At 42.7% G+C, this 114425-nt stretch overlaps 2 protein-coding genes, 1 long non-coding RNA gene and 1 other non-coding gene across 4 annotated transcripts; 1 reads left to right on the forward strand and 3 right to left on the reverse strand.

Moving 5' to 3' along the window:
• Nucleotides 1–1816: 1816 nt before the first annotated feature.
• On the reverse strand, nucleotides 1817–36918 carry Clpx (caseinolytic mitochondrial matrix peptidase chaperone subunit X). Its single transcript, XM_020172895.2, has 14 exons — nucleotides 36638–36918; nucleotides 28415–28575; nucleotides 27207–27324; nucleotides 20741–20895; nucleotides 19020–19179; nucleotides 17516–17557; nucleotides 12736–12912; nucleotides 12177–12341; nucleotides 11283–11371; nucleotides 10045–10209; nucleotides 7770–8069; nucleotides 6066–6158; nucleotides 4299–4405; nucleotides 1817–3529 (listed from the first exon to the last, which is right to left on the reverse strand). Exons 1-14 carry the CDS (start codon nucleotides 36714–36716, stop codon nucleotides 3439–3441), a joined length of 1902 nt encoding a protein of 633 aa, XP_020028484.2. The 5' UTR covers nucleotides 36717–36918; the 3' UTR covers nucleotides 1817–3438.
• A 14652-nt stretch (nucleotides 36919–51570) lies between these two features.
• Cilp (cartilage intermediate layer protein) lies at nucleotides 51571–66169 on the reverse strand. Its single transcript, XM_074066223.1, has 9 exons — nucleotides 65893–66169; nucleotides 64267–64432; nucleotides 62064–62156; nucleotides 61104–61373; nucleotides 59454–59633; nucleotides 58744–59058; nucleotides 57913–58021; nucleotides 57082–57239; nucleotides 51571–54789 (listed from the first exon to the last, which is right to left on the reverse strand). Exons 2-9 carry the CDS (start codon nucleotides 64325–64327, stop codon nucleotides 52421–52423), a joined length of 3555 nt encoding a protein of 1184 aa, XP_073922324.1. The 5' UTR covers nucleotides 64328–64432; nucleotides 65893–66169; the 3' UTR covers nucleotides 51571–52420.
• Nucleotides 65603–104432, forward strand: LOC141420846 (uncharacterized). Its single transcript, XR_012445513.1, has 4 exons — nucleotides 65603–65681; nucleotides 88638–88717; nucleotides 90279–90401; nucleotides 100378–104432. It is a non-coding gene; the product is annotated as an uncharacterized lncRNA (long non-coding RNA).
• LOC141421163 (small nucleolar RNA SNORA48) lies at nucleotides 74074–74212 on the reverse strand. The gene has a single exon (XR_012445831.1). It is a non-coding gene; the product is annotated as a small nucleolar RNA SNORA48 (small nucleolar RNA).
• Nucleotides 104433–114425: the final 9993 nt, after the last annotated feature.

The raw sequence follows: 114425 nt of genomic DNA on the forward strand, positions 1-114425 counted from the left end.
TTGTATTTTCCAGATGGCTACTCAGTTGTCATTTCCATAGTGAATACTCTTCTTAATTTGAAATGTCATTTTTCCCCACATATTACATCCCCCTTATTGTTATTTTTTATCTATTTCTGAACTTTACATTCTTTTCTGTTGGTCTCTCTGTTCATTCATGCACTTTTCAAAACTTTGTATTTTCAAAATAGCTAGCAGAGGCAGCCCCTCCTCATTCTTTTTTTAGTGTGTTTGTTAAATGCATAAGCTGTGTAACCATGTACCTGAATTTAAATCTTGGTTCTATTATTAGTTGCATGAGCTTGGGGATGCTTAAGCACTTTAGGCTTCAATTTCCTCATCTAAACAACTGCCTTGCCTAGTTTTAATTTTAAAAATTTGGTATTTTGTTAGAACATTACATTTATAATTTAGGGATAATAGACATTTTATAGTATCTAATTTCCCCCTGAAGAATGTGGAATATCAGTTCTCATTAGTTTGCAAAAATATCTACCCATCCAATTGTTCTTCCACTGCTACTTCCTTAGTCCAATTGATCATCATATTTGCTCTGCTCTTATAGTCTCTTCTCTCCTACTGCAACGAGTGGTCTTTAAAACTTAAGTCAGATGTTATTTCTCTATGCAAAACCTCCCAACAATTTCTGATCTCAGAGCCAAAGCCTGGAAGGAAATTGGAAGCAGCAAGAACTTTTCGCTTCGCTGTGAAGGAGAACAAGCACATAGAAAGGATGTGGGTTCAATGAAGTTATATCTTGTTTGTACGCTGATGAGAACGGATCTGAAAAAGGAGAAAACTGATAAAAGATAGAGAGGCAGGTGATAGAGAAATGTTCTTGGGCAGGCTTCTTCTTGTTTCCTTCCATTCATTTTTCTCAGTCTGCCCCTCTCCACAGTCTAAAATACACAGCTAGTCATGCCCAACTCTCCTGGTTAAAACTTTTAAATAAATCTACTTTCTGTAAAAAAAAAATTACAATTTAACCTGGTATACAGGGGTTCTTTTTAAAAATGTATGGATCACTAAATATATGAAGCACTATGGTGGGTGCTGGGTATAGTTAACAGTGGTACTGAGAGTAGCACTACAGGCAGGAGACAGGTAATGTAACAGAGACACTAATAGAAGAACTAACGACCTTGAGAAATGAGAGGGGATGATGGGACCCAGAGGATATAAGGAGAGATTTGAGTTTGGAAAGAGGTGCCTTTCAGTTGTAACTTGAAAGATTATCTAATGAAGTATGCAGATTCACAGATGGTGGGGATGATGAGTTCCATCAGGTGAAGTATGAAGCATGTCTTCAGCTGGATGAAGGAAAGAATATTAAATGGTCACAGTTAAAGGGAGTCATGATTGTTACATATTTCTCAACTATGAAGTCTCCCTGGTTTTTCACACGTCTGAGATTTTGATTAAATCTTCATTCTTTTCTGGCAAATTCCTACTTGTTCTTTTAGATCCATCTGGACCACCACAGCTGTGCCTACCTCACCTCCTCTAATATAATGCACTGAAGTTTGTGTTTGGTTCCCTTTACAAGACTAGTAAGGTTCTTGAAAAGCTGGTCTTTTGTATGTCAGGTTTTGTGTAGGATCTTTAGGTATTTTAAATAATGTTTAACATAAACTAATAAAACTGTGGAATCTTCAACTAGAATACAGAAGTACCAAGGATTATAACCAATTCCTGGAATAAAGTAGCTTATATGACCTCTGTGCCCTTTAAAAATGGCACTGCTGTGGCTATCCTTGTTACTGTTAATGCAGAGTGCTCTTATATTGTTGCAGCATGGACACACCACCACAATGGCTTTCATTTAGTTTTGTTTTATTCAAATGCTAAAACTTAAGTTCCAAGATACAAACTGTAGTTATATTTAGTTGTGTTTGATTTAAAAACATCAATTATGCTTTAACAACTTCCAAAAACAAATGTAAGTTGTGACTAAAATGTCTCATAATCTATTTTTTGCAGCATTATCCTTAATATATTTAGAAACTACTCCAATTTCCACTCTACAAAAGGAAAATGATGCCGTAAGAGAAAGATAATGAATGAAGCCATAATCTAAAAGACTTCATGAGGAGAACTTGAACCATTAGTAGGGAGAGTAAGGTTCTTTCTGTTCCTTCTGATAGCCCTCAGGGTTAAGCACAATGCAAAACTCAATTTCTGGTCCAACACCAGCCATAAATAGGTACCTCACATACTTTTACTATATCATAGAAAGCCCAAGTTTTCAACAAGATTTAGAATTTAATAGCTTAAGGTCTGTTTCCTAGAAAAGGAGGGTAAAGGAAAACTCAAGACTCTAAAAGCCAAAAAAATGAAAATGAACAAAGATACTCTGATTTAAACAATTTCAAATGAAACTGAACTGAATGAATAATAAAGAAATTTGTATCATTACAGAAGGAAAGGAAAAAAAACTTAAAGGGTACTTGGGATAGTTTTTAAATAGAATCCAATCATACAATTTTCATTTGTTAAATCCAAAAATTCCCCCACACCAGTTTTTAGTTTTGCTATATAATAAGCATTTATATTATGTTAGTGTGAACATAATCATTTTGGCTGATAGTCAAAGAATTAGATGTTTAGCACCAAAGACAAAACAGAAAATGAATTCAGTATTTCCTGAAGTGTATACTATTAGGATATTTTATTTAGTTCCGCGTATGGCTCTTACTATGACTGATACAGCATGCTATTGAAAGAATTAGTTTAGTCTTTTTCTGAAGATGTAACTCAGACTTTAATTCCATTTACTCACCCATGGTACTAAAAATAAAAAAAAAAAAATCAAGTCAGCAAGAGAATGGCTTTTTAAAGTGTGTGTGTGTGTGTGTGTGTGTGTGTGTGTAGAGTACCAGTTGGGAAGTTAGTGTTGTGCGTTAACAAAAAAGTCTAAGGATATACATAAACAAATCATCAAAATATGGTTCTTCAGTGTATTTCTCCATGGAATTTTTAACTATTTGAAAACTACCTGGTCCAATTTTTAAGACAAAAAAATTCCAATATTTTCAGGAAATTAAATTGGATAGAAAAACGTAATACTGAAGAATAGTATTCCAATTCAATTTTAAAAGAATTTATTTTCCCATTTGTAGAGTAACATTATTGTAAAATCCACAGTTATTGCAACACCTACATTGCTTAAAGTACTAAGAATTTTGTTAAAGCATATTTTTAAAAAACTGAACCAAAATAATATACATTTTATCTCTAAACATCGTGTCATTTAAAAAGTCCACGTAATGTCTTCTGTATAAATCAATGTGATGTTATAATATACATGATCTGATTCTTATCCTAAAGGCTTCTGACCATGTATTATGATATCCAAGATAGATTCAATGCCTTTAATGTCAGACTGTAGAAACAGTTACAACCCTAAACAACAGGAGGAAAGGACAGGACTCTGACGGTTTAGCTATTTGCAGCATCTGCATGGCGAGGCCATCCTTCTTCCTCAACTCCAGAGTCATATTCCTCTTCAGAGGAGTCTTTCGTGGGAGCTCTATAACGAAAAGCCATGTTAGTTTTTTAAATAAAAAATTAGAGGTAAACATGATTTCTAGACTGCAAATTGTAAATTAATCCCCTCAGCTAAAAAGTCCACAAAATAGAAAATGCTAAGGCATTTTTAATATGAAGATTGCTTAGTGGTAAAATATGGAAAAGAAAGTATACAACAGAGTTAAAACTAAATTTCTCAACATTTTCCCTAACAAATTACTGCAATAAACTGTAACTTATAGACCAAAATTCACCCACTGCCTATTTTTGTAAATACTGACTTACTGGAATACAAACGTGCTAATCCATTTACATGCTGTCTATGGCTGGTTTTGTGATATGAAGGAAATTTTGACCGTATGGTCCTAACATACCTAGTTCTTTATGAGAAAGTTTGCTGACTTGGAAGATGTGTTGACTTTGTCAGCTGGTAGACTACTATGAGAAATTGATGAGAATAGTTTGGTCTTATACAGCCATGAAAAAAGTCATTTATCAGTTAGAAAATTAGCAGCAAAGTTCATTAATCTCTTAATTTGACTACTTTTATGTCTCTTTTGACACTGGAGAAGTGGAGCCTAATTTTGAAGACCACTTTTCAAAAAGACTCACAAAATATTTTATATACTCAGATTTTTCTGCAGAAAATTCATGAGATTATTTCCCTTACAAATATAAGAACTATCATTCAACTTTAAAATGACAGAACAATAAACTAGCAATAAGGATCTTAAATTTTACATCTGCTCTGGCTTGAAAATACACTTTACCGAATGTATCCTGGTTCCTTTTTTCCTTCTACTACTTCTTTGTCAACCTCCACACATACAATATCAGAATTAGGAACTTCAAACATTGGTTCTAGTAACAGCTTTTCCTAAAGAGACAAAAAAACAATGAATTACATGGAAAATAAATTGCACACAAAATGCTTTCATTCTATAGGCCAAGTGAATCCATTCATTTAAGAAATATTGAGTTTTGCTACTCAGGAGGCAGAGACAGGAGGATCGTGAATTTTCCCAGGCCAGCCGGGGAAAAGTTAGCAAGACCCTTTGTCAGAAACAAAATATATATTAAAAAAAAAAAATAGGCTTTGGCATGGCTCAAGAGGTAGAGCACTTGCCTAGCAAACCCCAGGCCTGGGTTCTAATCCTCAATACTACAAACAAACAAACAAACAAAGAGGGCTGGCAGAGTGGTCCAAGCTGTAGAACACCTGCCTAGCAAGCATGAGGCCCTGAGTTCAAACTCCAATGCTGCCAAAAAACAAACTAAATAAATACAGAGTCTATTATTACAATAGGAACACAATGTTGAAGACAATGTAAACGCTTTCATATTCTTTATATTAAAATAGCTTCTAACTGAATTCAGAAAAGTCATCTTATAAATAAGCTACTTGTATATAGTGCTGCCTATTTATGCAACATGCAGATATAAAAAGAAACTACGGTTTCAAACTCAGATGTTACTTAGAAGCATTTCTGGTTTATTCTGACTGAGGAGGTCAACTGGTAATCCTTCCATTGAAAACAATCCTAAATTACCTCTTCAATTTCAAACTATGACTTAAGTGAACATTTGCCCCATGTGCTTCAGTAGACCTATTGTTTCCTTTAGAAAACTAGCTTTGCCTCTAGATGGAGGCTGGATTATATTCCATCTAACGGGAAATACAGATAAGTACATCAAATTTCCTTTAAAATGTCAGCTATATTACCTACTCTTGTAGTTTTCATTTTTACAAATCTATCCTTAGTAGGAACACCTTAATTCCTAACTGCCTATGATCAATGTATATTTCCAGTAAGAAGTCCTATTGAAATGAAGAAAGTGTCGATAGCAAAACCCTCAGAAGAGAAGAAGAACACATGCTTGCTTTGGGAGTAGGTAGTAAAATAGTAATTCACTGTTCAGCTAGACCTAGGGTTAAAGGCAAAAACTCTAAGAGTGAGTGGTGGCAGGAAAACAGTCTGTGTCCCTAGGATCTTTAATAAAATTAAAAAGTGAGGTCATACCATACTGAAGAACTGAGGTTATGGTAAATTTACTTGTTATGGTAAATTTACTTTCAAACAAACAAAAATGGGGATTGTAATTAGTCTGAGAAAGGGCTCTATGCCTAGTCAAAGGCCTATGTATATTTATTCAAATTCTCCTTCCCACAATTCTGATTTTCTGCATCTCATCAATCATATCATGTGTGTGTTCTATGTTACAAACACCTTAAAGTTCTTTTTTGTTTTTGATTTTGATTTTTGGTGCTAGGAATTGAACCCAGGGTCTCATGCATGCCACTGAGCTACATCCCAGCCATAAAATACCTCTGGATAAAAAAATTAAAAAAAATAAAAATAAAATTGTGACCTCCACCCTCCTCCCCCCCCAAAAAAAGAAAATCACAAAAATTCAAAACAACTTTCAGTCAATTTTCTAGAAGAAAAACAGAGGAGCTTAATATTCTGAAACTCAGACCAAGAAATAATCGAGTTTTATTTTTATTTATTTATTTATTTAAAGTAACACCAACTTACCATTATGGACCGAAGGCCTCGTGCACCTGTTTTTCGTTCTAGCGCCAATCTAGCTATGGCTTTCAAAGCATCCTCAGTAACATTCAGTTCACACTACGAACAGATTAAAAATAAATGAGAACTCAGATAATCTTTGATGATATTTTCCTAATACAATCATACAGCATTTGACCTATTAACTACAACTACCCATCACCATTAGTACTTTTCCTAGAATCATATAATTTTAGAACTAAATGGAACCAATGCCTTGACTTCTTAGATGAGTAAGCTTCAAAGGACTGGGGATCTGGATCAAGTGGTAGAGTGCCTGCCTAGCAATAAAAAAGAGTAATCAGATGAGTAAGTTCCAGAGGGTTAAGTAAACTTATTTAGTGATGCTCAGAAACACAGGCAAACCTATTCCCTCTCAGACTCAAGTGTCACTTAGGACTCAGGCTTTGTTATTTTTTCCTGGTGTTAGGGATTGAACCCAGGCTGAACATGCACTACCACAGAGTTACACCCTCAGCTTTGTGAGTATTAAAGAGTGTTACTAATCCTCTCATTCTGCATCACAAAGCAAAACTTAAGTATCTCTAAATTGCCACAAATTTCAAAACAGTAGAGTTCAAATAGTAAGCTGATTATTTCTCATGGTGTTTTAGAATCTTGCCTTTAAGAAGCACTTGTTTGGGTGAATATGGTAGAAATATCATGTACTCATATATGAAAATGGAAAAATAAGACCTGTTGAAACTATTCTAAGAAGGGAGGCGGGGTGGGGGAGATAAAGGAGAATGACGGAGGAGGTGAGTTTGACTAATATATATTGTAAGCACTTTTGTAAATGTCACAATGCACCCCTAATACAATAATAATATATTGAAATTTTTTTAAAGAAGCACCTGTTTTTAATCAAATAACCTATGACAGTATTAGTACTATGAATCACAAGTTTGCACTTAGTTCTTGAAGAGGTTTTCTAGATTAACATGAATTTCCTAGGACTTTTTCCAACATTTATTGAGCCCTTACATACTTAGTTCAGTGCACACACCTGATGCCGAGGGATCACCAAAGTGGGCAAAGGATTTTGAGCAGGAGAGTAAAAGAATAGCCTTGTGTTTATACATTTAATATTAGGAATTTAATATCTATTTAAGGACACTGTACTCAATAATTTAAAAATGACTCATTGTGGAAGTAAAGTAGAAGGTGGTATTTTTGGTGCTGATGGTCAGAAATAGACTTGAGACAAGGAGACCAATTAGGAACCAAGTGCATAGGTTGAAGTGAAGGATGATAAATTACAATGGCAATGGAGAAAAAGAGACTGATACTTAAGAGATTCTAACTAAATTAATAAAACCAAAAATGTGCTGTTTGGGTATGTGGGCTAGTGACCTCCATGTGTTTACTGGAGACACAGATGTGGGCGCTACTAATACTATGTTTGGTTTAGAGGGGTTGAAATAGGCTAGTGACATCATTTTTCTATATATCCTTGAGCTTTATGTTTCAATGACTTTAATTAAGAAGAAGAAAAAAAAAAAACCCAAAACACTCCCAAATGCCTAATGTAACACACTGTGCATTGCTAGATCTTTGCTTAGGAATAAGCTGATCTTCCAGATGAAGAGGATTCTTTTTAATTTTGCTAGGCTAATTTTTATGAAATTTCAGTAGTAAGAAAATCATAAATATGAAAAATAAAAACCTAACCTTATCCATGCTGAATAAGGCCTGGTACTGAGGAATGACAGCATTACGTGGCTCAGTTAGTATCTGTACAAGCGTTTTCTCATCTAGGCTATGCAAAGGAACTACCACAGGCAATCGTCCCACAAACTCAGGAATCATGCCAAATTCAATGAGATCTCTGGCTTCCACATGACGTAATAACCGATCCTTTTCTTCAATGTCTTGATGAGTATTTGATTCCCCACTTCGATTAGCCAGATCCGCAGCAGCTGCAGCCCTTCTGCCTTTTCCCAGATTAGATGGTGTTCCAAATCCAAGATACTGCCAAACAAATGAAATGTATTGTAAATAGGAGAATGGAGTTGCACTACATTAAGTACTTTGCATATAAGTATGTGATGCTTTCACATTTTACAAAGGTATAAGACAAGGTTATAGAAGTTAAGAACTTTGACATAGGTCTTGTTGCTGTAAGTGGCAAAGCCAAGATTTAAACTCGGGTCTGTCTGAGATTTCCCTTATTTTTGGTTAAAAAGTTCACGGGTTGGGCACAGTGGCTCACACCTATAATTCAACCTAATTAGGAGGTAGAGATCACGGTTCAAGGCTAACCTGGGCAAAAAAATTAGCAAGACTCCATTTCAACAAACAAGCTGGACATGGTGACCCACACCTGTAATTTCTGCTATGCAATATGCAGGAGGTGTAGGTAAGACTGTGGTCCAAAGCTGGCTAGGTAAAAATCATGAGACTTTATCTGAAAAATAACTAAAGCAAAAAGGGCTGAGGGTGTGGCTCAAGTAATAGTGTATCTGCCCAGCAAGAGTGAGACCCTGAGCTCAAACCCCAGTACTGCCACCCACCCCCGAAAAAAGTTCACAGCTAAATGGAGTGACTTAATTTTCAATAGGACAAAACTATGACCTAAAATTCTTTTTTTCTTTTTTTTTTTTTTTGTCTTTAAAAGCAGTACTGTGGATTGAACTTAGGGCCTAAAGGTTGCTAGGTGAGCACTCACTTGAGCCATGACCTCAGTCTCTAAATCTTCCTTCTACATGTTTGCAATTCTGACATTACTTTTAATTCTGCCTATAAGTTTCTAGCATCAAATTCTTTTGGGAAGTATTTCTAGTAATTATTGGGAAGAAGTAGTAATTATAAATTAATATCAGAACATGGTCCCTGCTTTTGGTTACAGAATTTCTTAGGGTTTTTCTTTTTTTGGTGGTACTGGAATTTGAATTCAGGGTTTCATGCTTGCAAAGCAGGCACTCTGCCACTTCAGCCTGGACCTCCAGTCCAGGGTTACAGAATTTCAAATACAATATTATCTTTCTCACACACTCATATATGAAGAAAAACCAAATTTCTCCTCATCTATTAATTTATGCAGAATTTCAATAGCAAGTAAAATAAAAATTTTAATGAATTTATATTTATCTTGCTACTCAAATTCTGCATAAATTAGCAGAAAATAAAAATATAACCTTATCTATGCTTAGGTCTGATTATGTGGCCTTGGATTTGTATTTAGTGTTAGTGTTTGTAAAAGTGTTTTCTCATCTAGGCTATGCAAAGGAACTACCATGGGAAGCTACTACTACTAGGCTGCTACTTAATCTAGTACATTAAAATAGGCATTCTAGGCCAAGGAGACTTAAACATAGCAAGTGGCTGATCTATGATATACTCATTTAGGTCGAACACTGTGTAATATAAAAGTGATCATTCTTGGCTATTAGGTAAAAACCAAAAATACAAGTGTGTTCTGGATTTCTTGCCACCAACGTTGATATTATATTTTATTGTAATCCATCAACGCATAGGTACTGGGCATATAGCTTAAAGATCTGAAGAAACAAGTCCCAATCCCAGTTAAAATCAGGACTTACAGGAATGTTTAAAAAGAAATGTGTAAAACTAGGTAAGATCACAACCCATCCTCCTGAACTTCCCTTGATTTGTGAATGCCATTAGTGACTTATGACAGACCCTTGGACGTGGGCACTGAGACAGGCTGTTTACTGGGCAGGAATATGCTGGTACAGCAGCTAACCTCAAATGATAAGAGGCAAAGTATAAAACTGAACTCATCAATTTATACTTTAAAGATGTCCACACATAAGATATTTTGAAATCCTCTAATTACTGCTCTAAAATTAACACAACTAGGAATGTATTTCTGATATGCTCTAAGAAAATCCAATGACTGGTAACCAAAGATATGGGAACAGAAACTGAGTGACCATCCTCTGTAACTTTACATGCTCTGAAAAATGCTCTCAGAAAAACTTACCTTTTCATTCTTCCTCCTGCTGATGATTCTGTCTAAGCCATTGAAAGCACCAGATGCAACAAACAAGATATTTGTTGTATCAACTTGCACTGTTTCTCCGCGTAGCTTTCGGGAATTCTTTTCTGGAACGTTGACTATAGTGCCTTCTAGTAGTTTTAATAAGCCCTAAATAAAGAATGAGTGATTTACAGCAACAACATATATAGGAACATTATTTACCATGGTTCAGATAAGGGGATTCGATGGGAGAAAATAATATGTGGTCATGGTCAATGAGTATAATTACTGAGAATTCCCACGTCTCTACAACATGAAAACCAAGTGCATTTATCTCACTAAGAATTCATAAACTTGTATGAGATGATTATAGGACTCTTGATGCATTCTAACTCAGGAAATGGTAAATCTAAGAAATTGTTCTGGATGGGTAAAGTCTTAACTCTGACATAAAGACAGAACTTATGACTCTATAAAATGATACCCAAACATGGTGGGAACATTTAAAATTTAAAAATAGTGGATCTGTCATCCATATAAATTAAAATACTATTCTCTTAGTGTTACATTTTGAGACTACCTATATTTTGACATGTCTTCATAAAAAAAATTACCCAGCACATTTTTAAGTATAATCATACCTATTTATGTATGTAAAAAAATTGAAACAATCTCCTTCATCCTTTAGTTTGTCATTATTAGTTATCATTAAATGTTAAATTGGCCAATACACCATTGTAACTGATGGTAACTCCACAAGGAGTAAACACTATTTTATATCTATCTTCTAATTAAGTGAGAGGAATAGGAAACATGTATAATTCATTCACATGTAGTTAGAACTAGAATTTTCAAGAGTCTTCTAGAAATGCTTACTAGGGCTTTGAGGAATAAAAATTAAGATTAAGTGGCTGGTGGACGGGCTCAAGTGGTAGAGTGCCTGCCTAGCAAGTGTAAGGCCCTGAGTTCAAACCTTAGTACCACCAAAAAAAAAAAAAAAGGTTAAATTTTATTTTCTGTTCTTTCAAATATTTTTAATTTCCTAAGAAAAGTAATTGTTACTTAAAATCATTAATAGTCTTTTAGGATCTGAACTACTTTAAAAATGGTATGTGAGGTTTGGGGTGGAAGAAATAAACAAAACAGAATCTAATTGAATGTGAAACCAAACGTACAATATTTGGGAGGTTGATGTAATCCCTTCCTTTTAGTGGACTTGAACAAAATATTCAACTGCTTACTTGCTGAACGCCTTCTCCACCTACATCTCGTAACTGATGAATGCCTGGCACACTGCCAATCTTATCTACTTCATCCAGAAAGACAATTCCTATAATTTAAGGAGAATTCTATTTATAATATGAAAAAGATAGACACAGTCTCAACTTTAAAATATTGGATTGCTACAGAGCAAGGTTATTCAATTTTCATACTTAACATACACAATAGCTTGATGTTTTAAAAATAGTCCCATTCATCACTTTGTACATCTATTTTGTAATCTGTTTTACAGCATATAATTTAAATATGATAGCCAAAGCTCTTTGACAATAGCTATCTATCTCACTAATGTATTCAAATTTTTTATTATGGGAAACAGATATAGTATGGAAATATGAGGTATATGTAGTGCTGGCATTGGCAAAACTTAAGTTAAGCTTACTCTTTCCCACTTATATTCCTGTCTTAAAGGAATTCAGACAGGAAGCTGTCAAGCTCTTCACGTAAATAAGCACAGATGACAGAGAAAGGAGAAATGCAGGTCAACAAAATAAGCTATTTTCAGATTTGTCCATTCAGTGATCTCCTGTCTCTCTCTCTCTCTTGTCCCCATCCCTTCCCCACTCTAGCATTAGGAATCTAGAGGGGAGTTAGAAGAAGAAAAGCAACTATAATATTAAAGACCTAATAGAAAAGTAACTTGTGTTTTCATCCTAGCAGCAAACCTTAGTGACCATAACATAAAGTAAATTTGTGGCCATTAATCAGTATGCTAGACAGTGTTTAACATAGGTGCTTTTATATAATTACAGCATATTACCCCTTGACTCAAAATAAGAATTATATTATTTAGTATTATACCACTTTCCCAATAGACTAAATTTGGGGTCAGACAAGCTACACTTGCAACATACCTTGTTGTGCTTTTTCTACATTATAATTGGCATCTTGGAGCAGTTTGGCAATCACGGATTCAATGTCTTCACCTACATATCCAGCCTGAGTCAAAGTTGTACAGTCACAGATAGCAAAAGGGACATCAAGGCATTTAGCTAAAGTTTGTGCCAGCAGGGTTTTACCTACAAATACAAACAGCAACTAAAAGTTTACTAAAAATATGTTGGCACACAATTCTTACACAAAATAGAATACTATGTAATAAAAAGCTGTTAACTGTTACATGTTTTTTCTACTATTGTTTTTTTCACCATTATTCATATCAGCTGTATTATTATTCAGATCTAGCTGTATCTTATTTTACTATTCCTGTTAAGAGCTTAGGGATTGGTACAATTAATATACATTAAATTAAAAAAAAAAAGGCAGTTTAGGGATTGACCTGAAGGGCAACACTGATAAGGTATCCGAAGACCTGTACTAGACTTTTTCTTAAGAGCTACAATCCTCCAAGTACAAGAATCACTCATTTCTATTTCTAAAATGAGTACTAAAACTTCCCAGGAAGTTATTTACCTGACCCAGTTGGTCCAAGCAGCAAAATATTACTTTTTTCAAGTTTTATGTCATCGTGTGAAGAATCCAATACTTCACCTCCTCGTTTTTCCTGAGGTATTTGTTGATTCACCTGTTGCTGCATTGATGCTCCTAAAGCATTACCATGTGGGCTAATTCCAGCAATCTGAAGCAATTCTGAAAAAAATGCCAAAGGAATTACTCTAGTTGTGCTTGAATTTACTACAAAAAATGCCCCATAAAACCTTACATCTAAAAACAAGCACCTATTTGGAAAAATTTAAATATTTCATCATTGCCTTACCTACAAAGAAAATCTCAAATTATCTAAGTGAAGAATATAAAACACACACGACTGTAATACAAAGAACCTCAGGGAAAGGAAATGGAGTCTTTTCAGCCTTCTTATTTATGTGAATATGTACAAATGCTACTTCAAAGAAAGGCAAAATATGGAAGAACAGCGGTAAGTGTCAGAAAGCTTTAACTTTCTTCCTCTCTGTCTCTAAACAGCTACTTTTTGATTCTGTTTCCTAATCTATAAAATAGCAACAATACCTGTCCTATCAATTTCAAATTCATGGTTGAATGGCATAAGCATAAACTGCAACTCAAGCAGTAGAGTGCCTACTTTCCAAGTGTGAAGTCCTGAGTTCAAACCCCAGTCCCACCAAAAAAATAAAAAAGGAATAAATTGCAATTGCTGTGGGGACACTTTGAAAAATGTTTATCTTTTTGTCTAAAGAGACATTACTTCATATTTTTCAGTATAAATGAAAACAAACAGGACTATAGAGAAAAGGAAAAACAATGAACTGAAAATTAGAGAACTTGGGTTCTAGTCCCAGTTCTGTTGCTTCTTGGTTATGGGACCATGGCAAGTCACTTAAAACTTTTCTGAAACTGCTTCTGCACCTATAATATAAAAATACTGAGATACATGACTTTTTTAGTCTCTTCCATATCTAAAAATGATTCTGTAAGTATACCATGAAAACCAAGTATGGTCAATCTCATTATTCCTGATCTCATCTGAATCTCAGATTTTATTGGATCTCAATTGATCTTTCTAGTACATTCAATAAGGACACATGCTTAACTAAATGGGATTGATATTGTTGGTGAAGTATCAGTTTATCAGGTGGGTTCCTATAAAAATGAATATCCTGGCTTTTTTGGCTTAGGGAAAGAATCCAAATACTTTAAAAGTTATCCAGATTTGTAAATATCCAGATTGTTCCTGGTTTGAGAAATCCGTGACCATGTAATATTTGTTTGTATTTCTAGATTTATTTTTAGGATGTTTCTAAGAAATGTGTTAAGAATATCATAATGCACTGGGGGTGCGATGGCAAACCTTAAACTCAAGCTACTTGAGAAGTAGAGGGATTACAGTTCAAGACCAATTTAGGCAAAAAGTTCATGAGGCTCCCACCTCAACAAATGGCTGGGCATGGTGGTTCACACCTGTCATTCCAGCTACAAGGGGAAGCACAAATGGAAACGTAGTCCAGACCAACTTGGGCATAAAGCAAGACCTTATTTCAAAAGTAACCAAAGCTGGTGGGGACATGGTCAAGTGGTAGAGTACCTCCCTTGTGAGCACAAAGCCCTTAGTTCAAACCCCTGTATCACCAAAAGAATAAATAACCAAAGCAAAAAAGGGCTGGGGACCTCGGTTAAATGGTGGAGCACTTTCCTATAAAGTGTGAGGCCCTGAGTTCAACCCCAGAACTGGAAAAAAAAAAAAAATCACAGTGCTTTCTAATGGTTATTTTAATCAAACCAATAGAGACATACCTATTAAGATGGTCCTATCTCATCTGTGACTTTGAAACTTTTTTTAGGTTATTTAAAAAAAATTTATTAGCAATATTAATAGTTGTACAGGGAGATTCAAACTATCTTTATACTTACAGTAAAGGGTTATTCTAGTCATCAGAATTACTAGATGTTCAACAAATACTTGAACTTAAGATATACTGTATTTGAGAGGTAATGATTAGTGAATAATTTACAATGTGATGACACCTTATTTCAATGCACATCCACAAGAAAACCCAATCTCCTACATGAGTTCAATTAAGTTGTCACTAAAGAGCTCTGGTTTTTAATTTCAGCAAAATCTAATTAGGAATTGTGATAACACAGAAAGGGACTTGAATTTAGTTTAGCTGTGTCCACTGGAGAAAAATGATTTAGATGAATAATTTGAACAAAATTACAAGAGATAAATTAACTACAGTGGAACTATATGACACACATATTTTATTTACCCCATAAAGTTTAAAAAGGAAGAATTTAATCAGTAAAGATGATGTCTATCATACACTTTCTGAGTATGTGCCCCAGACTATCCTTCAGATGACTCTCCTATTCTGTCAGTCTCCATTCCTGCACATCTCTATGTAAAAAGCTCTCTATAATGAGAACTGTGAGTACAGAGGTTAATGTAATGGTTTTCTGAACAGAACTCACAAGCTGTCTATGGCTATGGACAAATTAATGTTTTTGTCTTTCAGTTTTCTCATCTGTAAAATGGGGGTGAAAATAAAAGTTTCTGACTCACAAGTTTGGGAAAGATTAAATGAACAGACACAAAACACTTAGCACAGTGCCTGACAGAAAGTTTTTATTAAGTGATACAGAAGAATTTGCTCTTATTACTGCTATTTTCCAAGTGTTTAATTACTTACACAGTATAGTCATTAAATGCAAGCTAAGGATTTCATCTGGTACTCAACTTAAAAAAGAAAACTATATTCCAAAGATGGAAAAAAAAAGTTATCACTCTAAGAGTTGTATGTTTCCAAGGGACTTACAAATTTTGATTATACAGTAGTTTTAGTCTAATACCCTAACTAAAATCCTTTATAGGATACAACTAAACTATACATAAGGATAAACTGAATTTAAGCTTTTGAAATATGTTTCCAATCAATAAAATTACAAATTGCATTTGCCTAAATTCTTACTGCTATTTGTTAAAAATTAAATTACATTAAATCACTATTTATTATGTTTTGCAAAATATTTATAATAGACTTTCTTTTTTTTACTAAATTATACTAGTTTCACTAGCTATAAGCCCCAATTTGTGAGCACAGTACTGATCACATACTGGTATTTTTGGATTATGAAATATAAATTAGATGCACCTTAAGTTTATTATTTAGATCTTTGGGTTTTTTTTTTTTCATTTTTCTTTTATTATTCATATGTGCATAAAAGGCTTGGTTCATTTCTCCCCCTGCCCCCACCCCCTTTTTTTTTTTTAAAGACAGGGTCTCAATATGTAGCCTAGACTAACCCTGAAGTCATGATCCACCTGCCTCTGCCTTCTGAGTGTTGGGATTATAGGCATGCACCAGCATACCCAGTTTAAATCTTATTCTTATATATAAAATCTAATTTTACTGCATTGACTATATTTCTTAATTTTACCATGCATGGTATATCAGTATTTCCATAAATTTATAAATAACTAGGAGTCTGAGCACGGTGATATAAATCTGTAACCCCAGCACTCAGGAGGCTGAGACAAGAGATCTTTTTTCTTTTCTTTTTGAGACAGAAGGATCTTGAGTACAAGCCCAGTCTGGGCTACACAGCAAGACCCTGTCTCAACACACACAAGTATGTGCTCATATACACATGAGAGACAATATAATTATCCTATATGTGATAAATGTCATGCCAGAGGTAGTAAACCAGTTATGTTATTATGGCTCACATTATATATGTAGTACACTTCAAACAGAATTACTGCTCGATTCAAAGGCAAATGTTAAAACTATCAAACAACCAATTTTCCTTTGTCATTTCAATTAATAAAACAAAAACCCATGTGAATCTTATTATGACACCTTTGGGGCTTTCACCAGCTGTGTGTATAGTAACTCTACCTCTAGAGGAATGAGTACAAAACATCAGAGTGGCTACTCTTCGTGGTGCACTGTGTCTTTCCACACCCTCCTTCAGACCACCTAGAGCACTTAGGGGCAATCCAGAACTGGAAACAGTGAACTGGAGCTTAGTCATAATTTGTAAGACTATAGTAAATTCCATAAATACCAAAAAAGAAACAATGGGGTTTCTGGCAAAGAATAGTTAGAAGATAATATGCCTCCATAAAAGTTAAAGTTCCAGTCACTTATAGTAGATCAATGGTGAAGTTTGGCCAAAAAAAGTGCCAGGCACCAGTGTCTCACATTTGTAATCCTAGCTACTCAGGAGGAAGAGATCAGAAGGATTGTGAAGCCAGCTCCAGACAAACAGTGCACAAGATCACACACACACACACACACACACACACACACACACAAGGGCTAGTGTTGGAGCTCAAGGTGTAGGCCCTGAGTTCAAAAACAGTGTATGTGTACAACAAAATAAATATATATACATATATATGCACACACAAATATACATTATAAATATAAAATAGCAAACTACAGATTTAAAACCACCACAACCCGTTATACATATATATTTATAGAGAAAAACTATGTACTTTATATTTCCCTAAATTATGCTTTAAAATTATTACAACAGAAAAGATAAAAACTAAATACCTAAAATAATCTAACTGCCAAATTAGCCATGAACAAGGTCTCAAAGTGATATACACCATGTATGATAAACACATTTAGATAACATACATCTTTCTTGGTGATCTATAAGCAAACACAAGTCTATCACTACTACTGTCGAGATACTTCACTGAGGCGAATCTCAAAAGGAACAAAGACTACAGAGGAAGACCTGAGAAAAGGTCACTTACTTGTAAATCTGTACTCATCCTCCCGTCTTCTTATTTCTAACTCTAAGAAAGAAGATGAAAATGGCAACATAAAAATATTACATGTTTGTTTAGTTTGGGGAACAATGAGTATCCTCTTCCAATATATTTAAAGAATGTGTTCATTGTTTACAGCTTTTCACATTATGAAAGAATTTACATGCTACATCTTCTCTATGTTAAGCAAAACAAAACCAAGCTTAATGAGGGCTGTCCAGTTGCTAAAATTCACATAGGTTAAATAAAAAATGAGTATCTATTTCAAAGAATATACTAGTTTGTCTCCAATAAGAGTTAAAATCCTTCACACTATAAATATCATAAAACTACTTCACTTCTAGCACCCAAAACTTAAATACTGACTTAATGACTGAAGGAACAATAAAAAATTTTGGTCCATGACTAGAGAGTGCTATTTGGACCTTATAAAAGTGAAAGTTCCAAGTCTTCCATTAGTTATGACTTATGATTTCTAAAAATAAAATAACTGATACCACCACATGACTATTTTATAGTAAGTTCAACAAGTGAACAGTGTCTTTATCGAAATCAGTTCCATATTCAGTAGCTACTAAAGGTAATCAAAAGACATTACAGATTTATAAATTTATTGAGCTAAACTTCCTCAAATTGTATAATAGCATCTAAAAAGAACCTAAAATGATGGATTATAGACCTAAATCAAAATCAGAGTTCTCTGGACAACAAAATAAAAACTTCAATATTTACATTTTACTCTATTCATCGTTGTTTTAATAATAATCTACATTTTATTGTCCACAGTACCTTGAGATCACACAGTATACTGGTACATTAGAATCTAAGATTATTAGGAATTGCACTTAGAATCACTTACAAATTTGCCCTTAACCTGGCACTCTGTAGCTGGGCCCAAAGAAGAAAGAGTGCTGGATATGTTGTATTAACAGTTATCATCTCCACATATCTCTGACTTAGGCAAATGAAATTCTGTATCCTGAACCCAAAAGAGAAGAACTCAGAGTTGTACAGAACATTGCAACAATCCACTTATGGTGAACTAGTTGTCAATAATTCAGTCTCAGCCTCTACCCCAGTGACCTTCAAAGTTTTTATTTTTTGTGGTGCTGGGGATTGAAGCCAGAGCCTTGTTCATGTAAGAGGTGCTTTACCAGTAAGCTATATTCCCAGCCCCTTTCAAGCATTTTTTTGCTGAGACACTCAATAAGAACTACATTTTTCTTTGTGACTCAAAGTTTTAAGAAACAATGCTTACTTTACCTATAAATTAATATGCTTTAGTATTTTTATTCACACTTACTTAAAAAAATTTTAATGCTATTGGCAACCTGCCAAATTATTTCACGATCCATCAAAGGAAATGACTTATACTTTGAAAAATGTTGTCCTTTACTAAAAAGCATTTTAAGATGAAAGCAAGGAGTTACAAATATAGATTGCTTCTAAGCACAGTAATCTATTTGGGTCAATTATCAAAAACACTAACCTCTAGGTGTTAATGATGTCTGCTTCTCAACCTCTGGTTGCTGTCTCAGATTAGCTGGGATATTGTTATATATTCTCTTATAATGATTATACACAGCAACTGAAAGCACTTTCTTAGCAAATGACTGGCCCACAACATACTTGTCGAGGTAGTTATAAATCTGAAAAATGATTTTGAATAATTTACTACAAGCACATACATTACAAAGTTATATAGTGAGCATATTTGCTCAGTTTTAAATTTGAACAAAGACTTCCATTAGAAATGAAATGCCATGGGTGTGATACATTATGTAGCAAAGACCCAAAGGTCCTAAATCCTAAGTGAACAAAATCACAATTCATTTGTTTGCTAGCTTAACAAAGCACCACTGTTCTCTACTGGTGTTATACTAGTTTCTACTACGCAAATAATGACATTGATCCTAATTTTTTTAAAGTTGCTTGGAATATCTATCCATGCCACCGTGGGTCTAAAGGAATCATCATTAATGTAATCATTAAAAAATCCTTTCTGTGCCTTGCTCAATCATATAATGTTCTTCACAAAGATACTGTATTATAAAACAACCCTTTTCAGAAACAGGCATTATGTAATCTATTATATTACTAGTATTTGTTTTAATACAAACATTTAATTTAGCCTTTCCTCTTATGTTAATCTTAAAGCTACTCATTTATTTAAATGGCAATCAAAAAGCTTTATTTTTAATAGAAACTAAAGCTCTATTTTAACACTTGGATACTGCTAACAATTTGGAACTGAGGGCAAATACCTTCAGTTTTTAATGAATAAAAATAAACTATTAATATTGACCAATTCCTGAAAATAGTTAAATTGCTTATGCATTTTCTAGAACACTGAAGTCAGATGTCTGAAGTCTACACAAATAAGTAGAACTATAAAGCTTAATAATTTTATTTTCAAATACACTATTTTTGTATGAGAAACTTGTTTAGTTATAAATCTAATGCATTCCTCACAAATTACTAAATCTGCCACAGCATATTTGGAGACAGAGACAAACACACTGGTATCTAAATACAGTATAATAAGAAAGATACACTGAGGCAGACAATGGGAAATAACGTAGGTATGCAGACTTCTGAGACACAGCCAGAACAAAGAACACAAGGCTAGGAGGTAAGGGCTCCTGGTTCTCTAAAAGCACATGCCATGCACTCAAAAGAGCTAGTATACATTTTGCCTACTTCACAGATCCCAATCACACTTGCTTGAGACTCTGGAAAGGGCCCAAAGCACCAAAGCCACGGTGATATACAGGGAAGCTCTGGTACACTGACTGTGAAAAACTTACTTGTTGACATTGTTAGATTGAAAGCTATTAAGCCATAAAATAGACTAATTTAAAGAGGGTAATTGCAAACTGGTATTAGGGGCCAAAACTAAATAGCTGTAATACTGTAAGGATACTATTTCTTATCTCAAATTTGCCTGGCATTAACATCATTTTAATGATCATCCAGTTATATTTCATTGATACTAAATATAGTAATCATGACAAAGGGAAACAGAATGGACTCTATACCCAAATTCCAAGTATCAAATATCAATAACAATTTAGCCAGATATAGTCTATATTAAGAAATTCTAACACTTATTTAGATTCTACTGTTGGGATTCAATATAAACCAGAAGAGAGAAGCAATGGAATATTTTCAAGATAAAATGTTTAAGACCTATAAACCTAAGTCCTGTACCTTCTTGGGGGGAGGAGGTGGTTTCTGTTGGAATGCCAATTTTACAGCTTCTGCTGCTGATTCAGGTTCTTTAATTATGCTTTTCTTTGAGTCTGCTTCGGATAGCACAACAAAAAAGTGGTGACATTTTTCACACTTGACAAAACGGGTAGATGCTGAAAAAGAAAAAAGAGATCAGCACAGGAAAATAGAATAATTTCAATAGTGTCTTCCTTAAAAATTCACTGTGGGGTTGGGGATGTAGCTAAGTGGTAGAAGTACCCACCCACCATACTCAAGGCTCTGGGTTCAATCCCCATTTGTGTAAAAAACAAACAAACAAATAAAAAGACTCAGTGTAAATGAAAAGTTACACATTGACAATTCACTCCAGTGGAGAGCAAAACCAGCCTAATTCATACAATAAGCATACTACAAAGACAGATGCATTTAATAAATTATCTTTTTGTTCATTTCCACTAGGTTCCTTTCATTTTGTGAAGTACTGCATCAAGACAAAACATTGGTTCAGATTCTTTCAACTTCCCACTCAGTAGAGATCATTATAAAACTCCTTTGAGAATACTGAGTAGTCATTTACTTGAATAAATTGTGAAAAAAGTAAACTACAAGCAGATTAATGCATTTTTCCAATATTTTATTATGAAAAATCTCAAATAGTCGTTAAAATTGAAAGAGATCAACCTATTTGAAGCCCTGAAAATGTAAAAAGGTACATTCTTTCGATTCTGTCACACACATGAGCATTTTAAAAACTTTTCTTGATGGAGTCTCTACTCCCCTGCATGGGAAGCAGGAAATGTTTCTCCTTCCCCCTCCCCACATTTTTCCTCATTTTTATCTTGTTACACTAAATTCCTTTCCTAATAAACTTTACTAACATTTTCACTATTAAAAAAAACCTTTACTGGGGCTAGGAGCGTGGCTTAAGTGTCTGAGCACCTTCCTAGCAAGCCTGAGGCTCTGAGTTCAAAACAGTACCAAAAAAAACCAAAACAAACAAAAAAACTTTACTGTCAGGTACCACTGGCTGATACCTGTAATCCTAGCTACTTAGAGGCAGAGGCAGAGATCAAGATAACAGAGGTTCAAAGCCATCATGGGCAAATAGTTTTTGAAACCCTATCTCAAAAATACCCAATACAAAAAAGAGTTGGTGGAGTGGCTGAAGTGTTAGTGCACCTGCCTAGCAAGCCCGAAGCTCTGAATTCAAGCCTCAGTACCAAACAAACAAACAAAAATAACTTTGACTTAGTAATTACATAAAATTATTTTGTATTATCCTTATTTTATCTTAATTCATTTCTCTAATCAAAAAATCATTAAGAAATGAATAAAATAACTTTCTCAGTCATACTGATTTAATTTAAAGATAACCAATACAGCTTTTAAAAGCAACACAAGAAAAAGTATGAAAAAAAAGACTTCCCAATTCTAAAGAATACACTACAGATATTCTATGTTAAACAGTGGCTTTGTTTTTTTCTATTTTTCTCTTCTCTATAGGATGAAAACACATGGACACATATACTCTTAACCTTTTCCAAGCCTAAGCCTGCTCATGGTAACCAAAGATCTTGAAACCAACTTGGCAGAGCATGCCATATGAACACAGGAAACAAATACCATGCTGGTGATATATTTTTGTGGGATTTATAGTATGCAATCCAACTAGACAGGCAGAAATGCGGAGAAAAATAATTTTTTAAAAAATTATGGGATTTCTCTCCTTTGGGAAAAATTACAAATATAAGTACCCATTGGTAGATTACCAGAAAAAATGGCAAGTACACTTAAATCTCCACAAAATAATCTAAATGAAAAACAGATATTTCCACATTTAAAAAATATATTCCATTATTAATTCAATCAAGTTAATTGTTTTTCCACTCTCAAACACAAGGCCAATTAAGAATACATTCTGGGACTGGGGATGTGGCCCTGTAACAGAGCACTAGCCCTCAGTTTGATTCTCAACAGTATAAAAAGAAAACATTTTGGATAAATTCTAGCAGAAAACTTTACACTTCAAGAGGCTCATATATGTTTTCTATTTACTGATTAGGTATAAATGCTTGCCTAAAGAAAAAGATCAAGCCATTCCAAGTACCTGCAAGTAACACAAGTACAATACATAATGACCTTTTCCCATGAGTGAGAAAGTAGTGAATGCCCTTAATTTAAATCGAGGCACCAGTTTACAACTGTTAGTCATGGTAAACAAGACAAGGATTAAAGGGCAAAGAAGCCTCTGATCTAGTTCAGGTTGTGTGACAAGAAAATCTGGCCTAAGAATAACAGGATCAAAATATTTCTCTAAGGAAATTAAGTCAAAGGGAAAGAGATTAAACACCAACATATCTCATCTCTTTGCTTACTGTTGAAGGGTTGCTTAAATTTGACCTGAATACTGTATTTGTAATATAAGTTTATAATAAAGTACATATTCCCAAGTTCAAGGATTCATATTTACTTATCAAAATGCTATTTGGGGGAAAAGCATAAATTTTGACTCCTATAAACAAGGGTCAGCCAGGTGTGATAGCACATGCCACTAGGGAGCTGATGTAGGAGAACAGATGAGTTCAAGGCCAGCCTGGGATACAGGGTAAGTATGATGGCAGCCTGGATATCCTTCCTGAAAACACTAAGGAGACAGGGGAGACAGAAAAAAAATCTAATTCTGTTAAATTACCTGTGAATAAATATCTTCTTCCTTAAATTATTAAGTATCATACTCTATTCCTTTATATAAAATATTGTTCCCACTAAACACACTTGTATAATATGCCAAAGAAAAGAAATACTACCTTAATGAAAACCTCTTCAGGAGATTTTGCTTTGTTTTGTTTTTCTAGGTTTTTCTGTGGTACTAGGGATCAAACTGATAACCTCTTACATGCTAAGTAAGTGCTCTCAGCTCTGGGGGATTTGTTTAAATGAAAGTCCTTTATGATTCTGAACACATTTCAGGATCCAAAATAAAAACTTCAAACCACTGTAAAACTATTTAATCCTAGTGTCAAGAGACAATATACAGAAAAGCTTCAAAAGCATTACATACATAAAAATCAAAACTAAAGAGTCTATTCAAGTTTGACAAGTTATTTTTTAAAGAATCAAAATAAAAAGAATTGTACACTGTATATTAGTCCTTTATTAAAAAAAATTTTTTTTGGCAGCACTGGGGTTTAAACTCAGGACCCCACACTTGCTAGGCAGGCACTGTTACCATTTTGAGCCACAACACAAACCTCTAAAAATTGCTTAGATGTCACTCTTATTTCCTTGATTTCTGATGACTCTCTATAATTCATAATGATACATTAAAAATTATATTTTTAGGCTAGGCACAATTGCTCAAGCATGTAATCCTAGCTATTTGGGAGGCTAAGGGAAACAGGAGGATGGAGATTCAAGGCCAGCCCAGGCAAAAACTGGCAATTCTATAGAACTAAACAGTTACCATTTGACTCAGCAATTCCACTCCTAGCTACCCAAGTAAAATATATGTTCATGCAAAAACTTATACACAAATGTTCACAGTAGCATTATTCATAGTAGCCAACAAGTAGAAACAATCCAAATGTCCATAAACCTATGAATAACTAAACAATGGACATCAGTCATAAAAAAAACAATGAAATATGAATAAATGCAAAAGGGAAGAACCTTGAAAACATGCTAACACATAGAAACCAGACACAAAATGCCTAGTGTTATAAAATTCCATTACAGGAAATACTCAGAATAGATAAATCCATACAAACAGAAACTACATTAACGGTTGTCAGGGTAGGAGAAGAGGGAAGTGGAAAGTGACTTAAGGGTTATGGAGTTTCTTTTTGGGGTGATGAAATTGTTCTGGGGTTAGAGAGTAAGAGAACTGTACCACTTAAGAATATACCAAAACCACTGAATCATTTTAAAAGGGTGAATTGTATCATATATGAATATTTGAATGAATTTAAAAACAAATTGTAAAAAGGAAACAACAAAGTCTGTGTATTAACAGTTTCCAAACATAGCTTAGTGCAGAAAAGCAAAAACATGAATATACCATTCATACTTTTTAAAGTCATATGTTTGATAAAGATATATTTCAGGAACTTTTACTTTATCTAAAAAGCTATCAAAACCCACATCTGAAAAAACAAGCTGGATAGGGTGGTAGGTGCCTGTAATCCCATCTACTGAGGGAGCAGAGATCAGGAGGATCATGGTTCAAGGTCAGACTTGGCAAAAAGTTAGAAACCCCATCTCAATAAACAAGCCAGGCATGGTGGCTCACAATACAATCACAGCTACACAGAAGGCTAGCTTGGGCAAAAATAAAAAAAGGCCCTAGCTGAAAAATAACTAAAGCAAAAAAGGGCTGGGGGTATGGCTCAGGTGATAGATCTCCTGCCTAGGAAGCATGAGGCCATGAGTTCAAACCCCAGTACTTCCCTCCAACCCCCCAAAAAGAAAGACAAATGAAAAAAAAAAGTTAATCACCTAAACAGGCCATTCACAAGGAATTACAAGAGACTCAAAACTGTGTCAAAAGATGTTTATAAACTATTAACTAGATCAAACAAAACTCTTTAGGACAAGGACAGCCAATTCTTAATGTGTATTCACAGAAGGTCCTCAGCATTCAAAGGGTGCATTCTGAAGAGACATTTACTGTGGGTAGGCAAAACTAGGAGAGGTTTTGCGCTGTTGGGGTCTATAAGTAAAGTTTCAGAGGAGAAGGACAATATCATGTTCATCTGTGTATTTTCTGAGCCTGGCAGTGTCTGACTCAAAAGATGTGAAACTAGCCTCCCAGCCTTGAGCTGGTTACAGATTGGATGAGCTGTTAAACATAGATTCTAGGACTCTTCCCCACATCGACAAAACCTTAATCTCTAGGGAAGAAACCTTGAAATCTCTAGCTTTAACAGTCACCCACGATGCAAGTTGGAAAGTTTTGGAAACACTGCATAGAAAAAAAATAATTTAATCCCAAGAAAAAGTTAGTTTACTCTAAAGAATCTCAAGTTGGTAAAATGGCTTCAGAACTTTTTTAAAAAAATTTATTAGCATACTATGGTTGTACCAGAGGTACATTGTAACATGTACAAAAGTGTTTAGTGGGTTTAGAACTTCTGAAAAATAAATCTTCACTGCTATTTGACCTTGAATGAATTACTTAAACTTGCTAAATTTTGGCTTCTTCAATTATGAAAGTGATACTCTTTTGCCTGACAAAAATAAGGTTGCAAGTATAAAATTATACATGTTAGCATGTATTAAATTTAGTTTTTCTATTCTAAGAAATTATTCTTTAGATGTGTAAAGGTTTAACTCCGCCTCAAAAAAAAAAAAAAGGAAAATTTCCTGATGAAAATATATGACACTGTTCTTATAAACTGAGCAATTCCCAAAGAATTCTCAAATTTGTTTAGAAAGTTTTATCATTCATTTCTATCACTTTACTTTCACTTAATATTGTGATAAAATTAAATTTCATTTAGACAGATTCTCTTACCAAGCAAAACCATGAAGATCTCAAATACTCCACCCATGGAAACAGAGCCACTTTTAAAAAAAAAAGTCTTTCCCAAACTAAAACACACTGTACATGGTACTCCTTCATATGGCAGCCAATTAATACTAACAGTGAGCAAGAAATTGTAAATAAGGTCTCAATATCAGGATTAGAGTACAGACACTCAGCTCTTTTTTCCCTCAAAATCTTAGACCAGCATGGCTCCTATAATCCCAGTACCCAGCAGCCTAGGGCAGGAGGAGCATGAGTTTGGGGCCAACCTGGGCTACTTAGATTCTTATCTTTAAAATAAAGAAAGAAAAGAAACTAAAAAGCCTATCAAGCCCAACCAACAGCCTTTTCACAACGACTATATAGGAAGGTTGACATGGCAGTGTAATTTACCCTTACCATTAACTCTAAATCAGGCAATGCACTATTTGATTTGATGCATTAAAGAAATGCATCTTTGCATTTGAGTTCATAACACTATCAGCGAAAGTACAACAGTTGGTTCCTTCTTCTCTTAGTGTCTGAATCATTCATAATCTTCAGACACTTCCTATAATTGAGGGCACAGTTCGTCAAGAAAAGGACCTTAATATTTGAATGACTTATCTTCAAGTCATATGAGATGCTCAACAGGTACTGAAAAAATGTACAAGTACATCTTGGTTCTCCTGTAACCCAATTATTACACACATGAAAACTTGCAAAATCCAAATTTGAAATAAACACAAAAGCAAAATAAATGAGCAAATTCTTTTTTAAACTATCACTTGTAACACACACACACAAAGTACTACCATCCTAGGGATTTTTAATATCTGGTGAACATTTAGAGCATCACCTAAAATCAGGACAAAAGTAACTCTGGTTTATATAGTTTATATATTCCTATGTATTTAATGACTTAAGAAGGTAGGGAAAAGAGAACCCTATAGTACTTACACACAAAGGTCTCTACGTGTGTGCACAAGTCGCCACATTTAGGACAGCGCAGTTGGTTTCCACCTTTCCCAGAGTTCCCAGAGCCTGACTTCTTACTGCTTCCCTCACTCACGGATTTCTAATGTATGTAAAAGAGAAAAGGAGAGAGTGCCAACAACTAGTTTTGAAGAACCATTTTATATGTAGCTTAAATGGAAAAATTCTAGTTTATAATTACTCTTATAATTTTTACAATCTCCAGAATGGAATATTAGTATAGCATATAGCTCTATTATCACACTGTCAAAGATCTACTTACCACAAAAATCAAATCACTTCTAGCAAACACATGATTTTTTTATATATCTGAAGTCTTTTTATATGGCGTATGTCAGCATATGATATGATAAATTGCTTTTTTTCAATGACTCAATAAGCACAAGGGAAAAATGTTACTACAGGTAAAACCTGCTTTTCAATGAAACTGAATCAGGAGTTGTTTTAATAGCAGGTAGTGACTCTCAATATTCTTATATTTAGTTTTTTTCCTTTCTAACATGGGAATAATTTCACCTACTTCAGAGCTGTTAGGATTAAGTGTGGATATGAAAGTGCTTAGCATTTTGTCTAGCATATAATACTAACTCAAGTACTCAAGTATTAGATTCACATGACAAAAAGAAGTGATAATTCACTGGCCCAATACAATCAGTTTTCATCTGCTTGCAAGCTATGGATAGCTCAACAATAAGCAATACCAGAAATTCAAGATGTTTAAGTACAGGATAAAGTGCAGTTTACACTATCATGAGTTGTATGAAAGGAGGAAATGATGGTGGGTGCCACCATATCCAGCTTATTTTGTGGCACACCCCTGCACCCAGCACTCAGGAGCCTAAGGCAGCAGGATCATGAGTTCAAGGCCAACCTGGGCTACATAACAAGACATTGTCTTAAAAAACCTAAATAAATAAATAGAACGCAAAATTCTTCAGATCATTTTTTTCTATCTCATATTTCCTACAGAAAACACGTAAGACAACAGAAAACACAGAGTACTATTATTTAGCTGTTTAAAGAAGAGAACTGGGTGCTAAGGGCTTAGCTCAGTGGTAGAGTGCTTGCCCAGCATGCTTGAGGCCTGGGTTGGACACCCAACACAAAAAAAAAGGGGTGAGAGGAGGAAGACACAAATATATATCTATAGGTGTCAATAAACATAAAATAACCTTATTTCCATCTCCAGAGCCATCTTTATTTGTCCCATCCTTTGAAGCAAAGTATGCTGGTGTTTCTGAAAAGGTTCTAAGAGGAGCTCTGCGCAGAATCTGAGTTTCAAAGGTCCCAAGCCTTCCTAATACTGGTATATGAATGCGACTACAAGAAATGCCTGGAAAAAAAAAAAGACATCTATTAGTCTACATACCAAATATTGACATACCTCAATAAATTCCCTGGAAACAAAAATCCTATCAGCATGAAGGAAGTTGAAAAAAGCTAGTTTTCACAGCAGTAGAAAAACAGTGATACCATCAGAGTCAAAGTCTTCTAAAAAACAAGACAGGTCAAGGCCTCTGAATGATTCCAAGTAAATAATATTTTTTCTGGATTTACCCTTTCAAAGTGAGGGAAGATCACCAGGTCACAAAGATGTGTGGATTTTTTAAAATGAGAAACTGAGACAAGTATGGTAATTCACACCTATAATCCCAGCTACCCAGGAGGCAGAGACACGAGGATCATGGTTCAGGGCTAGCAAGAGCAAAAGCTATGGAGCCCTTGTCTCAAAAACAAGCTACTCCCTATAGTGCCAGCTACTCCAGAAGCAGAGGTCGAAGGATGGTGGTTCAAGGTCAGCTTGAGCTAAATTAGTACAAGACCCTACCTGAAAAACAAAAGGACCAGGGGCATGGCTCAAGTGGTTGTATAAGGCTGAGTTCAAACCCCAGTATCACAAAAAAAAAATTATTAAACTAAAAAAAGAATATAGGACATAAACGCCCTTTTTCAAAAATTTACAGATGAAGCAATACTGTACTCACATTTTATAGTACTTGGGAATTTGAGAATTGAACTCAGGGCCTACACTTTGAGGCACTCCACCAGCCCTTTTCTGTGTTGAGTATTTTTGAGATAGGGTCTCATGAACTATTTGCCCTGACTGGCTTTGAACCGTGATCCTCCTGATTTCTGCCTCCTGAGTAGCTAGGATTACAGGCGTGAGCCCGGCTTATGTCCTAAGTGCTTATTATACTATTTCTACCATTGAGAACAAGTATGACAGCCACTCCTATCTGTCTCTCCTTATATGAGGTTGTATCTGTAACAAACAAAACAAGTTTCAAGTGTTCTTTTAAAAATGATGAGCTTTTCCAGTTAGGGGAGGTACTTAGTAGCCCAAACCATGGAGACACTGAGTGGAATGTGGCTGCCAAGGGCTGGGGGCAGGATTGGAGAACCCTATATTGATGGGAACAAGGTTTCAGTTACAAGATGAAAAGAGTTATGGACATGGATGGTGGTGTGAGTGTTCTCAATGCCACCAAATGACACATTTAAAACAGGCAAACAATGAATGGTATGTGTGTTTTACAGCAATAACAAAAAACTGGAGGAAAAAAATAGTTTCATACTATTCATTTAAACGCATTGTAATGAAATATTTCAATCTTACAGGGAAAAAAACCCATAAAATTCAGCAGATAACACAAAACCCCATTCTGATTTCAAACATTCTAAACAATTGTCATATTTGAAATTAATAAATGACAACCTACAGGCTAGGTCAGGAGTTCACAAGCTTTTTGTGTAAAGGTCTAGAACAATCAGTGCCTTCAGTTTGGCAGCCCTTGTGCTCTAAGTTCTAACTACTCTGCTATTGTAGCAGGAAAGCAAACACAAATACGCAAAGTGATGTGCCCAGATCTGGTCCATGGAATATGCTTGCTGCCCTGATTATTCTCATGTAATTTCAAAATCAACCCCCAAATAAATTATATAGACAGGAGGCTGGGACAGGAGGATCACAAGTTTGAGCCCAGCCAGTCCTGGCTACAAAGTGAGACCCTGTCTCAAAGAAAAAATACTTATGGCAAAGACCCATATTGTATACTATGGAGCACCACTTCAAGATGGCCTTTGGTAAGTGTTCCCTATACGGGAAAAAAAAAAAAAAAGAATGTCCCCAGGTAAAGTAAAATTCTATAGATTTATGTAATGTAGGGCTAACCTTGTATAACACTTTAATGAATTATCAAGGTTTTTCAGTAGTTTATGAGAGTGCTATTAGGAAGTAATAAGTAAACAAAAAAGGAGAAGGGGTTAGTTGATACTTAAATAAATTTAAGTAATTTAATTTTTTATCATTCACTTCATTCTCTGTAAAATTCCAACTTGGGCTTTAATTTTTTTTCTTTTTTTGGCAATAGTCAGTTTTGAACTCACGGTCTCAGGCTTGCTAGACAGGTGCTCTACCACTTGAGCTACTTTGCCAGCCCTTTTTCTTCTGATAGGTTTTTTTTTGAGAAAGACTCGAAAACTATTTGCCTTGGCTGGCTTCAGCACCAAGAGCCTCCTGATCTCTGCCTTCTGAAGAGCTAGAATTTGAGGCATGAGCCACAGGTGACCCACCTCAGGCTTTAAATTTTTATTTGTGTATGGTTAGGGCTTTTAAGAGAGATTGTGTACATGTGCATACATTGTATCCAAATGCAAAAACTGATTTAAAATTACGTCTTCCAATTCAAAAATAATTGCTTAGTTATATAACTGCCTGGTTTATAAACTCCAAGTTTCTGACATATTCGTGTACACTGTTAGAACTAGTCTCTTTAGTTATTTCATCCTACACCATCCATTCCAGTTCTACAAAGTATAAAAATGAACCCTTCCCTTTTAAGAAAGGATACAAATAAGAGGAACCAAATTCTACCATCTCTAAATTTGCAAAGAACACCAAAAAGGCATTAAAGATTTGACAAGCCAGTCCCTACTTTATATAAACTGAAAAATTTGCTTAATATTAACTATTAAATTTGAATATTATTTGTAAAAAACAAAATGAACCATATTTGATTTTTTTCTTCCATGGAATGTTTTCAAAATTTTCAAAAGTAAAATTTTCAAAAGACATTTTGAATTTTCTCGAGTGTGGCATTTTCATTTTTGCACTAACTGGTGATAGCCCTGACACTCGTTTGAAAGAGATTTAAGATGACTGTTAATTTAAAGCTAAATGTCAATGTTTTTGCAAGGAAATGACATGATTTAAACACCTGTGCCAGGGTGGGATGTAATTCAGTTGCTTGAGCACTTGCCTGCCATGTAAAAGGCCTTGGGTTTAGATCCCCAGCACTGCAACAACAGATAAATACTATAACCATCTAAAAAGTAAGCTTAGAAACAGCCATAGTGGAAAAAGATAAATGAAATAAAAAATGCGGAAAGTTAATGGTTCATGAGGCTGGATGACAGGTGTTTGGGGGTTCACTGTTCTATTCTGTCTTTGAAAAACTTCCTATCAAAGGTAGCATTAACAAAATAACTTATTAGTTTATGTAACCAATGTAATTTTTTTACTGAACCATTACAATATTTTCACAAAGAAATGTACAGTTATGAACAACCCTACGTGAAGTTATCTGTACTTAGATGTTAGGACTAATCTAACCTTGAAGCACCATACATAGTGTACATTCTCACTTACCCTGCAGTACACATTTTTAATAGCCAGTGTTATTAGAAAATATGCTAATGGAAATGATCTTCAAGAATTTACGAGAAATAAAAATTACCAACATGATCCTTTTAAGTCTACCTGAATAGAAAGAAAAATAAGCTGTTAAATAACATACCTAATTTAATTGTCAAGTAAGAGGAAACCAATGCCACTACACACAGAAAATACTACCTGGAAAATATGTTCATTTCATTTAAACTTCTGAATTTAAGAATTTGTTGGCCCTGTGAGTACCAACAGGATGTCAACTACTAAACCAGTGGTTCTCAAACTCGAGTGAACATTAGAATAGAGTAAGTTGGAGGATCTGTCAAAACAGACTGCAGGCCAGATATTGTGGCTCATGACTGTAATCCCAGATACTCAGGAGGTGGAGACTTGAAGGATCACCAGTCAAGGCCAGCCCAGGCAAAAAGTTAGTAAGACCCCATCTCAACAAACAAACTAAGTGTGGTGCTTTATTTCTATAATCCCAGCTACACAGAAGTGTATGTAGGAAGACCAAGGTCCCAGGCTAGGCAACAACATGAAACCCTATCTGAAAAATAACCCAAAGCCAAAAAGGGAATGAAGGCATGGCTCAGGTGGTAGAGTGCTTCCTTAGCAAGTGTGAGGTCCTGAGTTCAAACCCCAATACAACCAATAAAAATAAAATAAAACAGATTGTAGGGGGTTCTCCCTGGTTCTGCTTTAGATATGAAGACCCAAAATGCATTTCTAACAAGTTCCCAGGTGATGCTGATGCTGCTCTCTGGGGAACCACACTTCACAACTCTACTAAACAATTAAAGTAGCTACTCAACAATCCAACAAATCTTCACAGAAAAAAGCACTGTAGCAAACTAATCGGGTTTTAAACCCTTTTTGTACCATGAACTTCTTGGTGAAGCATTTAGACAGATCTCTTCTCAGAACAATGTTTTTAAGTGAATAGAATAAAGAAAATAGAATAACAAAGGAAATCAATTATACTAAAGTATATATCAAAATATTTTTAGGGCTAGGATTGTAGCTCAGTGGTACAGTGCTCACTTACCATGCATTAAGACTTGGAGTTAGATTACCAAAACTGTCCCCCCTCAAAAAATTAAATATGCTTCTTTATGGCCCTCAACAAATGTGTGTCAAATAAGTGGGTTAAAAATATGTCACTGTCAAGTGTTTACAAATCAAGGATGTGGTATCAAGGCAACTCTTTTAATAACTACCATGATTTCAGAGTAGTGAAAATTAGAAATGGCCTTTTGAGATACCAGCAATTGAAATGTAACAGGAAAATATTTGTGATTTTGACTAGTGACAAATTCACAAAAACTTCTAAGGCTACTGTAATTTTTTGCCTACATTTATAATTGAAGAAAGTGCTATATTTCAGGTAGAGATTAGTGAGAACAAAGTTCACAGAATCTCTGAATTCTATCCATGGACCCTTGGGGACCAGTGAAATTCAGGTGAAGAAACCCTGAAAGTTAAAAAAGGGAAGTATTTTGGTAAAGTATATTTTGCAAGACTACTTGGCAGCAATGATAAAAACCAGTTAAAAGTTAAGCTATCTACAAAGCTTCTGTCATACAGATAAGTTTTCTGAGTTTCAGGGCAGCTGTTTTTAAAAATATCAGAATACGATAAATCCACTTAAGAGCTATTAAAATGTAGGAGGGCAATTTACTCAACTTTTAAATTGACTTCCTATACTTAATCTAAACTAAAGAGACTCCAAAAATATACAAATGACTCAGCTTAAAAGATCAACCAATCTATGTTTTAGAAATGCCATGAAAAATTAAAATTATCTATTTTAGTGACAAGATTTCAGTGTGTAACATGGTGAAATAGCAAATCAAGTTAAATGTCTCTTAAAAACTTGACCTCTAACTCACAATACCACAATTTAACAGAAGCCTCCCGTATTTTCTAGTCTCAAATTTTCATTTTTGTCCAAGTTATTGTTTCATAAATTCTGAATACTTTTAAGAAAAATAACATCATTTCTAAAACATTCCTCAAGTTTAAAAATGTTTTATGAGTTTTCACTACATACCAGTGTTCTGCTAACCATAAAAATACTGAATAAAAAATGTTTTGTGATGCCATAAATAAAGATGCTTTATCGTTTATTCACTTTCCTTATTTAATCTGAATTATATTTAACAGAGGCAGAAAAAAATTAATTAAAATCTAGCTTACAATTGTTAAGGTAGGCACCTTATGTAACATGAAAATTATAGATGCCACCTTGCTTGAGCTCTTCATTTATACCCATATAGGTTGAAAGGACAGGACTGAAGGTAGTGAGAAATCAAGGAAGTTACACTCAATTCTACACTCCTTACAGCCAAATTCAGACCAACCAATGTCATTTAGAATTTCTATTCTTATTTATTTTTTTCTAGTACTGGTGCTTGAACTTAGGGCTTTCACCTTGAGCCACTCCACCAGCCCTTTTTATTTATTTATTTTTTTTGTGAAGGGTTTTCCGAGATAGGGTCTTGTGGAACTATTTGCCTAGGCTGGCTTCGAACAGCAATCCTCCTGATCTCTGCCTCCTGAGTAGCCAGGATTATAGGCATGAGCCACAGGCCCCCGGCTGGAAAGAAATTTTTAAATTTCTGCTCTACTATAGGTTTCATATTCAAAGAGAATAGTGATGAAAAAGGCATTAAATTTGATACACATAACCATCAGGAAAACATCCAGCATTTAGTATGCCAAATTACATAATAACTTTCAAAGTACCGTTTAAAAATTTAAGTCCAGCATGACAGACAGGGCTGTGGAAATAGAAGACTATCTCAGAAGTTTTGAAATTTCTTCTGTTCTTAATTCAGTGTACCGAGAAGGTCTCATTTCTTTTAGGAATCACAGGTATTTTGGTAGAAATTCTTGGGTTTTTTGGTTTTTTTTTTGCAATACTGGGATTTGAACTCAAGGGCCTATGCCTGCTAGGCAGGCACTCTACCACTTGAGCCATTTTGCTAGCCCTGATGAATCCTTTCTTGTAGGCCTACATATAGGCTTTCTACTATAGAAAGAAAACATTTTAGACAGGCGTGGTGGTGCACAACTGTAGTCCCAGCACTCAGGAGGCTGAGATAGGAGAACTGTTTCAGTCAGGAGGCCAGTCTCCATCTCAAAAAACAAAGAAAAAGGAAAGAAACATTTTGTAGTTAAGGCTTGGGAAAGTCTTGAATATTAAAGCCATTTGCTATATCACTGTCACATAAAATAGTAAATCATGTGATAGTGAGTGCTGTCTTATATATGAAGTTTAATTTACTCCTTCACAGTGAAAATAATGGTTCTATATTTCTGAAAACCTCTGCCAAAGTTAGATTAATGACTATACGAGAAGATAATAAATAAGCCATTAATTTATGTTGATTTACTTAACTTTAAAATAGTGGTTTTGAAATTAAAAAATACTTATCTCCTATAATTCATAGTTTTCGGGAACTCTTGACTAGAACATATCAAGAACTTTCTCAAAGGTTTCCCTGCCCAAAAGAACACCTAAATACTTTATCTGCCCTTAGAAAGACTGTTATTTTTGTCTTTCAGTAAATTTAAAACATAAGGACCTTATTCACTACCTCTAGCACCAAAACAGCCTGGCCCTCAACAAATGTGTGTCAAGTAAGTGGGTTAAAAATATGTCACTGTCAAGTGTTTACAAATCAAGGCCGTGGTATTGGCACGTCCTCTTGTTGAGGGCTGGCAATGTTTTAGGACTAAATTCACGCCCTTCCATTTACGTATCATTTTCCAAAATGCTTCTGCCCACATAAGCCCACACAATCCTCTCCTGTGTGATAAGTAAACGGCCAGGATATACATTTCGTAGGCAACAAGGATTTCAGAGTTAACCAAAAACACCAGGAAAACAGGGCGTTTTAAAACAAACGAAACGAATCCGTCTACAAGTTCGGGCTGGAACAGGACGCAGCCTCGTAGTCTGATATTCATAGATTTGGGGAAGAGAAAACTGGTTTTCTTTTCGGAATCTTGGCTGAGGTGGCAGTCGCGCAGCTCCAGATAACCAGAGCGGAAAGGTAAACAAGAGCCACTCTTGGGACACTAGGACTGTCCGGCTGGGTGCCGGCACACGACCGTGAGCTGCCTAAGCAAGTCAAAAGGACTCCAGCCCCCGACCTCCCCGGCGCTGTCCCGGGACCCTGCCGTGTGCCCGAGGTCAGAAGTATTCGGAGCCTTGTTTATGTCCCGGTGGTGACGCCCGCACAATGACAGTGACACCTCGAGTGTTGCGCGGCCTCCGTCCCACAAGGCTGGCCGGACGCCCAGAGGTTCCGGGAGATCCCCAAAGTGACAGCCCCTCAGCCCAGCTCCCCCTGAAGCCCCCGACAGGCCGGAGGGGAACTTGGCCCGGCTCCGGAAAAGACGCGAGGCCGGGGCAGACGGGCTGCGGCGGCCCGGGCATCGCCAAGTGGGTCTGCGATCCTCTCAGTTTCTGCGAAGTGACCGCGTCCCCAGGGCCCCGCGGCGCGGGCAGGCCAGGGCAAAGGGGTTTCTTCAAATTTGAGAAACGGCTGCTCCAGAGGCTGGCAGAGCCCCATCCCGCGGCGAAAGCGAGGGGTGCCAGGCGGGAGCACCCCTCGCACACCCCAGAAAGGGTAGGCCTTGAGCCCTCCCCGGGGTCCCCACTGGTCCACTCTCCCCAGGGCCGAGGGAGGGCTCAGGCGCGGGACTACTTCGTTACCTCTCTGCGCGGAGGCGAGCGAGGTGGTGATGAACCGGGCCGCTGCCGCTCCGCAGGTACAAGCGCCGCAGCTGGACATCTCCGCGGGGCCTAGGCCGGAGCTTTGCCCCTGGTGGACCTCCGGGTCCCAGCGGCCCGACGCCGGCTGGTGAGGTGCGCTGAGTTGGTTCCGAACCCTCCCGCCGGCCCTAGGCCGGTGCGGCGTCCACCCGGCAGGTAGACAGAGTCGGGCACACTGAGCGTCCCACCGCCGACAACTCACTGGAGTAGACACCTCCCCCTCTTCCCCTCCCTCCTCTCCCCCCAAACCCCCGCCTCCCCGCCTACCGGGCCCGGGGAGCGTGCGCGCGCGTGCGTCCTAGGCCCCGAAGGGGCGTGGGCACGCGCCGCGTGTGCGTGCGTGAGACCAATGGGCGAGGGAAAGGGGCGGTAACCTGGGCGCCAATGAGCGCGCTACGGCGAGCCGCCAGCCCAAAATATTCCAGTGCGCAATATTTCCGGAAAAAGCTGCATCCTAGAGTTGAAAAGTTTTAGACTCAGAGAGATGCATGCCGGGACTCGTCCCAGCTCGTTGCAATGAAGTTCTTCTGTTCGTTTTCAGTGGTGGCAGGGAAGGTCAAAGAGAGAAAGGCGGTTTAGCTGGCCCCAGAGGGTATCTTTAAAGTGACTTGGAAACTGAGAATGTAGTTCAGTGACAGAATGTATGCTTAGCATGCGTGAGGCCCTGGGTTCGATCTCCAGCACACAATAAATAAAGTGACCTGGCAACCACGAGGCGCTTCCAATTCAGTAAGTTCTTTTCCTCAGGGATTCTATGTTCCGCGTACCCTTATCGTCTCCTTATTCCCTCACCTGTGTCATAGAATTGGTATTTTCACCTAATTCTCCCAGCAACTGTTGGAAGGTGACATCTTTCAGGCCAAGTGATCAGGTAAAGTTTTATCTGTTCTAGTGCTCCGGGTTTTGTAGCTGTTTGTTGGTTTTTGGTGGTAGTGGTCTTTTGAGACAGGGTCTCGCTCTGTAGTTTTTTTTTGTTTGCTTGTTTTTGTTTGTTTTGGCGGTGGTGCTGGAGTTTGAACTTGGGACCTTGCACTTGCTAGGCAGACACTCTACCACTTGAGGCAAGATGAGGAAAATTGAGGCATGAGAGACAGCAACCAGGAATTCAGAAATAAACACTGTATTAACAAAGGGTTTGATTAAAAGCATGTAGGCATTATTTTCTTTGCTTTAAATGTCACCCTCCCTCAACAAGATGCAACATTTACTAAAAAGGAAAAAAAAAAGGTGTGTGTGGGGCAGAACAGTTCTCTCCCTCTGACCTTGACCACTTGCCCAAAAATGAGTGCACTCTGAGAACTGAGCAAGGGTGTCTTAAAGAAATACATATGCTGGGAAAGAACTCTTGGGAAAATGACTCTTGGGCACAGAAGGTGTCTATGAAGAATAATACTTATTGCAAGTTGGACACCTGTCTGGAAGGGAACTTTTGGAGGACCCATTCTTTGCTTAAAGGGATGTTCAAACGTTGTGTCACAATGACTCAAATTTAATGAGTGGCCAAATCTTAAAATATTTGGGTCTAATTAATAAGACAGTGTAACAGCAAAAGCAACTAATTATCCCAGGTGTCAGAACAAAGGGGAGCACACTTCCTAAGGTAAATTGAAACCAAACAGCATCCCAGTTTTTCATTCATTACACCTCACAGATGCAGTGACAACACCCATGTCTGAGCTATGTACTATGTTTCTATTTTTGTTTTACATTACTAAAATAAACTTTCTTTGTCTCTGCCTCCTAAAATTCTTTTTTGTGACAACATCATGAACTTGGTATCCAAAGGCCTAGTGGAGGCCTCCTCCCTTTTGAAGACCTCCTCCCTGGAGTGTTGCTGGTTCTAGTAACAGCAGCCATCTCCCCCACACCCCCCAAGGGTCTTGCTGTGTAGTCTAGGCCAGTCTCAAACTCGAAATTCTCCTGCCTCCACCTGAGTGCTGGGGTTACAGGTATTTGCCACCACACTCAGCTTATGCCTTGTTTACAGTCTTTGAAAGTTTTAAAACTTTGAGCACACCCTAATGTGTTCCTTCATTAATCCCTCTTCTGTTATTCTTTGAGCCCCTCTGCAGGCTCTTTAGCGTCCTCTGGACAGCTAAAGCAGTGACCAGATGCACAAAGTTGAGGATGGTGACAGATGAATCAGACTCATCTTCCTTCGGGGCTGGTGCCAGACTAATTATTTACCTTGTGTATAAGAGTTGGATCAACTCTGATCCCCAGGTAAATTGCCATGTGAAGAGGAGTTCCTTTAGTTCCGAGCTTTGGGAAGGGGGCTGGGAGAAAGAATCAAGTTAGGACCAATACCAAGTCACACAGGTCAATTACCCTCATCAGTCTTTGATCAGAAAAATGTGGCTTCTAGTTCCCCAAGTCTGGCTGTGAGAAAGGGCCTTGGTTTTGGTCCAGACTACGTGGTTCTTTCTGTGTTAGGGAGACTTCTTCGTATATTCTCAGCTTAAAAGTGGCAGAGATTAGGTCTTCCTTCGCCATGACCTGGTCCTTCCTTAGCTGCCTCCATTAATAGAATTTTGAGAATGGAGACCCTGCTCTCAAACACTCAGTTCAAGGTTTTCAAACTGTTCCTGTAATCTTCCAGAGGCTGTAGCTCTGCAGTAATGGTGAGGAAACCAAGAAGATGGACATCTGTGAATTTCTCCCACCACCACCCCAAAGTCAACAAGATCAGCTGTTTTCACCTGTTCCATTTATTGGGGTTTTGTTTGCTTTAAAACAATGTTTGAGCCTAATTCATTCATTCTAAGAGAAACCTCTCTCAATCTCAATCTCTCTCTCAGCAGTACTTGGACTTTGAACTCAACCTTGTGCTTGCTACATGGGAATTCCACCACCTAAGTTAAACCTCCAGTTCTTTTTGCTTTTAGTTGTTTTTCAGCTAGGATCTCATGTTCTTGTCCAGCCAGCCTTGGGCCTTGATCCTCCTACTTACCCTACTTATGCCTTCTTCATTCACCATCATACCTGACCTTAAAGGTCTTAAACCTCTCCTTTCAAAAGTGATCCAAGGGCTGGATGTGTCTGGTAGAGTTCCTGCCTAGGAAGCATGAACGAGGCCCTAAGTTCAAATCTCAGTACCACCAAAAAAAAAAAAAAAGTGAGGCAGGATAGTCACAGGGGCCCTAACACCCAATTTAAATTGCTTTCATCCTACCCCACCTTCTTTTTCAATTACATGCACATTTCCTTTTTGCTATGTAAATGGGAAGAGGTTGTTAACATTTATAGATTGCTGTAAAGTAGGTTGAATGAAAGTACAGTTAGGTTAAGGCTCAGATGGGGGCATCATTGCTCCAGGAAGCCTTCTCTTTGTTGTAGGGACTTGACTTCTCATTCATTCAATCAACACATTTTACCGAGCACCAGTTACATGCTAGGTGCTGGGAAACTCGAATTGAACAAACTAAAATATTCTCTTCCAGAGCTTCCATTCTAATGGGGGAGACAAGACCAAGTAAAACAAAATAGTTGCCAGTGGTATGATGGTGTAGGGATATTCCCATATTCCCAGAATTATTGAGCATCTGACTTTATTAATGAATTGGTGTTTTGTGTGTTTAGCTTTATATTTCCAATTAGACAGTGGGGTCTTTGAAGGCAGATAGCTCATTATATACTTGAGACTGAATCCGTGGTAGAAACTCAGCAAATTCTTGATTATGTGCTTATCTCTCAGCCGTATTTTGCTTGCTAGGATGGTGTCTTCATAAAATCCTATACAGAAGCAGAGAAAATTGCAATTGACAAGGAGGTGCATGTTAGTAGACAAATTCTATAAACTCATACAATGGTTAATCCAACTGACTGAGTGTCCAGAAAGGAATTCCCAATGGTTTTCTGATGAGCAGAGTGTAGACTTTGCCCTAGAAAGTACAAAACAGAGAGCCGTACACAACTCAGGTTAACTTTTCCTCATTGATGTGAACAAGGGTCACATGGCTTTGGCATCAGGCTGGTGATGGTTCCCTCACAGGTAACACAAGTTTGACAGTTTCCTCTAAAACTGTTCTGCAAGTCAGAACACCTAGACTATTGGAATCAGCACCCAAGAAGCCTGGACTGAGACACTGACTTTGTACTAGGCTCTTTGAATTATACCTTATAGTGATGTTCAAACTGAGGAACTTGTACTATGGAGTTATACCAGTATGAACACAAATGGGTGTCATGTGTAAACAAAGTAACACCTATGCTGGAAATGGTTCAAATGTTAAGTATCTTTTTTTTTTTTTTTTAGTAAAAATAATGGTAAAGTTTAATAGGAAAGAAATTTAGTATAATAGGATAAAAGTGGGGAGAAATGGGGGAAATGGGAGTCAAGAGACTCCTTAAGCATCATTCTTTGGGAACTACTTGGCTGTTTGACATTTTACAAGTGTATATCCACTTACTGAAATTCACGGGTTGAGACAGGTTCTTGCTCCAGGGTATGGCCTGGTAGCCATGACATGGAACACAACGTGGGGGAACAGAGTCTCAGAGGTATACTAGGACTTCTTCACTTGGCAGTGCACACCTAACCTTTTATAGGCTCCTGTCCAGTCGTCCCTCAGAAGTGCAGATCCATTTGAGATTTTCCCTATCAGGAAATTGATGGCAAATTCCAGCGATCACATCTTACCAGCTCTTTGAAGCAGAGCCCTTTCATATCACACCTACTTTCAGCTCTTTTCTGACAAGTTAATGATGCTTAAAAAAGAAAGTCAAGTGCAATTTTTCAGCTCAAATAGTTTCAGTGAAGGAACTGACTCCTTGTCTTGAGTTACTTACCTTTCGTGAACTTCGTACCTGAAGGGACATAGTGTTTTGTGTCATTTCATATAAAACCCGTTTTTTCTTTTATATTCAATTCTACCTCCCAGCATTGTGGAATATTGTGAATTGCCATGAAAAAATATTTTTACAGATTAGAGTCAGTGACTCATCCAATATTAGTACTGGGTTTTTCAAATGAGGAAATAGGCCTACAAAAAGTCAGGTACTTGACCAGTGTCACATAAAGAGTCAGACAGAGTATACAGTCCAAAGTTCTCAGTCTTTTCTTTTTTGACTCAAGATTCCTTTTGAGAAACATAAAAATCTCACTTTCCCCTCCATAAATTTTGGTGCTGCCTTTCAAAGAGCCATCATTCTGCTGGAATCATTGTGATCTTCTGAGTAAATGTATTTCTTTCTCATGGCAAAATACATCAGATATTGGTCATCCCCAGCATGATGTAAATATACAGGAACTCACCGTTTATATTTTAAAAGATAAGGACTAAGGATGTAGGTCAATAATAGAGTGTTTCGCTAACATGCCTGAGGCCCATCGTTCAATCCCTAGCAATAATAATAACCCATCAAGCCAGGTGCCAGTGGCTCACGCCTGTAATCCTAGCTACTCAGGAGGCAGAGATCAGAAGGATCAAGGTTCGACGCCAACTTGGGTAAATAGTTCATGAGACTCTATCTCGAAAAAAACCCACCACAAAAAAGGGCTGGTAGCGTGACTCAAGGTGTAGACCCTGAGTGTGAAACCCAAGATAATACTAGTAACATCACACAGACATTTACAATTTTCAAGGCTCTTTCATGTCCACAATCTCATCTGATTCTCCCAACAACCTGATTAGGTATCACTATTATCAACATTTATATTTTGCTGCTGTGAAAAGACACAGAAGGTTTAAATGACTTATACGAAGGTAACAGCAGAACCAGGACTCACACCAGGTATCACACCTAAATCTCCATCTCCCTGTGGATTTTCCATTCATTCCCTATTTCCTTCTCCAAAAGCTGGTGAAATTTTTAGGGTCTGTAGAATCTCCAACCCCTGCCCACCAGAAATACCCCACTCCAAGAACTAAAAAGCCATCATTCCATTAAGGCAGTGCTCCACCATTATTCTTTCTTTTAAAAATTATCTGGAGTGTTAAAGTACACCTAAGCCCACCCAAAGGTTTTAATAAAATAGCGTGCTCAGCAATCAATTTTTTATTGCTAGAATTGTGAGATGCTAAGGATTATTTGCAGAAATTAATAAGGGATGTATGTGTTCATTATGCTAATATATGCCCTTGTTTCTTAAGGTCTCAGTGTACCATTTCCACAGGGAGTCACGGCTCAGCCTTAGTATTCTGGAGAGACCAAGGAGACACAAGGAGGTGCTCGCCATCTTTCTGCTCCTGTACTTGGGGCTGGTGGTGACTTCAGATGGGTGGGGGAGTGGGGCAGTTGCCCTTCATCCTGATCATCCTAAAGCTTTTAGGGAGATGGTCAGCAGATGGCACTAACTCACCATGGCTTCCCTCTGAATCTTGGTAGTTTTGTTGAAACTAATCCAGTGGAATTTTTTTGTGTATCAGATTTTGAATACGGTGCTAGGAAATACTTGATTGTATTTTTTAAAGGGTACAAGTGTTAGGGGTGGAAGAACTTGGATTGAATCCCAGCAGGTCATTTGCCAGCTATGTGATTTCTGGAAAGTTACTTAACCTCATAAACCTGTTTTTGTTTTTGTTTTTTTAACTATAAAGTGGAGTACATTTTTTTAACTATAAAGTGGGGTGACATTCTAGGATTAATATAAAGAATGAATGATTCTTTGGTCCATAATAAATAGTAGGTGCTTAGAAACAATGAAGATATTTTTCCTGTGCAAATGCTGTCGTTTATGGCCTTTAAGAATACCTTTTTTGAGCCGGATGCAGGTGGCTTGTGCCTATAATTCTAGCTACTTGGGAGGCTGAGCTCAAGAGGATCAAGGTTCAAGGCCAAATTGAGAAGATAATTCTTGAGACCCCCATCTCCAAAATAACCAGAACAAAATGGGCTGAAGGTGTGGCTTAAGCAGTAGAGCACCTGCTTGAGTTCAAACTCCAGTTCCACTTAAAAAGAAAAAAAAAAAATTCTTCTTTTTCGACTGGGTTTTTTTGTTTGTTTTGTTTCACTTCCTTTCTTTCCCTCCACCCCCCCCCCTTTGGACTGGGGTTTGATTCAAATGGTAGAGTGCCTGTTTTGCAAGTACGAAGCCCTAAGTTCAAACTCCAGTGCCACAAAAAAACAAACAACAACAGCAAAAAACTGTTCCTTTTTAGTCACGCCTCTTGGCCAGCTTGTTGAAACCTTATCCTACTTCATAATGAAGTCTTCCATATATAATCCTACTCCATATGTAATACTGAAACATATTCAACATTTCAGCATTATAAGGAAATGACTTCAAATGAAAAACTCACAGTGATACAAAATAGAATATGTCTAGGTTTATAAGTTCTTTGCAATTTGCGATTCACCTGTATCAACTGTAATATTATATAATACAAGTGATATTTGTTCAGTAGCAACTATAATCATTTACCATTTACAAGCAATATTTATTTACACACAGCACCCAGAACTGTGTATATGAAGTAGTATATATGGGCAAGTTAACCAATACACAGAAACAGAACTTTGACTCTGTTAATCAAAGGAGGAAAAGCTTCTGAGATACAGAATAAATGTTACAAAGCTGATGTACTTTACTTATAACCTAGACCTTCATAGTCTCACTCCACAAGTCTCTGTGATATAAATGTCTTTCGATACTGATTTGGCCATACAGATTGAAATTAAAATTATATGGATACATTTAATTAGCATCTTTGACCACCTGAAAAGAGAACTGATGGATTAAATGACACTTTTTTTTTTTTTTTTGCAGTACTGGGGATCAAACCCAGGACCTTGTGCATGCTAAGCAAATGCTCTTCCACTGAACTATACCTCCTGACCTTGGGGTAGGGGGTTACTCATTTTGTAACTCAGAGTGGGCTTGAACTCACTTTGTAGCTCCAGCTGGCCTTGAACCCTTGATCCTCCTGCCTCTGCCTCTCAAGTACTAGGATTACAGGTGTCTCGAACCTCACCAGGCTAAATGACAGATCTAAAGTCACTATAATACAGCATAAGCAATCGAAGAAAAATAAACTAGATTTCATCAAAATAAAAAATCTGTGCATGGCTCAAGTATAGAGTGCTTGCCTGCCGTGAGTTCAAACCCCAGTACTGAAAAAAAAAAAAAAAAGATCAGGAAACATTACTGTAGCAGGGAAGAGGACCAGAAGAGAAACAGATAGGCCTGTGCTCTGATAAAGTAGCAGGGAGAGGGATGGCATAGCAGGGAGGTAAAACTTAAAGAATCTAAACGTGAAGAAGGTCACGTAGCACTGGGAGTGAAGTAGCCAATAGAGTTGCATGCAACCATATATGGGTTAAACCTTGCCTTTTGCTTCTGTTATCTGCTTGCAAGGGTATATAAGGTGAGACCCCTTTGTTCTCGGGCTCAGCCTTTGGATGTGAGTCCGCTGAGCCGCTGCCAACAAGCTAATAAATATTGCTTCCTGAAAAGCCTTGGTGTCCTGTGTCTCTGTTTGAGATTTCCCTAACATTGCCAAGAAAGATGGGGCCAGGCACAGTGGTGTACTTCTATAACCTCAGCTACTCTGGAGGCAGAGATAGGAGGATTGAAGTCTAAGGCTTGCCCCTGGGAAAAAGTGTGAGACCCTACCTGAAAAATAAGCTAAAAAAATCAAAAAGGGCTATGGGTATGGCTCCAGTATTAAAGTGCTTGCCTAGCAAGCATGAGGCCTTGCATTAAAACCCTAGTATTGTCCCTCCCCCAAAAAGTGAAAAAGACACCACAGAACAGGAAGAAATATTTGCAAATCATGTGTTGATAGGTTCTAGCATTCACTATATACACCTGTATGTAGTATATATGGATGCTATAGCATATATAATATATTAGTACGTACATAGTATACTGGCCAATAAAAAGACAACATAATTTTAAATTTTTTTTCTTGTACTGGAGGTACATTGTGACATTTACAAAAATTCTTACAATATATCATAGTTGAATCCACTCCTTCCAAGACAACATGATTTTTATATGGGGAAGGAATCTGAAAAGACATTTCAAGAATTTAAACAATCAATGACCAATAAAAAGATATTAAAATAAAAAGGGGAGTTCAACATTACTATTATGGAAATACAAATCAAAACCACAGTGAGGGCCAGGTGTGGTGACTCATGCCTGTAATCCCAGCTACTCAGGAGGTGGAGATTGGGAGGATCGTGGTTCAAGGCCAGCCCAGGTTAGTGAGATCCCCATCGCAACAAACAACCCAGGTGAAGTGGCATTTGCCTGTCTCCCAGCTACTCAGGATGTGTCCAGGCAGTCCCGGCAGTCAGGTTGGGCCTGGGCAAAAAATATAAGACCCTATCCAAAAAATAACAAAGCGAAGGCCTCAGGGCATGGTTCAAGTGATAGAGCGTCTGCCTAGCAAATGAGGCACTGAGTTCAAACTCTGATATCATCAAACTTGCTACATGACTCACCAATACTCCTGGATATATACCTAAGAGAATTGAAAACATATTTTCATATCAGTGTTACTCAGAATAGGCAAAAAGTGACATAACTCAAATGTTCATCAACTGATTAACAGTTAAATGTAGTGTACCCATATGATGGAACACTATTCAGCGATAAAAAGGAACACAATGCTGATACATGGGACAACATGGATGAACCTTGAAAACATTGAAAGAATCTAGACACAAAAGACCATGTACTGCGTGATTCAACTTATATAAAATGTCCCGAATACACACCTCCAAGAAGACAGAGGGCTGGGTGCATGGTACGAGTGGTAGAACACCAGCCCAGCAAGTGTGAAGCCCTGAGTTCAATCCCCAATACCATTAAAAATGAAAGTAGTTGCCAGAGGCCAGGGCAAGCGGAGTAGGCAGTAACTACCAGTGGGTATGGAGTTTCCTTCTGGGATGAAACTGTCTGCAGTTAGAAAGTTATGGTGGTCACACAACCTTGTGAATACACAAAGCCCACAGAATTTTGCACTTTAAAATCCTGAATATCAGAGCCAGGTGCTGGTGGCTAGTCAGGAGGCAGAAATCAGGAGGATCATGGTTCAAAGCCAGTCCTGGCAAATAGTTCCTGAGACCTGCTTGAAAAACCCCATCACAAAAGAGGGCTGGCAGAGTGGCTCAGTTGATAGAGCACCTGCCTAACAAGTGTAGGGCTCTGAATTCAAACCCTAGTACCACCAAAAAAAAAAAAAAAAAATATATATATATATATATTGAATATATATATATATATTCAATATTCAATATATATATATATTCAATATATATATATTCAATATTGAATATATATATATATTGAATTTTATGACAAGTGAATTATATCTCACCTTTAAAAACTGATAGTTCTTCTGACAATAGCCTTTCTTTTTTTTTTTGGTGGTGGTGGTACTGGGGTTTGAATTCAGGACCTCATGCTTGCTAGGCAGGCACTCTGCCACTTGAGCCACTCTGCCAGCCCAACAATAGACCTTCATTAAATAATTTCTTAAAGATATTCTTCAGGAAGAAGGAAAATGACCTTAAAGCAAGACATGAGATAATAAACATGTAAGTAAATCCAAACAAACACTGTATAAAACATACTTATTTTGAAGGGTAAAAACCCTAAAATATGGTTTGTGGTGAAAATTCTGTTTAACTTTGATTTTGTTAAATTAAGCATGTTTGGGCTGGCTCAAGTGGTAGAGCACCTGCCTAGCAAGTGTAAAGCCTTGGGTTCAAACCCCAATACATTAAGGAAAAAAAGGTAGAATAAAAACTCAAAAGAAAGCACTAAAAGAACAAAAAAATGTAAAACTTTCAATCAATAGAAGAAAATATTAATCTACCAGCTGACGAGATGGGGAAAAATGATTAAAAATAGAAAACACCAAATAAGATGTTAAAAACAACTTCAAATATATCCATAAGCACTAGATGTATTTATTAAACTTGTCAGTTGAAAGGCAGATTGTCAGACTGGGTAAAAACTAAAATCCAGCTATAATTCTGTTTATAAGAAAATACATTTTTAAAAAGACACAAAATATTAAAAGTGAATAGTTACACTGAACAAACTCTAACCAAAAGAAAATTGGAAGCCAAATGTGGAGGCACACACCTGTAATTCCAGCACTTGGGAGGTTGAGGCAGGAAAATTGTGAGTTTAAGGCCAGCCTGAGCTGCATAGTGAGGCTGAGGTCAGTTTGAGCTACATAGAAAGACCCTGTCTCAAAAAAGAGAAAAAGGGCTGGGATGTAGCTCGGTGGTACAGCACTTGCCCAGCATGCACAAGGCCCTGGGTTCGATCCCAGCACCAAAAAAGAAAAGACAGAAAAAAAGAAAAGGAAAGAAGGAGGGGGAGGGAGGAAGGAAGGAAGAATGTAATTAAACATAATAAATTTTGGGGTTTTTGTTTGTTTGGGATTTTTGGATTTTTTTTTGGGACAGGGTCTTGCTATGTAGCCCAGGCTGACCTCAGACATGAGATCCTGCCTCAGCCTGTGGTAGGATTGCAGGCATGGACCACCACACCATAGTTTTTAAGCCCAAAACCATAGTAACAAAGAACATAACCACATAATAATAAAATCTTCAATTTACAAGAAAGCATGAACATTCAGTACTTAATATATATATACAATAAAATAGCCTCACAATGTGTAATCCTCAAACTGAGGAACCACGAGTACACCATCTAGTGCAATTAATAGTCCTATATAGAGCCCTTCATCCAATGCTTAAAGAATACACATTTTTTCATCACATATGCAAATTACAGAAGTTGACGAAGTGTTAGAACTACCAAGTACAAGGTTATGAAACCAGATTTCAAAGAACAGTATCATACAGATCTCGTTTGGTATATTTAAAATCTCCCTGTGTCTGGAAATGAAAAACTAAACTCTCATAACCCTCCAGTGGTCTGCTCAGTGTCTTCCTGAAGTATTTATCTTTTTTTTTTTCCTGATGGTAATGGGGTTTGACCTCAGAGCCTTACATTCACTAAGCAGGTGTCCTTACGGCTTGAGCCACTCTACCAGACCCTGAAGTATTTATCTTTTGATATGTATCCTCAGCTCCCTTTCTCTAAAAATTACCCTCACCTCCCCAGGAGCCATCACTGTATAATTGGCAGTCCTTTATGCCCACTCCCCATCATGGCCACAGTTGATTGGACCAGAAGCGAACTATAGCCGGGCCAACCAGACACTCCCTCTCAACCCAAGGAATCTGACAAGATAAAAGAATTGCCCTGGCCATGGTTGATTGGACTACAAGTTGATTGAACTCAAACTGGGCCGATCAGACTCAGTCTTCAAGACAGATCTTGGGGAAGATGCAAATAGGATGTCCATTTTTTTTCTCTGAGCCCAGAACAGAGAAATGTTCAAAGAGGAACCAAGGGTTCCTACAGAAAGGAGAGACTACACAGTGAGAGGAAGAGAGAGGCTGACCAGAGAGACAAAAAGAGAAATTAAGTCAGAGAGACAGTCTGAGAAATGCAGCATGTAGAGCAAGACTAAGTTAGAAATTGAGAGAGAAGACCAGCCCCGGTGGCTCTCGCCTGTAATCCTAGCTACTCAGGAGGCAGAGATCAGGAGGATCATGGTTTGAAGCCAGCCTGGGCAAATAATTCATGAGACCCTATCTCAAAAAAACCCTTCACTAAAAGGGCTGGTGGAGTGGCTTGAGGTGTAGGCCCTGAGTTCAAACCCCAGTACCGAAAAAACAAACAAAAGAAAGGAAGAAATTGAGAGAGCAAAACTACCTAGCGTGAGAGAGGATAAGGGAAGACCAGAGAGAGTGATGGCCTGGATTCTGATGGCTTTGCAGTTCTGATGCCAGTCTTTCCTGGGGTTTGCTGGCACTCAGGTACTTAGAATCAAAAGACTTCCAGTGCGCAGCTCACTGCATTCCTTGGCTCTAGCCCATCTCTTTTCCCAAAATCCCACCCATCCCTTCGCTGCTCCCTCTGTCCTTCCACATTCTGTTCTTGTCTGGACATTTTTCTCTATCACCCCAGCTGCTAGAGTTCTCCATATGCTAGAGGGCGCTCTGTTTGGAAAACCCCTGTTTGTAAACAGAAGAGGACTGATTTACATGGCTTCCTGCCTGTGCCTTTCCTCTCTGCCATCCAGCATCCATCCTCGTACAATTCATACTCAGTAACTGGGTGATCAGCTAGTGTACAGCAGGCCAGAACTGAAACCCCAGGGCTTTTCTAAGATAAACGTTTAGACCAGCAAGTATGCAGTTTTCACAAATGGGAAAGACCCATGAATCTGCTGTGGTTTCTGAGAACCACAGCAGGAGGTGTGCTCTTTGCCTCACTGAGAACCATGGAAAGGACTTTAGAGATGGTTTAGATCCTAATCTAAACCAGCCCTTTCATTTACCAATGAGGACATTGAGATCCAGGAGAAAGTTACACAGCTGGCAAGGAGCACATCTGGTTTGGGAAGCAAGTCACTTAAGAATTAAAGTGTCATGAGCTCAACTCAACAGTCTCCTTGTCTGAAAGAGAACTTTCTGCCTGTCAGCCCCCACCAGCTGCCGCACCACCTCTACCCCATAGTTTTGCACAAACTGTTTCTACTGTGCCCCTTGTTTCTGATGGCTACAAACCTTCAGCAAGCCACATTCTGACCTCAGGATTCTAAAAACCCCTCCAACCACCACTCTCTCTGAGTCTGGGATCCCCCACCTATAGTATATTTTACACTAGTTCATAAACGCCTGTCTACCTTCCACACGTGGTCTAGCAAGCATTCAATAGGTTCTTGGTGCTTGAGAGCCAGGTACTAGCTAGTTCATGCTAGCACCCACTTATTAAAGGCTCTCAACTGAGGCAGCAAGGGAAGGGCATGGGGTGGGAGCCATCAGCCCACCTTCCCCAGCACCTCTCCTGTGTGAGCTGGCAGGGCCTGGTGGTCAGGTTGAAGCAGCATGGCCTCTGTCTCCTGAAGCAGCTAGAGTCTGTTCCACACAGAGCTGACCACGGACTCAGCAGTGGCTGTCCAGCCCTCCTCCCCAAGCTGGCAGTGCTCCCCCACTGGGTAGCAGTGGGACACAAGTAAAGTCTGGAAGTGGGTCAAGTTGCTATCAAAGGCCACTAGGCCTAGGCCCTGCAAGGGTCACTTTCTCAGTGGCCATGGGGATGGGGTGCTCGGCCAGAAAATGTCCAATTACTTATAAACTGAAGTCCTAAGAACTGGGCAGATGCCAATCTAAGAGGACAAATCCAGCGCAGGCTAGCTGTGGCTAGGGGACTGGCTATAAGTAGTGTCCTCTCCTCCTCTAGGCCCCTCTTTCCTGACAGCTCTAGAACAATTGGAAGAGGGGCAGTAGAGTGCACCTTGCCCTACACTACTCCCCGCCCTCTGACAGATGATGCTCCAAAATTGCTCTGGCACCACCCACTGGCCTCTGATTTACTATTTTAAACCAAATACCATTTCCAAAAACAAAATTCTGTCCATCTGGATCATTTGTTTTACTCCAGGGGGCCAGGGGCTGTTACCCATAGCACAGATCTGGTGTCTGGAAAATTTAGTGTCTTTAAAGGAAGAGGTGGGGGGAGAAAGCCCATGATTTGGAGTGAGGTCAGTCAGCCCCAGCTGGAAGAGGCTTGCGGGGAGCCAAAAGACCATTTGGCCAGATTGCCAGACCCTAGGCCAGCTATTGTATAATCTCCACCATGTTAGAAAGAAAGACAAGACAAAAATTGGGACATATTTTTGTTCTTGCTCAGGAGCCCAGAACATGCTCACAACTCCAGGAATCTCTGCTTTTCTCTGCTAATGGAAAAGATGACCCATGAGAACAAACTTGACTACAGCAGTATGTGTCTCATTGCCCAGTCCTGTAAGTTAGGGACGCTGAGCCTCATACCATCTTGTGACTGCTTTCCAGAGACTCTGTGCTCTAAGCAGCTGCTCACTTTAATGGTTAAAAAATAGGATGGTGGTTGGGCTGGTGGCGTGGCTCAAGTGGTAGAACAGCTGCCTAGCAAGCGTGAGTCCCTGAGTTCAAACCCCAGTACTCCCCCCGGCCAAAAAAAAGGATTGATGGCCTTAGAGTCTCTCTGACTTAGAGTCAAATTACAGAATAGCATTTATTGACATCTTCCTTGGACTGCACTGTGCTTCTAGCAAGAGCAGAAGCAAGTATAAAGGGAAGCACACATAGTTAGCTACATAATGTAGTCGTTACACCAGGACATGTTCTTTCCAGTCTTGTTGGTAAAGAAACTATGATTGCCCCATATTAACTACCTTAACTTTGAATGTGCACTGGAGTTCCAAATTCAGCAAAGAAATCAGTTATTTACATTTCAAGTAAAAATACTATAGTTTATTTCTTTATTTCACCACTATTCATAGGTATGAACTGTGACAAGGCCTTGCTTACATCTTGCAGTGCAGGGCCAGGAAATAGGCTTTATATTGGTTATTGGATCTTCAGCATCAGACTATCATGATCGCAGAGCTGGCAACACCATGCAAAAAGACGAGGAAATAGTTGCATTACTGGCACAAAATGGACAAAGGAGCAGAGTTTAATCAGTGGCCAATTTCTTGTGTTTCTTTAAAAAACAAAAACCACAACGGGGCTTTATTTTGACATCTTGAGGGCATTGGGCCAATCGGTATCATGGGACAGAGATAGTAAGTAAGGCATGAAGAAACAAACAAGAACATTGCACCAAAACAGATGTGTTTAAATTAACAAGGTCGTGCATCAGTCTCACAATGGCTGTCACATGAGGTCAGGGGAGAGGAGTGTGAAGATCTTGGAGACTTAGTTGCTCAGAGGCTGTTGAGCAACTCCAGGAAATCTCAGGGAGGCCACTCCTCCACGCCCACGCTGGCCACCCCTCCTTGCCCGTTGCTGCCTTCTGGAGGGCACTCTTCCTTGAACAGTGCCTGCAGCTGGGGACCGGACTGTGGTGCTTTGGAGGTATTGGAAGGCGCTCTGGCGGCCCACCTGCCTCTCTACACAGTTAAAGGTGAGGGCTACTCCCACGTTGCTCTTCATGATTCTGGAGGACCCGTCGGACGTGCCATCAAAGCACCGGCCAAGTGCAATCTCCTTGGCTATGCGAGGGTCCTGGTCAGTGACAGTATAAATGCCATAGTTGTGACCCAGTGGGTCCAGGGGTGCTAACATGGTGTACTCACTGGTGTCGTTGTTGACTGCTAGTGGTAGGTGGTTGACCAGGTACTCATGTAGCATGGGGTTCACGCTGGCTCGGCGGCAGCTGCCTTGGGGGATGACCTTCACCAGTGTGCGGTCCACGCGGTCCTGGTCATAGAGCATCCCACTGCACTTGAACTCCAGACAGGCAGATGAGACATTGGGCTGGTCCCTGTCCCGAGTACTCTTCACATCCCGGATTCCATACAGCTTCCCCACTGTCTGTCGGTGGGTGCCCCCCATGTTGCGGGATCGGACATTCACCTCCAATGGACCCACGATCTTCACTTTGATGTAGCAGGCCCTGAACTCCATTGGCTTGGGCCACCATGCCAGGTAGTCTTCAGTCCAGCTCATGGGGTCATCTTCGTTGAAGGGAACTGTGTTATAGTCATACCTATCCCCCTCAATCTGGTAGAACCGGAAGTGGGCCGCACTGGGTGGTGCCTCTTCACAAGCCCGGAGGTTCTCAAAGGAGTAGATGGGCCCATTGCTCTCCTCAGCTGAGTTGGGCCTTGGCTTGGCCATGGTGATCTGGAATGCCATCTTTTTAACCCGTGGGTCCTCGTGGTCTGTCCTACGGTACTTGAGCTTGTTGAGGTAGGGCTGAGGGACACCAATCGCATTTGGGTTGAATTTAGGGGAAGACTCCACTGCCTCCAGTTCCTCCCCAGCCAGGCTTGCCAAGAAGTAGGCAGAATAGGCATCAGGGGACTGGTCATCACAGAAGGCAGGCAGACAAGCCCCATTGGGGCCTGTGATGACACTGTCAAAGCGGCCCCAGGCCCTAGGGTTGGATGCAAAGCCAGTTCTGGGCTCCAGGTTGATCACAGAGACCACAACCCCCTGGATTTGTTCACTGGGCAAGAACCTCTCACTCCGGTAGGCCCTCACCTTGACAAAGCACCTTCTGCTTTCAGGGACATCCAGGTTAAAGAGCCTTCTCTCACGGATCTCCATGTTGCCCACCAGGAAGGTTCTCTCTTCCCTTTTGTTCCTCTTTTGACTTTCAAATTTGAAATCCCCTTCCTCCTCCCACAGCCCTGTGTCTGGGTTGAGTGACCAGAGTTTCATCGTGGGTATATGCTCTGGCATCTTGACCTGGGTCGAATCAAGGTGGACCTTCACCTTGCCAGCATTAAGTGGTTCTGAGCTGGCGTCATCTGTGAAGTCCACAGAGAACATGCCATATGTCCGAAGGGGGAGGGTATCTCCTTCATCATTGATGAAGTTCAGATCGCTCTGGGCAGCAGTGGCCGTGGAAATATTCCGGGGGTCCAGGAAAGTCACGCTGGCCTTCACCTTTCCTGTGTAGGGCTCCCCATTCTGCCTGTAGAAACTGTTAGATGGGATCTCCAGTTCAGCCACAGGGTCTTCGCCGACCACCTCTCCCAGGGGGATAATGTTGGTCTCCATGGCTTCCAGGGTGATGGGCTCTTTGCGTCGTAGCATCTTGATCTCGTGGAACACTGCACTCCCCTTCCTGTTGAATGGCAACACTTTGGTGGTGTTCACAAACTTCTGCAGCCTGTCCACGAATGTGAGCACCAGCCTCTCAGTGTCCTGGGGGACATGGAGGCTGAAAGTGCCTTTGTAGCCAGTCATGCTCACGCGGCTGTTCCCCATGTACACGTGGCCAAAGCGCATGGGTTCCCCATCATCAGCGGCACTGACGCGGCCACGCACGATGCTCCGTGTCTCTGCACACCGCTGGCAGCTGCACTCCGTGGCCACCTTGGTGGGCAGCGTGTACCCACTGCACTGGATCTCCCTCTCTTCTGTCTTGGAGATGCCACAACAGTTCTCCACAGCATCCCGGCACCTGACCCCATTATCCTGCTGTCCTGCACAGGTCTTGACAGGGCAGCGGCCCACATCATAGTAGAAGGAATTGGTGGCATTCTGAAAGCAATCGTGGGGCAGTCGGATAAGGTAACTCTCAGGAGTTGGGTTGCAAGGAGTCTCATAGGGTGCTGAGGAGGAAACAGTGTTGATGTTAACATATCAGTTCACACCCTACGCGAGGTACTTCAATATCACCTCTCTTTTATTTTTTTATATTTTGTGGTGCTGGGCATGGAATCCAGGATCTTGTACATGCTAGGCAAGTGCTCCACCACTGAGCTACACCCCCAGCCCTGAATGTCACATATCTACCAAAGGACTAGTATATCTGTGACCTTGATTCTCACAGGACTCTCTGACGAAGGTGAGGCAGCTCTTACTGAGCCCATTTAATACCTGGGGAAACAGAATTGGTAGTTGAGGTAGCTAGAGCACTGGTTCTTAATAGAAGGATCTTGAAAATGTGGGAGGTGTTTTGGATTATCACCAAAATTTGGTGTGCTCCTGGCATATGTGGCAGGAGCCATCAATGCTCTATGTCCTACAGTACAGGCACACTATTCTGTAGAAATCATCCTTCTGCATCCTGCATGACGTTCACATATCCCGTGAATACATTCATGTAGGTAGAAACCCTGTTTAAAGTGATCAAAGTGAGGTGGGCATCTGTGGTTCAAGGATCAAGGTTCTAGGCAAGCCTAGGCAAATAGTTCATGAGGCCATCTCCAAAATAACCAGAGCAAAGTGGACTGGAGGTGTGGTACAAGTGGTAGAGCACCTGCTTTGCAAACATGAAGCCCTGAGTTCAAACCTCAGTCCCGCCAAAAAAAAAAAAAAAAGTGATGGGAACTTTTTTTTTTACCATGACCTCATTCTATACTGAATTTTTTAGAAATGCAAGTACCATATAAAGCAACCTACCTAAGATTGCACTTTGTCAGCTTGGAACAATACCAAGAATTGTTCCCCACCTTGGAAAAATCATGTCCTTATGACATTACTCACAGAGTCTGAACCACCAAGAAATATCTCTATAACCATCAGCATTTGTAGCTGTCATGCTCATGGTGACTCTGAATTTAAGAGTAAATGTCCAATCACTTGGTTTATCTGTGTCACTGTGCCAAAATATTTAGATATTGAAAGAATACTATTTTGAATTTACATTTTTTTATTTCTGTTTTATGTTATAGTTAAGACCATGTGCATATATTTTTGGAAATTAAATGTAGTTATTATCTATAAATTATACTTCAGAACAGTAAAAGCAGTACTAAAAATCACTGTGCCAAACAGGGAGCATTGGAAAAAAAAAAAACAAAAAACAGGGGGCATTGGTATAATGGACTGGGAAGCACTGCTGGGGACTCCACATCTCCCCTGCTGAGACCCACAGTTTTTGTCTTGTCTGTTCTGAGACCCATTGCTCAACTTTCTTGGAGTGTGTGAAATATTCCACAATTCTTCCAATATATTCTCTCTTCCTCTGCCTTTTGTTTTGTTTTGGCAAACTATTATGATATCCTCTTTCTCCCTCAGTTTATAAGGCCAGGTTTCTCATAGGTCTTTGGCCGCAAATCTTCCCCCCCCCCCTTGTTCTCTTCTACCAGCCAGCTATTACCAGGTCACCCTCAATTCCCCACTCCTGTATCTTTGCCCGTGCCAGCCCCTGATCTGGGCACATCCACACACAATCCCTGCCCACTCTCTGATCAGAGGCTCCCAACCTTGACTGCATGCCCAAGTCACATCCCAGACCCATTAAATCAGACTCTGGGAGTAAGTCAGGGGCATTAGTAGTTTTTGAAGGCTCTCAACTGGTGGTGGCACTAAGCAGTCAAGGCCAAAAACCGTTATTGAAGTCTCAGCTGAAAAACAACTCCCCAGGCAGCCTCCTGGAAGGTATCTGTCTCTATCTATTAGAATCCATAGTCCTGAGCTGGGTGTGGTGATGCACGCCTGTAATCAAAGCTACTTGGGAGCTAGAAATCGGGAGGACCATGATTCAAGGCCAAATCCAGCAAAAAGTTAGTGAGATCCTATTTCAACAAAAAGCTGAACATGGCGGTACATGTTGTAATCCCAACTATGTAGAAGGCATAGGTAGGAAGATCAAAGTCTGAGGCTGGCCGTAGCAAAAACATAAGACCCAGTAGGAAAAATAACTAAAGCAAAAGGACTGGGGGTATGGCTCAAGTGGTAGAACACCTGCCTAGCAGGTACAAGACCTGAGTTCAAACCCTAGTACTACCAAAAAGAAAAAAAAAAGTCCACAGTCCCTTAGTTCTTGCTATCTTGGTGTCCCAGAGGGCATGGCACTATGCACAGAAAAACCCAATCTTTTACTGCCAATGGTGCTCACAGGGGTGCTCAGCCAGCCCTGTTACAGATTCAGGACCCCAGGAGCTAGACATACTTACCTATGACAGTCAGCTGCGCAACCTGGGACTTTGCAGCCCCAGCGTCACTCTGTGCCTTGCAAAAGTAGTCCCCAGCCTGGTCTTGCTTCAGGTTCCTCAGCACCAGCTTGCTCTCGTGCTTATAAAGGGAGGGATCCAGCAATGTGTCATTGTGGTACCTGAGGGGATGAAGAGGCAGAACCTGAGTAGACTGTGGTGGGGGGAGGGGGGGAGGCAGGTATCCCTGGAGACAATGCCAAGAGCAAGCAGCTAGGGGGTTGTTTGGGGAATGGGTTCCTGCAGGTGCCAACATCACCTTCGACTTGTCTCACCCAAGACCACTTATTACCCTGGGGAGTCAAGGAAATTGGTTGTAAGTCCCAGCCCCAGCACTTAACTGGGAACAAACCATCTCACATCTCTGAGCTTTATTTTCCTGGTCTATAAAAAAGATCGCTAGCTATCCACAAAGAATAGTTGGGACTGTCAAACAAGACAGTGACTTTAAGATGTCTGTGAAGGGTAAAGGACTCACAGCCACTGGGGATTCTACCTTGTTGGCCTTGGTGGAAAAGCAGGACTGAGGAACCTTGTTCTGTGCACTGAGCACATGCAAGTCAGGATCCCAAGACCAGTAATGCTCTGGGGGACCCCAGTTTTGAGGTACAAGAGAGCTTGCTGGTTGTCAACCTTAATTTGGTGGTTTCCACTTGTAAATGCTAACATCTGGTTCTGCACAAGCGCCTTACTTATAACATTAATCTGTTGGTTATTGCTCTTAAATTGGGACCCAATTTTCGAAAGCTGGTGTCCAAAAGGAGAATTGTGCAGGGCTGCTGGCAGGATACACACCAGAAATACTTGTCTGGACTGGGCTTCCCTGTGGCCTTGCAGCACAGGGACACAGTCTGACCAGCTCTCCGGGCTTTTGTCTCGGGGTTCATTATGATGTATGGCATGTCTAGGACAGAAGATGAGAAAGAGTGTTTTGGTTTTTTTTCTTTGTGACAAGTTCTACAGAGCCTTGGTCCCTCAGGGTCTGTGATGGTGTCAAACTGAATCGCTTCCCTCCACCCCCCAGCCTGTCTCTAATGGTCCCATACCTAAGAGAACTGGCTACGGTGGCTTCTCAAGCACCTCTAGGTGGGGCAGTAGAAGACCAGAGGACCTTGTGCCAGCTACGATTCCTAAGCCCTACAACCTGGACAGCACTGCATGTTCAAATAGAGCAATTTTCACGTGCTGCTGTCCCCAGCAGAGTTTTTGGTCATCCTGCACCACTTCTGAGCTCCCAATCCCCTCTCTCTATGGCCTCCAAGCCTCCAACTGTATCATAATTGACTGTTTTAGTCAAGGTAACCAGAGAAGACCTCATATATTAAGGAACAGGACCTACCAATAAATAACTGGGGGAACACTCTACACAAAATACAGCAAGGGCCAAGACCCTGAGGCAGGACTGCATCTGTATCTGAGGAACAGATAGAAAGCCACTGTGGCTGGAGTAGAGTGATCCCATGCTGGGGGAGGATAGGAGAAATAAGAGCAGAGAAATAAGAGAGGGCCAGATGGTATAGGGCCTGTGGGCATAGTAAAGATTGGGGATTTCACTTTGAGTCAGCTGGGAAGCCAGCTCTTAGTACTGTAACGTCTCCTCACTGATCTGCCAGAGAGCATAGTCACCTGCCCTCACAAATTCTGCATTGATGGTGGCTGTCTTCAGGCTAGTTTTGGGCATTGTGAGCATGATGGGGGCAAACTTGGTCTTCATGATCTTCAAGGTGGTTTTGCCATCAGGGCACAAGCCAGGGACGTGGAACCTCCCATTGCTGTCTGTCTGGGTCAGCATCTTAGGTGTCTTGGTCATCAGGTAGACGATGGCCCCTGAAGCAGGGGCACCCCCAGGGAGGGAGATGGCCCCATGAAGCATGAAGTCCTGGCACATACATGTGTCACAGTCAGCATTTACCTGGCCCATGGGGCAGGTCAGGTCACAGGCTGTGGAACCAAGAGCCATATTAGCAGGGTTTCATGGAATCTGACCCTCCATTCACCTCCCAGCCTATAGATTCACACGTGTTTCCTCTCCTCCTTAGGCCTCTGTTACCCTTCCTTGTCAACCTACATGACGAACTCCTACTCTTCCATCAGACATAGCTCAGGACACCTCCTCCAGGAGCTTTCCTGGATTCCTCTAAGCTATGATCCCTGGCCTTGCTCAGTGTTCTTACCTTATCCTGTATATCTCCCATTAGAGCACATGACAGATGTTCAGTTAGGGCTTGATGAGTGGATGATGGAATCTGTCTTAGACTGACCCTCTAACCCACCCTTCTATGCAGTTTCAGCCTCGCCCACCACCCCCTGCCCAGTGCTGGGAAGGAGTGAGATACCTGTGCAGGGCTGGCTCACACAGAGCTGGCCCTCCTCAGTAGCCTCACTGCACAGTGACACAGTCTCTGCCAAGCAGGTGCGTGTGCGGGTCTGGACCCCAGTGTGACCACAAGCAGCTGAACACTTGCTCCAGGGGGACCAGGGACTCCAGATGTGCTCTGTGTCTCTGCGCAGAGACCCTGCAAAATGAGACCAGATGAGATCCAACTTCCTTCCCAAGGGGACTCAGCCAGGAAATGTGACCCTTAGCCTGTTTCTTCTCTGGTGAGGACAGACAGGACCTCATTTACATCATAGATATTACTAGTGTTTATATTTCCTGCATTGAAGTTTCCAATATAGGGAAGTCAATAGTCCTAAGGAAGGGGTGTCTCTAATTTGCACAAAGGCAGCATATGGGCCAGGGGCAGCTCTGAGAGTGCTGGGGTGTGATATGCTGTCCAAGGATGTGTGGAGACTGCTCAAGCTACCACTAGTATGGAAACAGACACATTCTCCATGTGGACAGGCTCTCTGGGAAGTCAGGGCCTGTGGTCTGCAGTGACTTGGACACCCACCCAGAAGGGGGACTTTTGCACCTCTTCTCACCTCTGCTCTGAAGCCTGTGTGCAAGAATTGGGCTCACACCTTGCCCAGGAGACCAGCCCTGAGTTCCCATGGTACATAACCACTGGTAGCTGGCCTTCCTAACATTTGTACTATTCAGTTGGGTACAGTGGTGCATACCTATAATTCCAGCTACTCAGAGGGCCAAGATGGGGAGGATCACTATTCAAGGCCAGTCCAGGCAACGAGTTAGCAAGACCCCATCTTAACCAAAAGCTGGGCATGGTGGTGTGTGCCTGTGGTCCCAGGTGTGCAGAGTATAGGTAAAAGGACTGAAGTCAGTCCCAGGCAAAAAATGCAAAACACTACCCAAAAAATAATTAAAGCCAAAAAGGGATAGAGGTGTGTTTTACATAGTAAAAGGTGCCTAGAAAGCACATGGTCCTGAGTTCAAAATCCCAATACCCCCCCCCCAAAAAAAACAAACCACTGTATTGCCCAGTGCAGGGGCAGGGCAGGATATAAAGACCATGGACACTACAAACACAGACATGGTTCAAATCCTCATGCTGCCCTTGTTAACTGAATAATCGTGACAAGTTACCTATCTTTTCCCAACCTCATGCACCTGTCAAGATAGCAATGCCTCAAAGATTAGTTGCAAAGGTTGGATAATGTGGACAGCTAGCACATATCTGGCCCATAGGAACAGTAACAGAAACTAACACTTAGTGAACCTGGGTTTCAGCCCTCTATACTCTATCTCATCTAACCCTCATCAAAACCCCTGTGAAGCTGGGCATGGTGGTTCATGCCTATAATCCCAGCACTCAAGAGGCCCAGGCAGCAGGATCACAAGGTTGAGGCCAGCCTGGGCTGCACAGTGAGACCCTGTTTCAAAAAATGAAAAAAAGAAAAGAAAAAACCCAAACCTGTGAAGATTTACTGTTACCCCATTCTACATGTGAGAAACCTGAGGTTAGAGAACTTCAGCTTCACTATCACTAGAGAGTCCAGCCATGTACATGTGTGTGTTGTTCAGGTCCAGGCCTCACCGTGTGCCAGGGCTGGCGGGAGGCCAGGGCAGGGTTGTTCACACTCACCTGGTGGGCAGAGGAAGCGCACGGTGTAATTGGAGCAGTTCTGGCCAGGCTGCTGCTCCCTGTTGAGGCACCAGAAGCCCTCATGGGGACTGCCATGGACCACCTGGCCAGTGCTGCCTGCGGGCATCCAGTCAGTGGTCCGGGCCTCTAGACGAAGGGGACGAGCACACACACGATCCCCGTAGTAGAAGCGAATGGCATCCAGCCGCTCATAGTCGCCCTGCCCGCCTGGGTGGTCAATGTTGAACCATGCTGTCCACTCACCAGGACCTGATGGACAGAGTCAGTTGAGAAGAAGTGGTCCCTGGAGTGGCAGGTGAGCTCCAGTTCTGCTGTCCTGCTCAGCCCTGAGGAATCTTTCCTGATTTTGCTCACCCACCCCCAGTGGTCTTGGGGCCCTGTCACATTTATTTCACCAGGTCCCTCCAATCCCTCTGGGCCCTGCAACGCTGAGCCCTCCACTCAAACGCTCATCAGCCTGACTGAACCATGTCAGTAACTTCCTGCCTCATGTCTCTACCTCCAGGCTCCCTCTTTCCCCATCCCCACCAACACTGCAGCTGGGTAAGCTTTTTTCATATGGCTTGGACTACACCACTCTCCAGTGTAAAAATCTTTTGCGAGGCATTTGGGGTGCCGGTGAGCTGGTTCCTGCTATCTCTCCATCCTCAGCTGCCCATCTCTCCCCAGCAGCCTGTACTCTGGTCCCAGCAAGCTCTATAGCATTCCTGAAATAGGCAGCTTCCTAATTCTGAGCTACTTCTACATCTATATTATATAGATATATCTATAATATAGAGAGATATAGCTATACCATACCTCTCTGCACAGAGGCCAGATGCCTTGTAAAAAGTGAGTTTCCACAAAACCCTGACATCACACCCTGGCTTCAGAAATTCCGTTAGCAAGCTCTGTGAGGACTACCTCCTCCTGACCCTCCCTTCTGCAGCCACAACTCACTCTCCAGGGGGTCAGCAGGCTTGGCAAAGGTGCCAGGTATCCTCTTCCCAGGCTGGACTCTTCTCACCGATTGGGTGAGCATCGTATGCCTCCCTGAGGGCCAGGAGAAGAAGTTGAGTGAGAAAGCGGGACTAACCAGGGGTCTCACAAGATGCAGGAAGCAGTACGGTATAGTGCCTAGAAGCTGAGCCCTGGACCTGGGTTCAAACCCTGACTCTGCCACTTACTGCTGTGCAACCTCAAAAGGCTTTATCCCTCTACACCTGTTTTCCCCATGATAGGGATGCATTAGTGAGAACTACATTATAAGGTCTGGCACATTCTTCAGGGTGACAATGAATGGAAAGGGACCTGGCAGGTAGTGCGTTTGTGAAAGTGAGTTGTCACTTGTTCTAGAAATAGATCATCAGGTGCTGCTGAGCAGTAGGCCGGTGCTCCCACTTTGGTGTCTGGTCTATCCTTCTTGGAAAAAGTGAAGCTCATTTTCCACATCTGTAAAATGGATATATTAATCCCCGCCCCCAAGGGAGATTGGGGCATGAGGATTCATGAGATGAGACATAAACACCTCTGAAGTATATGAAGGCTGAAAGCCTGGGCTCTACCTCTTCCTAACTGGCAAGCTACTTAATCCACCTGGCCCCATGTCCTCTCTATAAAGTGAGAAAAGTAACAACTCCTGCCTCAGAGGATCGTGGGAATTGCAAAGGCTCATTCATAAAGCCACTCAGAAGCACGCCTAGCACAGAGCGTATGTTGAATAAGTGTTAGCAACCTCCTTAGGTCAGTGCCTGGCACCATAGGTGTCCCTTCCCCTTTCCTTGGCAGTTTGGCTTTGAGATCTGCCCTTGCACACAGGGCTCAAATGGCCTAACTGGGTCAGTGGTCCTCAGTTTTCTGCCTCCTGAGTAGCTAGGATTCCAGGCTTGAGCCACCAGTGCCAGGCTCTGGTCCTCAGTTTTCTGACCTCAGGTTCCTCAAGCCCCAGGCAGCTCCAGCTCTACTCCTCATGAGGCTGAGGAGGGCTCTGCAGGAGGGAGGAGAAAGGAGAGCAGAAGGCTGTGAAAGCCTTGGAAGATAATTAACTCCCAGGCAAGGAGCCAAATCAGAATTCTCGGTGCTGCTTAATTGGGGTGCTAGGAGCTCTTTTAATCAACCTAATCTGATTTCCCTCAGATGACTGGATGTTAACCATCTTCACAAAAAGCAGCTGCGGAGGTGGAAAGGGAGGTAAGAGGCCCGCACACATGGCTGGCGCTGGGCGGAGACAGCCTTTGTTCCCACAGCTGTGGTCACAAAGCCTGCAGGGCACACAGCTCTTAAAGAGGGTTGTGCGGTTTGGTTTTTGTTTTGTTTTGTTTTGTTTTTGCATTATCTGCTAGTGTGGCTAGAAATCCAGAGAGGAAGAGAAGATGGGAGGGAGTGCAGTTTAGTGGTGGGAGCTGCAACGCCTCAGGAAGTTAGCAGTTCCACCAGGCAAATTCTCTCTACCCATTCTTTCCAGAGATTAGTGTCCTGGGGAGGGGTGGGGAGAGGGGAAATGGGGTCAGAGGGGTTCTGGCATGTCTGTGAAATTAGGCTTCAGGGTCTAAATGAAACTGAGCTTTAAGCCAGTTTAAGCCAGAAGAATTTTCATAAAACCAAAAACAGACCAAACCCCAAGCCTGCCTCTGAAAACTTGGTGATCCCCTGTGACTCCCTTTTACTTTGGCTGACAGAGCTAAATTCAGTTATCAGGGGCAACAACCTTACTATCTTTTTTTTTCCTCACTCTGAATGACTGTTTCTTCCTCTCCTCATTTAAAAGGTTCATTCTTGCCAGGCGCTGATGGATCACACCTGTAATCCATGCTACTCAGGAGGTAGAGATCAGGGAGATTGCAGTTTGAAGCCAGCCTGGGGAAATAGTTCACAAGACTCTATCTCGAAAAACCTACCACAAAAAAGGAAGCTGGTGGAGTGGCTCAAGGTGTAGGCCCTGAGTTCAAACCCCAGTACAGGAAAAAAAAAAAAAGTTCTGTTCTTTTGGGGAACTATCCCAGATTTGTAGGAACAGGCAGGATACAACTGATGAGGTGTATCAAACAGCCTCCAGATTTACGGCCCTGTCTATGTTTTAAGGCGATGTGTAGCTGGGCCCCAGACTAGACATGACCTCTGTGACAAGCGGGGTTATGGAAGCTGGCAGGTACTTAGCCTGTACCCAACACAGAGGTGACTTCCAGAACCAGGAAGGAGAACGCCCAGGCTTTGGTCCCCATCATCTTTCTCCTGTGCCCTGTGGGAATGTGGCAGGAGACGGGTAAAGGTGTGTCACAGAGTCAGCTTGTCTCTAGAACATTCCCTGGAAGTTTCTTAGATCCAGTAACCTGCAAAGAAGCAAAGTTTGTCAGATCCCACATTTCTAAGTCACTTCTCATGGCTCAAGCAGAAATATTTCTTGACCTGTCAAGGATAGAAGGGTGGACAGAACGAAGTCTCGTGGGAGTGACATCAGCCTAAGCAGCAAAACTGGACAACTTGGGAGACACAGAGGCTCAGAATCTGAGTTCAAATATGGCAGATCCAGGTTCCAGCCCTGGCCCAAGCTCCAGGGTTCCACACCAAAATGGGGCACAAGGGAGAGGAGAAGAGGCTCATTGGCAATAAGGCCGGGCTCACTCCCAGCAGCCTCTGAGTGACTTATCAATCACATTCAAGACCTGGACTTGGGGGATTTAGGTCTGTTTCCCCTTGGCGAGGCTATACTCTTTTACAGGGGGCTCCACATGAAGGCAGTTCAGCCCTGGTCATGGCTATGGTGGCCCCTCCTAGGGCAGGCAGGCTGGGGGAGCAGATGCCTCAGCAGCACCACCTCCAAGACACATTCCCAGATGTGCACGGGCTGCAGCTGGAACACATTCTGGCCTGTTTGGGGCCTGGCTGGGAGTTCCACAGCCAGGAGCCAGCTGAGGGGAAGCAGACAGAGTGCACTGTGAGAGGCTAGGACCCCTCAATCTCTGGGAGTATGGGGTAGGGGCTGCAGGAGTAGAGAGAGGAAGGCAATAAGGAACCATGAGGCGTGGGTGGCCTAGGCTCCCACTGAGCTGGACATTTTTCTCCTCTTCCAGAGCTCTGGCCAACCCAGAATCTGACCAGTTCTTGATTCAAAAATGGTTCCCTTCAATCTCCAAAGTCCAGGGCGTGGTAGGAAAGGGAAGATCCCTTCTCTCTGGAAAAAAAGGTTCAAAAAGTCTTGGGTATCCCAAGGGAAGAAGAAAAACCCCACACTGCAGACCCTCCAGCCCTAAAATCACTACTTCCCACACACCTGTTTCTCGGACGAGGTAATCCCGCAGATCCAGCTAGCACAGGTCTCACCCCCAAGCTCCCCAGTCCTGAGCAGGGAGCAGAGCAATCCGCGGCCTGCACAGCCCTCCCCTCACTGCTGCTCCAGGGCTGTCTGAGAGGCCCGGGTGACCTGAGGCACCTTGTGGAAAAACCATTTCCCATCTGGCAGCCCATGGAGGTTTCTCCACATCCCACTGTTTCCTGCGCTTAGCGCCCCAACCCACACTCCTCTGAGCTCTTGGACAACGCATATTTGCTGGCCTCAGGAAAGAAGTAGGACAGCGCAAGGTATAGAGACCCAAAATGGGGCCATTTGCGGGGGTGAGGGGAGTCCTAACCCTGGGTGGGGCAGAGAAACTTCAGAGCAGAAAGTGGAGTCTTTTCTGTGGCAGACGAGGGGCCAGTCAGCAACAAAGAGAACTGGGGTGCTCAGGGGAGGGCAGGAGCAGCTGAGCCAGGCAGTGGGCTGCAGGGATGAGGCACTGGGAATGGAGCTCACCGTTTCCTGAGCAGGACTCCTCAGCTGGGGGTCCAAGTCTTCATCTCTGCAGCCGTCCAGCCCTGGGCCTTATATAGCACAGCTGGTGGCTCAACCGGTGGCAGCCAGCCACGGGAAGCAGCAGCGAAACCAGATCTGAGCATGAGCCTCCCTCCCCTCCCCGTGTCCTTGCAGCTCACGGAGGCCTCATTTCACATCCAGATCCTTAGGGGGGATGCCACAGAGCCTGGTGGTGACCCAGGTGGGCAGCTGCTTGGGGCTCCAGAGGCCAGGACAGAGAGACGGGGGTAGGGAGGTGGACTGGGTATTGGGAGCAGCCCTGGGAAAGGGCCGAGGAGAATTCTACATCTGGGCAGCATTCCATAGCTCAAGGGTGGTGTGTTCTTGCCTAAATTTTACTTGCTGATCCCCCACATTCCCCCAGCCCTGCCTCCCCACCCACCCAAGGAAGCAAAGGACTTTGCTGGCCTTAGCACATACTCCAAACTCTCTTAGCCACCTTGGCCTCACAGCTGGTGTGTCTGACCTCAGGGGGGTTGACTACTCGGTTCTCTGGCCTCTGAGGTAGCGCTCAGGGAGCCTCAGAAGGAACGAGGGACAAAAGAATTGTGAGGCAAAGGGTGTCAGCCCCTCCCCACTTCCATTTGGGTACCTTCCTATACCCATAGGGACCACAGAGCCCCAACACATGGACTTCTGAGAGCTCCACCATATATGTGTGCGTGGAGTACATGCCTGACTTCAGGTATGTGGACTGCCAGCCTTACCCACAGGTGGCCTGAGCAGCTACCTGTGTTTTGGGGCCTTCCTCTGTCCACTCTCTGGCCCCAGCATGAGGTTGTCTGTTGTCTCAGGCAGTGACTCTGGCATGGCATTAGAATCACCTAGAGGGCAGTTAAAACCCAGATTTCTGGATAGCCTACCCCCGAGACCCCCCACTTCCTAGGCCGAGACTGCATTTCTATTGAACTCCCAACTTATACTGAAGCTGCTGGTTCTTGAACACATTTTGAGAATTACTGGTCACAAGGATAGCGTCCCACTTGAAGGCAGAAGATGAGGAGAGAATATACCAGAGACCATAGCAGGAACCTCCTGAGTCTTGCCTCATGTCAGAGTCATCCAACTTGGCCTGGGCTTCTAGCAGCATGCCAGAATCTGGAGGTAGAGGCCTGGGCTTGTAGCTGTCCACACAGGGTCACTCTTTCCACATACTTTTACTGAACTCCTATTTTAGGCTGGGCACTGGGGAAGAAGAGAGACATGTCTGCACTTAGGAAAGAGCTTCACATAGAAATGATCCCACAGTGCAAGCTTCATGCCAGACAGCGAGGGTTGCCCTAGACAGAGCTGCTAGGGTGGAGAAAGGAGGTTGAACAGCAATACCCACAACCAGACATGGGGCACAGATCTAGTTTTCTTTCTCTCCTGGAGCTTGGTCTCCCTTCCAGCCATCAGCTCTTGGCCAATAGGCCCTGTAGCTGGTTCTACTCTGGTCCAATTTGTCAGCGTGAAGCTACAAAGCAGTTTCAGCCATGGCTTTGACAGCAGATGACTGAACTGACCGAAGTTCATGCGAGGTTTGAGGAATAAGACAGATAGAGGCTGAGCCACAATTGCCAGCATAAAGGACAAGAGAAAAACAGGAACTTGAGAGTCCGAAGTCTAGTTCTGGCTCTGTTACTAATTCTGATGCGTCACCTTGAACTAGCAACAAACCAAGTAACCCTGGGCCTCAGTGTCCCCAATTTGTGCAACAGAAGTTGGGACCAAGTGAGTTCATAGGCCCTGCCACTCTGGGATTGTAAGGTCTGATAATATTCAGAGAACAATCAGAACAAAGAGAAGAAGGAATCGTGACTCCAAGACATGTGGTCAGGGGTCAGCCAGAGAAGCAGAAAGACCACTGAGGCTGAATTGATAATTTTAAAAATTAAAAAAAAAGCAAGATACATAGGAGAGGAAGGTATAGAGAGGTAGAGAGATAAGCCAGAGAGTCAGGGTGAAGATCAAGGTAACCAGCTTCTCTCCAAGGCTTTTACTCTATGGAACCCTGGATTATATGAGCCTTCCTTTCTTCTCATTCCTGCCTGGGTCTCCTTGCTTGCCTCAGTACTCAAACTGGGGCACCCCCACTTACCTAGCCATGTGTCATCATGGTTGGCACAGGACTGAGGGACGGTGAGTTAGAATCCCTGGGTTTTAATTCTAGCCATGACTTTTGTGTCCCCCTGGCTCATATCCTCCCCCTCCCATACTCCTTTCAGTCTTTTACTGTTCCTAAGTGGGAATAAGCCGTGAGCTACATGGGGATAGACTGAGGGAATCTGAGCCATCTCCAACCCTGTCCTCCCAGAACTCCTTTGAGGAAGAGGCTGCTGCTCTCCTCTGCCAGTACCTCAGGCCAGTGAGGGCTGGGGAGGTGGTCGTAGGTCTGGGCTGTTCAGGGCCTGGCCAAGATGGGTCGGCTTTGGCCACAAGTTGCCTTTGGGCTTCTGTAGGCCCAGCTACCCTGCAGCAGCTCCAAACCTCTGCCTGGAACACACTAGAAACTCATCTTCCCATTCCTGTCCAGAGGATGGAAGGGCTTGGGGCCCAGTTTAGCCAGGCCACCTATCAAACTTATGCTTCAGGAAAGCAGCTTGGGAACGAACTTGTGTGTGTTGGCGGGGAGTGGGGTGAGAGGTTGGGGTTCTGATCCCAGTCTGAAGGATCCAGAGGAGGGTGTTCTGTCTCTAATACACTCTCTGATCCCTTCCTCCCATTGTTGTCCCCTGTGGCCTGAGGAAGCTTTGCAGGCCTGAGTGGGGCTAGGCAGCTGATCCTTGGAGACTGGAAGCCTTGGGCTCAGCTCTGAGACCTCAAGGACTGTGACCCTCACTCAGCCTGGGAGCCAGAGACCCAGAGTGCAGGGTAGTGGAGGATTCACACTCTGACCAAGTTGCTCTTCATCCTACCCTGGATATAGTCTGTCCCTGTTTCACCTCTGTACCTTTATAACTTAATCCCCCAACTTCCCATCTTAAAATACAGACCTCCCTCCCACCAGTGTAAACGTCCCCATTTTTCACAGCCCTGTCTCAGTCACCTCCCTCCTGCCCATCTAGATTATTCCTTCCCCGGATCTCAGATACTAATGTCCAGCTGCATGAAGATGGATGACACTCTGTAATTTACAAAGCACATTCATGGGATCTCATCTCCAGTCTCACAGCCAATCTGAGAGGCAGGAATGATTATGCCCATTTTACAGAGCAAGAACTGAGGCTCAGAAAGGTTAAGTCACTCAGGTATAGTATATCTTCAGCTCAAAGATGTCCGTAGGAGCCAGGGATCTAATGTAGACCATAGAGGCTCCTCTCTCAGCTCAGAGAAACCACTATGGAAATCACACAGCAACTGTCTGCTCCTTAGTGAGAACATACCTAGAAGAGTCTGGCCCACCTGCTTGTACAAACACCTGTTTCCTACATACACTAATTCCAAAGACACTGTGCCTGTCTAAAATGATCCAGCTCTCTATCACACTGTGGCAAACTAAATATGGCTACAAAGTCTTGGCAATGATCCCACTATGAAGTGGAGTCTCGTTTTGTTTTGATGGGACTGGAGTTTGAACTCAGTGCTTTGTGCTTGCAAAGCAGGTGCTCTACTACTTGAGCCACACCTCCAGTCTATTTTACTCTGGCTATTTTGAAGATGGGGTCACATGAACTATTTGCCAGGGCTGGCCTCAAACTGAGATCCTCCTAATCTCAGCCTCCCAAGTAGCTAGGATTACAGATGTAAGTTACTGGCACCAGGTGAAATAGAGACTTTTTACTCATTTCTTTGACTTGATGGTTTTGTGACTCTCTTAGAATAAAGGAATATGACTGAAGTGATGCTGTACAAGTTCTGGGATGTGGGTCTCAAGAGGCCTTGCAGCTTCCACCTTACAGCCTCTTGGGAACACTGACTACCATAGGAGGAAGTCAGTCTCTTACTGAAATGGAGAGATCACACAGATAAAAACCTGTGCCCCCAATAGCCATCTTGATGATCCCCCCCAGCAGCCTCATGAGTGAGCCCAGGTGAGACCAGCAGAGGAATGGCCCAGTTGACCCATGAAATTAGGGGAAACAATAAGTCATTGTTTCAAGCCACAGAGTTTTGGGGTGCAATAGATGACATACACTTAGGACAAAAGCTCTTTCCATTGCAAGTGATAAAAAGTACAACTCAGATTGGTTTAAGCAGAAAAAGGATCATGGGGTTCTCATGACTGACGTCTAGGAGAAGTTGGATCCAGGTACATAGACAATGCCATCAGAACTGTTTTCGGCTCCTATCTCAACTGCTTCCTCTGTGGTGACTTTATTCTCAAGGAAGCTGTGGCAGTCTTTATTTTCCAAAGATGGCTGCAGTGGTGTCCCTGTTCCTTGAGTTCTGTACTATGTGACTGCACTAGTACACCATCAAGACACAGAATTGAGCCTGGTGCTGGTGCCTCACACTGTAATCCTAGCTACTTGGGAGGCTGAGAATTGCAGTTTGAGACCACCCTGGACACAAAGTTCATGAGACCCCATCTCAACAGAGAAAAATTGGGCCTGGTAATATGCATCTGTCATTCCACCTGTGGAAGGAAGCATAAAATAGGAATATCTCAGTCCAGGTCTGGGCAAAAAGTGAGACCCTATAACCGAAATAGCCAGAGGAAAAAGGGCTGAAATCATATCTCACGCTGTAGAGTACCTGCCTAGCAAATGTGAAGAGTTCAAACCCCAGTACCACTGAAAAAAAAAAGAATGGGAGCTAGAATCAAATTTCCCTCACCTTGACTCTGAGCTGGCCTCATGACTTGCTTGTGTCCAGTAGGTTGAAGTCGACATCTAAGGCCAGATCAAAACCTGTCATACAGCTTCCACCTGGACCTGTGGCATTGTTCACTCTAGAGAAAGCCAGATGCTGTGTGAGAAGTCAGTTTAATTACTATACTGGAGAGGCCTGGGGCAAGTGCTGTGGTCAGTAGTCCCAGCTGAGCCCAGCCTTCCAACCATCACCTCCAAGGCACCCGATGTGTAAGTAGAGTTGTCTTAGGTCCTCCAGATCAGCCCACATATCAGCTGAGTGGCACTGACTGGCCTCGGTCAGCACCTCAAAAGCAGAATTGCCTAGTCATGCCCCCTTGAATCCTGACCTACAGAATCTATGGGCTATAATAAAATGGTTGTCATCTAAGCCACTAGGACTAAGGTGGCTCGTTACATAATGACAGTAACTGGAACAGAGGCTGAGTCCATGTAGTATCCAGTATTCCTTCTGGCACACCTCAAATCCCCAGTGGAAAGAGTATCCCTTCCCCAGTTGTTCCATAAGAAGCCCTGAGACACTGGGCACCGTGGCTCACACCTGTAATCCTAGCTACTTGGGAGGCTGAAATCAAGAGGGTCAAGCCCCAGCAAATAGTATGTGAGATCCCATCTCTAAAATAACCTCAGCAAAATGGACTGGAAATGTGCTCAAGAGGTAGAACACCTGCTTTTCAAAGCACAAAGCCCTGAGTTCAAACCTCAATCCCACCAAAAATAAAGAAACAAATAAATAAAAGCTCTGTGAAGGGTCTCATTGGCCCATTCCTGACCCAGCCCCCATAGCCATGGGAGAGAAAGCTCTGAGCAGCAACTTTGTGGAACCTGGGGGAGATATCAGCCCCACTGGGACCATTTTGAAAAGTCGTGATGCTGTCACAGAAGAATGAATGCTGGGAAGTAAAAACTGACATGTGCCCACTGAAAAGACAGCCACAAGAGCCCACTTTAAGCTGTCAACCTTAGTTTTCCCACTATTTGTTTTGTTGCAGACTCACACCTTATACCATATCAACACCTTCCAGGGGAGTGAGTAAAACCCTAACAACTCTAGCTTAGAAAATGGGAGAAAAAGAAAGAAACCTTCAGCGCCATGCATGTCACACTGGTGCTGCACATGCTTCAGCCTGCAGGTCACACCCTGGCCTTGCTCAGGTGCTTACTCAGGGGAGGTTGTTGGCAGGAGAGGATTCCTGGAGAATGGGCCATGGGCCCAGCATGTACCTCAAAACCACCTTCTTCATTACATGCTTACTGTGGCCAGCATGGAATGCTCCTGAGCTTAAGACAGGGTCACCTTGGTGTCCCTGTGGTACATTCACCACAGTGGGAGGCTGTGTTCACACACCCAGAGGCCATGTGCTCACCACTACCTTGTAGAACTCGCCCTTCATCGCCACCACGCTCAAAAAGCTTGCCACACCTCCTGCTACCGTCTCCTCACACCCAGTGGCATTGTGGTGTTGACCACACAAAGCAGTGAGTTCACACTCCATATGAGGATGTCAGAGTGTCCCCACGGGACCCCTGTATTTCTCGCAAACACTCCACTGACAAATCTGTGTAGCATCAGGAGTGCACACTCTTGAGAGGGTTCCCACTCCTAGACCATTCCCTCACCACGATGTGTTTGCCCTGGTCATTCAGTAAACTTGCCTGTGTACCTTCCAAACTCTGCTTCCCATGACCAAGGCCTCGTTTCATGACTCCCCGAGGGCCCCAGATGGCTCTGGGTGTGTTATGGCTCCAGCTCTGACCAGGATGCTGGCAGCACAGTAGAGCCTGCAGCAGTGACGGGGACGGCCTTGGTCAGGGATGAGGAAGGTGGATGGCAGCTCCATGCCCTTGCTGGCTGTGTGTTATCCGAACACGTGACTGTTTGTTTATTGACGAGAGCTGTGGAAAGCTGAGTTTGAGGAGGCTCCCTCTTTCCAAGCAGAATCTTTCACACACACAGTGACCAGGACATTTCCCCAGGTCACCACCAGGACTCTGGTGCATCGAAGGGGGAAAAGGAGGTTTGAAAGGGTGAGCTGGCCCTTGGTGACTAAGCCTAGACAAATAGGATGGGACACAGGGATAGAGACATACACATCCCTCTGCAGAGACCATTCTTATGGGTCCATTCTTATTGTTCCAGAAAGAAAGCAGTATTTCAGGTGGCTGAATAGAGACATTTTTTTTTTTTCTCCCAGGAGAACAAGAGCTTTGAGGACAAGCTTTTGGGCAGTGGCAGAGAAGACACAGAGAGGGGAGAAGGAATTTAAATCCCACCCCTCATTTTTTATTTTATTTTTTGCAGTACTAGGGCTTGAACTTAGGGTCTACACCTCGACACCTCGAGCTACTCCACAACCCTTTTTCTGTGATTTTTTTTTTTTTCGAGATAAGGCGTCACAAACTATTGCCCAAGCTGGCTTCAAACTACTATCCTCCTAACCTCTGCCTCCTGAGTAAGGAGGCTTACAGGCATGAGCCACCAGTGCCCAGCAAACTCTAATTTTCATACTGTAATATTTGCCCTTTTGATGGTACAGTTACATGATTTTGACAAGTACAAGCAATCATGTAACCACTAGCATAATCGAAACATAAAGCTCTTCCATCCTCTCAGAATTCCCTCTTATTCAGCCCCTCCCTGTCCCCAGCAGCAGGCAACCACTGACCTTTCCTTGTACTTTTACCTTTTCAAAACTGTCACATAAACGTAATCATATGGCATGAGTCTTTTGAGTCTGCTTTCTCTTACTTAAAATAAGCATCTGTGTTCTGTGTGTATCTGTCATTTATTTCTTATTACTGCTGGGTAGTATTCCATTGTATGGATATACCACAGTTTTTGTATGTTCAGCTTGAAGGACATGTAGGTTGTCTGTATTTTCCTGTTTTTAGCAATTACATTTTAGCTGTAAATATTCTAACATTTTAGCTGTAAATATTCTAATTATGGGCGTTTAGACATGTCTTTTGTTTCTTTTAAAGAGTTAATACTTCGGAGTGGGGTTGTATGGTAAGTGTTTATTTAACTTTGTAAGAAACTGCTACACTGGTTTCTAGAGTGACTGGACCATTTGCACTCCCACCTGCAATGTGTGGGAGTCTCTGCTCGGTATTCCATTGGCACGTGATACCGTCAAAACTTCATGCTTGAGCATACGTTCCAGTCCTTCTGTGGTTTTAATTCACATTTCCCTAGTGAACAATGATGTGCATCTTATTTGCCATCCATATATCTTCCTCGATAAATTATCTGTGCAAACGCATTTTGTAATTGGGTTACTTTCTCTCTCTCCTCTCTCTCTCTCTCTCTCTCTCTCTCTCTCTCTCTCTCTCTGCCCTGGGCATGAAGCAGCTTTGGCGACTGAGCCAGGCATCAAGCTAGGATGAACAAAGAACTGCCATCTGCTCTGCCCCCAATTGATATATGAGCACCACCTATGAGGAGTCTCTGCCCATTGCCAGGGAGACTTATTATTACTGAGTTTTACACGTATATATTCTAGATGCACATCCTTTCTGAGGTATGTGTTTTGAAAATATTTTTCTCGGACTGTGACTTATCTTTTCCAATCTACCAAAGTTTTTATTTTGTGAACTATATTTTTGGTGTTGGATCTAAGATATCTTTGCTGAACCGGAGTTGCAAAGGTTTTCTCCTGTTTTCTGTAGGAGTTGTTTAGTTTTAGGTTTTGCCTTTAGGTCTGTAATTCATTTTGAACTGGCTTTTGAACATGGTGTGAAGTATGGGTAAAAGTTCACTTTTTTGTACGGGGATGCCCAATTGTTCCAGTTCTGTTTGTTAAAAAGGCTGTCTGTCCTATTTTGTTCTATTGACCAAATCTTGTTTTTTTTTTTTTAACGCTATGGCTCTTTGTGGCATTGACCTCAGCACCCTAGATAGCGCTTTCTCAATATACAAAGGTCAGCAGTAGAACAAATGTCTCTTTCACCTGATCCCAAACAGGACTGCTTAACCCAAATAAGACACCGACCATTTAGTGGAATAACCCTTTGGGCTTTTACTTACAGTCCCTGTTGTGTTCCCAAGACTCAGACACAAATTTCTTGGAAATGCACCATGAGACTACTCTGAATGTCCAGTACATTGCTGGGTCCAGACCTGCCCCTTCCCTCCAAGGATCCCCATATCTCCCAGGAGACTCCTGTGCCAGACAGGTGTTGGGTTTTTTTGTTTGTTTCTTTGGGGATTTTTTGTTTGTTTGGCTTTATTTCTCTGGTTTTTGGAGTATTTTTTTTTTCTGGTGGGAAAAAAAATCCCAGTAGTAAGGATTTGAACTTCATACATGCTAGGCAAGTGCTCTACCACTCGAGCCACACCCCCACCCCCAACGCAATTGGTTGGATTTTTGAGACAAGGTCTTGCTGTGTAGCCTGGGCTAGCCTCAAACTCTGAATTCTCCTACCTCAGCCTCCCAAGTGCTGGGATTACAGGCTAGACAGGTTTTGAATCCTCTATGCTGACTAACACATCAAAGAGAGGGAGGATGCCCGGAGGGAGTGGTTACTGTCTTTCCCTTTCTGCTGCTTCACCTGCCAAATATACTGCTAGTTTTCATTTCAGCCCAAGCCCGACCATAACCATGCAAGGTTACCAGACTTCGCCAAGACCTGGGCCCTGGAGACAGAAACTCAACAGTGGCCTGAACCCAGGCCAGGTCTCCTAATCTCCAGACCTCTGCTCTCTTCACTGTATCACCATCTGTGTGAAGGATGGTGAAGAGAGCTGGTGGCTCTCTTTTCTTGGTGTACCTAGATCTTCCCTCCAGGATGCCAGAGAGAGGAGGGGCTCCTCATGCACTTTTGGGAACAAGAATGATGACTCACTCGGGCCATCCTGAGAAAAAAGAGGCTTATTGTAAAGATATAACATACAAGGAGCTGGGCTGGGGGATGGGGCAGGCTCTTGTCTCTGCTCCTGGCATTTCTTCTGCAGTGGGTTTGCTTCTCCCTAAATGGCAGATCTACTACTATCTTGCTGATGACAGGTCCATCTCAGCCTGGGTCAGAGGCTCAGCCTGAGCCAATCAGTGGTCATTCCTGGCCAAGCACCACAGGATGCTGCTTCTTCTAGGAGGAGGCAGGGAGTGCAGTGGGTATAGGTAGAGGGGACCTGAGGAGTGGAGGTATCATGAGGGGTACCAGCACGATTTGAGGGCTTAGCCTCCCATCTGAATCATTCACGCATGCCCTAAACCCTTCAACCTACTCCTCTCTCCATACCTTGAGCTCCCAGCCCAGGCTTTCCACTTGCTCCCTCCTAGGTGGGACAGCTCTTTGTGCCACCTGGGAATGTCCTGTCTTCCTCACTTGGCTAAGAGCTTCTGAAGATTGAGGACTGGATCTTACTTATCTCCATGAACTTGGTACATGGCTTGCCATCATGAATTCAGAGATTCCCCTAGGAAAAGGGGCTTGCCCAAGGTCATTCATAGAGAGACTGGGGAAGAGCTAGGGCTAGAGCCAGATTCCTGCATCTAGGCTTCTCCCTCCACTCCAGTGACTTCTGTGTCATTTCATTTATGTGTGAAGCTATAAGAGCCTAGCTTCCCACGTCTGTGTCTGATGAAACCTCTGGCTCTGCCCATTGATATAGAGACATCCTCCCTTGAGGATCCAGGCCCATCCCTGACCCACAGTGCCTAGGCAGTTCTGAGTCAATTCTGGGGTGAGTATCTCGCCCTGACCCATGTAGATTGGGGTTGGAGAGGGGAGAGGGCAGGCAGGCCAGACCAGCTGCTCCAGTTTAATAGGGAATCTGAGCAGCCTCAGAGCACAGAAACCCAGGGGAGCAGATCTGTGTCTATGAAGTGGTTGTGTGTGTCTGTGGCTGAGGGGCAGTGTGCAGGCCTAGCTGGGTATGTCACAATGTGTCTATGCTGATGTCCATGCTCAGCTCTGATCCTACAGTGAAGCATGACCTTAGGCATTCCCCTTTCCCTCTCTGGACTCCAGTGTCCTTCATAGTAAATGAGGGGATTGGATGGGCCCTAAGGCTGTGGCAGAGTCTGAATGTTGTCTACTGGGAACCTTGAAATCCAGTGAACACCAAAGGAAGCATCCTCTATTTCCAGACCTTCTGTGGCTTGAACTCTGGTTTTCTCTCCATTCCAGAACTTCAGCTTGCCCCCTTTCATACTCGTGATGGGCAATCACACACTGTAGAGTTAGCAGACTTGACCAGGAGCCCTCAGCATGGCTGCCTCCCTCCTCTTTTCTCTTGCATTGCTTCTCCTTAGGTCATCTTCCAGTCCCTTCTCCCTCTTTTCAGCAGAGCAGCTATCTCAGGCTCTGAAGCCCTGTCCTTGCAGCTTTCCAGCCATCAGGGGCCTTATCTCTGTTTTTATTAAATGATTACAGTGGGTCACACCTATAATCACATCTACTCAGGGGGATTGTGGTTTAAGACCAATCTGGGCAAAAAGTTGTCTATACCCTACCTCAACCTTGTGGTGACACAGACCCATGATCCCAGCTTTGTGGGAAGCTGTACATATAGGAGAATTGTGGTCCAAAGCTGGCCTGAGCCAAAAAAGAGACCCTATCCAAAACATAACGAAAGCAAGAAAAGGCTGGGGAAATGGCTCAAGTTGTAGAGCACCCAACTAGCAAGCATGAAGCCCTGAGTTCAAACTTCAGTACTACCCCAAAAACTTTTTTTCCTGTCCTTACAGCTCTCTCACAGAGAATTCTGGCACATTCTCCATTGTGCGTTCAGTGTGTATGTGATGGGGAAGAAAGAAATGGGGTGCCCATGGTGAAAATGAGCCCATTTGCTTGTATCTCTGTAATTGAATTTCTTTCCAAACACACACAGAGTGTTCTCATGAGCACACACCCAGACTCCAGATTTCTGCAACTTCTCACAAAAAGTCAGCCAAGGAACCAATCACTTCTTGGAACCTCAGCCCTAGGCTGAGCTCACTATCCCTCTTCTGCCTCATGATTCCTGTGTCAGCACAATGATACTCATAGTCTACTGACATTGTTTGCTTACCTGGCCCCTCTCTATGGCAAGGCCCTGGAGGACAGAAGGGCTTGCCATGTTTTACCCGTCTTGACATCCCAGCACCCAGAAGCTGTGTGTAGACAGGGCTGGCCTGGCCTCCCGCACTCCCAGTAAGACAACTCACGTTCAATGGCCTTCATTCCTATGCTCACTGCCCTCCTGGAGAACAGGATAAGCCAAACCCAATTCACCAGTGGCTGCCCTTGGGGTCTGCAGCCCTTCAGACCTTCCTAGCTCTGAAGATAGAGGAAACCCGGGAGATGGGGCGGGGGTAGCCCCTGGCTGACCTCCTCCTGTCCCTGGGTCCTCTACCACAGGGATGTCCCTCCTCTTCTCTGTACTTTCTGGCCCTGAGGTGAACTTTGTTGGCGCCATTGGGCTTTTAATAGTTTCCATTCCTGGCTGTTATACAATATTTCACCTCAAAAATACTTCCGCCCCCTCACCAAAGAGCACGTCTTTCCAGTGAAAGGAACCTGGGGCTGGACCAGTGGAGGTGATCCAACCATGATCTTGGGCTTGAAGTAACCACAACCCGGCTGTGGAGAAAGAGATGGCAGAAATATCTTCCCAGCCAATGAAGTGAGCTCCCAGGTCGCCTGAGGTTTCATAATCCCACAGAAAGCCTAGATCCACTGTGTCAAAGTCGGGGCCACCTGTTGGTTCTATTCTGAGACCCCATCCACTTGCCCTCTGAACTTGGCCAAGTGGCTTTGCCTTTCTGTGTCGCATCTTATCTTTCCAGGTCCTTGTGGGCCAGGTCTATCTCCAAGATTCTGATTTAACTGATGTAGGATGGGGCTGAGACAGTGGTATTTTTAAAAGCATCTCACAGCTGTAACTAACAACAGCTGCTCTGATGGAAAAGCACAGCACTTCTTTATGGTGTGGTGCTGAGGGTTGAACCCAGTGCCTCACACATGATAGGCAAGCCCTCTACCACTGATCTGCACCCCTAGTCCATCAAAGCCCCGTTCAAGCAGGTGACTCTCTACGGGCACTGGACGCTGCTTTGATGATTGCGGGCATACCACCCATTTCCCCAAAACATACTACCCAGGGGGTCGGGGGGGGGTGGGGGGAGGTGGCTGGGCTATAGCTCAGTGATAGAACACTTGCCTAGCATGCTTGAGGCCCTGGGTTCAATCCCCAGGACTACAAAACAAAAACAAAACAAAAAAAACACCTACCCCGGGGAATCTTGAGATGCCACTGAAATGGGGGAAGGGGAGGAACCTAGCCCTATGCAGAAGCAGATGTCTCAAAGCCACCAGCCCTGACCCAGGCCAGGAACTGACAAACCCACCTGGGGACCCTTTCTGCCTGGGGAGACCAGATCTTCCCCCAGAGGGCTCCTGACCTTGTGGCTGACCACTGCCCTCCACCCCAGGCATAGGCTTGACCCTGGATAGTAAGATGTGGGGTCAAGGCCAGCCTGATCCTTTCACCTTCCTCGCTGAATTTGGAAGTAATGAGCAGCAGTCACCACAGAATGAAACGTGGTGAAGGGCTGTTGCTCGTGCTGAGCAGGAGAGGACTTTTGGGGGCCTGATGGCAAGAGCTGGCATCTGCTTTCCTTCTCGTGGGAGAGAGGATCTGCAGACCATTTCACAGCCCAGAGAAAGGAACGCTGAGGTGCCCTGTGGAAAAAGCAGACAGCATCACCACTGCCCACTGGAGGTGCTCAGCCTTATACTGACCAAGGCTTCCCTCTGCCCCAGTGAGCTGTCTCACAGCTTGGTCTCCTGGACCAAGGAAGCCAGGACAGCTTCTCTCCAAAGCAGGAACAGGGCATGCCTGGCCCCAGCAGAGGACAGAACCTTCTGTCTCCTGGGCCCAAGGTTCTTTGTGGACAGTTAAAAAACCTGGAGCTAGAGACCCCTATTTCAGCCACAGGCAGAAGTGGCTGTTTTCTGCAGGGAAGCTATGATTGAAAAATGGGCCACTGGAGACAATGCTCTGAGGTTTTCTCACAGCAGTGTGTCTCAGGCTCCTTGCCAGAGGTAGGAAAGAGAGGGAGGGAGCTCCAAGGAACAAGATTCAGGGAAGAGCATGGAATGCAAGGAAAGAGGAGGGGATAGCAAACTCCCATCCTGGACCCCTCCAGAGGGCCAGTCCAGAAGAGAGAAGGCCACCCACCACCATACCTCCTCAGGATCTGTGGTTCCTCCAGGCTTATTTTGCCAACCGAGGGCACATTGGAAGGAGAGCACATTGGCAAGTGTGGGCACAGGGAGACTCCAGGGTTTAGAAAGAGAAGTTTCAGGGGAATGATGGGCGAAGCCATCCTGCAAAGGATGAGGAAGGGAAGAACAGGAGGTGAGGAAGTCAATAGCATTGAGCACTACTGAGAATTCTAGAAAGGGAGAGGTGCAAAGGGGGCATGAGATAGTCAGAAGGGGAGGACAAGATTCTTTTTTAGAATGGAAAAGACTTGAGCAGCTTGTGCTGAGGAAAAAGAGCCAGTGGAGGGAGAGTTCTAGACATGGGGTTGAGAGGAAGCTAATGGACCAAAGGCTCAAAATTCTTGGGGAAGAGGATTCAGAGCCTGGGAGAAGTTGTAAAGGTGAGCACCTTTCTCCATCAGGGCTCAGCAGGCCAGCCACTCTGAGGATCGGGAAAGGCAGACTGGAGGGGTGATGCAGGCATGAGCTGAGCCCAGGAGGGTGGTGGTGCAAGGGAATTAGTGGTAAAGAGAAGGGAAGAATTCAAGTGACCCTCCAGGGGCAAGACTGGAGAAGAAGGAAGACTGGGGCTAAAGGTCTCCAGAAAGTTAGAGCTCAAGGAGGAGGTGTGTTGGGATAAGATTGTCTGAGTAGGAGGGAAGTGTTAGAGAAGACTGGGTATTTAAAAGTTCTGAGGAAGAACACCTTATCCACGTGATCGAACCTCTCCAAATCTTAGCCTCCTCATTTGTAAAATGGGACTATGAATTCCTGCCCATACCAGTAAAAGTGGTTTTTTCTCTACAGATTGCATGACCAAGAATTTAAGTGTGGAATCTGGGACCTCACAGGCACTTGATATTTGTGGGAGGACAAAGGACAGTATGTCACTTCCCCTCTGTGGACCTCAGCCTCCTAACCCTTACTGATTGACCTATCAGTTACTGCCAGGTGTGTTAAAATTTCTGACAGTTTGTGACTTTATCTGTTTTTATTTTGTTTCTGTTGCTTTTTCCTTTTGCTATTTTGTATTTTGAAGTTATGTTATAGGGTATATATAAATCTATTATTGTTCTATCTTTCTGATGAATTGAACAGTTTATCATATAAAGTGACACTTTTTTTTTTGTGGTACTGGGGCTTGAACTCAGGGCCTTCTCCTTGAGCCACTCCACCAGTCCTTTTTTGTGAAAGGTGTTTCGAGACAGGCTCTTGCGAACTATTTGCCCAGCCTGGCTTCGAACCGCAATCCTGATCTCTGCCTCCTGAGTAGCTAGGATTTACCAGCAATGAACTGGCTGAAGTGACTCTTTTGACTCTCATAATGCTTTTTGTCTTAAAAGTCCATTTTGGCTAAAATTAATGCAGCTACAGTAGGCTCCTTTTGCTAGTATTTGACAGATGTTTTCTATCCTTTTACTTTCAATATTTCTGCATTCTTATGTCTTAAATATGTCCCTTATAATACAACAAAACAGCTTATAACTGTATTCATTTGCTTTGTGTAGTTTGGCAATATTTTTCTTATAACTGAAACATTTAGTTCACTTACATTTATTAAGATGCTAATACTTGCATGTGCACATTTATTTTTTATTTACAATTATCTATTCATTAATTTCTGCCCTATTATTTTGTATTTTCCCCACCTTTTCTTATTTGTATTTTTTGGTGGTAGTGGTACTGGGGCTTGAACTCAGGGCCTCATGCTTGCTAGGCTTGCTAGGCAGGCACTCTACCTCTTGAGCCACTCTGTCAGCTCTTTCCCCGCCTTTTGAGGTTACTTTTTCTATTCTTTCTTGCTTTTTTCTTATTCCTTTTCTCTCCTTTACAAGTTTGAAAATTATGCCTTTTTGGCTATTGTTAGTTCTTGCACTAGAAATTTTAACATGCATATTTAAGTCTAAGTCTGATCAGTATCTTTGATTTGTTCTCAAATTCTACACGAACCTTAGAACTAATTCTCATTTCTCCAATCCTAGTTTATTTACTGGGGTACTGGGGTTTGAAATCAGGAGTGTGCATTTGCAAGGCAGGTGCTGTACCACTTGAACCACTCCTCCAGCCCTACTATTGTTTTCACGTATTTAAATTTTATCTATTTTTTAACCCTACATGACATTGTCATTACTGTTTTACAGTATTTGTTTAGATTTTCCTCACATATGCATCACTTTCCATGTTCTGTATCCCTTCTTGTCTTGAATTTCTTCCATCTGGGATAACTTCTTTCTGCCTGCTAGGGCAAATATAGTTTTTCTCTGTTGCATCATGTCATTTATTTTTCTTCTTCTTAAAATATCTTTTCATACCGGGTATAGGTGGCTCACACCTGTAATCCTAGCTACTCAGGAGGCAGAGATCAGGAGGATCAAGATTAGAAGACAGCCCTGGCAAAACAGTTCCACGAGACCCTATGTCCAAAAACCCCTTCATAAAGAAAGTGTTGGTGAAGTGACTCAAGGTGAAGGCCCTGAGTTCAAACACCAGTTCTGGAAAAAAAAAAAATCTTTTCACTTGTTTTAGAATTTTTGCTTGACAGGTATTTCCTCTCAGAATGTTGAAGACACAATTTCACTGTTTTCTAGCTATTGAGAAATCAGCTTTCAGTCTTGTCACCACTTTGAAAACAATCTGTCCCTAAAAATTTCTCTGTCTTTAGTATTTTGCATTTTCAAGATTTTTTTTGGCAGGAGGGAGTATGGTACCAGGATTTGAACTCAGGGCTTCATGCTTGCTAGGCAGACCCTCTACTTCTTGAGCCACATCTTCAGCTCTTTTTGCTCTGGTTATTTTGAAGATAGAGTCTCACTTCCTGCCCAGGACTGAGATTCTCCTGTTTTAAGGTTCCTGCCATCACTGGTATGACAGACATGCATCATCATGTCCCTTGAAATGGGGTCTCACGAACTGTTTTACCCTGGCTGGTGGGGAACTGTGACCTCCCGATTTCAGCCCGTCAAGTAGCTAAGGTGAGAGCCAGCAGTGCCTAGCTCCATTGTCAAGATTTTGTGGCTAATTGTGGATCACTTTTTACTTATTATTTTTAGGCTTACTTGAATTAGTGGGTTGATGAGTTTCTGGATGAGGCTCAGCCACTATTTCAATACTGCCTCTGACCCATTGTCTCTCCTCTCCTAGCATCTCTAATTAAACCTATCTTGGATCTTCTCACTCTGTCCTCCATGTCTTCCAACTACTCTTTCATATTTCCCATCTATTTTATTTTGTGCTGCATCTTAGGGAATTTCTTCAGGTCTGTCTTCCAGTTCTAATTTTTCTGTGTCTAATCTATTAAACATTACCATAGATTATGCTATGATAGTTTAAATTTCAAGACAGACATTCTATTTGGTTCTTCTTTAAAATATTTGGTCTTTCATCAGAGTCTCTTGTTTCCTGCTCAAATTTTCAAGCTTCTTTGTGACTCAATAAGCATTTAGACATAATTATCTTGTTATTTGTCTGAAAATGTCAATATCTGAATCCATGAAGATTTGTTTCTCCTACCTATCATTTTGCTGAGTGTTTTTGTAATTTTCAACTAGGAGTCACTTATTTCTTCGGAACTTTATCTTAACAGTTCCTTGAAGAGCCAGGCACGGTGAGGCATGCCTGCTATCCCAGCACTCAGGAGGTTGAGGCAGGAGGATGGAGAGTTAGAGGCCAGCTTAGACTAAATAGTGAGACTGTTTCAACAACAACAAAATTCCTTGACACAGGGGTGAAAGTGGGTTTTCCAGGAGGATTTACACTTCGTGTTTGTGGACATTATCAGGCTGGGACATCTTTAAATTAAATGTTTGCCTTAAACTTTTTAAAGCATCCAAGCAATGTAGATTTGGGCTTTGAATTCACATGGGAATGGCTTATGGTCATTGTTATGAGTCGGTGTGAAGTGTTGCTGGCCAGTCTCGAGGGTCCTTGCCTTCACAGGCCAGAGAACTGGCTCATGAGGCAGCTGATTGACTTGTGAGCCAAGGCCAGTACATGAAGTAGGATTTATTGGAGAGAAAGGAAAGGCTACAGCTGGAGCAGTGCAGCGGAGCCCAAAAACCAGTAGCTCGATGCTCAGGTGAAGGCTGGGATTTTTATGGACGTTCTAACTCTGGGTTTGGGTAAGGGTTAGGTGGACTCTTTTCATTGACTGTGGATTTGCAGGCTCTCTTAGTTGAGCTGGTCTGTTTGCCCCTTACTCGGGGTGGTGGTGGGGAACAATCTTGACAGCATTTCGCTCGTAAGCCCTGTGGCAGATCTATGCGATCCTGTATCTCCTTTTCAGGGTGCAGGAATGCAGGTTTACAACTCCTTGTCAAGAGTTTCAGGGTGCAGGAATGCAGTGCTCTCCATGGGGGATGGGATACTCACTCATCTGACCTTTTGGTCTCCAAACCCAGCATTATGAATTCTTAAGGTATATTATTTTCTCCTGAGAACAAGGAAATTGTTAGGCATTATTTTTTTGTTTTTAGTCTTTTGGAAAATGACAGAGCTTATATCTAGTGAATTCATTTCCTGAAGTCCTGATCTTAGGGTAGTTTTTATTAGACTTCCCATCTTAGGGGGGCCTTGAGTTTCTCTCAGTAGTATGCTGGATTGTACCCATCAGCTCTTCTGAACCAAAAATTTTGCGTGGCAGGTTTTTAGTACCATTGATAGCTTGAAATCACCCATGGTAGAAATATTTATACCATAAACATCAACAAGCACTAAAATCAGGGTGTCTTAATCCATTTTGTGCTGCTAGACTAGAATGCCAGAGGCTGGGTAGTTGACAAACAATGGAAGTATATTTGGCTCATGGTTCTGGAGGCTAGGAAATCCAGGACCAAGGGAACAGTGAGAACTTTCTTGCTGTGTCACACATGGGCCAGAGAGGGCAAAAGATCACTTGTAGTCTCAAGTCCTTTTATAATCAACACTAATTCATTCCTGAGGGTGGAGCCCTAGGGCCCACCTCCCAACACCACTGCACTGGGGGCCTAGTTTCCAACACATGCTTTTTTGGCAGACACATTCAAACTATAGCATAGTGTACTTGGTTTTGTTGGAAAACTACTGGTTCTGTAATCACTCCATCCCCATAAAACCATGAAAATTCAAGTCTAAGTTTTCTGAGATATAAAATAAAAATGATAACATTTCAATCACACAAGGGAAAAATTCTAGAGATGTACTGTATGACACCATGCTTCTAGTTAACATTGCACTGTGCAATGAGGGTAGATCTCATTTCTTACCATAATTAACAAATAAAAAGTAAAGCAAAAATATCCTCAGAGCAAAAGTCAATTTCATTTGTCAGCTTGCTTCTGGATTATTGATTTTTTTTTTTTTTTGCTGAATATTCCTTTTTTTCTTGGCGCTCACTAGTACATTTTAAAATTTATTTATTTCTTGGCAGCACTGGTGTTTAAACTCAGGGCCTCATGCTTGCTAGGCAGGCACACTTGAGCCACTCCACCAGCCCTCACTAGTGCATTTTTAAAGCTTTTTTTTTTTTTTTTGTGGCACTGGGGTTTGAACTCAGAGTCTCATACTTGCAAGCCAGGTACTGTACTGCTTGAGCCATACTTCCAGACCAGTTTTTTTTCTTTTATTAAATTGTTTCCTGAAAGAAACTTGTTTAGTGTACCTAGTCCACCTTATCACCAGAAAGTGAAGTGTTCTCAATCTCTTAACCTAGATATTGAGAAAGAGTAAATTAGTAATCTTTTTTCTTTTTCTTTTTGGCAGTACTGGGGTTCGAACTCAGGGCCTCACACTTGCTAGGCAGGCACTCTACTACTTGAGTCACTTTGCCAGCCCTTTTTAATATTGGTTATTTTCAAGATAAGGGCTCACAAACTATTTGCCTAGGCTGGCTTCAAACTTTGATCCTCCCGATCTCTGCCTCTTGAGTCACTGGGATTACACTGGTGCCCAGCAGATTAGTAGTTCTTAACACTTCCGGGATATCGACTCTTTTGAGAACCTAGTAAATTTAGGGCCTAGTGTTCTTCCCAGGAAAAATAACATACAAATAGAAAAAATGTTGTATTTTTTGTTGCCCTGAAACTCTCTGTGGGCCAAAGATTAAGAACCCCACAATGAAACAAATGCCCTCTAAGTTCCCTGTCCCAGCTAACTTTTGACACCCTTGTCATCTTTCTTGCTCCAAGTAGGGATTCTGGGACTCTGTCCTTGGGTGGTTATGAGGAATATAGTCCTTTGAGTTTCTGAACTGGAGATTCCAGAATCTCCAGGACTCTTTGAGAGTTGTCAGCTATTTGTACAGAGCTCAAACAGAGCCAGTGTTCCTTCAACCAGAATTCTTATATTCTTTCCATCAGAGAGTATTTATTGGGCCCTCTTCCTTCTCTCTACTGCCGCATGACATACCATCCCCAAACTTCCTGACTTATACAATAATGACAATGATCGTTTATTTTCTCTTTCATGGCTCCGAGAATACCTGGGCTCAGCTAGGTAGCTCCCACTCAGGCTGTCACATGGTCTCAGTCGGATGGTGCTATGGCTTGTGTGTGGTTTGAACGAGGCCCTGAATATCCATGTGCTAGAAGCTTAGTCCCAGTGTGGTGATGTTGAGAGGTGATGGAACCTTTAAGAGGTGGGGCCTAACCCAAGTATCACCTGGGATTCAGGTTTTCTCTAGGACTTCAGCTGCCCTCATTCTGTTCACCTTAGTGGCTCTGTGCATATATGTGTGTGTGTGTGTATGCATATACATTTATACACAATTATAAACTTTGATAGTGCTATGGAAGATGAAACCAGGAAGCCATGAGAATTGACATCACGTGATCCGAGATAGAGAACCAAGGGAGAGTTCCCTGCAGAAGAGAAATCTGGGTTGATTGGGAGCCAAAGCCTCAGTGGACACTAACTCAGTGAAGTAGGTTGAAGAGCCTTCCAGCAGAGGCGACACCAGGCCAAGACCCCAAGGCAGGAGAGACAGTGGCCTGAAAGGCAGCCCATGTAGCTGGAGGTAGATAGCAGAGACAGGAAGTGTGAGACAAGACTGGGGCCAGGACCCTGGCTTCACATGGGTCTTCTACCTTTTAAAAGCTGTGAGAGCTATAGAAGGGTCACATTCTGAAGACTAATACCAACAAATTTACAACTTCAAGATCGCTTTGGCTGGGCTTGGTGATTCATACCTGTAATTCCAGTTACTTGGGAGGCATAGGTATAGGAAGATCACAATCGAAGGCCAGCCCCAAGCAAAAAGCACAAGATCCTATCTGAAAAATAACTAAAACAAAAAAGGACTGGGGACATACCTCAAATGGTAGAACACTTGCTTACCAAGCACAAGGCCTTGAGTTTAATCCCAGTACCGCCAAAAAAAAAAAAAAAAAATCACGTTGGCTGTTATGTAGATGGTCCCCGCCAGACATTGAGTCAGGACTGGGAGGACTGGGAGACTCCTGTCTGCAGTACCTCCCTCCCACTGAGGCTCTCCCACACACACTCAAACCAGCTGCAGCCTCAGTCCTATACCCCAGGGCTGGGCTCTTGTACCCTATGCTTTGCCGTCTTGCCAAACACAGGAAGTCCTGCCATCTTGCATTCCTCAATTTATAGGTCAGTTGGCATAGTGATTTAAAGGTGGCACCCCCACCCCCAAAGACATGTTAAATCACAGAACCTATGAATGTAGCCTTATTTTGGAAAAGGGTCTTTGTGGATGTAATTAAGTTAAGGATTGCAAGATGAGAAGAACATTCTGGCTTAACTAAATTCTATGAGTGAGGCAGAGAGATATGTGACCTGAACAGAGGAGGAAGTAATGTGACCACGAGGGGAGTTTAGGGTAATGTGGCCACTTGTCAAGAAACCTGAACGCCTGCCAGAGCTGGAAGTCAAGGAGCGGAATCTCCCCTTGAGCCTCCAGAGGGACCGCAGCCCTGGCACACCTTGGTTTCAGCCCCAGTGATCTGACTTGAACTTCTGGCCTGCAAGATTGGGAAAGAATAAATTTCTGGTTGTTTGAAGCTATCCAGTTTATGGGATTATAAAATCCCATTCAGCTATAAGACATTAGTTCAGTTTGGTACCTGTCTAGTTGCTCCTTCCCAAACAGCCCCCCTCCTTCAGACCTCTAAATGTTGGGGAACCCTGGGCTCGGTTCTCAGACTTCCCTTCTTCTCTTTGCTCTCTCTACATGATCTCATCCAGTCAGTTGGCTTTAAATTACGACTTGTTAACATCCTCCAAATTGTAACCCCACCCTTCTCATGGAGCCCAGGCTTCTCCAGGGGTGGATGAGAAAAGAAACTCTTGTTCTATACACACTCCCACCCACAAGTCTGTCCCCAGCCTAGGCTACCCTAGCTTCTCAGCACTGCCGTGGGAAGAGTGGTAGCCATCCTTGATGTCCCTCTTGTCTTACATCCAAACTACTAACAAGCCTTCTGATTTAGGCCTCCAAATATGTCCGAAATCTGTCCACTCCCTCCATTCCCACTGTCACCACAGCCACTCAGATGTGTGTGCTAGCTTCCTAAGCACTCCTGGCTACCTCAGTCCCTTCTCACAGGAACCAGTAAGTTGAAAAAAAACAATTAGATTGGACTGCCATTTGGGTTTTTTTTGGGGCAGTACTGTGGTTTGAACTCAGGGCTTTTTGCTTGCTAGGCAGCTGCTCTACCACTTGAGTCACAATCCTAAACTCTTTTTGCTCTGGTTATTTTGCAGATAGGGTCTCGCTTTTTGCCCAGGCCGGCCTGGACCATGATGTTCCTATTTTAAGATTCTGGTAGTTCTTAGGATGACAGGTATGTATCATCACACTCAGTTTTTTTCTGTTGAAATGGGGTCTTGCAAACTGTTTTGTCCAGCCTGGCCTGGAACCACAATCCTCCCAATCTCAGCCACCTGCATAGCTTAGAATGACAGGTGTGCACCGCTGCATCCAGCTATTGATTGAGATGGGGGTTACATGAAGTTTTTACCCAGTCTGGCCTCGAACTGCTATCCTCCCCATCTCAGCCTCCCAAGCAGCTAGGATTATAGGTGTGAGCCATCAGCCCCGAGTTGGGTTGCTATTTTTTTGACCATCTTTTTTGAGGTATAGTTGACATACAACTAATTGCACTTTGATTTATTTACCAATTCTGATAACAGACTTTTGGGTTTTCCAGTTTATATATAGGGCAGCTACAAACATTCATGTATTTGTGAGTCTCTGTGGATTTCTACACATTTACCTTGAGAGGAATGACTGGGGCCTATAGTGGTATAGGTTTAACTTTTAAAAAACTGCCAAGCTGTTTTCCGAAAGTTTTTTACTACTTACACTCCCACACCAATGTGTAAGTCAGAGCTGTTGCTCATGGGCTTGCAGTATCTGGTGTGGCCAGTCTTTCATTTTAAACTTTCTTAGTAGGCGTTTTAATTTACACTTCCCTGGTGAGCAATGAGTATCTTCTTCTGTGCTTATCTACTGTTTGGGTGTCTTCTTTGGCAAAGTGTCTGTTTGAAATTTTTGCTCTTTTTTAAAAGTTTGGATTTTGGCCAGGTGCCAGTGGCTCACACCTGTAATCCTAGCCACTCAGGAGGCAGAGATTAGATGGATGGCAGTTCAAAGCCAGCCTGGGCTAAGAGATCTTGAGATCCTATCTCAAAAACACCCTTCACGAAAAAGGGCTGGTAGAGTGGATCAGGTGGAGGCCCTGAGTTCAAACTCAATACCACGAAAAAATAATAATAATACTAAATACATACATAAAAAGGTTTTTTAAAAACTGTATGCAGATATAAGTCCTTTGTTGGACATGTGTTTTCCAAATATTTTCTTCTATCTTGTAGAGAAAAAAAGTTTTAAATTTTAATGAAATCCAGTTTACTGACTTTTTCATTTATTGTATTTTTAATTTTTTGAACAGCGTGGGGTTTGAACTTAGGGCCTTGAACTTGTTGGGCACTCTACCACTTGAGCCATGCCACCGCTGTTTTTTGCATTGGTTATTTTTGAGATAAGATCTTGTGTTTTTGCCCCAGCTGACCTGGACCATGATCCTCCTACCTACGCCTTCTGTGCAGCTGGGGCTATAAGTGCTCACCACCATGCCCAGCTTATTAATTAAGATTGAGTCTTGCTAACTTTTTACCTAGGTTGGCCTCAAACTGCAATTCCTCCTGATCTTTGCCTCCTGAATAACTGGAATTACAAGTGTAAGCTCCTTGCTCACTATTATTAGGGGTTTTTTAACATATGTAAGAACTCTTTGCCCAACCCAAGGTTATAAAGATTCTATGCTTTCATTTAGAAGTTTTATCCTCACATTTAAGTTTGTGATCCATTTTAATTAGTTTTTGTTTTGTTTTGTGACATAGGTACTCGCTATGTAACCCAGACTAACCTGGAACTTTCAATTTTCCTGCCTCAGCCTCCCAAGTGCCAGGATTACAGACATGTACCACCACACCCAGTGGATCACTAAATCCTAAACATAATTGGTAAGAACAGACACCTCTGGAGGAAAAACACTCCGTCTTTAACCATTATGTCTCATAGTAGACATAGTAATGGAGGAGGTTTTGCACAGACGCCATTTATCCAGTCCAGACACTTCCCTTCTTTTCTCACTTTGTTGAGGCTGAGGTTTTTTTTTTTTTTTTTAATTTCCTTCATTCATATGTGCATACAATGATTGGATCATTATTCCCCCCCTCCCCCGCCCCCTCCCTTTCCCCCTACTCCCTTCCTCCCCCTCACCCCCTCACTTCCAAGAAGGCTGAGGTTTTTTAATATGCATTTCTATTAGTGTATATTTATTGTACAAAGGGGTTAAACCATGGTGTTTCACAATGCATATATTGTAAATTGATCAAATCAATCCCTTCAGGCTGCTTTTTGTTTAGTTATTTGTTGGAGTGACTCAAGTGGTAGAGTGCCTGCCTAGCAAGTGTGAGGCCCTGAGTTCAAATCCCAGTACCACCAAAAATAAATAGATAAATAATAGGAATGAATGTTGGATTTTGTCAAATGCTTGCCCTGATCCATTGAGGTGCTCATATATTTGTTTTCCTTTTTTTACTTTGCTAATATGTGAATTACACTAATCGATTTTCTTTTTTGGGGGGTACTACAGATTGAACTCAGGGACTTAGCCACATAACTCATGCCTGTAATCCTAGCTACTCAGGAGGCAGCGATCAGGAGGATCACAGTTCGAAGCCAACCTAGGCAAATAGTTCTCGTGACCCTATCTCAAAAATACTCAACACTAAACAGGGCCAGTGGAGTGGCTCAAGGTGTAGGCCCTGAGTTCAAGCCCTGGTATGGCAAAAAAAAAAAAAAAAAAGATTTCTCCAACCTGGCATTTCTGGGTAAATCCTCCTTGGTCACGAAGAATTATCCTTTTATATATTGCTGGATTTATGTTGGTTGAAATTTGATCAAGATTTTTGCATGGGGGGAGAGGGAGGGGGCGGTGTGGGTGGTAAGGGAGGGGGTGGGGGCAGGGGGGAGAAATGAACCAAGCCTTGTATGCACATATGAATAATAAAAGAAAAAGGAAAAAAAAATCTTTTCTCTCATCAGAAAAAAAAAAAAAAGATTTTTGCATGGAAGGAAATTGACCTATAGCCTTCTGTGTCTGGGTAATGCCGACCTCATGGATGAGTCAGGAGGGAGGTAGTCCTTCCTTTTCAATTTTCTGGAATATTTTGTATAAAATTAGTATTATTTCTTCTTTAAAGGTTTGGTATAAATTCCATCATCTATTTCTTCTTAAATGCATGTCCCACTTTTGTTTAGAGCCTCAGGGTCTTCCCCTCACACCTACCTAAGTCCAACAGCAGCTTCCAGGGCCCTGTCTGATCTGCTCATCTCAGCCATCTTGCCCCTCACACTCTCTGGTCACCCAAGTCTCTGGTTACTTCCAATATTAGACCAAGCTCTTCCCTACTCAAGCCCTCAGCTCTGCCTTTCCTCTCTCTGGAAGTTCTTCTAGTCATTCTCAATCCCAGGCTTGATTGCGTGCAGGAAGTCTCCCTGACCATTTCATCCAGGGTAGGGTCAGCCAGGTACCGTCTCCCATGGAACCCTGTCTATTGCCTTCATAATATGAAATCCATAGATCATAAGATTACTTTTTTTTTTCTTGGCGGTACTAGGACTTGAACTCAGGGTTTACACCTTGAGTCACTCCACCAGCCCTTTTCTGTGATGGGTTTTTTTTCAAGATAGGGTCTCATGAATTATTTGTCCAAGGCTGGCTTCAAACTGAGATCCTCCTGATCTCTGCCTCTTGAGTAACTAGGATTACAGGCGTGAGTCACCAGCACCTGTTACAAGATTACTTTTTGTCAGCTCCCCCAAAGCAGGAATCTTGTGTATCTTGTTCATGATTGTATCCTCTGCATAGAGCACAGGCTTGGCATAAACAGGGCAAAGTGATCAATGACTATTTGTTGAATAAGTAGGCTCAGTTAACATGTTGGTTCATTGGTCAGTCAGGCCGCCCACCAGTCAGTCCTCTGCAAGCCCGTCAGTCAGTTGGCCTGAGGTTTTGGATCATCCTGGGCCAGATCAGGCAGCAATTGAGTGCGCTGGTTGCTCTGTGGGGTGGGTCTGTGTGATTGAGGAACCCACTGTGAAGTCCTGGGGTACACAAAGAAGCAAAAGACCTAGGCCTTTCTTCCAGAAGCTTCTGAGCCACCTCTCTACTTGGAGTCTCGCTGTTCCCCAGCTAGGAGGTGAAGTTGGGTTGGTGCAGGGAGGGTGGGAACCTTTCTCCAACCCTGGCAGCTGCTCTGCAGTAACTGCCACAGGGCTTTCAGACCCTGTAAAAGCCTCACCTGTAGCTATAGTACTCAGGAAGAGCCTTCAGAGGAGGCACAGAGAAGGCTTTGTGGTTTCCTCCCACTCCCTCCTAACCACGCTGGCTTGGGCTCTGTGCTCATGGAAACTCCCCCACTGGACCTGGCGGCCTGGCCCCAGGAGACAGTCTGTGGTGCGTGTTGCCGCTGTCTGATTTCCACATGGCAGGACCATCCTTGGCGCCCTTCTGAAACTAAGGAGGCCAGCTCTCTGGTGGAGGCAGAGGCCTTATATTGAGGCTGGGGACTGGAACAGTTAATCCCAGGTTTCCCTAGGAACTCCACTGTGGGGCCATGGATGTGGTTGCAGTCCCACAGAGCAGCTGTTTGCAATACCCAAGCGCAGCACCCAGCTGCCAGCAACCACCGAGCCTCCATCCTGCTCACTGACAAACTCCATGACCAGGAGGCCCCACTCACAGTGACATCATCCCCCTCTTGCATTGCTGCGGGAAATGAGCTCAGGATGGCTGTTGACGGCTGCCTGTTTACTTACAGAGGCCCTGGCTGTCAACAGCAACTTGTCCAGACTTTCCCTGTCTGGGCCAGCATGGAGCAGAAATTTCCTTAAACACATTAACTTTGGCCACAACCCATCAATTGCTCCCTTACTTTCAATTTTTTTTCAGTAGGAAAATTCCCAGTTCTGATCTCAAAAAGAGCAGCCCAGAAATGGTTAGGGAGATGTCACAAAGACCCCCAGAGGGTCTTTTGCAACTTAAGTTACTCCCACCTCCCTGGTAATCTCTGGAGCTGAAAAACACTAAGTCTCAGTCCCCTGTGTCTTGCAGAGGGGTGGGAGAGGAGGGAAATGGCCATTTTGACCTCAAGGGTAGACCCCACTGCCTGCTCTGGGGCCTTGGCCACCCTGAGCTCACTTTCAGAGCATTTCCCAACTCAACAACCCTGGCTGCACCCTAGACCCCTCCCTCATTCCCTCCAGGTCAGGGATATTTCAAGAGAACACAAGAGCTGCCAGTTTTAACAGGTTCCAGGGGATTCCCAGGATGGTCACCCCACCAACCCTGGTTGCCCTTCCCCACCTTCTTGGGTGTTATTTCTGCTGGAACTCAGCCATTCTCGAGGCCTTGAGAGGACAGGAGTCATGAAGGTCTCCTGTGTCCCCCATGCTCGTGGATCCTAAGGCTGCCTGTGCCAGGAGCAGAGAGATTATCCACCCCCCACCCCACCCAGGGAGTATCAATCATGGAGGACAGCTGGCTGATCTGCCCATTCCTGGGGCTGGACAGGCAGGCGCAGACATGTCTGGGAGCTGATGCCTGACCTCACCCAACTGTGCCCTGAGCCTGATCCTGCTGAGCTCAGCATTCTGAAGCACTAGGAGGGGCTGGGGGCAGAGTCAAGTTGGAGGAAGGCGTTGAACCTGTGTTTCACAGTATCTGTGTGCACATAAGGCTGGAAAGATGTCAAGGGTCCACATCAGAATGTGGAGTGGAGGAAGCAGCTCACATACCATCAATGGCATCCTAGAAGGCTTTGAAGAAAGAGCCAGATTTTCTCCCCTAGCTATCCCCACCACCTCCCAACTGTGATAAACCACATAAAAATGTGAATATGGTTAGTCACCATGTCTACTGTCCCCAGAACTGATAGGATATGAAAGCTGAAGACTCTAGAGGACAGAAACCAATATTTATTGAGCATGTACTGTGTGTCTACCATGATCCCCAACCCTTTACACGTTATTTTAGTTACTCTTCATGGCAATCCAGAGGCAGTCTGTAACTCTAAAAGACACAGAGCCCTTACAGCAGAGCTCAGATTGAAATTCAGATCTGTCTGAATCCAAAGAGTCTACAATGAGGTATCTCCCAATTTAACTTCTAAAAGGTACTTAACACAGAGCTGGATACGGCAGTACATGCCTGTAATTCTAGAACTTGGGAGACTGAGGCAGAAAGATCATGAGTTTGAAGCCAGCCAGGGCTACATAATGAGACCCTGTCTCAAAAATAAATAAATAAGTAAATAAATTTTAAAAGGTACTAAACTTAGGAATCAGTCATATTCCATCTGTAAACCAAACAAGACCTATTTAGTTAATGATGAGGCAATCCAGTTCCTTCATTCTACAGACATAGAAACTAAGGCCAGATTACAGACTAAATCCAAGCCAGGCATAGGACCAGCATATTGAACTTGTAGCTCAGTGCCCCTTCTGCCACCCCACCCTGTTCCATATAGTTCTAAGTCAACCCTGGCAAGAGTGGGCTTTGCCCTCTAGGAGATGAGACAAACAGAGGAACACAACAGACATCTCAAGCAGACACACAGAGTATACGTGGGCACCATACACACAGAGGCACTTGGTCCCAATGTATTGTATAGCTCTTAGCTGTTCACTTGCCACACTTCCTTTCCATGAGGAGGCAGACAAGAAAGACCCTTCTCTTTAGATGGTCACATTCGAGCTCTACTCCCACCACAGACATCTCTCTAAATCCTTAGTAGCCAGTGTGAGGCTAGTCAAAGAGCAAGCTCTTCAAAGATGTCTGTTAAGTAAATGAGCAAATTGTTTTATTATCTTCTTTCTTTCTTTTTTGGCAGCACTGGCATTTGAACTCAGGGCCTCACGCTTGCTAGGCAGGCACTCTTACCCTTTGAGCTGCCACTCTGCTAGCCCTTTTTGGTGATGGATTTTTTCAAGATAGGGTCTCTTGAACTATTTGCCTGGAGCTGGCTTCAAACTTTGATCCTCCTGATCTCTGCCTCCTGAGTAGCTGGGATTACAGGTGTGAACCACCCCTGCTACCAGTGAGCAAATTGCTTTCTGATTAAGTCAATGAATGTGAGAATGAATGCTTCTTCTTGATTATAAACAGGCACAGGTACATGCTTTCAGAGGCTGACATATTACACTGACATGCACACGTTCCCAGAGACACGCATGCCTAATCTTACATCTAGAAAAATAAGCTCACATTTACACCAAAATGACCTCACATACCTGCTTTCATGGGCACATGTCGCAGGCACAGATCCACTCATCTTTGCAAAGACATAGAAGCCCATGCTTTCCCTCAAAGATATTCACAATCACATGCTTATGCAGAGCTATGGACACTTCCACATAGGCCTAAGTACACATGAGCACACTTTCTACCGAGGAACCCCATCTCCAACCAGAAATGCAGTCATCTACAGAGTCACACAACCCCCTCTGACACACTCAGCTAAAGCCTTTGTCTCCCAGACAGACAGGGAGTGAGAAACCTATCCATAGAGACCTCTGGGCTACTCCAGGCTCCCCATCATCTGCCTCCCACCCCTCCTGTCTGTGGAGGAGGACAGGGCTCCTAGAGGAATTCCTCTTGCAGACTGGCTGAGTTAGGCTGTGTTCTCCTCCCCCGCAGTCCCAGGCTCATCCTGGAATCCTAGAGCAGAGAAGCAGGTTAGAGAAATGGGGGGATGGGGAGTGAGGGCTCCACCTTCCTCTGGACTCCGCCTACAGTCTCTGGCTGCCTCCTGTGGCCTGGCCAACCCCAGGCTGGGCACTGTACTCTGGACGGTATAAGAGCCCCACTGGGATCCTGCTGCCTGAGCTCTGCTCCTGACAGGATGATTTAGGAGCATCTGGTGAACAGCACTTTTCCAGGGCCTTCTTCCTCAGGAAATGGCTCAGCCATGAGTCTGATCTCCAAAACAGGCCTAGGATGAAAACACACTGCTCCTCTCCAAAAACACCGGCAGCTCCTCTTGCTCACAGCCCCTAACGTCATTGTAGTCACAGAGTTCACAGCATTTCAAGACCACAGAAATGAAAGGCCAGGGTTCTAGTCCCACTTCTCCCCAACTCTCAGCGTCCACTTCTGTAAAAGAAGCCATTTGGATATGATGACTGCAGATCTAGCTAGAGTGGCACAGCAGCTCAAACTCTCCAGTCAACTCCAGGGCAGAGGTAAAAGGACTACAACCGCGGAGACAGTGGACCAGCAAGGGTCTCCTCTTAACTAAAGAGTTATTACAAACACAGGACTTGTGCCAGGCTCAGGCTTGAGGTGCCTGATACTAAGGGCAAATAGGGACTCGGAGAAAAGAATGTGTTGTTCAACCTAGAGACATACAGGTGACCTCCCTCAACCCCCTCCCTTTCCAGGTCCCCCAGACCTCTGCTGGAGGTAGACACAGGGCTGCAGCCCCACCAGCCAGCCGGGCCAAGACAGGAATGCTGCTCAGCACAGCTGCCAGACAGGGAGACTGTTTATTCTCTGATGTCAGGAACATCTCAGACAATCAGAGGATTTGGCTGCTGGCAGCCCTCGATGCAATGTCTCAAGGAAATCATATTCTAAGCAGGCTGACGGCTCAGGCTGTGAGCATGGAGCAGGAGTGGAAAGAAAGGGCCACCTCCTGCCTCCCCTCACTCGGTGCCATGTGCCCCTTTGAGTTCACTTCCTGGGTCTGCTGGACAGGTGAGCAGAGCTAAGCACAGGGCTTTGGTTAACAGACTTCCCATGGGATCCATGTGGCATCCCAAGTGTCCCCTATTTATAAAACCAAGCAGAACAGCCTCAGCCTGAAAAGGGAGAGCGCTTTTTACTCACCTGGCCTGGTGCTGCACTCAGCCTCCTAAACCACAAGTCTAAGTCATTTTTGTGCAGACAGCCCCTCTAGCTGCAGCCTGTATCCACCTGCATCCCTCATTATTCCAGCTCTAGAATCACCTCTGGTCTGCCTCTTTCTGGCCTTTTCCCCTTGGGAGAGTTACCTCTCCAAACCTGATTCTTCTACAAAATAAAGAGAACAGTATCTGCCTTGCAAGGATATTGTGAGGGTTCATAATTCTTTGAATATGCACATAATGCAGGAGGTGCTTGGTCAATGTTAGTGTCCTTTTCCCTCATCCCTTCTCCAACTGCTGCAGCTCCATCCTCTGGTCTTCCCAAGAGCCAGACTCTTTCAGTGTGGCTTGTAACCCCAGCCCTGCCCACTGCTCCCAGACCTCAGAATGCCATGGCATTTCCTAGACTGGTCACCTTGACACTGAGGCTTCAAAGGCCCCAGAACATGGTGGCTTTTTTGTATGTGTTCTCTCTCTCTTTCTGGTTTTGTGAATGTACCCCAGGCTGGCCTAAAACTCCATGCCCAGGCTGCCTCAAATTCACCATCCTCCTGCCTCAGCCTTCCGGATGCAGGCATCCATCTGTCATTCTGCACAAGTCTGACCATGTTGTGGAGAAAGTCAAGGGGACAGGACAGTCAAGCTTCATTAACCAAGATCACTAGCCTACAAGTCACACCTTTCTGTAGTTAAGAATGGATTTACAGCAAAAACGATGATGATCCAGGAAAGCAAAGGGAACGAGATAAGCCCCACACACCTCCATTCCCAACGAGACCCAACTTGAGCTCCGTTAAATAAAAAGGAATGTATCAGCCACCAAGTGAAAATCCTGGCTTTAAGCTCCACTGGATTCAGGACTCAAGCAGCATTACAGGACTTAGTGGTCCCACTTTCCACTATATTGGGGTCAGTCTGAGACTTTACATGGCAGCAAGGCCAGTTATCCCAGTACTGGGGAGGCTGAGGCAGGAAATTCAGGGGTGTGAAGCTAGCCTAGGTTATACAGTGACCCTGTCTCAAAAAAAAAAAAGCAGGAGGCAAAATGTTAGTGAGGCTGAGGCAGGCTAGAAGTAGGAAAAGTTTGGGGCTCATATAGGTTGCCCAGGGATGGCCCAGACCACCTCACCTGACTAGGAACCGCCCATGCCCCCCCACACTCACTCATTATTGGGTGGGAATCTCCTGGGTCTGCCCTCTCCATGGGCTAATATAGGTTTTAAAATCACCTGAAAAAGAAAAGCATGCTCTTTCTGCCTGTGGACTCCATCTGCACTCACCATACTCCCTGTATTTCCTTTCCTAACTTTTAATAAACCCCATTTACACACACACTTTCTGCTTGGATTCTTCCATGCCAAAATGCAAAGACCAAGGTCTTCTGAAAATGTTTGCCTTCAACGTTTGGCAAGCCAGCCAGGAGACTCATGGTGAGGTCCCAGACCTACACTTTAGAGGGTCACTCATTCTTTTCACTATTTTTCCTTCAGCAGTGCCAAAGGAATGGGCTGAGCTCTGTCCTCACGGAAAGTAGCTGAGAAATGCCAGGTCAGGACCCAGCATTGTTGCCCTTGTCTGCCCAACAGGCAGGCCTCCCTGCAGGTCATATTGCAGAGGCAGGTGGCAGTGTCTGTCTGCCCAATACATGCTCCCCCCACAGCTTGGCGCTCAGGAAGAATGGACAGAGCAGGCCATCTTAAACTGAAACACACTTTCCCTCTTCCTCCCTAACCCTTAACCCTCTCCCCCATCCTCCTTTCCTTTGGGGATCATAGTTGCACTATGGGAGATCATACTCTAACCACCACATGGTGGTGTTTCTTGCTCCCCTTCTGTTGTTTTCTTTCCCTTTCTCTCTCTCTCTCCCCCAACCGGTGGCTTTAGAGGGAGGGCTAATGGAGGTGCTACCGCCCAGGCTAGCTCTGGCCACAGGAGAGGGGCTTGAACACATCACTCCTCAGCTGGCCAGCGCTCAGTCCTGTCTCTGACCAGAGCCCGCCACACGGACAATGGCTGCTGGAGCACATGGCACGTGGCAATGCCTGGCACCAGCAGTGGCAGGGCTTGGTGGGTGCGGGGCACAATGGAGGCAGAGCACAGCACCCTGCAGGGAGCACATGCAGCCTTAGCAATGGTGTGCACAACTGCACACCCCAGGAGCCAGTGCCTAATGGCCAAGTTCCGCAGCTGCCTTTTTTAGAACTAAAGGTGGCACCCCTGAGGGATTCCACCCTGGGCCCCAGGCCAGGGCCACTATTTCCTGGGGCCACCATGGGTCCATAGCTTTCCCACTCTTCCACCTCTAAACCGTTCCCTTGGTGGTCAGGCCTCTCCTTCCCCTGGCCACTTCATTCCAGTTCTTGCCCAGGCTCTCCCTGCCCCCATCGCCTACAGGGGTTGAGAAAACACCCTGAGGACACACTCCCTTGTCCCAGGGCTAACAAGACTTGTCTGCCTATCTTCTTAACCAAGGATTCTAAATTCTATTCAAAGGTAAAATCTAAATTAACATTTAGGTTACATCTGTGTAGCTGTGGTGTTAATTGTTACTGTCTTTAAAAGTTAAATGCATTTAAATTCTCTTAAGTATGTTTTCTAAAATTAAAACGGTGCCATTTAGTTAAGGATTTGACATTGGTCACCCATAAAGTATTATCTGTAATAAGAAACATTGTAACTTATTTAAAATTCATTTACTGTAATGGCAAAAGTAAAAGGGAGAATTTATTCTATTAATAAGATTTTTTTTTACACCAAAATACAAGTTTTAACAACCAACAACAAATGTTGGCAAGGATGCAGGGGATAAGGAACCTTTATACACTGCTGGTGGGAATGCAAGCTAGTACAACAACTTTGGAAAACAATTTGGAGTCTTCTTAAAAATCTAAACATAGATCTGCCATATGATCCAGCAATCCCACTCTTGGGGATATATCCAAAGGAATGGGACTAGGTTACTCCAAAGGCACCTGCACATCCATGTTTATTTGTCTTTTCTTTTTTTCACACCCATGTTTATTGCAGCACTATTCACAACAGCCAAGCTATGGAAACAGCCAAGTTGCCCCACAACCAATGAATGGATTAAGAAAATGTGATATTTATACACAATGGATTTTTATTCAGCCACAAAGACTGAAATTTTATCATTCACAAGCAAATGGATGGAACTGGAGAACATCATTGTAACCAAGCTCAGAAGGCCAAAACTCATGTGTTCTGCCTCATATGCAGACTTTAGACCTAACACAAATGCAGTAATATTACTGGACGTGGGTCACACACTAAAGGGAGAACACATACAGGAGGAATAGAGAACAGGAAGGAAACCTAAAACTTGAAAGTGTTTGATGTGCCCACTGTAGAGGAGTTAATAAAGTAATCTTAAACTGACAGGGGCCACTATGGGAAGGTGACCAGGAGGTAGTGAAGAGGTCTGGTAGAGATGAACCAATTCTGGTTGTAACACACTTGTGCATGAAAGCAATGCTAGGAATCTCTCTGTATAGCTATCCTTAACTAGCAAAAATTCTAGGTCTTTCTTATTATTGCTTATGTCTACTCTTCAACAAAATTGGAGAAGAGGGCAGAACAGGTTCTGCCTGGAAGCGAGAGGGCGTGGGGGGGAACTTGGGGGAGTCAGGGGAGAGAGATGGCCCAAACAATGTATGCATATATGAATAAATGAATAAACAATAAAAAAAGAAAAGAGAAAATAAATAGATAAAATACAAGTTTTAAATATATACTTGAGATAAGGAGAACTTAATGGTATAATTAATGCTGTCCATCATAATTATTATTCTAGAATGCAATGTATAATAAACATTTAAAAACATTCTAACTTTAACTGATCTCTGCTGATAAAATTAGGCTTACTTACAGCAAAGAGGTTAAAAAAATGGGTCCTTTTGTGTATTTTAAGTAGGCAATTTAATTAGAGGTTTTATTCTTAACAATTATTTTTGTTTTAAAATTAATAAAAGTTTTATCGCTATAGTTCAATTTTGTATGTCAGATTCTGAACTTGTTTAAGGTCTTTCAAACTGTAAATCTATAAATGGCTAGGTACAGGGTTTGGATTCTTGGCTTTCTAGGTAATAACAAAGCCCCTTTCTGAGGAAGTCCAGGATCTAATTATAAACACCTGGAGTAAACTGGACAATAACAAAACCCCTCAAAGCTTAGAGGTTTACTGTCATTTGCCCTAACCCTAGTAATCCTAAATTTAGATAAGTCTTTAAAACTAAAAGACAGGACATTATATTCAAAGAGAAAATTTCTACAACCTATGAGTAATTTCTCCAAAACTACCAAGTGATGTCACATCCAAGGAGGCCACAAAACCTTTTACATCCCACCTTAGCTTGCTTCAATTTGGTCTTTTCATCAGCACCTAACTCATGGACACCTGTCTCTCAGGGGAGATGTCTTTTATTCCTATGACAGATTGCTATTTTGACCTGTATGTTGTGTGTAACATGTCTTTGTGTTCCATTTGAGAGAACCTCTGGAGAGACCATGTGGTCACAAGAAATGCTTCCCCCATGATGAAACCACCATGTGTTCAATGCCATCCTGCCACTCGCTAGGAATGGCTGATGGCATCTTACGATTCTCTAAAAAAATTACAACTAACTTGTGGTTAAAATTCTCTAGATTAATATAATTTCTATAAATGTTTTTACTGCATTGGTCTGTTAAGGACTGGATGAAGAGTAGAGTGCGTGGGAGATCTGTTGTGAACACTTGGGAATCTAGCTGACTAATCTACTAAAGATAATGACAAAAAATGTTTTTTTTAGTAAGAGTAAATTCTAAATTAATGTGATTGTTTTGTGTGTCATTGTGTGTATTTTCTGTGTCTTTGTCTCCTACCAATTGTGGCCACTTAATTTTTACATGCTCATTATGCATGCTTATATTCTTTGGCATGCCTAGATCAAAACATCTGTGTGTGTGTGTGTGTGTGTGTGTGTGTGTGTGTGTGTGTGTGTATGTTTAGATGTCTTTAGGATGGTTCTCAAGCTGCTTTTATAAATTTAATGTGTGTAACTGTCTCAAAATTTATCAAAAGCTCTAATTCCAACCAGGCCTAATAGTCTCTGCCTTAAACTAAAAAAAAAAAAAATTATAAACAATAATCTCTGTTTCATTCTATCATGAGTGTAACTTACATTTAACTTTTATAATTAGGTTTATTGACCCATGTGTTCTTATAGATTGCTATTATTAAAAAGATGGTTTAATTCAATTTTCTTCCTAAGTCTTTTAAGGTATAAGATTACTAAAAGTTTTATTAAAAACAGTGTTATTTAAACTTTACAAAAGTTGTTTCAAGATACAAATTAAGGTCTTAAAACATAAGTTTATTATATGTGTGGTTGGATTGGCTATAGTCTAAAGTTTGCCTAGACAGTTTTCTAAGGTCAAGACTTAAGGTACTAATGTATTTTTTTTAATGGGCTTCTGTTTTATCAAAATAACTATCAAGATCTTTTGGTGTTATGGGCTAATACAAAATTTTACCAAAACCAAACAAAACTCACCCTCCAGATGTAATGATAAAACCTTAAGTTTTTAAGAGTCTACAAAAAAGTAATTAATCCTAAAATACCAAATTATGTGCATAACTAACTTCCAATAACTGAGCCTGTTATTTTTGGGCTCCAGGGGCTGCATGCAGGTCAACAGCAACCGTGCTGAGTGTCCCAAGTCATTCTGTTAGCTAACATCAGCAGCCAAGAATGTAATTTCTTAATAACATCCAAGTGACCGCCCTCAGTCATTGGGTCTCCTAATTTTATGCTTACCCCCTTATCTCTGTTTCTGTATCTAATTATTTGAGACATTAATCTTAATTGGTTTATTACTTAAAGAAATATACATGTTCTCCCATTTTTCTCAGTTTACAAGCTGACTGCAACCCTGTGGCCTAAAAACTGACCATGAGTGATGGATTTGTATTAGCCAAGCTTACCTTGGTGTAATTTAGATTTGACAGTTAATTTTGTACTAGTTGTACAAAAAGTTCATGTTAAGATGTTTTCCTTGTAACCATCAACAGATTGTCTTCCTACATATTGTTATCCTTTCATTTTACATGTTGTTTTCATGTCAGCCTCTCTGCCCAGTGCATGATAATTCTGATGTTTTAACAGTTGGGTCAACATTCAGGATCAACATGCCATCTAAAAACCCTCATGCGTGGGTAGAAGAGACAGGCCCTTAGGAGAACAGATGACTGGAAAGACAGAGTACCCTGCCACTTGCTTGCTCCAGAAACATCTGATGGAAACAGATCAGAGGGACCTGTGTTGAGGTTTGCAAAAGGTTCAAAAATGACAGTTTGCAGATCTAAAAAATTATCATTTTTCTCTCTCTGAAAGGGCAACTTTCCTCCTTTCCTTTTCCTCTCTTTCACTGTCCACCAGCCAGCGCAGGGAATTCCATTCAGGAGCTCTTGTGTAGGGATGGAGGGATGAATGGATTTTTTTCCCTTCCCTTCCCTCTCTCTCTTTACCAACCAGCATAGGGGAAGTCAACATATCCACTTGGCTGTATCCTTAAGTACTGGGAGATGCTTTGATCCTACTAACCAAAAATAAGATAACTAGCTCTCTATATAGTCCATTTAAAATTATTTATTATTTTTTACAACTTGCCAAAACCCTAAGGTATTTTTCTAATAACACAAAGAAACTAAGTTTAAATTAAGTAAAGATTCTTTTAAATGGTTCTAATACTGCTAGTGCCTTGTGTGTGTATCTAAACGTTATAAATCACTTACAGAGTTAAAAATGTATACATGTAAGCCAAAATTCAAGGTTTTAAATTGTAATTAACATTGTTACTTTAAGTTTTGTTATTATAGTTCTGATCCTTCAAGAACATTTACAGGCAAGCCCATGAAAAATGACTCTGACAACTGCTTATCTATCAACCAGGACAGACATTCCTAAGTATTGGGGTCATTTTGTATTTTCCTTGTAAAAACTTTATAACTGCTACCTGCTAACACTTCACAGCAATTTAAATGCTGAATGTCAGTGTGTCCCCCATGGGACAATCAGCCTAAGAGCCGTTTTTTAAATAAATCTCTTTGTTGCTTACTTTGGCCAAAAAGGTCACATTGGCACCGACTTTTGATCTGTTTGATGTGTTACTTTCCCTCTGTTGGAAAAGTAGACCCCAAAAGTGACCACGTGGAGAGGAGTGATCTGGCCAAGAGATTCTTTATTGCCGGGTGGGAGAGGGAGAGAGCAGAGAGGGAGAGAGAGAGAGGCGTGCACAGGGGCTTAAATACCCCTCAGTGAGACTCGGCATGATCTGATTGGTTAGGATCTTATGGTTCATGCTGATAGGAGGTTGGGGCAGGAGAATTCAAGCTAGACTTGAGGCAGGACCGTGACCCTGGAAAACAGAAGCTTAAGGGTGCAGTAAGAACCGAAACCTATCAGCGCCATTATTGCCAACATTCCTCCCTTTTTTGTTTGTTAAGGAAGGGGGGCGTTGTGTTCGCTCTGGCTTCTTCAAGCTGGCAAGGGGCGGCATAGGGGAAGGGAGGGTTAGTTGGCAAACAGTGTTGGGGTGGTGAGCCTCATGATGGCGTACACCCAGGCTCCAAAAATGAAGATTTCCTCTGCCCTGAAGTTGATGAAGTTCCCTTGTAGCCCTCGTATGGCAGGTATTAGCCATCCATCTTCGCATAAGGAATCAAGGAACTGCAGTAGGCACCCTGTGAGGGATTGATGAGGCTCATAGTCCAGTGTCCTGGTAGGGTCCATCGCGGTTGTCCTCTGGCTGGGCTATGAGGGGGTGATATCCCTGAAGGAGAAGCTGGTTGAAAGTTTGGTTAGAGATTCTGTTCACCTGAGATCTGAGAAACTGGAGTAAACAGGGTAGGAGTGTGCAGAGAGCAATGAGCATGAGCAAAGGGCCTAAGAAAGGCAGGAGCCAGGTGATGAGCGGAGAGCTCAGCAGGTCAGTTAGGGTGTCTTTAGTGGGTCTCTTTAGGAGGTCCTCGGCCAAGTCCGTTAACTTTTTGACATTCTGTTTCACAATCCCAGACTCATTGACGTAATAGCAACATTCTTCCCGGAGGAAGAAACAAGTACCCCCTTTTTCAGCCATTAAGAGGTCCAGGGCCCTATGATTTTGGAGGGACACCTGAGCTAGAGAGGTGAGCTGACACTGAAGGGAGGCCAGTGAGGCTGAGGTGGATTCAAGGGTGATCTGTAAGCACTCCTCAAAATCCTTTGCTGAAATAACACTATGGCCAAGAGCCCCTCCCTGTGAAGCCTGCGGCGGCAACGGAGGTTGCCAAACATACCCACCATGATGGGCAAGAAGGCGGCGCGCTTTGGTCGAGCGCCAAATAGGAGGGAGAATTCAGCTTCTCCATAAAGAGTAAGTTGGGGAACTATAATTACCAATATGTAGGGCCCAGGAGTAGTTTGAGTTGTGCAGGAGTGTAGGGTGTTGTGGCACTAGAAATATAGCCCCAAGGGGGACGCCAGTTGTTCTGTAACCATGAGGTTGATATGACAGGAGAGAGAAAGGTTGGACCAGGATGTCGAGGGTGGGGTATAACAGGTGTGTGTAGGAAGGGGAACTTGTGTGGAGTCAGGTGCCCATAGAGGTACCGATGACAAGGGAGGAGTGCATGAGGAGTTCCGTAAGGAAGACGAAGCCTTGCTAGAAGACGAAGCATTGATGGGGACTGCAGCCAACAAAGGACGCTGAAGGGAGGTACAAAGAAAGCAGTCAGTGACATTAATGGAGGTGGTGAGGTTCATGAGTTGCAGTGAAGCCTGGAACGGTTGGAGCCAGGTAGGGGCGGAGGATTGTTGAAGAGCCTTTTGTAGGCTTTGTTCAGACTGGAGAACCTCAGTATTCACCTCCCTTTGAGTGGAACCAGAAGGTTAGTTCCCTGGATATCATAATGTGAGCTGAGGGTTTGGAGGCAGTGCACCCAGCATAGAGGGCTGTCATTTCACCCCAGACTCATCTGTTGTCCCAGGGGTTGGGGATGTGTGCCACGATGGACCCGTTTTGTCCCCTATAAAGGTGAAATTCATTGTCTGGGCCCTTTGATCCTAATATCCAGTAGGACCAACAAGACCAATAGGGACATCCCCCATAGTCCTGGGTCCATGGGGCCCCCCTTTTGCAGTAGTCCTTAGTCTGGGAGAGAAAAGGGCAGTGGCATCCAAAGTCGGTATCACTCCTGGGTTTGAAGGGGACTGAGATAGGGGTCTGGCACCCCTTAGGAGGGCAGTCTCTGGTGCCCGACCAGACTGGTGATAGAGGTTTCTGAGACAGTGTAGGTCTCCCGTATCTTAAACCTCCAAAAGTACCCTCCGGCGTTAGCCTGCCCACTCATGGAGAGGAGGGTGAGAACAGCGAATAAAAAGAGAGAGTCAAGGCACATCCTTGGGGGCCGGGGAGGGAACATGAACCCGAGAGATGTGAAGTTTCAAGGGGTTTCCAGGGGAAGGGGTGCAAATGAAAGTGGGGGGTGAAGGCGAAGGGTCACTGGGATCGCTCTGCTGGTTGTCTCTGGGGGGCCGGGCTGGCTTTAGCCTGGAAATATGAATCCAAGATGTTAGTTTTCCTGGAGTCTCTTCTAATTGGGCTGTGGTAGGAGTGCAGAGGATGATTTTAAGGGCCCCTTTCCATTTTGGGGTGAGGGGTTTCTTTTTGTGGAAAGGGGGAGAGAAATAGACCCAGTCCCCCGGGTTCAAAGGGAAAGAGAGATGAGTGTGTGAAGGGTCTGGAGATAAGGTATCATGGTGTCTCCACAGTTGGGTTCAAAGGAAGGAGAGCAGGGGAAAGGCAAGGTGTCCCAGGAGGGGGCCCGTGGCAGAGGTGATCCCCGGAGGCAAAGCTGGGCAACCAAACATTAACTCAAAAGGGGATATTTGCGTGGGTTTCCGTGGGAGCACCCGTAGGCAGAAGAGGGCTATTGGAAGGAGTTGAACCCAGTCTAGGTGTAGTTCTAAGGTAAGTTTGGTGAGAATCTCCTTTAGTGTACGGTTGGAGCGTTCTACCTTCCCTGATGGGGGGGATGGTAAGGGATATGGAACTGCCATGGGATATTAAGGGCCTTGATAATTGTTTGGGTCACCTGGGACATGAACTCTGGGCCATCCTCTGATTGGAAGGAAGTAGGCATCCCAAACTTCGGAAAGATGTGGGTTACAATAATAGATGCCACAGTTGAAGCCCTCTTATTAGAGGTTGGGAAGGCCTCTACCCACCCCGAGAAAGCGTCCACCAAAACCAAAAGGTATTTGTGTTTCTTTACCTTAGGCATCTTAGTAAAGTCTATCTGCCGATCTGCCCCTGGGATGTGTCCCCTGGGTTGGTGAGTAGGGAATGGGCCAGGCCTTAGAGGGGTGTGTTGGTTTTTTTAATTTTGCCCTAATGTCGGGGTAACTTTGGGAGAAAAAATAAGTCATAAGGAGTTGTCTACCATCCGTGGATTCAGGGTTAATGTTGGTGTATTGTTGGAGAGCCCTGGTTAACCTGTCTAAGAAGGTAGAGGGGTTTTCTGTTCTGTCCTGAATGATTTCCTGGAGTTTTTCAAAATTAATGGCTTTTTGTGATGCCCGTTTTAGCCCTGCCAGGAGGCAGGTGGCAAATTGGTTCCGGAGAGTAAGTCCAGCCTGGGTGTTATAATCCCAGTTGGGATCATGGTCAGGCACCGCAAGGGTACCTATGGGATGATTGGGGTTTGTCTGATGGACCTCATCTGCATACATGCGAGCCTGTTCCCAAACCCTTCTACATTCCTCGGGCAGGAGGGTGTTAGAGAGAATGATATAGATATCATGGTAGGTTAGGCTGTAAGACTGGAGTAGATACTGAAATTGTTTGACATAGGCTGAGGGGTTAGTTGTATAGGAGCCCAGGTGGGCTTCAATTTGGGAGAGATCAAGCATGTAGAAGGGGACATGGACCCTGACAATTCCCTCTGATCTGGCTACCTCTCGAAGGGGTGCCAGGAGGGAAGGGGGGAGGGGCTGGGCAGCGAGTGTGCATGATCTAGTAGCAGGGGGGCTGAAGGAGGGGGAGAGGGGAGAAGGGGTGGAGGGTGTAGTGGGGGCAGGGGGAGGCGGCAATGAAGGGGATGAAGGAGGAAGTGGAGGAGTTGCCAAAGATGGAGGAGCAGGTCATGGAAGAGGAGCCTGTCGGTGGTATGGAGGGGGCTCATCGGCTGGGTTGAAATCTGAAGAGAGGGCAGAGGTTGAGGTTGAGGGCTTCAGAGCAAGAAGTACATGTTTAGGTTTGCAAGTGGTGCAGAGAGCCAGATTTAGACGGAGATATGAAAAGGCTTGAATATATGGAATCTCTCCCCATCATCCCGATCGCTCACAGTAGTTATATAGGTCCTGTAGGAGATTGGGATCTAAAGACCCGAAAAGGGGCCAGTGACTTTGATTGTCTAAAGGATAAGTGGGCCAGATTTGGGTGCAAAAGCGGATCAATTTTTTTGATTGATCAAAAAAATTGATCAGACCCAAGGTGTCTAAATTATTGAGGAGGCATTTTAGTGGGGGAGTCAGACGGCAAAGAGGAGGTGGCCCCCATAGTGGGAGCCAGTTGGAAGGCCCGGAGGCTGTGGGTCACCCGGCGCCGGGCTTTGCAGATGGGCGGTCTCCAAGACCAACAACAAAAATAGACCCAAGCCGAACAGAGGGAAGGGAACACCCTCTACCGTCTGAGTCCCAGAGATATCCGAAAAGGCGGGGGGTGTTTAAACCCCAGAGACACTGAAGGGAGAGACCACAAAGGGAGCCAATAAGGGTATGTGGACTCACCAAAGAATGTCCAGTGTTGGATGCGAGTGAGGGTGATCGAGAGGATGAGTCCTGGCCAGTCCTCAGGGTGGTCATGGGGTGAGTCAGACTCAGGGACCCCCAGGATTAGTGGGGAGACCCAATCCAAGTCATGGCACCAAATGTTGGAAAAGTAGGCCCCAAAAGTGACCACGTGGAGAGGAGTGATCTGGCCAAAAGATTCTTTATTGCCGGGTGGGAGAGGGAGAGAGCTGGGGCGGGTGGGGTGGGGGGAAGGGGCTTAAATACCCCTCAGTGAGATTCGGTATGATCTGATTGGTTAGGATCTTATGGTTCATGTTGATTGGAGGTTAGGGCAGAAGGAGAATTCAAGCTAGACTTGAGGCAGGACCGTGACCCTGGAAAACAGAAGCTTAAGGGTGCAGTAAGAACCGAAACCTATCGGCACCATTATTGCCAACATCCTCCTCTGTGGGACAAAATCTGACTTTCTGGATTTTCCAGGAGATGCACTCCCATTCCATGGGACAAAACTGTCAAATTGGCAAAATCTTCAGAGACAACTGCTCAGAAAAAGTTAAAAGGTCATGACCCTTGAGTGGTCAGTGTCCCCCAACTTCTCAGAGAAACAACTGGCATTCAGCCACCTGAAAGAGTTCAAAAGGACTGCACAAATGAGGGGACCGCTCCAGATCCAGATGGAGTCAATTGTGCCAGACCTCTAAAAGTAACCAAAGCTGAGAGATTTTTTAAAAGGCGGGGGGAGGCTCTTATGCATGTGCTCTAATATTTAAACCTTCTAGGCTTCTGGCAAAAGGCACTCATGTCTTTGGCTAAGGCCTTCTGTTTAAGCAAAGGCGATAGAACTTTCAACAATATCTAATTTCTGCTTAGGGACACTATGAGTTTTGTTTCTATACAAAACTAACTCATTGATGTTTACACTCTAATTGGACTGACACCTGCCCCCCTGTCCCCTAATGTAGTCAGCCCTTAACTGCCCACTATAATGACAGTCCAAAATAGAGGGCCATCTAAGAGTTAAAAATAACTACAGATATAAACACCTATAGGCAAAGTAACGTTAAGAGTCTCTGTCACGTTTCAAAATTACTTTATCCTTCCTGCCATTCCTGGCAGGGCCCCTTCTGATGCTCTATCATTACTGATTTTCAGACCTTCTAAACCAGATTTATCTCTTCCAGAATAAAAGCCTTTAGGACCCAAATCATAAGACAACAAGGCTATCGATCTCTACAAACAAACGTTATCTCCATGAGCAACCCAGATCTTCCTAGCTTTAAATAAATCCCATTCACACCCACATGTTCTGCCTGGGTTCTCTCATACGCAAGGACCAAGGTCTTCTGAAAACACCATCTGCCTTCAACAAGACCCCATCTCAAGCAACAAACCAGATGTGGTGTTATGTACCTGTCATACCAGCTATGCAGAAGGCCATGGGTAGGATTGACATCTCAGGCCAGCCCAGGCAAAAATGTGAGACCGTATCTGAAAAATAACTAAAGCAAAAGAGGGGTAGCAGTGTAGCACTGGAGCACCTGTCTGGCAAGTGTGAGACCTTGAGTTCAAACCCCAGTGCAGCCAAATAAATAAATAAATAATATTTATAAATTAACATTAAAACGACAGCAGAAAGGCCAGTCTTTCATATCTAGGACCACTGGAAATGTAAATCTGTTTCCTAGGTCCCCAGTAAAAATGGGGGTTTATTTGGCTGAGATTCTATTATCTGGCTGGGTCAATGGCAGTCTGAAGCAATCACTGAGGCCAGCCACTGCTCTGCTCAGAATGTGTACGTGGAGGGAGCCGCCAGTCTGTTTCACCAAGATGCAAGGATATGGTACATGTGGATGAGTGCACCTTGGGACAAAGAACATGGGCACGGGTAGCCACGCTCGGAAGATATCAATGGAAAAAAAGACAATCAGTGGCCAAACAAGAAAGAGGACAATGGTTTTCAAGTACTCAGATCCCTGAGAATAGAATCGATGTGCAGGTTTAAATCCCTACAGACCTCTGACAGGCAGTAAGTATGGGTCCATTTGGGGTAATTCATAATTGCTTCAGGACAGCAAAAGTGCATCTTTAAGCAGGGCTATACTTCCAGTAATTCAGACTGGCCTTGTCTCCTTCCTGCCTGTCTAGTGGGGTCTAACCAATGTCACCAAGATTGGCTGGAATGGGGTGGCAATATCACATGCTGTTTTCACTGGGGTCCTCCCTTGGCCAAATGGGGATAGAGCTAAGCTTGACTCCAGCAGCCCCATCCACTGATCTGGTCCTAATTTCTTTTGCCCTTGAATCTCCAGTGATTTATTTCTCTTACCTGTAAGAAAAACGATCTTTTCTACCAAAGTATATGTCACCCTGTTAGATTACTTAAAATTCCTCAGGTCACCATCTTAGGTGACTTGCATTGTTTAAAGGGTTTCTGTTTCTTCTTCTGATTCTTGTACAACTCCATTACCCTCAAAAATTACCCACCAAATTGTGTGCCCTAACCCATCCCGCAAGCCTTTTTGCCAATTGAGAAAGACTGTGAGCCTTTGACCTGGACAAATCCCAGGTGAGAGGCAGGTACAACTGTGTCAGGGATATAGGAAAAACCACTCTTAACCATTTTGTGCTCACATGTCTGCTCAGCTGGAGTGAATACGTGCTTGCACCCTTTAGATCAAAAGAAATTGCCTTGTCAAGATTTTCTCTGCCTCTCGTGTGTCTGTTTTTGGCACTAGAGGGTCTTTAATTCCAATATACCCCACCATTCTCCAGCTCATTACTAGGAAACAAAGCCTTTCCAGTCATGTACATGTGTGTATAAGCAACAATCAATAGTTTGACCTCTCTCAGGACTACTAGGACTTTAAATTAAACACAAGGCTCTGTCCTGCCCATCTCACTAGCCCCAAAAGGTACTCAGGTAACAGAGCAAGTGGGACTCCCTGAAATAAAGCAACAACCTTCTCTGAAACTCTCACCCACACACTGCCTTGCCAACTCATTTTTTTTTCTCAAGTCTAACTTTTGCTGGCATTCAACCATTACCTTCTTCTATGATGGAGAAATTTCTTGTATCCTTTCATCCATTTATTCAATCAATAAACTTTCCTTGAGCACCCACTCTGGGATATATGGCTATACAAGGATGACCTAGGCCTTGCCCTCAAGAAGTTTGCAGTGAATTTTAACCCAGGAAAACAACTTCACCATGAGATTTTTTAACACAAGAAAAAGTATAGCTCAGAGGCTGATACAAAGTACTCAGTAAACACGGCTTCCCTTTTAGTACATGGACACTGCAGCGGAACACTGGAAATTTTCAAAAAACCCTTTCCAGGTGGACCAAGGCGCCAACAGAGTGGGTGGAGATGGTGGTTTCTCTCTTGCTTTGGAATGTTGTGATTTGTTTTGGACGTTCCCAATGTCAGGTTGGAGATGTGTACAAAGGAGAGGGGCTATTCTAACCAGATCAGGCAAGAGATGGAAAACTCAGGAGTGGGGGCTGTCGAGACTCAGGGAGTGGGGAGAGAAGTGGGGGTTAGGCACCGAATCCAGCCCCAGGGCCTAAGCATCACCATAGCAACGAGGAAGGGTAATTTGTGGCAGTTCCACACCGACACAAACCTCCTGGGCTTAGCAGCGGATGGGCTCAGATGTGTTGGGGCCATGTTCTGAAGAAAAATATCTCAACTGGGTTTTTTTGACAAATTTCCCACCCCCTCCTGGCTTTGTAGGCAATCAGTGTTTAGTGGAATGAATTAATCAGAATGACACTGGATCACAGTCCCTGTTCCATCTCTCTCTCTCATCTATACACGTACTTATCCATAACCCCACACAGTGAATCTGTTCCCTTAGTGGAGGAAATATAGTTCAAAGGATTCTGGGCTCTTCCCAGCAGGCCCCTCACCTGTCAGAGGCCCACTTGCCATCTCTCCCAAAACTGTACTCCTGAAAATGGCAATGGTAACAGAGGGCTAAGGGGGTTACAAGACAGCAAGGGCCCCAATGTGAGGTGGCTCCACCTGATCCTGTCTGGTCTCCTTTGCCATCAGCTGTCTGGGGAAGCCATTGCCTTGTGGACATTTTGGCCAGTAAGAAACTGCTTCCTTCTCCATGGAGGGAGTGATAGGGCGTGCCTCATGAGCTTTCTGAGTCCCCACGTCCAGCCTCTCAAGCTGGCCCTAATCAGCAGCTGCTGGACCTGTGAGATCTGCCTTAGATTTAGGGTCAGTACTAAGAATAACTGAGAGGGGTATGAGGAGAAGGGAGAATGGTGGAGGGGGCAAATCTAACTAAGATATATTGTAAGCACATATGTAAATAATACAATATAACCCCTGTACAACTATTATATGCTAATAAAAGTCTCAAATGAAAGAAAAAAGAAGAGCTGAGTCTCATTTTGGGTTGCTTCCTTCCTGTCTCTCCATTCCCAGGCATCGAGGTCTCACACTACCTTCAGTTCCCATACAGGGCTGATACACCCATTCAACAAAAGTAAACACAGCATCTAAGAGACTCATTTATGAAAATGTTTCCATGTCTTTTAAAACCAGAAGGGAAAAAAATGAACTTTGAGTAAAGAAAATGTTTTTCCGCATTTACCAATGCAGTCATAAAATATCTCTCTAAGTGCTTTGTTTTTGAACGTGGCGATGAGGACAGTGCAACTCTGGACCTTGCCCTGGCTCAGCAGGTGCTCTACCACTTGTGCCACGTTCCCAGGCTTTTTGCTTTGAATATTTTTCAGATAGGGTATCACATTTTTTGTCCAGGCAGGCCTGAACCATGATCTTATTTACGCTTCCCATGTAGGTGGGATAACTGGCACACAGCACCACATCCAGGTTTATTGGCTGAGATGGGGTCTCCCTTTTTTTTTTGCCCAGGCTGGCTTTGAACAGCGATCCTGATCTTTGCCTCCTGAGTAGTGGTATGGGTCATTTTTTACATATGCAGGGGGAAATGCAGAGGCAAAATTGCCCAGGGCTTGCAGAAGTCACAATGCAGCACTTCCCTAATCTTCCTTCCTGACCACTCAGCCCCTCCAGCTGCAAGGTTTTCCTTCCCCCCACATCAACACACCTGCCTAAGGACCTTCCACTAGGCCTGGAGCTCCTAAAGGGCAGGATCTTCCTTTGCTTATCCTCATATCCCCACAGTCACATCAGGTACTACAGTATTACTTTCCTCGGGGGGAGTGGCAAAAGATAGGAAAAAAAGATAGTGTGAGGTATGACA

The sequence above is a fragment of the Castor canadensis genome, chromosome 2 (assembly GCF_047511655.1).
Source record: "Castor canadensis chromosome 2, mCasCan1.hap1v2, whole genome shotgun sequence".
In the NCBI taxonomy this organism is placed as follows: domain Eukaryota; kingdom Metazoa; phylum Chordata; class Mammalia; order Rodentia; family Castoridae; genus Castor; species Castor canadensis.

What these genes read in the sequence shown, in the direction of transcription:
- Cilp (XM_074066223.1), bottom strand. Translation starts at nt 64,327, where the DNA reads ATGATGGGGACCAAAGCCTGGGCGTTCTCCTTCCTGGTTCTGGAAGTC. An exon ending in GCCTGCTGACCCCCTGGAGA is followed by an intron (nt 61,374 to 62,063) that starts GTGAGTTGTGGC and finishes TCTGTCCATCAG; the next exon opens with GTCCTGGTGAGTGGACAGCA. An exon ending in AGTCCAGACAAGTATTTCTG is followed by an intron (nt 57,240 to 57,912) that starts GTGTGTATCCTG and finishes TCATCCCCTCAG; the next exon opens with GTACCACAATGACACATTGC.
- Clpx (XM_020172895.2), bottom strand. Translation starts at nt 36,716, where the DNA reads ATGTCCAGCTGCGGCGCTTGTACCTGCGGAGCGGCAGCGGCCCGGTTC. An exon ending in CACCTCCTCCCCCCAAGAAG is followed by an intron (nt 19,180 to 20,740) that starts GTACAGGACTTA and finishes ATCATTTTTCAG; the next exon opens with ATTTATAACTACCTCGACAA. An exon ending in GCAGGAGGAAGAATGAAAAG is followed by an intron (nt 8,070 to 10,044) that starts GTAAGTTTTTCT and finishes TTTGTTTGGCAG; the next exon opens with TATCTTGGATTTGGAACACC.